Source organism: Amblyomma maculatum, chromosome 10, assembly GCF_055883805.1.
Source record: "Amblyomma maculatum isolate TAMU_Amacu chromosome 10, ASM5588380v1, whole genome shotgun sequence".
NCBI lineage: Eukaryota > Metazoa > Arthropoda > Arachnida > Ixodida > Ixodidae > Amblyomma > Amblyomma maculatum.
The window spans coordinates 66,458,323-66,602,501 of record NC_139353.1 but is presented as its reverse complement, the minus strand read 5'-3'; the positions used below and the strand labels follow the sequence as shown (position 1 = coordinate 66,602,501).

At 44.1% G+C, this 144,179-nt stretch overlaps 2 protein-coding genes across 3 annotated transcripts; both read right to left on the bottom strand.

Annotated features, from left to right (window-relative positions):
- Nucleotides 1-37,646: 37,646 nt before the first annotated feature.
- On the bottom strand, nucleotides 37,647-85,794 carry LOC146176725 (uncharacterized). 2 transcript variants are annotated; one of them, XM_084582934.1, is made up of 5 exons: nucleotides 85,440-85,770; nucleotides 57,886-58,028; nucleotides 57,761-57,822; nucleotides 54,792-54,875; nucleotides 37,647-37,834 (listed from the first exon to the last, which is right to left on the bottom strand). In XM_084582934.1, exons 1-5 carry the CDS (start codon nucleotides 85,551-85,553, stop codon nucleotides 37,662-37,664), a joined length of 576 nt encoding a protein of 191 aa, XP_084439060.1. In that variant the 5' UTR covers nucleotides 85,554-85,770; the 3' UTR covers nucleotides 37,647-37,661. The 2 variants fall into 2 exon arrangements, with proteins under 2 accessions (XP_084439060.1, XP_084439061.1); XM_084582935.1 differs by lacking the exon at nucleotides 54,792-54,875 and having other exon boundaries at nucleotides 85,440-85,794.
- Nucleotides 85,795-90,941: 5,147 nt separating this feature from the next.
- Nucleotides 90,942-116,378, bottom strand: LOC146176724 (uncharacterized). Its single transcript, XM_084582936.1, has 5 exons — nucleotides 116,272-116,378; nucleotides 113,557-113,687; nucleotides 113,410-113,477; nucleotides 103,365-103,451; nucleotides 90,942-91,270 (listed from the first exon to the last, which is right to left on the bottom strand). Exons 1-5 carry the CDS (start codon nucleotides 116,374-116,376, stop codon nucleotides 91,110-91,112), a joined length of 552 nt encoding a protein of 183 aa, XP_084439062.1. The 5' UTR covers nucleotides 116,377-116,378; the 3' UTR covers nucleotides 90,942-91,109.
- Between the last annotated feature and the right edge of the window lie 27,801 nt (nucleotides 116,379-144,179).

The window sequence follows — 144,179 nt, the reverse complement described above, 5'->3', positions numbered from 1 at the left end:
CAATAAACCGGTTTCTTTGTTTTAATTTATTGATTGTGGCGACTACGTTTGAGTGGTAATTTTACTGTAAGTTCACAATACACCGCACATCCTTGTTAGGCGCAATGTGTATAAGTCGACTTTGTTGTTGACTACCAACTCAAAAGACAGTACGCTGATGAGTGTGATGTGTATCAAAACACAGCTGTTGCTTTAACCATACCGGAAAATTTTATATCATTTTAAACAAATTGAAATTGAGGCCACAATCAGTACCATCTGTAGTCTAATAATATAAGAAGTCCAAATCAATTTTTCAAAAATGACTTGAAGCGACTTGTAAACCGACAAATGCTCTATCTCAGGCCCGAAATGAGAGGATTATGCTGTAGACATCAAATATGTTACTTCGGCAAAATATAATAGAGCGTATTTTATTTTCGAGACATTTATTTGCATCTGATTACTCTAAAGCCAGTAAGCTTATTAAACCAAGTATTTGCCTTGACTTCCAAATCAATTATTTATTGACCAAAAAAAGGCAGTTGTATCATCTGCATAAGTAACTATATGTACAGAGTGGGGACTGTGCACAATATAATTAATGATAAGAATATTAAGGATTGGTACTAGGGCTAGACATTGTGGAACACCATTTATAACCTGATGTCACTTTGATTTGTGCCCTTGACCTATATGTAGTGAAAACTGCCAGGTAAATTATTACTGATTAAGATTGAGGGGAACAGCACGCATCCCTTAGAGGGAGTTTATGATGGATTGGGTGAATTTGAAACAATAGACAATTCGGCTATGGTGCATGTTCTCGTGACGTTATAGAAACCACCGACTATGCAGCACCTGCCAGAACCACACTTGTGAGGGCGACTATGATATATGCTGCTCAATATGCCAGGAGCAGACCACTGTTCCTGGCACTCCCACTTTAGGGGATTCGCAAGAAAAGGGTCGACAGCCCCCAGCTTAAGCTTTTCTAAGTCGGCATCCAAGAATACTGGAAGGCTGCATTATTATGTCATCCCCATATCTCAATTGGGAAATCCGAGTTGCCAGCGGGTTCTAAATCGGCAGGCTATGAAAGTCGAAGGAAAACAATTTGGGCACCCAAGTTATAACTATTTAAGGAGTGTATTCGCAGTAACTGCAGCAAAGTCGATGCAAGCCTCTGTTATGCGCGTTAAAAAAGGAAGCAATAGCCGATTTCTGTTCAGAAGTAACTGTATCTGCAGCTTTTTTTGTTTTTCGCCCTCATTATCAACATACCCAATAGATTGATAGGTGGTGCTAGTCAAGTGATGCACTTATAGCACCCAATTAGAGTTAAAGAAACGAATATATCCTCCGCGCGGCGCATCACTTCTTAATACTGCTCTCTATTAGCCAACCTGCAATATATACGGCCCGCATTTTCTCCTGAGCGTCGGCCGGCAGTCCGCTGGAATCAGTAGAAATGCGCGTTTTGATGCCACCTTCGTGCTTCTCCGGTTCAATGCTTTTGGTAACTACTGATAAAGTAGCAGATAGAATATTGATACACACTATATATTCAGGTCAGTTTTTCTCTTCCGTCTGTAGTGGAGATAGTGATGTGAAATGAGATTTAAGGAGAGTTCCATACGCAAGAAACGCTCCCGCGACAGCAACATGTTTTATCACCTGGACAATTTATTACACATACGATTCACACGGATATGTCTATTATGAGTCACGCATTATTTTTTTCTTTTTCAAACCAAATGCATTTTATGTTTCCTTCGAAAAAAAGCTTTCGTTGTCCGTCAATTTGGTAGCAGATAGCAAGACCAATGCGGGACACATAAACTCTGTCTTTAGGGATGTGACACAATAGGCTACCAGCCCATGTGTAAAGCATCCCTGAAACCAAGACGTATGAACGTGCCTGCGTGGCTTAGGGGTAACATGATTGCAAGGTTCCTGGAAGACAGATTTTGATACCACCGTTAAAAACAAAAGGAGTAGCCCTAGTTGTCAGCTCTTGTCAAATGTAACATGAGGCAACCCTATATGGCTAGTCAGAGCACGGCCATGTCAGCTGCCAGGTACTATCTGCCATAGCTTGGTTGGGAATTGTTGCTTACAACGCTAATTCCGAAGGCGGAGTTTCGGTGACAGCAGCGTTTAATGCTGTCGCATTCAAATTCTGTTCACGCCACTGCAAAAATGGGCAATGCCATGACGTATGTTATAGCATGTGCAACCACGAATGATGAAACAACAAATAAGTCGTTACGCGTAGACTCAAAATCATAACGCAACGTAACATATCAGCACTTGAAAAATTGACATGCTGAAAAGTTAAAAGTTTCAGCTGCGAAGTTCAAAGATTTATATTCATAATGCAAATTATCATTACTGAGAACTTTACACAGTATCATATTCTGAATCCCAAAGGTTTTTCATGCTACATGAATAGGAAATACAGTCAATCTCGTGAACCTTATTCGTAATTTCTCATATATGACCCAGAGCTCCATTACCAGACGTGCTAAATATTAGAGTTTGCACTCATATGTCGCTTAGTTATCACTCAAAGTCACACGCATACTTTACGCATTAGTTTACTCGTGCACATAGTCATAACAAGTAGTCTATTCATTTTCTCGCCTTTTTACATGCAAGAAGTTTTAAGCGTCTAAATACTTTTTTAGGCATGGCCAGCAGGCTTTACATTGCACATGGCTCTCAATTAGTTGGCAGCATGCCATTCAGTGTCCTTCTATTGCAAAGATAGCTTTGGAATTTCAATGCTTTTGAATTTATTAAGAGGGTTTGATGATTTAAACTAGACCCAAGATTTCTGGCTGTGACTCGTCCGCCCCTGCAATTCGAGCTCAGAGGAAGAACTTAGCGAATAAGCTTTTTGATGTATCACTGTCAAGGAACTAAAAATATAATTTTCAGCCCTGAAGGAGTCACTTTTCTGCTTCGCTGAAAGCAAACTGTTTTTTTTTTCGTTAAATCACTATAGTACTTCTTTCCGAAATTGCGTAATAATAGATGCAGCCGAATTGGTCTACAGAGTTTTATATACAGTAAAACAATCTCGTTTGGTTAGTGCGGTTTAATTCACCAGAACGCCGCAAGCTATGAGAGACGCCGTAGTGGAGGGATTCAGTAATGTCGATACTTGGGGTTCTTTAACGTGCACGAATATCGCACAGCACTCGGGCGCCATCTTTTTCGCCTCCGTCGAAAAACTGCTGCTGCGGCCTAAATGCGATCCACTACCTTGGGTACAGTAGCCCAGCGCCATTAGCACTAAGCCATCGTGGTGGCGCGTACGCCAATTTCATTAGGGCATTGACTATGGTAAATATATATTGTTTATTCACTCAGAAACACCAGATGGACAAACGCATACATAAGTTGCAAGAGTATCACAATATATAGATTCACAATTTTGCTGCGCAGTGTTGTGGCAGTTAAGAAAGACATGCTGAAGAACGCACCCAGCTGTTACAATGTAAAATAAAATAAAACCACATCCCTTTTTAAATATAACAGCTGTCCTTTTGCGAATGCACAGAAACATCATTCTCTAAAAGATCACAATTTCGAAACAGCTCTTTCGAAACAAACCAATACTGTCGCATGAGCTGCCAGATTGTTGTTTCTGCTGATCCCATTTCTCCAGTGTAGATACAATCTGTAGATCTTGCTGAGGTCTGTTTCACTTAGTTTATTATACAAGTATTTATATACAGTAACCTATGATAAGAATATAGCAGGTAGCGGCGAACAAAAAGATTCAAGAAAGAACAAATCAAAAAGGCATAGAATAATACCAGAAGTACAATGTCAAACAGTTTGACAAATGTAGCAATCTAAAGCGCGGGCAAAGTTCTTCCGGTTCGTACGCTTGCATTTGGCGATTAGCTAATAACGTAGAGGCAAAATGTCACTAAATGGAGACCATCCAGCCAATACCGACCATACGTTGCCATAGAACCACAATCAACTCCGCAGCTCATCACCCGTATTACCACGGGTGCTATCACCATTATTATCTCTTCAGAGCCTGCTTATTTCCCAACAAATGGCAAATGCGTCAGCTATATTGCCCACAAAATAGAAAAATATTGCCCACAATCCGCAAGTTGTTCTTTCGCCGAAACGCAAACGCAACACTAACGTCATCACAGCAATACAACCTTGAGAGCTTGTTTACACGTTTGCTGTTCAAGAGCTAAATGAAGGATCTCCAACTGTGCAATATTGACGTCAGATAAGTGGAAAAGTCAACGTGGTGATGTCTCAGCAGAAGATTGAGGAGGCTAAGCAAAAGGCGATTTTTATGCAATGTAGAAGTACTAGTCCAAAACATAGAAATTGATGACGAAATGTAAGGTATTAAAAAGTGCTCCAGAGAGACCACTCATGATAATTGTTAATGTCTAAATACATTAAAAACAGATGTCCTTCCTAATATCATTGTAATGAAGTTATCTATGTCAATAGAGTGAGCCACAACGCTCTTTGGATGTTTGGCGTATTTTTGGGGGTGTGATAAACTACAGAGCATCGATCGCGTCACATCCTCAATTTACACGCGCAACACAACCGCACAGCAGGAAACAGCGCTATCCCGCCGACCAAAAACATGCCGCGAGCGGTTCGCTACAATGATTCTCGAAGCAAATGACGCCAAAGGAAGAAAACACATGCAAAAAGAATTGACAAGCCTTCGCATCAGCAAAGGAAATGTTACCATACATAATAAAGAGAACCAGGAGAGGAGTAAGTTCCTGTGGTTCCGGCGGGCAGCACTGAGAAGCATGCAAGTGGATTTCGAGACGGCGGTGGAGTCCAAAGCGTGGGGGTATATCCCGGTAATCGCGGACATTTCCCTGCGACCTACCATTTAGCTTTTAAATGCGATGCTCGACCAGTTATTGTCGCACGGTACAGCAGCTAAGGGTGTATATTATAGGTTTTAGGCTCTTCTGGAAAGAATAACAAAAGTCGAATGAAAATCGTTGCAAACGCTGACTACGCCACTGCGTTAAACAAAGAAAAACTTCAGTTCGTCAAAAATGCTGATACGAAATACGCAGAGCAATTTGTACTAAACATTAATTGCGCAGATACGAGTTGTAATATCATAATGAGACAGACTTCAGCACCGACATCCAGTTTTAACGAATGGCGCCATATATGCGCCCCTGCACTCTTATGCTATACATTCTTTCAGAATCGAAGAAGGACACCCTATCATTATGGGCGCTGCTGATGGGCACTGCTGAACCTCTCCGCATCAACTGTATTCTCCTAGGTCTGCATGCATGACTTGAAAATGTCTCTAACATGCATGGAAATTCCAAGACTAAAGGATGTGCCAGGAGAAGCTGGGAGGCTTCAACCTTACAGCTGCCCTGGCGGTGATGCGTGAATAAGATTTTCCCGCCAAAGTACATTCGACGTGTCTTGCTGGTGTCGTGCTATTGAAGACACAACGGTGCCTTTCTGATGGCCTGCGTTTGTTATTTTTCTAATTCGATTTTCTATTGTTGGAGCCTGCGCCTGCAGGCCAAATTATCAGCGCGTTCTGGGCTGGGGTCGACGCGCTGGCGCTTGGGCTGCTCAAGTATTCTGGAGAGGGCTTACAGAGCTGAAATTTTGGCGTAGCGTTCATGGGGTATGCTCTTTCCTCGCCCCCTCAGGCTTTGTGTTTGGCGCTTGTCGAGAAACGGCTATAGGATTTGTAATGTCTTCTTTTATTTTTTCGTTTGCTAATGGCGGGAGCACAGAGGCTATGCTGCCCATAAGAGGATACCGGCCTCCGAGGGCATGCCGTCGTTTCTCCATACAAACGGCGTGTATTATCTCGTAGTGATTAGTTACCTTGCCTAGCAATTATTGCATTTTCACCTGTGTGGTTGCGAACGGATGGTAGATATATACTAATGGTAAAAGAGCGATGGTTGCTGCATTCAATATTAACTCGGTAACACACGCTGCGATCATTCTGACGTTGTGAACGTAGTACTGAAATTGAAAATGATTGATTCCTCCTAGAGGCAAGGGGGCAGCAAATAGAGTCTATGAAAGAATAAGCATGGCAGGGGCGCCCACACAACCTCAACCTGTAATTTAAAGTCAAGCATGCAGCTTTTAATGATGAACGCAATACAGCGGCAATCCCCTATTTGTCGAGCACACATAGGACATCTGACTTGCTGTGTTCATTCAAGACGTATCTTCAGTCAGCCTTTGAGCCTATGCGTTCAGGGCAAGCCTCGCTTCCTCTTATTCTCTTTCCGGCACCGTCAGGGAGTCGTTTATGTTTGTGGTGTTTCGAGAGACTTCGATTGCAGTGGCGACTACGTGAGAACTGAGCAGCGCATTTATTTTCGCCTTTTTGGCCGTCTTCACCAAGATACTCTGCTCTCTGAATTTCCCTGAATAAAAGCCAGCTATGGAGGTTCATAAGAAAGTCTCTATAGAAAGTTCTTTTTTGGAAGGCTCTCGCGCATGACAAACGTGAATGCCTAAAACTTGTTGCGCCGACAAATTGGTTTTCCATTGCGCTGAATATTGTAGTATTGTGTTTCTTCAGGCTTAGATTACAGGTTCAGAGAAAACAGGGCACTTTAAGTGAAGCGGTGGGATCAGATATATTGAAAATTTGATATTTCTGACGTGCAAAATCCTTTCTCGGTCTTCTTATTTCTTCGTGATTCAGACCGGCAAAAGAAGAAATAAGCACTCCTTTAAATCAAAACTTCTTGCTGAAGCTTTATTCTAGCCATAGTTCGAGCTCTTTTTGCCTGCATTGCAACGATAGCAAAATAAACGAAGCCAAAGGAGAATCAACCTCGCATTTCGCTAAAATTCAGCTACAACGTACATTTTACACCCACAATTGCAAAATTCATTAGGATGCAGGTGTTTCTTTTTTGTCCGAAGCATTTTCGGTTGTCTTCGTTGGTTTTGGTCTCCTACCGTCATCATACCAACCGAGAGGTAACTCATAGATCCTCCGACAGCTCTCGGTATAGAGTTCATGTTGTGAACTAAGGGTTTCATTAAATTTTTTAATGCATGTATCTTGAGGACCCGTTGTTATGGACGAATTTCTAACCCTTAGGTCATAATATGGTGTCCCTGGGAAAATAAAATCATATAATGAGTTTTCTTCAGAGGCCACGCTTGGTTTTTTCGTGCTTCAACGTGAGACATTGATGCAGCAATTTCACACTATATGCTGGCCACTTCTGAGCTATGGTAGCGCTTCATTTTGAATGTGTTTTGTAAAAAAAAAACAAAAAATATCCTCTGATAAAGTGTAGAAGTAGAAATAGTAAAATACATTGATACAATTCTTTTTGAGCTCCCGATAGCCTGCCCATACGACGAAGCCCCATCATTAGAAAAGAATGCTCTTTAGAAAAGTAAAGTTAACTTATTCGAAGTTAATAGCTACATTGAACATGCACGCATTCCAGCATACAAAGAGGGCACTTCTTGACGACCGTACTCCTATTATGTGTCTACATGGTATGCATTATAATGAAGCATCTCTTCTATTCATATAAATTTCAAACATTGTTAGAAAACGAATTATAGAATATATAGAATACTTTGTTCATTGCTTTATTTTTATTTGCTATAGTCCATTTCGAATTACCGAAATGTTAAGGTTGCGCTTTTGCTTCAACAATTGTTTAATTGCGGTTTTTAAAGAGTTCATGGATGATGATGTCTGTTTCATATTCAAGCTGTGTCTAGTTGACCCATACCGGTTTAAGAAGACGTTATTACGCGGTAATTTTAAGAATACAGCATATTCTTTACTAACCGAAGCTGTTTTCATGAGACGTAAGTACACCCCGTGACCACTTCATGGTGCCGCTGAAAGGCACTAAGGAAGGCAATAAGGAGTTGCTTGCAAAAGGCGTAAAAGAGATGTGTGGCCGCTGCTCCTCGGCCAGCGCATGTATAAATCACATTTCTGTATGTAGTTTATTCAATCCTATACTGGTTAAGTTTAACTGTGGCCTGCAGCATAAATGGTAATTTTTGTCTAGAGAACAAAACATTATGGATGTTTGCGCCTCATCGGAGAAGGCCGCAGATATAGGTGCCAGGCGCTTCATAAACAAGCGCGAAATAACCTATATCAAATTCATATTTGCTATCTTACTGGTATGGTTAGTCGGCTTGTCAATTATTTTTATAGAAGGCACTGCTCTTTCATTGTCGTTTTGTTTGTCCGGCAATAAATCTGCTTTTCAACAGTCTTTAATGTGCACATAATGAGCTACCTAGTCCTGATGGCAATGACCGTGTCGTCCACTAACTTGTCGCGAAAGCGATGCCCTCGAGTAGCGCTGTTGCAGGAGAATTCACGAGGTTATAGAGAGGCGTTCTGGGTCCTGTGCCACAGAAAGTTCGGCTTCATTGACCATGTAAAAAAATTATGCCTGAAGAATTTGAAAAGGAGCAGGTTGGAATGCTCCTATTGACACCAAATTCTTGACGTAGTTTTGATAACAAAACTGAAATGGTTCAGAGGAAAAGAAAGTTTAGTTTCGTCGGTAGTATTAACCATAGAGCGCATGAATTAAGTATTTAGAGACGGGTACCTTCTGACACACACGAAGGCTCAGAGATACAAGCGGTACCAGTTAGTGCGTAATATGAATGGCACTCGTAAACGCAATCGAGTTCCATTCTTAAAGTCGAAGCTTAATTTGGCGTTCAAGCGTTCAAGGCGTTTAACGGGAATTAACCTCATCGAGAGAAAACATCGTTATGGTGACTTCTTAGGTAGCATCACTGCTTGAAATTGAATGATTCTCTGAAACTCTATAAATTTAGCGCTTTGAACCTTCGGAACCCCACGGAAACAAAAGTTGTTACCAACGTTTTGCTTTTCGAACCACTGGAATATCGTTCGCGCTGAGTATCTTAATCGGTGGTACGAAATGGCTGCAATCCCATTAGCTATAGCTGATCAATTGACCCTCTTTCTCCTATGCTCAGTTACCTTAGGCCATAGACCCCCCCCCCCCCCCCCCCTAACTGACTTGGACCATCCGTTCACTGTGTTTTTCGTCGAAGGGCTCCAAGGCCTCTGTGCAAATAATGCTTGCCACATGACCTTCTATTGACCATAGACTAGCGGCTTGTCCGAAAGCATAAACAGAACATTGAACAATTTGATTTCAGTGTACATGGCCGAGGATGACCGGGATCTGGGACAGCATTCTGAATGTTACATGTGCTTTCCATAGACCCATGAGACAACTGGATAACCCCTTTCTTTAAGCCCGTCATGAACACTACACCTAGGACTACATATTGTCGTTTTTTGTAAGAGACGGTCAATGCCTTGTGTCCTGACAATTGAACACGTTGAATGGCCCACCTTCAGAATATTATTTCGCAGGGCGATTTAAGGCTCGCTGTGATGAAAGCCTTCATCAGGTTACTCACGCTACAGGCGATGTCTCGTTCGGCGATAGCTACAACGGTGTGGTCTGTTCCCTCCCGAAACTGTTCCCTCTCTGCGATGCTTCTTAGGTGATTAGCAGCAGTGTTTTCAATGCGAACAACGAGAGTGCATGACTTACTTCGATGGGTTGCCGTTTGGCAGACAGAGCCACACCACTTTGCGCACATAAAGCGATGCTGCTCTCGTGACAGTCCATAATTTCCAGGGTAGGCTTAGGCTGTGCATGCGGAAAGTGTAACGGGCCCTAAAGACGATCAGCATTACTCCCTATGGAAAAGGACTAAGTGATTGTTGAGAGCGCCCCAAGACATAATAGACTTACATGCACAGAACTGCACGAACAGTACAGGTTGTCTCGCCGTGCACCACCACTCCCTTCATAAACCTGTCTACCCAAATCTGGGGGCCAAGCCGGCAGCTTCGTTTGCTGGCCGTGCATTTCTTAGTAGTCCTAGCTTCATGAATTTGTTTTCCCACGGCGATTACTTCGTTGCATATTCGCCTTCCGCTCCCAGTGCACGGTTACAAAAGCTGGGGAACATTTCCAGGAAGTTTTTCTTCGGGTAAATGTTCAAAAGCTATAAAAAATGCGCCTGAGATTGCATTTACTCATTCCAGCTTTGCATGCAACACGACCGAAAGCGTACTGTTTGAGTTATTTCGAGCAAATGAGGCGCTCATAATTCCTGTTTATTCTTCAATACGAAAGGACTTTAAACAATATCAGCGCATCATCGTAAATTTTCTTACGATCGCTACCTTTGGCATCTAGGCACAGCAAAATGACTTATTAGTTAGTGCATAAACCTGTGTAGATCATTTAATTAGGGCAGTTCTGCATATTTTATGGCATTTAATTATGACGCCATTAATATGTCCTGTGTGCAAAGTAAAGGCGGCTATGATGAGCTTCGGGTATGAGATTTAATGATTTGTACACGGTGCTACCAGGCGCAAAGCATATTTATTTAAGAGCCTATAAGTTGTGCTTGTGAAGAGCCGCATCTCTGAATATTTTGTTCTTTTTGCCTATAAGCGCATAAGCTTTCAAAGTGAAGGTTGTAAGCTCTTTACTGAGTTTCACGCCTTTCCGACTGCTCACGCAGAGAAGAAAGCACTTTGTAATTTCATCTTCGCGGGGCTGCAGAAATCAAGAAACGCTGTGACTAGTAGCTTAGAAAGGTAAGCTTCTGTACATCTCTTGTAGTTTTTAAGACAGCGAAAACCCAAAAATAACAGAAACCAATCATCGCAACACTCATGAGCACCTTAGGCTGCATAGCCAGCATGCACGGAATCCTATATCAGGGACAAGAGCAATGGTGGAGACAACTTTGAAGCAGATCAAGCACGGCATAGTTGAAAAAGCTATCAGCTGGAATGTTTTCAATATCGCACGTCCGGTGACGTACTGTCTGGTGCAAATTCACCGCAATAGTGAAAAAACTGCTCAGCTGAGAGCAGGGTAGTCATCCCAGTATGCGCGCTTAATCGAAAGACGCACTACCCAGTATGTGGAACGTGAACATTGCTGCGAGCAATGCGAGGAGCTGCGATACACTCGTCGATGCAGCCCAGCAATTTCCTTTCATCATTGTTTGCCCCTCGTCAGAATAGCTTAACATAACACACGTCGAGGTCATAGCACGACAAAAATAGGAACAAAAGAGACAATAAATTCAGGAATCGCGAAACCTTCAACTAAAAGCAAATGGTCAAAATCATGTACATCTACAAGGTAGCCATGCAGCCATGTTAATCGAATTTCATTGTTGCACGTGTACATCTTTGAAGTGCGACAGACGTCCTGTATCAACGAAAAGAGGCGGAGACTGGAAGCGCGTTACCTGCTGCCAAGAAGCAGATCAGCGTATCTTGACAAGCGTGCGTCAAAGTTCTCAAGAACAAGTTGGCCCAGAGCTAGTTTAAGACGTGATAGTGGACACAGCTGAGCTATACGTACGCAATCCGAAAAACACGTTCGAAGAAGGCAAGTGCCGGCGCCAATCATCATTATGTTGTTGCGACACGTGACAGTGTGACAACTGAGCAGGGACGAGCCCTAATTAGATTCTTGGATAAGACGGACATTCCAGAATACTGCCTCTATACATATGTGAGAATAAAACGTGTGATCCTTGAGCAACAATGCGTGTGAGACGGGGTAGTAAATGAAGATTTTCTGTTTAATGTCGATCAGCTGGACACAATGGCGAGAGAACTGGCGGTGGCGGCAATAGCATAATGTGTGATAAGGCACAAGCTTCGAGTCCTGGTAGTTACTGTGACATGCTGGCCTTGACACTACGAGCTTCTCGCCGATGAAACGCCAACTCTGCAGTGTGTTTAGCTGAGCCTTCTTTTGATGTTTTGCGATAGGTGTAACAGAAGAAAGCCGTGTATTAGATCTTCTAAAACCTCGGTTCAGGGCTGCCAGGTGATCTCAATTCAATCTCCACGAAGATTCTTCTACATATACTCGTTAAAGATGACGAGAAAAACATGAATCATTGTATAAAAAACGCGAGTAGCTGGAATCAAGCGAGCTATATCTGGGCGCATCTTCCGTGATAAAGAAAAAGTCGTGGCGCGAAGCCGTGTTCATGTAAACACGACAGGCTACAACCCATGATGCCTCACGCCAGCTGCTGTTAGCAGCAACAAGTACATATTAGAGGGGTTGGTGACATTACTTCCCATTAAAACATTGCCTCGATGTTCCATTAATAAATCGAGAAGGTGAGATATAAACATGCCAAATTTCAAAATCATGGTCTCCTAAAATGCGTAATAAGGCCTAGACGTATAACATGCAAACTTTCTGGGCACGAGTAGTGCTGTTGAGATGCAGTCGAACTGTCGGTACGAACCTTGTAATCCATTTGTCCAGTCGGCGGAGGACTTTCTATGAGCCGATGTATCGGCACAATAGTTTTCTAGTGAGACCATGATGGTGAATCGGCATCAAAACCCAGAATTGGTCTGCATGCTTGTAATCTTCTTAGCGCTGTCCAAGGTAGGAGAGTCGGGCGTCGTTGCTTTGCTTGTCTTTTGTTGTGTGTTATGCATTTTGGCTCTTAAGCCCATAAAGCTATCATGCGCCAGTTCAGTTCAGTCGTTCAGTCGTGTCCGACTCTTCGTGACTCTATTGACCATGTCACGCCACGCTTTCCGGTCTCTCACTATCTTCCTAACATCACATAACTTCATCTGCAGTGCCTCGAGGATGCCATCTAACCATCGCGTTCGCTGCCTACCCCTTCTCCGGCAACCCTCAACCTTTCCCAACATCAAATCTTTCTCCAGCGACTCCTCTCTTCTCATCAGATGACCAAAGTAGCTGAGCTTTAACTTTAGAATTTGACCCTCCAATGAGCAGTCAGGGTTTATGGTCGACAATATTGACTGATTTGATCTTCTGGCAGTCCAAGGAACTCTCAAGAGTCTTCGCCAGCACCACAATTCAAACGCGTCAATTCTTCGGCGGTCAGCCTTTTTCACAGTCCAACTCTCGCATCCATACATCACAACTGGAAAGACCATAGCACGAGTTATACGGATCTTGGTTGGCAGACTAATGTCTCTGCTCTTTACTGCCAACCACCATACAAAAATCACTAGCTTAATTATAAACGTTTAAAGTATGTTTGAAATCTTATAGCTTGATGAGAATTGTCCTCTATTTTAAATATGTAAACACAATATACTTCCACGTTTGACGTTTTTCCCAAGAGCAAGCTAGTGTGAAGTGGTATGCTCTCAGAACAAAGCAGTGGAAAGTACTTTTAGTTTGCCTGTCTAGTTTTATGCGTGAACATAATGAGTGAATTGTAGTGAGCACTTTACCAAATAGTGTGTCTTCTTTTGAAACCATAAAATTGTGAGTGAGGTGTGTATGCCCAATACGAAGACGGCATAAATGACTCAATGAATCGTTCTTGGTGCGCACATGACTTCCATTCTGTTGTGACAGGTTTTACAAGGTGTAACTTCTATTTTTTTTTCAATATTCTATTGAGACTGCCAGTTCTATTTAGCTTACAGTGTACTAATATACCTGCGTCTTTGAATGAATTGTTTAATATTTCCATCTCTAAACTGCATGTAGATGTATATGCACATTCATCTACTCGGTCATTTCCATCTATACTAATATGCCTCGAAATCCATCAGACTTTTCTGTTCAGTCCATGTGTTGTGACGCCGGTGTTGTGTATAATGTCTGCAATTATTGATTTAACTGCATTTCTTGAATGAAGTTAGGCGGGTAAGCTTAGCGACGCATTGTAAGTTATACTGCTCTTGATGTGCTGATCAGTTTTTTGTTTCCAAAGCGATACCTGACTGCAATGGACTCAGCGCTAAAAATAAATGTAAACTAAGGTAGTCGTACTGTTTTCGCAATCGCTTTGACCCTGTGCCCTTCCTACGTAGCGTGCTGATCTTGAACCATCTGTTAAAATGATTAATGTTCCCTGTATTTTTCGTTTAATGCTAGATACTCTCGAATTATACATAGACAAAGCGTTGTTTTTCTCAAAATAAGTTCATTTGAAATGCCCTGCTGAGGGTAGTCTGTAACAAGGTTAGAGTGAGTTAGGGTTTTCAAGCAATACTAGGCAGGATGTCCAATATATTTAACTCTTGGTACTTCAGTTCGAAGCGGAGAAGAAGCGGGCTTACTACACAAGTCTGTTGACGAACGTTATTCGAGATGGACATGTAACTATTTGGCAACAGGTATGCTTTGGTAGTAAACGGACCTTCAGAATGTATGAGAATTTGAGCATACTTCTGTCTGCAAGAGGGGATTCATTGCGTTTGCACATATAGACTGCTAATGGATGATGTTCTGAATGCAGCAGTTGAAAGATGTAAACCTAAGTTATGTACTAAGCCCAGTCGTTTAATTTAAAAGGCCTTGCTTATCCGTGTACAATAAAACCATTATCCCATGACGAACGCACAACAGAGCGGGACATTTGCATGAGGCATCTCCTATCGAAAACCCAGTGTTTACGTGAAAGGATTTTGAGTATATTTAGTAATCTGGAAGGTTTCGCTTACTGCTCATTGCTATTATGCAGGAAAGTGAGATCTTTTGACGAATATTCGGTCTGACACAAGTGTACTGTGGGGCCTGCCCGTCAGCCTCTTTCAAGTGAAAAAGGCCGGCTATCGTTTTCTGCGGTGAGATCTGGAAACAATTTCTGTCTGCCCGAGCAGCTAGTCATTATTTGTTAGCTGCACTTGCCTTCTGTCTGCTGTCTGAAGATAATCAACATATACTTAGTACAAAATTGAACACAGTAGGATTATTCTAATAGAAATCATTCTACTACGAATAGTGTTGTGCTTAATGTACATGCTTGCGGTACCTCATTTTACTGGACAAATTGGTTGACAGGGCCAAGCCAAGGCTCTCATGGAATGAGCTATGAAACATGAAACAAGAAGTTTTAATGCAGTTTATAATCCTTTCGCGGACGCAAAGCTCAGCGAATCTTGAAAAATCCCAAACCTCCACGTGTATCATTCGATGGATACACGTGGAGGAAGCCTCTTAGGTGTTCTATATTGATGGCATCTTACAATATTTTTTCAGGTGCTGGTTCTTTTTGGAACATTGCGAAGTTAGCTGAATGTAGTATCCAACGTCGTGGCTAGTTCAACTAATTTTCAATGCAGATGTTAGGCTGAATAATACTGGCCAATGGTCGATTCCATATGAAATGTTTAGGACACTAGACCTAAAATATATATACGAAGGAAGCTAGATAAATCTATACATGACATTTTTCCAGGAATAGGTGAACAATATGTGAGTGTTCAACAGTTTAGAACGAATAGTTTATAACACAACATAAAGACATCTATAACGACCTCTGGAATCGGTTGTGAGTCCCACCGCCCTCTAATGGTGTAATTTGCGTAAAAGGTCCCATAATTAGATATGAGTTTGGAAGCTGTTCTAAACAATCCTCCAAATCCGCTTTTCGATGGAGGCGAAAAGCAAGGCGCCCGTGTGCTGTGCGATGTCGGTGCACGTTAAAGAACCCCAAGTGGTCGAAATTTCTGGAGTCCTCCCCTACGGCGTCTCTCATAGCCTGAGTCGCTTTGGGACGTTAAACCCCACAAACCAAATCATAAAGGGTTATATGAAGATATGGTTCGAGATATATACAGCTCAGTGTTGTTGTTTTGAAATCCTGTAAATTGACCCCCACAGCTTCTAGTTTACTGTCAAAGTGATCCTCTCGCGTTGCGACTCCATGTCTCAGAATTATAGAAACGCATTCCGAAAAGCTGCGTGCTCGCTGTCGGACAAGGTGGAGGACTAAATATTTCAGTATATTTTTGCGTTTGGGGCCTAGGTGTGTTTCCTGCCATGACGGGCCGCAGGTGAGTTGTGGCTAGTATATCATTTATGTTCTTATGTTCTTTAAAAGGGCCTGTAACTTCAGTGAATGAAACCCATTTCGTGTTGCATATGCAGAGTAGGATAAGGTTAAGTTTTATTTTTAGGCCCATTGATTCTGGGCTTCTCTCATTTTGTCAACCTAAGGAGCCCCGCCGTAGGTGTGATGTTGACGGTCAAGGGCGGGTTTCACTAGTGTCCGCAGCATCTTCAGATGCACTGACACTTGCATAAAATGCGCGTGAGTGCTTGTGCTTGGTCTCGCTCTGTGGTCAGAGGCCTTGAGGCCCGCTGCCGGGGAGGTCCGCGCCACCTTGGGCATACATATCCTCTCCCCAGTTTCAATGCGTGTGACCTGGAAGGTGCCTGATGTGGTGCTGCTCCTTCTTGCGCCACAACAGACTAGGAAGGTTTCTTAGATGAAACCAGCTTTCGTGCTTCCTTGTATGACAAGTTCTATTTTTCTTTGATTGTCAGAATTCTTTTTCCTTGAATGTGAATCGGCAGGAAGTTTTCCTTCACTATTTGCACATAGTTGTGTTTCAGTTTCACTTTTTTCAGGCTTATGTTCGTGGGAGGAGCATCTATCGCACAGCAGCTGGCCCCGACAGATCTGAGAGCCGTGAGCGTACAATTGGAACTTTAAACAGCGTCGTGGGGTTGGCATTTATTGTGTGACTTGGAGCTTTATGTAGCCTACTATCGCGTCTCATCTTTATTCTGTAAAACACTGGCAACATTTTGATCTTTGAGGCTTTCCAGAAGTTCTTCAGTTATATATTTCAATTCATCATCAGAGACAAAACCACAGATGGTGTTCAAAGAACGGTTTGCGCTTATTTCGACTGGCATTTCTCCCAAAGGTTTCATTTCTGAAAGTTCCTCTAGGTGGTTATATAGGACTTCCGAAAGAAGGTCTTAATTTGCCAGTTTATTTAAATGTTTGCCTTTTGCTTTGATATTTGTTAAAAAGCACCTGAATTAGGTTTCGAGAATTCCGCAATTTTCAATGATTCAAATCTACATAGGCTGTAGGTAATGCAGGCAAATGTTTTTTGCGCTAGCTGTGAAACTGATGAAGTAATCGGAGATTAAATCTGGGGCATCTGCTCACAGCACTGAAGCTCTGCGGAGAAGCTCCGTGATGACTTCACGGATGGTAATATTTATGATATTCGTTGCCTTCGCCAACGTCCTGCTTCGCCTTTTCTGGCCGTACTAACCAACTTTTCTAAAGCTATCGTTTTCAGCAGCCTTGTTTTTATTCTTTTAAACCAAATGTGCCTATCCAAGAGGCGTACCGGTACCGTCAGTCACCTCATCATGCGTCGCTGTGCAGTGCAGTGAAGCCCGATAGCCATCGCGGTTTTAATCGCCAATTGCGCCATTTTTTTTTAATGCTAGCGCCAAAATATTTGGCACGCTTTAAGTGCAGGCTATACGGATTTACTCGCTCGAAGCTCATCGGAATCTACAACAGGTGCAGCTTCCCTTTAAAGTCCTGGTGACTAGGAATGGTGAGTCAAGACGAGCAGTCTTTGCAGCGTGTTCGCTGTGACCTATGTGCAACTTTGGAAAACTGGTCCAATTCTTTTTAACCCTCTCATGCATGAATTAAACTCGGTATATAAAAAAATTATTTATCGCCTAAAATTGTCACTATGTGCCACAAAGATTACAAAAATAATTTATTTCAAGTATTCAACAACATCCTTATTATATTTTTTTTATGTGTCCCCATATGAGGACAACATGCCGTAAGGTGGTTTAGGTACGCAAGTACCTAGGCTTAAGTACGCAACAAAGTAGTGACAGCCTCAAAAATATATTGCTTTCATACCAGAACACGGAAAGAGGCAACAAATCACATTGAAATTATAACGATGGGCCTTGCATACTCTGCTTATGCGCTGTAGAAACTGAAAGCACTCTGGACAGAGAGGGACGTTGCAGCGACCACAGAGGTACCTTGTCTTGCTACGGCAGGCAGGACTTCGACAGCGGCTGGCGTACTTCTGGATGCCCTTCTTCGGGAAATGCTGCCCGCCGTCCAACCTTTTTTTCCTGTGACACACGGTGAAGCACCCTCTTCTTTAGGGATGGTGGAGAAGGATCGTTGGATGGGCGGCCTCGTCGCTTCGAGCTCTGCGCTACTTCACCGCGGAATTAGAGCGCCTTGGCCATGCGTATTCGGAACTCAAGTTGGTTCATATATTGGTCCGTGCCTTTGTCCCACCTCCATACAATCCAGGCGTTCACAACTACCGCATTTAGTAGGTGGAAGTACATCTTCAAGTAGCCCCTCCTGTTCCACACGTCATTTCTGTACCTTGCAATCAAGAAATCCATGAGGTCGACACCTCATATGTGTTTGTTGTATACTTCCACGGAGTATAGCCTGGTAACATCGATTACTTTTCTCTCTTTCCTGTTGAATCTTTTCGTAGTGCCTTCAGGGTCCCGTCCTGCATAGCTTGAAACAACGTGAATGAAAGAGTTATTCAGCCACCTTGTCACCGTGATGTTGTCCGCTGATGTGCAAATGAATGTGCTTCCCCTTCCGAGCGCTTTCAACTCCTTCAAGAACTTTGGCTTTTTATCTGCTCCTTGCAGACGGTTTGCTCAGAATGTCCTGACAAACATTGTGCCATCCTCTCAGTTTCTTGACGAGGGCCATGGATGTGAAGAAGTTATCGGCATAAAGTTTATGATTGTTTCCTTGAAGTCCCTCGGACAGTCTGATGACATCCCCCGCCATGCCATATTCGCCTGAACCTTTGACTCGTCCCCGCTTGCCCTTTGGTAGACTTCAAAGCGATAAATGTAGCCCGACACTCCTGCTCTCACCCACACCTTGAAGCCCCAGCGCTTCGGATTGCTTGGCCGGTACTGCTTTATGGAAGAGCGCCCTTTGGATGGTATCACCATCTTGTCCACGGATTGGTATTCTTCAGGATCAACTGCAGAGCAAGATGCCAGAGCAGACTGCACCGCAAACGCAAAGCGCGGGAAAATTCAGGCGCTTTGCGCCCAGGTAAGGCCTTTGGGTGGCCTGGGCCTGGGCCCAGGCCTGGGCGCTTTGCGCCTGGCCTAGGCCCTGCAGAATGGCCTGGGCGCAATGCCATTCGCAAGGCCATTCTGCAGGTAAGGTTTTTGGGTGGCGCTGTAGGTGAGGCTACACCTTCAATGCATGATGTCCCCTCTTGAGGACACATGTTCTCTTCTCTGTATACAAGTCAAAATCGAGAAACAATTGGCAACAAATCTCGCTGACAATTTTCAAGAGTTATACTTGGCACAGATAATTTTTATAGTCGAAAAGAGCTATCGCCTGTCAAGGAATTGATTGTTGTTTCTTAAGAAGATTCAGAGACCTCAAACAAGCCTACTCCCCCTCAGAGCCTGGCGTTTGAAGAAACATGGACAGCTAGTGCTATCTATGAAACATGTTAGGAAACTTCACATGTCCTCAGCTGAGGACTCCATGCGGCAGTGACACGCTCCGAGCGACTGAAGGAATTTTATAGCCGGATAAATGTGTGTCCTCATGTGAGGCCCGTATGCATGAGAGGGTTAAACATAGTGCTGCTGCTTCGGTACGCTCTTTTTTTCTAGGAAGATTGTAGTCAAAGAGGTGTAAAGCCGTAACAAATGTATTTTTTTTTTACCGTGGTGCCAGCCACTCACTCAGGAGCCTCGCTATGGAGCACTCGCTATGGGCATAATAGTGTAATGCAGGTTGGCTCGCCACGCAGGGCTACCCCTCGACGCCTGGAAGTAGGCAGAAGCGAAGAATGTAGTACAGGACAATCGTAACAAAGAAAATAGGAAAACAAAAACTTGATGGAAGGATAGGAAAAGGCGACTGCCGATTTCCCCCTGCTGCGTTAGTCCGGGGTGCAGTTAAGAGCACTGCACAGACCTGATATTGCGGCCCGCGCACGGCCCGTGCCCATCGTTAGAACCATGAGCCCAGCCCGCGTCCATGGCTGGAAGCCCGAGCCCAGCCCGTGCCCATGGCTGCAAGCTCGGGACCAACACGGACCCGCGCCGGGCCCGAACCAGGCCCGCGCTACAAAGACACGGTTCCGGCCTAGGCCCGGCAGTCAGTCTACGCGGACTCCTTCAAAAGTTGCACTTGAGGCGAAAAAAAATTGCTTAAATCTTTTTTATTCCATCATAAATGCCCTAGTCTTGATTTACATCCCAACAGTATGTAACTAAGTCCTCCTCCACCCCCCCCCCCCCCCCCGAATAACGTGGAATAAACATTTTGAAGCACATGGAAGAAAAATGTTTTTCAAAACAGATCATGAAGTATACCTTTTTTATCGAAAGAGCGCGAGTCTGCGTTACCAAGGCTTTTATTTGGGCTTGTTGGTTTCTAGAGTTGGATGTAGTTTATATCGCACGAGGAACTGTCCGCCTACCTTCTGTATGCGTTCTCCACGTGTACTAGCCGCTATGTCTGAAGCGATATTGTAATAAACATACCAGTAATATTGAGAGAACAGGGTGGAATAGACGTGTAATTTTTATTACGCTTTCGCTGTCCCAAAACCGCAGCTGCTAGGTGGCAACAGAAGAATTGGCTTTATTTCTTTCGACATGGTGAGAGGCGGGAGGTCACTTTCTATGATTATTCTCCCCTTTGCGATCCCATATTCTCTTTCTTTAGAGATAAGTGTGATCATATCCACCCATACTGCTGCTGCAAAGATTAGAAAATGGATAGCGCTCCTTATAGCACCTTATTGATTATATTCGTCGCGTTCGAAGGAATTCATAACTCAGATACATCCCCTAAGGCGCATAAGAAGATAGCAGTAGACAATGCTTTCACTCATCAAAGAACTGGAGGTACATGACGACCGAACTCTAAATCGTCGTTGTACAAAAAAAGTTCACACACATTCATTCTATCATTTTGTTCTGCCATAAGAAAGCATTTCGCCTTACTTCGCAAATAATTTCACGTTAGATAAAAAGCATAGATCAATTCCTTCCATATTGTTGGTAGGAGATTATTATTTCTAACCCCTGCGATGATTCTTGTAAGTATTTCAATAAGTCTCGCAGATAATCTGTAAAGATACCTCGACTTTTCATGTCAGACATGAGAGGCACGTGTGAAATATCCCAGACATTATTGATAATATTAAGTTTGCCATATTAGACAAAATGTTACAGCAGTAAATGGCGTCGGAAGAAATCTTTAAAGCCTATAAAAGGCACTCTATCTTTGCTAAAGATGGTACTGAAACGACCAACAAACGTACATAAACGTTATTTGTTTGACGTGCCAGACGTTTAGAGATAGGGACGAGAAAAGCAGCCCAGAGAAAGGCATGACTTTTACGTGCGTTACTTAATTGCCGACAGAAAACTGTGAAAAGAGACCTCGCGAAGCGATGTGTAAAATGTACCTAAAATTGCATTATTGAAACACCTTGCAGAATTCTTGACGATGCAGCAGAGTTCTGTGCTTAGGAAATAGCGACAAAGATGGAGCTACTTTAGTAAAAAAAAAATGTGTCTAGAAATGCTGCTAGCGAACTGCGCTTTCGCAACACTGGTTAGATATGTTTCATGAATGACAGACAATTCAATAATTTGTCCTTAGAAACACAATAAAATTGTGCATCATCTGTGCATCTGTGCAAGTATTCTTGTTGAAACATGTCACAGAAATCTCCTTCATTCCAAGAAATATTCGGCTAAAATGCGACAAATATTTTCTTCAGTTTTCAAGCATATTTCGCGATTTTGAGACACCTCCTCCAGAAAATAACCATAAAAGGTGCATCCATCGTAGTTTTCAAACCTGAAATTATTGTTGAGGTAGTCAGAAAATAAAAGAGATTTATTTTCTTAAAATGTTCATATTTATTGTGGAAGAGGAGGAGAAAAGGAGGGCGGAAGGCAGGGATGTTAGCCAGAAAGAATGAATTCCGGTTGGCTACCTTGCACTGGGGAAGGAGAAGGGGAGATTAAAGGGAGAGGGTAGAAGAGGAGCGGAGGTTAGAAAGTCACAGTCTGTGAATCAGGCTGGTCTCTGCTAAAAAGCGATGAAGTGCTTGTAGGCTTTGAGCGCAGATGACGTTCGTGGCCATGCTCCCAAGATCTTCCCTTCCGTTAAGGGATGAGCGTCCAGACTATCCAATGCAGTACGCAACGTATGTCGTTCAGTTGCAAAAACAGGGCAATCACGAAGGATGTGCTCAATCGTTTCATCAACGCCACATCGCCCACAAGCAGGGCTGCCAGCCATCCCGATCAGGAAGGCGTATTGTGGAATTAAGGAAAAAGCTGCACGTATCAAACTGACAATTCCTGAACCTCTGTTATGGTAGAGGCAACAATGCAAATATATGCTTTCATAATAAGCACCGCGTTACGTTGCAAGTGAAGAATAAACGACAAAACATCACATCTTCATGTTCTGAAACAAAGAATACTGTTGTTGCGAAGTAAATGTACGTTTTGAATGTTCCTTTTTGATAACCGAAAATTCAATTCAAGCGCGTTATTTGTCACAAACATTAGCGACAATTCGTTTTCTTAAGCAACGGCAACTTTAGCTCGCTGTTTTATATTGCGTAGATTTATGGAGACATATGAAGAGACTACTGCCTTATGGTGTACAGCGCTCTCAGAATCCAGCAAGATGGTTAATCAAGGCATGTTTCTTGATGTAGGTATGTTGTAATGATAGCACCGCACCTCGCTGCCAGTCAACATATATCGTATATATGACTGTAATAGAAGAGACATCTGGGCAAGTTGGTAAGGTGACATGATGAATATATAGCGCTAAAGAGGAGGATGAAGAGCAATGAGCAAACATGACGTACGCTGACTCGCAACTGAAGTTTATCGAATAAACCACAGAATAAAACTCCCCCCAATCCAAGTCGCACTACACAACACAAAACAAATACCGAGTCATGGCGATCCAGCAAGCAGCCACGTTCAATATGCCCAACCTCATTATTTTTGAAAGCGATTGACGTGTCCCTAACACATTTTTCACCTAGTCGCATATGTCTGATCTCAGTGATTTTCCAGTTAGTCTGTGCCGGATGAGCATACAAAATATTTATCTGGTAGCAAAGGATGGCAGCCATCACACCTCTTACAATGCGCAAAAAGATTACAGCCTTTGCAAATCTCTATGATCTCTCGTGCTCTCCTAAACGAACATTAATACACCTGCCCGTTTGACCCACATTCACTTCATTACAAGTTAACGAAATCCTGTATATAACTCCTACTTTACAGGGAAGACAGGAAAGCTCAGGATTTACCCAACATGTATTTCTTTCCCGGAGCTTTTTCGCTATATATTTTTTAACTATGTTACATAGTTTGACAGTTTATTGGATGCAGAGAAAAACCACACTAACATCATACCTTCTGACCACATGTTTCAAATGATGTACAAAGGATGTGCAGCGTACTGTATTCCGAGATGTGGCGGCAGGTGCGTTTCTACAAGGACAATCTGCGCATCGTCTGTGGTCTCGAAGAACACGTTAACGGGCAACGCTCCTCCCAGGTGTAGAGCAGGATTGCGGACAACAGTGCGGAATTCCTCTGGGCAAGTGTTCATCTACGACTTCCATCGAAGAGAAGGAACAAGGCATCGTTTGGTGAATTTGTGGTGCTTGTGGATACCTGCGTGCCGGAAAAACACATTGATGGGCTTTCTAAGGGACCCAAGTTAGCAACGGAACCTCGCCTGTCACCAATTGACAATGTGGCGCAGGTCGGGCGATTAGCCACGCAGGTGAAAGACAGCTCGCGCGCTTGCTTCATTTCGGAATGCGTAACAGCTAACTTAATACGCAATCTTCTTATATGTGCATATTAGATTCGAACCATTCTCGTCAGCATGCAGTTAACGACGATCAGTTTGAGAGTAAAGGCAGCCAGCATATTTATAAAGTGCATTTTAACCATGTCCTGTAAACAAACGTACTTGCGTGGCTTATGTGTATCTCACTCAAAATCCAGGAGAACCGTGTGGTTAGACATGTATATAATTATGTCGAGTGAAGTTGGTGTATGACTGGCTAGCTCAAATGATAGTATCACGTGGACTCGTGACGTCGTACAACACGGTGCCCAATGACTGCTTGGTGATTACTCTTAACAACTGCCACGTGATTCTTCACTGAAAACACCGATGCTCTATTACCTAAAACGTAGTACTTTACTATTCGCACATATATTCAGGTCGAGACAATAATAGCCGTTTTTATATGTATAAAACATGCCTGAGTGCCATTTTGTCGATTCCCGACGCTAATCTAGATCTTAAAGCATTACCTAAGACAGTATCTTATTAAGATCCCATAGTGTCACCAGATTAAGGTGGAATACCTTGAAGTTGACTTTCTGAGTAGCAGTCGACAAATACAATTCAAAAGGGGCACATCTATAGAAAGAGCCTGATAATCATTTTAATGATAATAATAAATTTATTGAATGGTACTTGATAATATTTTACGTGTACTTGAAAAAACAAGCTTTCTCATATTGCACTACGATGTTCGCTTTTTGCTTAAGGTGAAAACCTAAACGTTTTATTGCGATAATGAGCTGACAGCAGCACCGATCGGGAAGGATGAAGCTACAAATATATACGCAGTATTGACATCAGGGCTTGCACAGAAGGACCACCATAAAGCAGTAAACGAATTATTATTCCATACCACTATAACGCGTTACAATGTACAGTTTTGTCAAAAGTATGCGGCCCCGACGATTTTTATTCCAAGCCCATTAACGAGGCTCGTAAAGCAACTCTAGTATTCGAAATCTCATAGGTGACAAATTGCGCCCTAATTTTCCTCTAGCCTACGTCGATTTTACAGTATTGCTGCCAGCAGCCGCGTTAAAGGGCTTAGAATCAAACTTCTTGTGTCCTATACTTTTGACAAAGATCTACCTCTTCCTACAATTTAAGGTTTATAAGAAGACACCTGTAGCACATTATAGATGCTAACAATCAGATCAATTAACTACTATTATCAAATAACTGCAGTGTTGTTGAAGGACGGCGGAAATATTGTGCTGAGAAAACTGGCCATCTTGTTTACGTAATTCATGGTGTCAGCGATGGCAGCAGAATCATGAAAGAACGCAAATATTTCTTAGTTTCTTTGCTGACCGAACCGATGACGTTCCACCAGGTCGTTTTTTGCAGCTAAAAGGTGGGCATTTAGTGTTGCGTGAGCAGCATTGAAGCGGCCTTTGTAAGCATTTGACGGGGCATTTGAAGAGTCTACTGTGCTCCCTGTTACGTCGAGGCTGTGGTACATTCGTTAGTCTTCGACGTAGAGGGAGTTCAGAAGTATTGCATTGCGACTCCTGAGCAGTACCTCGTCGCCTCTAACCGCTTCCAGGAAGTTCAAGAAGAGCAGCTTCCACTATTTTTTCAAGATATTGCAGGTTCGCCTAGCGTAGACAAGATTGGTGGGGAAGGCGGGATGGATCCACCCGACATGATTCAGAAAGTACCGTCACAGTACAGTTGCCGGAACATAAGACTATGCTGAAGTCCTCGTCGCCACTTAGTAGTGTTTGGTATTCGGACGGAGGGAAAGAACAGCAGTCGATGGCAGCTCCGGGAAGAATTTATTTGCGGCAGAGAGTATGAGCGTATGAGCCCGCAAGAAGAGCGAGAGAAGTCGTGTTTGGCTGTATGGAAAGCGAAACCACACCTGGTGAACAGTACAATATTCTTCCTCAGTCATCTGACCATTTCTTGCTTTATGAAGCTTCCTGGCATCCTCTATAAAGGTTGTGCACGTTTTTTTCGCAGTTGAGTCCAGTATGCGAGCAGGTGTTCAGCGCGTTTTTTTCTGCGTAAGGCAGTCGCCAAAGAACCGGCGCAATAAGGCGCTCTCAGGTTGTCAGAGATTGTTCATGGTTTGTGAACCAGACTAACAATGTATTTTTCAGACAGAAAACTACGTTGACAAGTTGAGCGATGGCATTCCATTGGTCTTATAGGTCACTCGTTGGTAGCGTGCTAGTCACTTCTCAATGTCTTCGCCCGTCACTCCTGCCAAAGTCCGGGGCTCCCGATAGTGTTTCGATAAATCGGTTCGTCCGCCCGCAGGCCGGTTTCCAGGCTGGATAGCAGCGTCAACTTGGGCTGCTGGTGGGTTCATAAGCAGGTTGCATGACAATGGTCAGTGGTTCAAAGCGTAGAGGCTACGAAGTCTACGATGCTCGAGTTCTTGCTGCGGTGCACGTAGTGCCAAGGATCTTCACCCCACACCTCCAACACAATTTCACGCTCATGATCAGGAAGACCTTCTGGCGGGTTTGACAGGCCAGATTCACACAGCCAGTGGACAGTAGCATAGGCATCACTATACATGATCCAACGGAACGCATTACACCTCGATCACATCTTTCTTCCTTTTACTGGCTCACCTGATCACTTCTCCGTACCAATATTTTCGTCAGCACCAATTTTGAGCACTTTTCGCGCTCACTGAAGTCAGCACAGCAACATTATTGGTTTTACAGTGGCCACCGTTTCTTATCTCTCTCTCTCACATTGAGGCACAGCGATTATAGGCATTAAAACGCTCTGCGATTTGTCATAATAGGCGCCTACAAACACTTTTTGTCCCCTTTTTGTCTCCTAGCTTTCCGTTGTCTTATCAACTCATGTTCAACTTTCCAGTATTTGAATCGTTAGCCTTATGAACTTTAGGTCACCTACGTACTCAAGTTCATTCCTTGAATTGAATTTATTGAATGAGCTCTATAGTATTTCAGCAAGAAAGGTTGAAATAGTAGCATGTCTGAAATACGCGAACTGTGATAAACTATGCGGCTACCACAGATACAATTTTTAAGGCTGTTCTCTACTGTTTTTCTTTATTTGAATATGACTGCCTAATAATTATGATCCCGTTCTTCTTATCTCTAGTTGAGGTAAGAACGTATTCTTGTGATTCACTCCCTAAATATACTACCTCTACAAGCTAGATCCTGCTTCCGATAAGCAAGAAAGTAATCGAAGGCTATGAATGTGATCGGTTCCAGGCAGCACCGACGAAGTAGCCATTGGGTAGCCCGCGTTGTCAAGAAACACTGGAATATTTAATAAATACCACATGACTATGTGCTCTGATACCCAGTGTGCCACGATTCCTGTGTTCGCATTTTTGCGGCGCGGCTCACGAAGGGCTTGGCTTTGCCGCGGTCACGAGATAAACTTGCGTAGCTGCTGATGGCGTTCTTTGCCTACAGCCGCTGGCGCTTATCTGTGTGGAAGTAGGAATATAAAATTGTTGCACTAAAACTGCAAAAACATTTTTATGCTTTCAGTGTATATGGATTGCACAGTAAGGCGGAAATTATGCACGTAAAAAGTTTCGGAAATAAAAACTAACTCTAATTATGAATATAAATGGGAATTCCTACTGATTTTAGGGGCATGCATGTGGGCCTCAATTGAAAGCTGTCAAAATAAACACTCAGTTGAAGTTTATATATTTTTATTAGGGTATGTTCCGAATATAAAACCTTAGGGCACACTCTCTATGAGGCTGACTTGGCTTTTCTGCAAAATTATTAAAAAACAGCGTCACTGCGCAAAATATCATCGTCTAAATCCACCTTTCTTCTTCTTCATCAAGAAAATCAAATATATTTCAATATGAGAGATAAACACTCGAAGCACGCAATTTTATAAACATGCGCTCTGTGAAAGCTGAGTCAGCACAATATCACGGTCCTATTTTTGAAATTCCATATTTCGAAAGGCAATTACACCTAACAAAATTTGAATGATAGGAAAAACTTCCGTGTTGCCAGCCCTCACTTTCTATTACAGATGTAATTCCTATAATGTAATCTTAAGCTCAGTGCTTTATTGTAGTCACGAATATAGCGCTGTACGGAATATCTGTTTTCTAGAAAGGCTGCAGGGACGCGATTCTTGTAGTGTTTGATGGAAGTCTGATAAGAATCCAGCTATCATTCTAGTTGTAATATGCATGCTGTGCCCGATAGCTAAAAATAACCCCTTAGAAACACGTGATGGAAACCGGTTAAATATTGCTGGCAGCTGCTAAGGGGTGTACACTGAATATGTTTGTTCTGTATGTAGCAACTTCAGAATATTTGCTCCAATTACTAAATGTTCAATGTTGAATATAAACGGGACATACAGTCGGAGAGCACCATCAGAATCTTCTGTTCTCTTATTAGCGTTAAGGAATCATCAGGTGTACCTTTTTTCCCACCTCCAGAGACACTCCGCGAAATTTAGATACCAAAACTCTCACCAGCCCATTCGCGCGCCTTAAGTGGGCTGCTGTCAGCATGATTTGACCGAACGAAACAACCTGCAGTCATGATGAGTGGTCCCCTTGCAGAGGGAAGGTACTGTGTTGGCAATGGTTTCTTCGCGTCAGCCCTTTTGCCCACATGAGTAGTTGTAACAAAAATGCAAATATATTCGCCTTCACCGGTTTTGCCATCGCGGGCGAAGAAACCATCATAAGCTATATCTACCGTCGATCTGGATTGTCTAGCCAATGCCGGAAATGCATTCTTTTGTGTTTTCGTGATTTCCTTTTGTATCTGGGAAAACAATTGTTCAGTTCAGTTCAGGCGTTCAGTCGTGTCCGACTCTTCGTGACCCTATGGACCATGTCACGCCACGCTTTCCGGTCTCTCACTATCTTCTTAACATCACATAGCTTCATCTGCAATGCCTCGAGAATGCCATCTAACCATCGCGTTCGCTGCCTACCCCTTCTCCGGCGACCCTCAACCTTTCCCAACATCAAATCTTTCTCCAGCGACTCCTCTCTTCTCATCAGATGACCAAAGTAGCTGAGCTTTAACTTTAGAATTTGACCCTCCAATGAGCAGTCAGGGTTTATGGTCGACAATATCGACTGATTTGATCTTCTGGCAGTCCAAGGAACTATTAACAGTCTTCGCCAGCACCACAATTCAAACGCGTCAATTCTTCGGCGGTCAGCCTTTTTCACAGTCCAACTCTCGCATCCATACATCACAACTGGAAAGACCATAGCACGGGTTATACGGATCTTGGTTGGCAGACTAATGTCTCTGCTCTTTACTAGGCGGTCAAGGCTAACCATTGCTCTCTTTCCCAGAAGCAGGCGTCTCCTAATTTCATGGCTGCAGTCTCCTTCCGAGGTAATCTTGGCGCCCAAGAACAGAAAATCTGTCACAGCTTCCACTTCTTGTCCATTGATGCTCCAGGACTTGATAGGGCAAGACGCCATGATCTTCGTCTTTTTAATGTTCAGTTTAAGCCCAAACTTCTCACTCTCTTCTTGTACGCGCATCAGAAGTCTCTTGAGTTCCACTTCACTTTCTGCCATTAAAGTGGTATCATCCGCATATCTAAGGTTGTTGATACGTTTTCCAGCAATCTTCACTCCAGCTGAAGACTCGTCCAGACCGGCCTTCCTCATGATGCACTCTGCATATAGGTTAAATAGGCAGGGCGACAGTATGCAGCCTTGCCTCACCCCTTTCTCAATCGGAAACCAATCAGTAAGACCATGCCCAGTTCTGACTGTGGCCTCTTGCCCTTCATACAGGTTCCTGAGGAGACAGATGAGGTGAATTGGAACTCCCATCTCTCGGAGAGCTTGCCACAATCTGCTGTGATCTACGCAGTCAAACGCTTTCGCATAATCAATAAAGCAGAAGTAAATGGGTTTCTGGAACTCTCTTGCTTTTTCCATGATCCAGCGAAGGTTGGCAATTTGGTCTCTAGTTCCTCTGCCCTTGCGAAACCCAGCTTGCACGTCCGGAAGCTCCCGATCCACATACTGCTGCAGCCTACCTTGCAGGATTTTTAACATCACCTTGCTAGCATGAAACAATTGTACACTAGAGAATTTTTTATCCGAAATAATGAAGAGTGGTTTAAGTGCTGTACAACAAGAAATGAGCATTTACTGCGTATTTGGCAATTTGGCAATTAAGGTAAATAATGTTATAAATAAAAAAATGGCGACAAAAGCTTTGATTTTGCGGTCAAGGTAGCTATCGGCAATGTATAGCGAGCTTCCTTCGCTAGCCTCTAAGATGTCTGTTTTAGACTTTAGATCAAAATGGTTGGGACACACAGTTGATATGTAAACTTTCTGCACCCCATATTTCAATCGACTGCAGATTTCATACGAAGACTACAACACCGTCCTCGCCACTAACCACACTAAAGATTCTTTGATAATTGCCTGACAGCCTTTTATCCCTTTAACGCGCTAAAAAATTATTATTGATGTGAATACAAAGGAAAGGCAGATTTTTTTATATTTTGAGAATGGTAGAGAAGGGGCAGCATGCTCCTGAGTGGCGTTTTGTCCAGGAAAGCAGTGAAATCATTCAAAAATGATTTGTAACTGTCAAGGAATGGGACAGCCGGCCCATCGAGCAAGTAAACATGACGTCTTCAACTCAGCCTAGAACTTGAAATCCGTAATAAATTCCTGTCAAATCTCAAAAACTTAAGGTGCAAGAAAAGTGGTACCCGTAAATTAGGAGGGTTTTAGTCCCGTTTCGGTTATTTAAGAAAAACCAATAAAACGTGCGTTTTCAATTTACCTTTGTAGGTGCGCAGACTTTGGTAAACTACATCAGTATGGGTTGCTTATCACATAACAACGCCATTGTTATTGACACAAAGAGCTCACTCGGAGAAGATGGGCATCTAAAAATACTGCTGCAGCATTCGTTTCCATGAACAATCTAACTGCAGAAATTGCGTATGTAAACAACGGGCAATGAACGAGTAGACCACTGATTAGACGCGAATAAACCACCGCTAAGCGAGTACCGCCGACGTAGTTGGGCCATGCGTGGGTAAGCCATGGCCCATGCATTAACCTAACATGGCAGCAGGCTGCCCACGTCAGCCATACTCATTAGCCCGAGATCGATTGCCGTTAATCGGCCGTTCTTAGGTAATTCGCAGTCCCCGAACTCGGGGCCGAGCTGGGCGGCAAGCTAACACCAACGAGCGTTAGTTCGCCATATCGGCAACGTTCAAGCGGGGGGCGACCGCTGCTCTTCGGCTTGGGTTGATACATGTAGTGAACTCGTTTCTTTCCGTGGTTTTAAACAATAATTTTGTCTCCTAGAAGTAAATCTTGAAGCCCATCGGTCTGCTTTGCCGTCAGAGATGATAAATTGTGCATTGCAAGCGTCTCCAGAGCCCTGAGTATAGGTTCTCGAAGAAAGAGGTGAAGAATAACAGACACATCGTTTCTCCTTGCCTTATGCTATTTTTTGGTCATTTTATGAGTGTATTACAACAGCTGTAGCTATAGCACTTCTGTATGTGGCTCACTTACATATTCATATCGCTGTGATTTCTGTAGCTTCAACTGAGTCAGAAGTTTTTATCATAAAATATAAATGTGATACCCAATGATCCGTTATATTCTGAGCTTATTAATACCATTTATTCGAGAGGGTGGACGAGATCCATTGTAGAGCAGCCTTTACGAAATCTGATAGTTTGATGGTTTGATCTTAGATAACATATGCATAGTAAGATCACCGGTATGTAATTTTTCCAGTCATTCACAGTACCACCCTTACGGAATATGGTTGCGTAAACGTTCTTATATTTTCTTCTTTTGTTGCCTCATTCATATCTAATTACCCGGCTGTCATTATCCGTAGCTTTATCTTATACTATAGTCCAAAACCCAGCCCCCAAATGGCAGTTCTGCACGATAGCAGTTGAGAGCAGGAGGTTTATTATATTCGGCGAGCCACGTTATGAGTTATTTCATAGTGTTTGAGGTTTTCTAAAAAATAACATCAATGAAGTCTTGTTACTTACACGGCCTGTTAAAGCGCAGAAACCAAAGCTCTAATTTACACCCGATTAGAAATTAGTCTTCAAGGGTGGAAGAACGGGCTAGTTGGTAAATCATCTTGGAATGCAAAATAGCGCACTTCAAAACACAGACCAGGAAGGGAACGACAACACAGCGCTGACTTCAACTGATTTTTTATTAGAGAGTGACACAATATATATGTACGAAAAGTGGGCGCGAAAGGATTGATAAAAACTGCTGAGTTTGCACGTGGCGTAAAACCCCGAACGCAAAGTTAAAATGCGCACGATAACAACATAGGTCAAAGCAAGGCAGAACGGCAGGGCTATGAAAAATAAAGAAGATGTGAAAAAGGGGGAGGCCAACAGTTAAAGATGGCATGATCCGAAGATACGTAAACTAAGATAAAAAAAGCTAAAAGGGGCATTAAGAGCGATAAAAGCCAAAGGGGGCATTAAGAGCGATAAAAGCCAAAGGGGGCATTAGGAGCGATAAAAAACACAAAAGGGGCATTAAGAGCAATAAAAGAACCAAAAGGACAATTAAGAGCATTACAAGACCAAAAAGGGCATTAAAAACAGAATGCCTAAAACACTAAGGCCAGGCCGCTAGAGGCTGAGGAGTGTACCAGGAATCTAAGCATTAAAACTACTGTGCGTCTGGTTCAAATATTCTAACTCGCGTTTAGTCAGGGCTATTGAGGGTGTGCTAACACAATTTTGACCTAGCTTTAGAATGTGCGCGGCTTCTATGATTTCGCGTGTGAACTGATGTGCATTTCTCGCAATGACAGTGCATTTATGAAAGGATGGCTCACAGGACTGAGAGGGAAAATTTAGGCAGTGAACACCTAGGTTTCTTTTTGTAGTATTGTAAACACTGTTTGAGTGTTCCATAAGTCGTTCGTTTAGGCAACGCCCGGTTTGCCCCACGTAGGCCTTGTCACAGCTCAGGGCAATCTTATAGATGACACCAACTTGGCAGGGAACGAAAGGTGCCTGGTGCCTAACAGGGCAGGCTGGTTTTCGCACAGCCGGGGCATTGACTCTGCGACAAAGCTTGGAAAGCTTGTCAGGCGCCGAGAACACAACACGGACGCCTGCCTTTTGCCCAATCCGTTTGAGCCTGTGGGAAATAGTATGAAGGTAAGGCACCACAGTAACCTTGTGTTGATGCTCAGGAACAGCTCTCACTTGACCCCCTTTAAGCTTCTGCAAGAGGGAACCTGCTACCGAGGTCAGCAGATGCTCAGGGTAGCCAGCATTTATCAGCCGCTGAGTTTGCTCTTCGATGCTCCGGCCCATAGAGTGTACACAGGACTTCATTAGGACATCTGTGAAACAAAGGTTCACAATGCCCCTCTTAACAATCTTAGAATGGGCTGAACAGCTGGTACCACCAGCAAAGGTGGTCATCTGCCCTGGATAGCCTTAAATCAAGAAAGCCTAAAGCTCCCTTATCCGGTACCTCATAGGTCAAAACAAGGGGAGAGAGGCACTGTTCAAAGCGAGAATGCACTTCTGAAACTGAGCTCTGAAAAGCACATTCATTACTAGCCAAAAGGATTAAGTAGTCATCGACGAATCTGAAAATCTTCACAGCAGCTGACGAAGATAGCTGCTGTTCTAACAATCGGTCATGATGGGCGAGATATATGTCACTTAATATTGGAGCAATGAGGGAGCCAATGCACACTCCGCTCTTTTGAATAAAAATGCTTTCCTCCCATGAAACGAAAGTTGAGCTAAGGTAAACTGTCAAAAGTTCCAAGAAGCCGCTCACCGAGATGCCACAAGAATTCTGGAAGGTAACGGATCCGAACGCATCGATACAACTTTCAACACACAAAAGAAGCTTGTCGTGTGGAAGTGAATAGGAAAGATCCTTAATGTCGACTGAAAAAAGGCATTAGAACATCAGTGGTGCCCTATAAGAAATAAAAAAACCTGTCTCGAATCTTTGAGAAGGAAAGGATCATCTACTGTCAGCACTTTGAGTTTTTTTTTGGTGGAATAACCCCAGGGATTTCGGCCAAGTGCCTTTCTCGGTAACAATTGCCCGCAATGGACAGTCAACTTTATGTGTCTTCGCAGCGAAAAATACGTCCAAGCTTTTCTTGTCTGCTGCATCTATGCTAGCAACCAGTCGGTCAAGATTTAGGCGCTTGCAAACTTGCTTAGCGTTTGATTTTTACCCTGGAAAGAGAAACCTTATCGCGCCGTATGAAAACAGAAGCTAGAGCTGCAGCTGCCTTTTCACCAAACAACCTTTGGGCAGGACAACAAGGCCATCTTGTTTGTCTGCCACCAATAACGAAAGCTGATGTCCTCTTAAAAATGAAGCGACATAATTGAAGGGCCTAGTTTTGTCACTTAACTTGTAACGCGACAACACTTGAACACCTTCAGACAAACAGCTAGAAAATTCAGAGTCGGGAGCATGATTTGCCACCTGTCTCACCATGCTGAGTAGTTCCGGGGGTGACTTCTTGGGTTCGACGGCGTGTTTCGGGCCCAGGCTGAGAACACGAGTCACTTTGTCTGGCAGCACCACATTCCCAAGCGTGTGCACTTTGTTGTTGAGGCTTGAGTGCTGTTTCGGTGTGTTGGCACGAAGGCAGCGGAGCTCATACTGCCATAGGGCTTCTGCAGTTCTGTCAGCGAGCGCAGAAAGCTCACGCCTATGATGAAGGTGCAAGTACAGAGCCTCACGGTAGAAACCTGCTTGTCGTTGCCACTCGGACCGAAGTATCTTCATGATTCTTGTGCCATGATGAAGGGATGGTTGAAAGCCTACTAGGAGAGCCTTAATTCCTTAATTAACAACAGCGCCGTGTTGTCGTTCCCTTCCTGTGTCTGTGTTTTGAAGTGCGCTATTTTGCTTTGCAATAGAAATTAGTCGCCGTACTAGTATTTGCCCTGGCATCCTTTCAGCGAGCAGCAACACCACAGAAACCTCTGGCAGTTATTTTATCGATTTGGCTTTATTGTAATTTGCAACTTGACTTTTATTTGCGTGTATTTACCTAAATATATAAACTTTCGCTCATAATAGTGCCCAAAATATCGCCATGTTTGAAATATAAATTATTATAAATTTAATAACATTCTTTCTGCAACTGTTAGTTTTTTGCCCGAACTAAGATTACAATAAGTAGTCACCGCTAGAGCCATTTTCTAGCCATGGAGGGGCTCTCTGGGCTTATTGCCCAATACGCAGCCGGTGGAACTGGTAATTTTACACCATAACAAATAGCACCAAACGCCACAAAACATTTTGCAGCCCGCACAAAAAAAGGTGGTGGCAGTGGCGACTTCGACGCAGCTGCACAAGCATAACTGATGCTATCAGCATGCACCGCGGCAGCGGCGTGGCGAAACTTCTAGCGGAGTCTGTCCATTCCGGCCGACGACCTGTAAGCTCATAATGGGGCATTCATTTTCTCGTCTTAAAAGCGCATAATAACTGTGAATTTCGAGCAGATTTCTGAAGTGGGATTCGGTCACCAGTTCGAGGTAGCTTCGCAATGCGCACATCTTCCCGGTAACGGCAATTACAAAATAGGTGGAACAGCGGTCGCACAACGGAGGCTTGGTGGTTGCTGTATTGTTGCCGGCGGCACCCGCCGCTGCAAAGCGCTCGTTCCGTCCCCGTCTCACACTCCTACCATAGACGTCTTCCCAACGCGTAGCTTTGCGCAGTGTTTACGGTGTTGAATGTCATTTCTGTGGCTAGTGTACGTTTTTATGCCTTCTGGTTTCATTACGTGTGAGTCATTCCACCCGCTCATGTGCACATAGCCTATTGTGAAGACGCAGGTATTCAGTGGCTGACCATGTGCGTGATGAGACGCCAATGGATCGTTTGAGCTGCGGGTGCTCAGAAGAAGGCCCTGGTTAAGATCAAATTTGCACTCAGCGTTCGACCCCTCATCGATACCTTTCTTCGTTTTTATGAAATACCGTAGCTATTGTTCCCGCAGCATTATTCCAGGATGCACGTGTGCGGAAGAGGAAACGTAGGGGAAGGCAAAGGCTCGGATGGCAGTCATTTCAGTGCTGTTTGTATGCTTGGGACCTCTCCTTTTCTAAGCTGTGCGATGTCAGAGCACGGTAAAGAGCCCCAGGTGGTCGAAATTTCCGGTGTCCTCCACTACGGCGTGTCTCATAGCCTGAGTCCCTTTGGGACGTTAAACCCCGAAAACAAATCAAACCATTGTTTGATTAGCTGACGGAAACTTTATTTTCCTGTCCCTAACCATTAATTGGCGAGAAGTATCGCCTTATGTTTTTATTGGTTGCCGTACCCGCCAAGGGCGGAGACATAGGACTTAAAATTTGACCCTCTGAGGGAAATTAGGCTTATTTCGTCTAAATTACGGTTCACCCATCCAAATAGTTTTGTTAAATACAAAGTTCATCTTTCTGTTGTGCCATCAAGTAATGTTAATGTTTTGGAGTACGAACGTTATTATATCAAGAAACCACAATTTCAGACAAATGTTTCCTAACATCGCCATATGAATAGGAGACCCAACTAGAACTTTTATCGTCCTCCGTCTTTTTCACCAGCTACTTTATTCGTGAATTTAACGTACTGATCTTCAACCTGACTATATTCAAGTATTCTTTTAGCTAACATATATTTTAAGGCTATTTCATTATGTATCCGAAAACCCATTTAGCTGTGCCCTAATATTAGCACCCCTCAAAACCACAGAGCAAATTAGAGCTTCGAAATACGCATCGCAATTCGAGTAACAAAATAAGCTAATCTCTACCCTTATATCTCAATAGCTCGTTGGTCTTACTCTAGCAGTGAAAGCATAGCTTTAACTACTAGGCTCCTTCGCGCTCATTACGCGCTAATAATTTTCCTCGTAGTATTAAAACAGGTAAAAAGGTTCTTTCTACTATTCTCTTTAAAAGAAATCTATATTGAACCATCTGTTATAAGTACAATGAAAGTGCGGAGTGGCGCGTTCAACAACTACTGTAGACTTTTGTTTCAGGGATTGTATACATCAGCTAGCATTCCGTTATTTGAAGAGCTAATAGATTGACAGCATTCATCAGCTGATATCAAAGGATTGCTCGAAGAAACTTTCCATTGCTCGACACGCCCCTATCATAGATGTGATGGTCTCATTTGCACTGGTAAAATTGACGCGGCAACAGACTCTCTTCCTCCCACATCTTCCCATTCGTTTCTTCGGAAGGTACTTGCGCCTGTTGCCTCTAGCCTCCCCTGAACACACCCACCTTCCACACAGCCACAGCGGATAACCAGGTAGCACATTTTTCTAGTGTGCTCCTGTAGCTCTCTCCCCTTTAATACCGCAAAAAGGCCCAGCGTCAAGTGACCACATATTAGGGATTGAAGATTGATTGTATGCTTCGCTTCAGTGCTTCGGCGAAGCCGTTCATGATAAAGCCGTCATCAAACAGTACAGGAGTCCAGACTCGCAGTTCAGCGCAATCTGTGTGCACACCTTAGCAGTAGATGGAAGCTGGACGATGAGAGCACCGGGCTGTCGCCCACTGTGTTCATTCCGCTGTTGCACATCACGTTAAAAGAATCACTGTTTAACCCCAAATGGTCTTTCACTGGCCGCGGCTCATGTGGTAACTACTCTACAGGGTGTCATAAGGTATAGCTCTTTTTTTTGCTCTTTAAGGAGAGCCATCAAAATGTGTATAGCTCCTACTTGAAGACTTGTAGATGGTAGTCTGATATGCGAAATTGTATTCGGGATAATATTATTCTCCGCGCGCTTTGGCACGTTAAACCCCACAAACCAAACCAATATTACTATCCGCACTTGATTTCATTTTAAATCCTATAAAAGCTTCTGTCTACATTGCAATAAAAGGAAAGGGGCTGTGGTTATGCGTTTTTATTCCATCTCAAGAGAACAATTTTGCGCGGGTAAAAACATTTGAGCACACCCTGTAAAAATTGTCTGGTTCATTCTGTCTGTGTTATTATTGAAGTACTCCACACACTTCGGATTTGGCCCTTCTTCCAAAGCAGCATTTCGTACTCGTAGTTCGTACCAGCCGTAATATTCTATAAAAATGGAGAAAACGGTATATTAGAGCACGAATGCTTTTTAGCGTAATTCTGACAAAGAAAACAAATATCTATGTTTGTTCATTAGCAACACAGAGAGAGAGCTGTTTGTTGAAATGCAGAGACGTTAACTGCGTTTAGGATACGCGGGCCTATTACTTCTTAGGAAAGTGAATTGTGGAGAGAAAAGCGGAATGACACATTTGTTGAAAATTAAAGAAAATTGTTGGCAGAGATAAAATACAACCATTAAACTTGCACTTAAGTTAGACATCGGATAACGTTAAACAATGAATTGATGAGAACAATATATATATATATATATATATATATATATATATATATATATATATATATATATATATATTGTTACGGACTTGTTCTCAAACAGAGCAAGGAGGAAGGGAGAAGGAAGAGGAACAAGAAGTGTGCGCGCCCGTTCGACCTCTGTCTTGTGGAACTTGTGTCGTCCCCGCTAGCCGTGTGTACCTAGCGTACTGAACCGACTAGAACGTCTCCGTCGCGACGTTAAGGGCGTAACATTGTGGTGGAGGTGCTGGGTAACGATCCCTGGCTCTACAGACAGCACCGACACAACTGGAGCCTCGCCGGAGTCGTCGCCTTGCGGGCCTCGAACCGCAAACCAGCGCCATGCAATCGGCCGATGACCCGCAAGCAGCTCGTGGTGACGCGGTGATCCAGGCTGAAGACCGGCCTGCGGGCGCAGCGAACAGTTCTTCGCATCACTATCGGGAGCCCCGGACTTTCGCGGGAGCGGCAGGCGAGGACGTTGACGAGTGGTTGACCCACTACCAACGGGTGAGCCGCTACAATCGATGGGACGCCGCCGCTAAGCTCGCAAACGTGGTTTTCTTCCTAACTCATACCGCTCTTGTTTGGTTCGAAAACCACGAAGACTCTCTTACCACCTGGGACCGTTTCGTTACTGAATTGCGGCAGTGCTTAGGCGACTGTCTTGCACGAAGGAAGCGAGCGGAACACACGCTTACGCACAGAGCTCAGCTACCTGGGGAAACATGCACAACTTACATAGAAGAGGTTCTGAAGCTATGCAAAACTGCAAGCGCTAATATGACCGAGGAAGATAAAGTAGGACATCTTCTGAAGGGCATCGCAGATGATGTTTATAATTTTCTAATTGCCAAAGGTGACCTGAACGCCGTCTGTGATGTAATTCGGCATGTTCGCACATTCGAGACATTGAAGACTCGTCGCATAACGCCAAAATTTGGGCGGCTCGCCAACGTTCCATCTGTGGCGAGCATTGAAGATAACTTCATGGACTTGTCGTCAACGATCCGGCAAATAGTTCGCGAGGAACTGCAGCGGTTTGAGCCCCCTGTACGGTCTCCATCATCTCTGCCCTCTGACGTTGTCGGCTCTCGAGGGCCTCCCTCCTTGCTCCCTTCGATGCCCGTTGTGAATTCTATCAATACGGCACACGCGGACGCTTGCTCCAACAGCCGAACGCCAAGGTTCGATAGCCCTGGTCACGCGCCTCGCTACGACTCGCGCCCGACTAACTTCTTGTCGCACTATGATCAGCACTATGAGTATCATCCTCAACCACCACCTACTCGCTATTTCCGTCGTCCAACCCGAAGACCTGAAGATGAGTTTCGCTACCCAATGCACCCTGTCTCCTCGGAGCCCTCCAGGGAACAAGTTTTTCGTCGCACAGCCCCCGTGTGCCGACGCTGCGGCATTGAGGGGCACATAGCTCGATACTGCCGCAGCCGCCCACTCGCCCGTTACGATCGGCCCGTCCAAAATGCTCCGCCACGTAACCGTTTCTACGACTCTAATTGGCAATGGCCCCCATCTTCGTATGAATATCCCCAGACCAATGGACCGCGCAACCACTCTCCTGCTTCCGAACGAAGTGTCTCACCACCCCCTGCCTCTTCTGCGCGCCGCTTTCCGTCACCACGGCCGCGACGGCGGTCGGCATCGCCTTTGCCGGAAAACTAGTCAGCGCGGCCGCTGGAGGTCAGGCCGCTGGAGACTGTGCGCTGCCTGAAGAAATTCCTCAATCTGTTTTTATGTTAAAGAATACGGTCTATGTGCTTGTGGATGGTGTGGCGACAATGGCTTTAGTGGATACCGGGGCAACCATTTCAATAATGAGTTTATCGTTTAAGAAGCGGTTAGGACGCAAAGTTATGTTTGTTTGGGACAGAAATGTGAATTTTCATGGCGCGGGTGGTGAGGTGTTGTGTCCCCTGGGAATGTGTAGTGCTTCGGTGTCCCTGGGTGGAACGGTATTCGCAGCGGAGTTTGCAGTGCTTTCGCGATGCACGCATGACATAATTCTAGGTATTGACTTTTTGAGAATGTGTGGCGCTACGGTCGACTGCCGCTCTGGGGAACTCTGCGTTGATGGTTCCCTTTCTTCTGGACTCTTAGAGAAGCCACACGTCCGTGAGGATGTGTTCTGTGTAACAGAGGATACCAATGTGCCAGCCTTGTCTATGGTGTGCGTCCCAGCTTTGTGCCCCAGCCGTGCTTCCGACACCTTCGACGCTACAGTGGCACCGCTTCATTCTAACTGTGCAAAGAAATACATTCTGGTTCCTCACTGCCTACTGTCGGTGGTCAAGGGCTGCTCACGGCTGTGGGCCATTAATTGTTCTTCGCAACCAGTAGTTTTGCCTGTGAATATGAAGATTGCGACCTGTAGCCAAGACGACGCCCCGTCGGTGGCTTTGGTTACTGATGCACCTGGCGAAAGTGCTGCCGCTCCAGCCCCTGACTCGCAACTACATCGGATGATCAGCCGCTCTCTAACCAGGGACCAGTGTGACGCTTTGGAGGCCTTACTGGTCAAGTATTCTTCCATATTTGATTTTTCCGAGCCTAGCGGCTCACGGTGCATTCCCGTGACACGTACCCGGCATCGCATTGACACAGGCTACTCACACCCAATTCGACAGAAGCCGTACAGAGTGTCACCAACAGAACGCCAGGTCATCAGTGAGCAGGTTCGGGATATGCTGGAAAAGGGTGTTATTCAAAAGTCATGCAGTCCCTGGGCCGCCCCTGTAATTCTGGTGAAGAAGAAAGATGGTACATGGCGCTTTTGCGTCGACTATCGCCGTCTGAATGCTGCAACAAAGAAGGATGTGTATCCCCTTCCGCGGATCGATGACGCCCTAGATTGTCTGTTCTCGGCATCATATTTTTCATCCGTCGATCTGCGATCGGGATATTGGCAGATCCCTATGCACCCTGACGACAAGGAAAAAACGGCATTTATAACACCCGATGGCCTGTTTGAATTTAATGTAATGCCCTTCGGGCTCTGCAATGCTCCTGCAACTTTCGAGAGATTTATGGACGCTATCCTACGGGGACTAAAATGGCAAATATGTATGTGCTACCTCGATGATGTCGTCATTTTTGGCCGGACATTCGAAGAGCACAACGAACGCCTCGCTCTCGTGCTTGACTGCTTCAAAAACGCCGGTCTAGTACTTAATTCGAAGAAGTGTCGCTTCGGTGAGCGTCAGATTTTGGTACTAGGACACCTCGTCGATCGTGAAGGCGTCAGACCTGACCCTCAAAAGACCGCGGCCGTTGCATCGTTTCCAACACCTCAGAACGTGAAGGAACTCCGAAGTTTCCTAGGACTGTGCTCATATTTCCGCCGGTTCATTCCCCGTTTTGCTGACATTGCTAACCCGCTTACGTGCCTTCTCCACAAAGACGCTCCCTTCGAGTGGACATCAGAGTGTGACTCTTCTTTTTGCCAGCTCAAGTTTTTACTAACGTCACATCCGATTCTCCGGCATTTCAACCCTTCTGCTCCAACGGAACTGCACACGGACGCCAGGGGTGTTAGCATTGGTGCTGTGCTGATTCATCTTTCGTACACAATACTGCAAACAAAAATATGTATTATGATCAGCTAAACTAATACATTACGCAATCTTACGTTACATTTAGCTTTATTGATGTTGTCCCCCCAAGCCAAACAAAACCTTTCTTTATGGTTGCAATCTGGGCGGCGGCATGAAATATCGGCATTTTTCTAACCCTGATGCCACTAAATATTTTTCGAACGTTTCTCCTAAACAGTTTATTTTAATAAAATAGCGGCATATACTGTGCTGATCTAACAACGCGGAGTAGTGAACGTAAGGTTTGCTGTGAGAAATATATTGACACATAAGAACGAGCTCTCAACAAAATATTGTACCACTTAGTATTACGAGAGCCCAATAACAGGCAATCTCGAGAGGTCCAGACAAATTTGGGATGAGATTTATTAAGGAAGCGCACATGACTCTTCCTCTTTGTCATGACCCTGCTGAAGCAAATATTTCGCTTCCAGTGTTACAACAGGGAATGCATGACAAGAAAATTATCAAAGCTCTATTAAGACACCATGCTCACTGACAGCATTTTAATGCTTTATGGAAACCAATATCTCATTTTAAAAAATAGCCCATAGGCAGGAGTAATGCAATTCTATGAAGCAATCACAGTATTACACCTTAGAATCGGCATGTCACTGATATGTATGTGACGCTATCATTTGCGCAGTGTCGATTGATGGGGCAATCCACTCCGCCGCCTCTTTTACCACCAATGTACCAGAAGAGGACATCTCACCAGGGATTACAACGTAGGCCACTCTTAAGAGCTTATCTGGAATGCCAATCAGAGTAATAGGAAAGCGAGGAACAAACGCAGCCATCACTCGTCACGCACATCTAGGCAAAGGCAAGGCGCACCCGATTGAACAAACGCGAAAGTGGAAGGGCCGGAAGCTTTGTATGGCTACCCGTACGGGTTAATCTCTCAGTTTCAATAAAACATTGGTCGGCTTTGTAGAAAACCACTTCTCGCCTTTTGTGTTAGTGAACGAAAAAGCTAAGTATCGTTCTTTTAACATCTTCCAGACGGTGGCGGCGTTTTATTCTTTGTGTTACGTCCTGGTAAACGACAGGCAGCCTATGCATTTGAGTGGATCGCACGGGATCGTGGACACCTTAGATAACAGGTTCTTAGATATCAGGTTAAAGCTTTCTTATCTAAGAACGTTGGTGGACTCCTACATCTAAGCAGGTTAAGGTCATATTCTACATTTTGTTGGTTACTCTGCTAGAAAGGAAAGGGGCAGTATTGGTCCGACTTCAGCTATGGGAGGATGGTTGGAGTGAAAGAGGTCCCGTAATGGAGGGCGACTAAGTAATTTTACACATCTGGAGATCTTTAATTTGCGCTGACATCGCACAACACAGGGCTGCCTCTCCGTAATAATAGTGACAATAATTCGTTCAATGAAAGAAAATGTGCTGTAGCTGTCACACTTGAAACGCTGTATCGATTATACGTGAACCGTGGCGTATGGGAAGGAAGGAAAATGGGCGTCGAAATGGAAATATTTAAAGAGGAGCCATTGGGGCTACAGGGTAATTTTGACCACCTGGGAGTTTTCACTTGCATTGAAAGTATACAGCACATTGATGCCCCTCCGTTTTTCCTCTATCAAAACGCAGTATGCCAGAGGTCGGGATCGACCCTAGGCACTCCAGAAAAAATATAGCCCGACGTTTTAACTACAGCTCCACGGCGGTGGGGCCGCCCCTCCGTTTACGTTGGGTTTGGGCAAACGAAGGTGCAGTATACTTCGCAGTTCACGCTACATAATCGCATGCTTTCACTCTTAATAATTATGCCAAGATCACTTGATTAAGGTCAGTGTCGAGCTAAGAAAGGCTGTGATTTCATAGGGGACCTTACGCTACAATTGTAAATTAGTTTTAGAGCGCAGCTCTTTGGCGCTCGTTCCTGGGTTTCGCGTCGGCGTCGGCCTCGTAACCAGCGCCTCCCCACTTTCATCCCCCCAGTTCGAGCCGGCGCTTGGCAACCGAAGCCTCGCAGGAAGCGCGGAGCAGCCGGAGAACACAAGGAAAGGAAGGGGGTTTGGGGGGGGGGGGGAGGGGGGTCGCCGGAGGAAGCGCCAGCAGTGACTGTCTGATGCCGTTGCCGCCGGTAGCGATTCAAGACAGCGTGACCGCGTAGATAATAATAATAATTGGTTAAAACAGGAAGGGAAAGGCGCAGTATCTGTCACACGAGTTTGTGGACACCTGAACCACGCCGTAAGGGAAGGGAGGAAGATGGGAGTTAAAGTGTAAAGAGAGAAAGAGAGAAAGAGGAGCCGTAGTGGAGGGCTACGGAGTAATTTCGACCACTTGGGGATCTTTAACGTGCTCTGACATCGCACAGCACACGGACGCCTCTTCCTTTCGCCTCCATCGAAACGCAGCGGCCGAGGTCGGGTTCGAACCCGGGTATTCCGGACAGTAGTTGGGCGTCTTACCACTGTACCACCCCGGCGGGGCATGACCGCGGAGAAAAACTGATTTATTTTTTTATAGGAAGGGAAAGGCGCGGTAACTGCCTCACTTGTTTTCTGTGGACACCGCAACCAAGCCGTAAGGGAAGGGAGGAAGGCGAGAGTGAAAGTGGAAAGAGAGAAAGAGGAGTCGTAGTGGAGGGCTACGGAGTAATTTCGACCACCTGCGGATCTTTAACGTGGGCTGACATCACACAGCACACGGACGCCTCTTCGTATCCCGTTCCTCTCACTCGTAACGTGTCCCACGGCTGCGACAACCTCGTGAGGCACTTGTATCGATCTCGTCTTTGAGAATCAAGCATTGGTGTACTAAGTCGAACATATATCAGTCTATTTCTCCGACCACAAGGCTTCCTTCATGACTGTCAAGAACTGTTAGTGGAGTCCGTTAAAGGAATACGTGTGAAAAATAAAAAAAAATTCTGCGATAGCGCATACATGTGTTGCTCGATTTCTTTGCCTCAATCTATCGAAAAGATGAAACAGCTTATTTGCTGCGCTCAAATGTCGCATTAGGAAGTAACGTAATCGTCGGTAATTTTTTTAAGGAAAGAAAAGCGTCGTATCTGTAAAGATTATTTGAAGGTAAATAGGCATAAGCAACAAATGATTGACCTTGCATAGTCACTTTATTCGCCGCGAAATTTTATTTTAGGCTCAATGAGCATATTCAGAATTTTTCAAGTGCCTAATATTGACTGATATGTGACACATATGCTATGCACTAGCCACCGATTTTTTCATTGATATCGCACTTCACTATCTGCGTACTGCTTTGAGGGTGAAAGAACCTAATAATAATAATATTATTATAAATAATAATAATTGGTAGACAAGAAAGGAAAGGCGCAGAATCTGTCACCTGTCAACACCTAGATCACGCGACACCTGAACCACGCCATAAAAGAAAGCGGGAGGGTGCAGGTGAAAGCGGAAAAAGAGCAAAAAAAGCCGTAGTAGAGGGCTACGGAGCAATTTTGATCACGGGATCTTTACGTGCGCTGACGTCGCGCATCACACGGACGCCTGCCTCTCCGTTTCATGTGCAACGAAACGCAGCCGCCGGCGGTCGGGGTCGAACCCAGGAGCTCCGGCACAGTTGTCACGCGCCTTACCATTGCACCACCGCGGTGGCGCAGAAGAAACGTAAGTCAATCGTTTTCAGACGAAAGAACTTTACGAGGCCCGCTGGGGTGGTGCAGTGGTTAGCCCTAAACCGCTAACCGCTAAACCGCTAGCGATTTAGTGCTAAATTGCTAGTACTAAAACGTTCAAGAGATAACCCCAGAGCAGCGTTGAACAAGAAAACAACGCAACTGCGTAGGGTTAAGCCAACTTTCAGTAGGATCTCACTACGATGACGTCACATAAGCTTGCACAGGCCTTGCAGTAGTCTAGGTGTCGGGTGTACACAGCTGACAAAAAGAAGACCGGAGACACGAAAATGGAAGGAGTGCCTGCAGAAACGACCTAGGCGTACTTGCGCTTTTCTTCCCGCTTTTCTTTGCTGTCCTATTGTCCTGCGCATAAACAGTAGGCTCTCAGCGCAGTAGCGCCTGATGTTTCTTTGCATTGAATGCTTTTTCGATTATGCAGAATAAACCGGTGCTCTCAAGAGACTGGACTTGTCACTCGTCAGGTGAGACCATGGCTCGCGGACCCGTTTTCTTGAACGCGAGATCTTCATTTCTCACATTCCTCAATTCCCTTACGGCACGCGTTAGGTGCCCACAGAAACAAGTAAGAGAGATACGGCACCTTTCTCTTCCTGCGAACCAAATATTAAAGCTCTTTACGATATCATTTTATAGCGAAAGCCTTTAATGGCTCTTACTGTCGTCCGTTCGGTCACATATTCCTGACAAGGCCACACCGGACACGTGGGAAACGCATCTTAGTTCTTGTCTAGCATGCTGCGAGCGCGGTTGCCATGAAGACCGCAGCGCTATCTAGTTACAGATAGTGACTGATAATGATAGAGTAATAGTAAAATTGATGATTGTATTGACACAGATCGCTGTGATTATGACGTAATCAGTTGCTGACTTCACGAAGTCGCATGAGATTGCGATGTAAATACGACTCGTGCCATCACCATGCCCTTCAAGCATATGCCAGCTGACGTGTGACCACTGGCATCTCCCACTGGGGAAGAGATGCATATAGGGTTGGTACTTGTCCCTACGCTGTTCATCCCAGGCCAGCAGGCGATTATGGCCCTCTGGCGTCAGTATACAGAGGAAATGGTTAAGTGCCCCCACTGCACGGCTCTCACGTGTGGTGGCATATCCCATCTACTCTGGGATTGCCCTGCTCTTTCTACTGGACACTCCGAGATCGAACCATACCTCCTGAACTACCGTTCTCTTCAAGGAACTGTCGCTAACACTCAAATAATATTTGCAACTATTGCTTCCTTAGTGAGGGTAATGTGATTTAAGTGATGACCTGTGCAAACGGTGATGATTCTACCTACTCTCTTTTACACTCATCCATGGTCATGAGCATTCCTATTCAATAAAGAACGTTTAAATCAAATCAAGCTGATGCCGACGGGCGTCCCATCTAGGCGTCCGTGCAGCATCCTCGAGTTCCGCCCTACACAGCATGCAGAAGCAGACGCAGTACAGCAAACATCAGTAGCATTTCAAATTGGTTTACAGGGAAGAAACGGCACATATCTGTCACAATTCAACGCAACCGAGTCTTAAGAAAAACGAAGTGGGAGTGAAAAAAAAAGAAGAAAGAGTGGCCATAGCGGATTTCTTTGGACTACCGCATAATAGAAGCTTTAGCCGCATCGCAGCTACAGTTATTTATTATTTGCTCATAAGCCCGAGATATGTAGAGGCCAGAACATGCGGCCTTAGCTGAACACCTTAATACAATCTAGTTACAAGGAACATGAAGTGTCACCCTAATGCACCAAGTACGCCCTTTTGTCGAGGTTGGACACTGGAATGCATGGAATCGGGTAAAAAATATACGCTTCATACCCGCTTCCAACCGTCATCTAACGTATATCCTTAAGCACGTGGACTAACTGTCACCGTTACTGAACGATTGTAGGTTGTAAGAGAACATACAAAACCTCATCCCTCGAAATCATATTAAGCATTAGAGAAAAATACATTATCCTGACTACGAGAACTGCGCCTAGGCTAATGCTGCCTTTTTAACATGAATTTCTGTCGCAGCCGTTTCCTCGAAGTACTTAAGGACTACTGGTGCTCTAAGAGGAGGCTAAGTTGAGTTGAGTTCAGTTTATTGTTTCATCGAAGTGACAGTGGAAGCTGACGCAAAGGCCGTATAACATGACGCAGCCTCGTCGCCAATGTGTAAATCGCAACAGGCAACTTGTTCAAATGCGTAGAAAGGAGATTCTCCTTGGTAACAATACTGCCATTAAAAAAAAACATGATACAAATCAACACACAATGCAGATTGCACATTAACAGCATTTTGCTAGGGAAAGAAATACTTAGGAGAATATATATATATATATATATATACAGCACCATCCCCAACGCTTTCCTTGGCCTCGCGGACTGTTGGCTTCTTTCCTTGATGTATAATAACGAGCACCCTCATTTCCCTTAACTGACTTGCTTGTAGCTTACGGGGGTCTCGGTTCTGACAGTCTTGAAGCCACAGCTAGCGTGAGAGGGTTCTAGCACAGCTGTCGCCCTCGCTCTTGATCACGTTCTACGTGACGCTGGGGGTAACAAAGGACGTCCCACGTCCGCCGCTATGGTTGAGTGTGGCGCTGGTGAACACTCTCAAGGCTCGCATATAGACAACATAAATACCCAAGCAAGTAGCAGGGGGGACAGCGACCGATGTAGCTCAGTTGGAAGAGCACCGGACGCGATATTCGGAGGTCGTGGGTTCGGTTCCCATCATCGGCACGTTGTTTTTTCTTCTACTTTCTGTTTAATTATCTTCCCCTAAACAGATTACATTACTAATTTTTGTGATTATCCAAGTAAACATAAAAAAGACAGTAAAAAGACAAGTAAACATAAAAAAGACATAAAGCACCATCCCCAACGCTTTCCTTGGCCTCGCGGACTGTTGGCTTCTTTCCTTGATATATATATATATATATATATATATATATATATATATATATATATATATATAAGCAGATCAATGAAGGGGAAATGAGGGTGCTCGTTATAATACATGAAGGAAAGAAGCCAACAGTCGGTGAGGCCAAGGAAACATCCCCAACGCTTTCCTTGGCCTCACCGACTGTTGGCTTCTTTCCTTCATATATATATATATATATATATATATATATATATATATATATATATATATATATATATATATATATATATATATATAAAGGAAAGAAGCTCATAGTCGGCGAGGCCAAGGAAAGCATTGGGGATTGTACTTCGATATCTTTTTTTAAATTTTTGCTTTGGTAATCACATAAATTAGTTATGTAATCTGATTAGGGGAAATATAAACAAACACAAAGTAGAAGGAAAAAACAATGAGCCGACGGTGGGAACCGAACCCACAACCTCCGGATATCGCGTCCGTGACGCTGGCGATAACAAAGGATGTTCCACGTCCACCGCTATGGTTGGGGGTGGCACTGGTGAACCCATTCAAGGTTCGTATACAGGCAACAGCAATACCCAAGAAAGTAGCAGGTGGGACAGCGGCCGATGTAGTTTAGTTGGAAGAGCACCGGACGCGATATTCGGAGGCCATAGGTTCGGGTCCCACCATCGGTACGTTCTTTTTCCTTCTACTTTGTGTTTATTTATCTTTTCCCTAAAAAGATTACATTACTAATTTATGTGATTACCTAAGTAGAAATTAAAAAAAAATCACATATAAGTGCAATCGCCAATGCTTTCCTTGGCCTCGTCGACTGTTAGCTTCTTTCCTTCATGTATTAACGAGCACCCTAATTTCCCCTTCACTTTATATATATATATATATATATATATATATATATATATATATATATATATAAGCAGATCAATCAAGGGGAAATGAGGGTGCTCGTTATAATACATGGAGGAAAGAAGCCAACAGTCGGCGAGGCCAAGGAAAGCGTTGGGGATGGTATGTTTATGTCATTTTTTTTTAATGTTTACTTCGATAACCACAGAAATTAGTAATGTAATCTGTTTAGGGGAAAGATAATTAGACACAAAGTAGAAGAAAAAACAACGTGCCGATGGTGGGATCCGAACCCACGACCTCCGAATAACGCGTCCGGTGCTCTACCAACTGAGCTACATCGGCCGCTGTCCCCCCTGCTACTTTCTTGGGTATTTATGTTGTCTGTATACGAACCTTGAGAGTGTTCACCAGCGCCGCCTTCAGCCATAGCGGCGGACGTGGGACGTCCTTTGTTACCGCCAGCGTCACGTAGAACGTGATCAAGAGCGAGGGCGAAAGCTGTGCTAGAACCCTCTTACGCTACCTATGGCTTCAAGACTGCCAGACTGCCAGACGTCCCACGTCCGCCGCTATGGCTGAGGGCGGCGCTGGTGACCACTCTCAAGGTTCGTATACAGACAACATAAATACCCAAGAAAGTAGCAGGGGGGACAGCGGCCGATGTAGCTCAGTTGGTAGAGCACCGGACGCGTTATTCGGAGGTCGTGGGTTCGGATCCCACCATCGGCACGTTGTTTTTTCTTCTACTTTGTGTCTAATTATCTTTCCCCTAAACAGATTACATTACTAATTTCTGTGGTTATCGAAGTAAACATTAAAAAAAAAATGACATAAACATACCATCCCCAACGCTTTCCTTGGCCTCGCCGACTGTTGGCTTCTTTCCTTCATATATATATATATATATATATATATATATATATATATATATATATATCAATATATATCAATTTTTCCTCTATGACACAGCAAGTGGTGGCATTTAGCATCAGTTCCTGCCTGTGGTTTTGAGTGCATTTGCGGTTTCTGCCTTTTGAGACGCCTGAGGAAGGTGCTACGAAAGAATGCGGAACATTCGGGCCACTTCGCCATGCTTTTCTCTTCTCCGGAGCATGGCGCCGCTCCGGACACAAAAGCACCGCGTAACAAGCACGCTTGGAGTACAACAACATTGGCCTCGATCCCCTGACGCCTTCGAGGCCGGACGTCAAGGGAGGATGGCCCCCTACCATGCCGTCACATCGAGGTCACCGGGTCTTCTGCTCCTGATGACAGAGCCAAATGGATTTCCGCGGACCACTTTACGCAGCGGACGAGTACGAGTACCGGTCCCCACTCGTCGGTATGGAACTAAACCACAAAACTGCAGACAAAAAAAAGTGTGTGCGCCAGCAGCTGTGCACACAGGAGAAGATCCGAAGGGAGTGGGTTGGTTGTGACGCTGATAAGGACGGGCGGTATAGTCGCTTTTTCGCTTTGCGTTTTGAAACATATCACCGGGCTCCGACAGAGCAGAGGAGTCGCTGACAAGGCTCACTGAACGAGAAAGAACCGGCGTTTCAAAAGAACCGCCGTTCCAGCCATCTAGCAGATCTTCATCCATAAAAAAAGCAAAAGAACCACCTCACCGGCTCTCCAAAAGAGCGGCGCACTCCGCTTAAAGACAGCTGGCGGCGAAGACATTACTGAGAATCTTGCAAGAAGAGCAGGAGGTTGCTTTCTCGCATTGCTAATAGATGGCGCGGAAGTCGCACCCGCCTTTGACGGAAAGGTTTCCTGAACGAAACAGAACCAGCAACCAGCTCTCCGAAACGACGGCTTCGACCACTCCCATTGCTCCGACTGCTTCGACCGCTCCGGTTACGACGACTCCGGCGGATCCGGCTCCGACTTTGTGGAGCCAAATAGCTGACCCGCTCTTTGAAAGGAGCGGTTCCGAAATCCGGCTCGCTTCTTAGCGACCTATCCCTAATTCAGATGTGTGAACCTATATTCGGTAAATATATTCTGTGGTCTTTAGAAATGCTTTATACTGCTTTGAAGGAATTAAATGGTAACGTAATATCGATGCAGTGTTTATCAAGGTTTAGTAATTTTACTGCTTGATCTTCAAGGTTCTGTTTCTACTAATTCGTTCTGTCGTGCAAGGTTTGGGAAGGTACAACGTGGAGATATATCTGCACAGATAAAGTTCAGCTTTATTTTAACTATTCTAAGCTGATCTGGAATTGTGCCAGTTGAAGGGGTGGATTAAATGTGACAATACTGGGTTAATGTCAGATGACCGAAAGTTCATGGTTAAGGCTTGTATGTTATCATAACCATGCACATGGCAGATTTGGCTTTAATTGCGGTAGTAGTCTTAGTTTCCGCTGGCGTAACAGCACTTAGTACTATAGACTTTATTTGCTAGCCTACGTTTCTTATGTTATTGTCTGGATGGTGGGGGAACCTTGCTATATTTATAAAATGCTTATTCAATTCATCTGCTCATTGTTTGCGCTGAATGCATTCCTGTATAAAACTATTTGTTGAAATTGAGGGGAGTTTACGTGTTTGCTGATAAGGGCATTAACGTGTTTCCCTACTTTAGGTAATATGCTTGCGCTTGAGGCGCTTCCCATTTAAAATACACATGAGACAGGCTTAAGGTGTGTCGGTTGTTTAGCGATGGGCGAAACGCTCCTGACAAATCACACGTGTAAACCGCGCAGCCGAAGATGTCTGCGCAAGGCTTTGTTTTCTGCACTCTCTGCAAGCTGGGCACTCGCAGCAGTTTTCGTCGTGTATGGGCGCAAGCAGTTCCTGCTTCTAATATGGCCCAAGAATACCAACTCCTGGTTAGGCGAAGCGGCACTTTTCTGACTTTAGAGTTTTTCCAGATTACTTGACGTTCAGCACACCCGAAGCCTTTTAAACTGTTCTTCAAAGTATTAGGAGAAGGCAACGACCTCATCTATGTGTGCCAAACCAATCTGCCAATGCAAGCTACACTCGCTAGACCGTCGCTAACTCGCTAGACCGTCGTTTCTGCCGACCAGAGGCCAAATCGCACCAACTTAAACACGAATACCGAATCCGGTGTAGTGAAGGCGGTTTTCTCGTGGTATTTTTCCTCAATATCTACTTTCCAAAAGTCTCTTGTAAAGCCACGTGATTAGAAATACCTAGCTTTTCAATGGTGGTCAAGTGGGTCGATGCGGACGAAAAGGAACATTTTCCTTATGTTGTTTTAGCAACGGTAATCGACGCAGATGCAAAATGTTCCGTCTTTTGCCTTCATCAAAACGACTAGGGCTGCCTATGAGCTTATTGATTGCTGGATGATGTCGTCATGAGGCATTTCATCCACTTGCTCAATCATAACTTGGCATTCTCGAGGTTGCTCTTCAGGTTTCTCCGCGGGAGCTAGGGGACCTTCCTCGAACGAAGTGACGCAAACGGGATTTTGAACGATGATTGAGACCGGTACTCTTCGCGTGGTGACTCTCTCCAACGCAAATGGTCGTCGATGTCATCCCACCGTTCGCAGGGAGAGGTAATGGGATGCGAATGCAAAACCACGAATTTCAGATTCGCCTGTTCGGGTAATGTTGTAGAATGTGGCCGGCGCCGTCACAATGGAAACTCAAGAGGTAGTTATTTGAGCGCCTTCAGGCGCTGCATTTAATAGGACTGGGAAGTCCTTGGTTGTTTTGGCGGCGGGAGCAAAGGAAAGTCGTTCAGGACCGGCTTGCTTCCGACGAGAGGAGTTTGGTGGTTCTCGCCCGCAAAATAGGCCGGTGTAGATATTAGTGTGCCCTTGTGTAGCAACCATCGCTCAAGGAATGCCCAGGTTCTCCACTCACTACGTTCGCGACTATGGCCACCCGGGGCATTTGGAATAATGACAGCAAATGGTGGAGGTCCTCCCGGCTGACCTCTCGGATAATATGCAGTAAGTTTTCATTGTTCAGAGAGGTTGCATCGCCGTGGATAGGTAAGCGAGTGCTGGGCAATAGTACTGCCTAGCTCTGGAGGCAAAGACCCTCGCAATGTTAGACACTTGCTGTGTGAACTCGGCAGCGGTTCTCGAAGGGTACCTCACAAGTCCGGCAAAAAGTGTTTGTTTGACGCCTCGCATTAGAAATTGTGTCTTCATTTCTTCGGACATGCTAGGATTAGCGCGACGAACAAAGCGCTTCATGTCGTCTATTTAAGCAGACTTCTTCGTTAGGCTGCTGAACAATAGCTTAAAGGAGCAATTAAGCTCTCTCCTTCCCCACGACGCTGACGAATTTCAGTTGTTCCTTCTTTAATTCCAAACCCATCTTTAGGGAAGACTCGAAGTTGTTGTGCCACATTCTAGCGGGCCCATTCATTGCGAAGAACATGCTTCGAATCTTCAAGGCATTGACCCAAGCGTTGAATGCTGCAACCACTTAGTCTTGATCCAGCCAGTCTTGCAGATCTGCAACCTGGGCTCCATTGAGAACTGGCTGCTGTCAGGACTGCTGGAAGACGAGCTGAACAGATGCTTGCCTCTGGACCATTGTCGTTGGTGAGGCGCCTTCCAGGGTCTAGGGGGGCCCGGAAGTAACCTGTGCTCAGGCGTTGCCTTTGGAGCCACCAGCTCGTCCGGTGGCCTGTAGGACGGTCACCTCCCCACTGTCACAGGAACAATGCAGTTATTTCGGCTTGTAGGCAACGCTCCGGAATACAGAGGGCAGCACCACCACCAGATGTCGTGCAGTGGTGGCAAGCCCGTTGGCCACAAACGAGAAGGCTGATGTTTGACCTAAATAAATGTTTATGGGGCTGACATTTGCCAGCAAACGAACTAAATCGGCGGCGGAGATAAACGCAAGGATGCTCGGCGGTATTCGAAGTAGGAATGGTCATTGAAATGGGCAGTGCTCAATTTGAAATTGCCATACATTTAACTAGGCAAACCAGATAGTGAAAACGTGCGGATTATATGAAAGGTTAAGTTTGCGTGCAATCATTCCAGGCTTATTTCGCCTTAATTAGCGCTTCAAGAAAGAAATAAAAAGTTGCGTTATGCGATACGCGCATAATATCGGTCCGTGCACTAAACGCACAGTGAAGAGGCCATATGCCGACTTTTAAAAACCAACAAATATCTGAATGGTTCGCGGTATTATACTTGAAAGCGCTTGTCTGCAGCGCTTCGCTTTCTAGGTTCAAAAATGCACTGCATATGGAGCAAGTGTACTTTATTGATTTTGTGTTAGCCTGTGCTGCAGTATAGAGCAATCAATTTGTAACTTAATGTATAACCTAACAGGCCGTATTAGCACAATTACAAGAAAATAAAGCCGATTTTGCAGAGCAAGTATGACAATTTCGGATAGTTAACTCCTACGATTGTACAGCGTGCACGGTTGCATCAAAGCCTCTGCTCCTTTATGTTGAGAGAACTTTGCCAGTTATATTTGTAACCAAAGGTAAATGAAATCTCCCAGTAGTTCTTAATCTTCTTGCGAACAGGGTAATTCGAGGTCCCAAGGATGTGAATCTTGCAGTTGTCAGCGGGTTTCATCGCCTCGCTTTAAAAATGTTTGATAACTAGTATTGCTTCCATTAATATTTTTCTGAGAACACTCTCAGGTCTCCGGGGAGGAAAATACATACGGCCAGCAATAATAACTTCGAAGACGCCACAGGTGCTTTCTTCGTCTTGATATAGCAATTCCTCTTTAGTGTTAGCTCCAGTATCTATCCGTGAGAGGGAGAAATACGAGTTAATTTTACTTCTGTAAGCACAGTAAAAAAGAAGAGTTAAAAGTCTATCAAAAATGTTTAGTTCGAGTCAGTCACAATTGTCTTTAGTATTTTTTTTGAATTCTCACTAATTGCGAACAACAAAAAGGCTGCTAATGAGGACACATTCCATAAAAAACTGCTTTGTGGCTTTCGTATATTTTGATCTTATAGATTAGCTGTTATTTTCGGTTGTATTTCATCACTGCCACTCGCCTAGCCTGCAAAAAGGTTGCGAAATTTTCTTATATTATTAATATGATGCACACAATATCATTCGGTGCGCTTGTTCTTGTCAATAGAAATACATGAATCATCGTTACCTCTGCCATTTCTGACTGTTAAGGAGCGCATCGCTAATTTTCTAAGGAAATAATTTTTGTTCAATGGGGATAGAATTAAACCGAATAATTATTATATGATATTTCATATCTTCAGATATATTGTCCCAGCGATATTGTTTAACAGGCATGGTAAATTATTGTTAACAGGCACATGAACGTGTGTTTCGCTACATAGGAACGCTGCTGTTCCGCTCAAACAGGTGTGCTGAAGCACCAATGTAGACAGTTATTTTTGTTTCAAACAAAGGTCTTAAATACCCTGTTCATTGATGCTTGCATTCTCGCGTCATTACGCATATGGAAAGCTGGCGGGTGTCCCCGCAAATAAGCATCCAGCAGCAAGGTGCGCATTCCGAACAGAGCTTCGCAGGTTGGTAAACAAAGACGTCTGAATTTAATAGTCCAAGTTCCGTAATACTCGTATGAATATTCAACGCATCCCGCCACAGGCCCGTGAAGAAGGGCCAAGGAGGTCCAGGAGTGAGGCAAAAGCGCCAGCAAAAGGTAGACACGCGACAACGATAGGCAGAGCTGAATCGCAGCATAAGTCTGGTCAGAAAATTGGTATAAAATAAAGCAGCATTACTGCGTTCGCATATGACACCGATTTATGCATAACATTTTGGGCCGAATTTTTTCACTTTATAGTATCGGGGTGGAAAATTATGCATGAGGAATATATGGATACATAATAATAAGCATGTATTTTTAAGCATTTTATGAAAGAAGGCTTGATCTTAATTTCGCCATATAATGTACGGCCTTATTTGAAAACTTAGTTTAGCCGAGTATCCTCACCTAGAAAGCTTGCAGTACGCAATTTATTTCAAAAATTATTCTGCTTTTCTTATGCAGTCCTGAAAACAAAACCTTTAGTACACGTTAGGTAATTACGCATTGTTATCTTTGACTGTTTCTGTCAATATGTTGATGAAAGTGTCTAAAAATTTGTATACCATTTTATGCATATAGAAAGTAATTTTAGAAGCGCACCACATGTATTCTTTAAGATTCACTACTCAGTGCAAAGCACGAAGAACGTCGAACAGAAATTTTCGCCACTCATTGAAACCTGAAGCCATATCTATCATACATGACCTAAACAGCATTTTACAATTATATTTTACCTTATTGCAGATGGTTTCTGCACTTCAGTAAATGTGTTCAGTGGAACTCCTCAGTAAATGTTTTTAGTTGAACTCCTCAGTTGATTAGAGCTGGTCCCTTCACACTAACTGCAATATCAACAATTAATAAGGATATGCGCAGGGGTATCTTAGGGCTGAGTGTCACACGTGACGCAAAATTTAGGGGACACAGACCTGGAAGCTTTTCTACGAGTACCGTAACGTGGCAGTACGTCTACTAGACATGAAGGAAATAGTTATACTGTATCACTTATTTAGATGGTTTCCTTAGTATAAAAAACAGTTGCGATCGAAAGTAATTGTATGTATGGGGAATTATTTTTGTATAAATGAGCTACAATGCGAAGCCCCAAATAACAACATAATGCACACAACTCTACTCACCTTCATATGCTAGATGCGAATTTTCATATTACAAAGAAAGGATTTTGTTCGGTCTTAACTAAAACTTGAATGTACGAGATGTTAAACATACCGGATTAAAAACGCGGTGCAGCATTTGCAATTGAGGCTTCGACTAGGACAGATTGAATAAACAAATTAGTGTAAACATTTAAAATGTAACTCTCTTGAGGGATTTGATGTAAAATGCCAGGTAAAATCTATGAGTTTTTCTCTCTTTACACCATTATTCTCTTCATTTTAATAATGGACGCCCTTTTTGGTAATAATATAAATGCTAAAATACTCTTTTTGTGAATTAAATACTTAGCGTCTTAACGAAAAAATAGATCTTCCGTAAATATAATTATGCCAATGTTCTACATGATGAGTAGGTTTCAAAAAAGGTTTCTCCTGCTTTAAATACAGCAATACAGCCGGCAAACATTGGCTCTCAATTGAAGCTGGAGAAAGGTTTTCAATAAATTCATATTTCAGCAGCAGTACGCATTTGTAGGAGCTAGTACATACCCTTCACTTTAAAAATATGATACATGAGATCGCTGGGACTAGAAGGTATGTGTTAAGCACTAATCCATGTTTAAAGCAGAAAAAGATTCCCGATTACTTTATAGTTGCCATATTGCGAAATAGGCGCGATCTATAGTCCTGTTCATATTAAGGTAATGGACTATGTGCAGCAAATCTTTTCTTGCCTAAAGTAGAAAGCAAAACCTGTATAGCAGTTATAAAATGGCAGAATGCAGCATTACTAGCACTGTAAATCCTTAGTGAATGCAATGTAGCACGCAGCTCTGTGTTTGTCGAATAAACGGTATATCTTAATATCCTAGTTTTTGTAATCCTAATTTAGAGGCAAAAAGTTTAGAATCTTTAGAATGCTGCTACTTAAAAATCAATGAGTTCAGAAGCGAGAAATAAAAACCAATGCAGATACAATACGTACCTGGTAGCCCCACGAGCATTTTATTGGTAAAAACAAGTCCCCAGAGATAAGTTGTCGAGCTTCTGAAAGACGCAATGAAGCATTTTTTGGGCATCTGCCATAATAGAAATAGAAAGTCCACACACCTTCCTTCCTTTGTGTAAATAGTCCGATTGAAAAAATAGTCATCATACTTCCAGTCTATGTTGATCATCTCGTCAACTTTACAGACTGCGTTGCTCTCTTCAGAAGAATTGTATACCCATATCTTTTCACTCGTGTTCAGAAACTGAAAAAAATAAAAATATGTTCAACCTTGTGTTGAAGATTCTATGCTGGCTTTCCCAGTCAACAACTATTGACTGTTCGGAATCCGTTAATAAAGTAATAAGACTCATTTGTGGCACTACGGCCATAGGTTTTCACCTTCAGCACTTGCTAACGTTTTATCATCGGAGCCTTTGAACCCTAGACGCGCTCTTGAAAGCAATCATCGTCCTTTCATGGATGCTTAAAAAATGACCTAGCTTTTAGTCACCTTTCTCTGCTGTACCTTCATTTGCGCGTGCATATCATCGAAAGCAGCAAATACTTATTGCTCTTTTGAGGATATAAATAATCGCTCAAATGTTTTATCTGCTAACGCTTAACATTAGCAATCAGTTGGACTCGTTTCACTCATTGCCACCTGATTGATGAATTCATTCTGCACTTGCATAACAATACCCCCAACTGGCATCTAATATTGAAGATATACGGATATTAGTTTGTAGTAATGTAATATCTATATCTATATCTTCTATATAAAACTTCGTAATCGTGAAGACATAATAAATTCGCAAAAATACTAAATGTGCACAAACATAGAGCACTTTGTTAAAGGTTTTGCCGGAGAAGTACTGTTTTAAAGTATCTAGTAAGAAAGATCACTGCACATGAAAACATCTGCAAACAAATGGTTTGAAGCAAAATACGTTGATTCCAGTTTAAAGGTCATATTGTGGAGCACTTAAAATTGGAGAACGCCGTCAGAGAAAAGCAGGAGTGCGCTATGAGACATAGAGTTGAGGAAAATGCCAACAGAGGCGCCCCAGGGCATTGGCGGAAGGGTCAGCAGTGGGTTTGATGTAGAGGTGAAAATATCACCGGGAAAGCCCATGGGCCAACGATGGAGGCAAATTTCAAGTCTATAGACAGTAGAACGTTCTGGAAACTGCAGCTGGATGGTCACAGCAGGTTCGCCAGCCTTGTGTAAGCTATTGCGTGGGGTGAGAACTTCATTTCACATCACTATAGGTGACAAAGTACAAGGCCTTTGTTGCGGCGGATATATTCAATCATGAGGAGATGCGTGTCACTGTGGATACCGAGCGCCATCTGGCAGTCACTGCGGATGGTGTCCGTACCTTTAGTGTTAATCAAGTGGACTATCAGATACCGAGCGCCATCTGGCAGTCACTGCGGATGGTGTCCGTACCTTTGCTGTTAATCAAGTGGACTATCAAATTGGGCGGGACATATATTCGTAAAAATATATTAATTTATATATTTTAAATAGACATATCCAAATCAGGTTTCTCGTTCACATTTTTATAACGCTTTATTCATTGCCTGTAATTTTTAGACTATTGTTTAACATCTAAAATCGAATGAAAACTTTTTTTGGCTGTTTTTTATAGAGATGAGTAAATACTTCAGGTAAGATGCAAGAGGCGCACCTAGGGTTGTTATCTTTCACTGCATTTGTTAATGTGAGGAAAATATTTCTCCTAATATGGTGCCTAGTGACTGCCTATGCTCTGATGAAATAGGCTTAAGTTGTAGCACGTTAGACATCACACCTGCGATGACTGCGCAGTACAATTATCGTCGTATGCCCTTTAAGTGTATGAAGTATTATTTTGACGCAAATGTACATTCCAAAACTTTTTGCAGTTTCATCCTGTGTGCCATTCATACTTTCAGAGGATAAATGTGCATTTTTGCAAGATAACGCACTTATAGGTAAAATGGAGGATGCAACACGTGCGCAGACTGTGACATCTTCCTGTGAAAGGTTTCGCTGATATGTGCATCAACCGAGCGTAATGCGTATCAGGATGACCAGTGTGAATTATTAAAACGCAACCTTATCGTTGCGCTTTAATAATTCGCATTCTTATTAAACGCAACCTTAATTTGAAACGTTATTAAACGCAACCTTATTAAAACGCAACCGTCGTAAACACCCATCATGAATACCGCAGTAGTACCGCATTATAGTTTGTGTTTTTTATGTTGTGTTTTTGAAGCCAACATCGACAGATAACAAAGATTGTACTTTTTGTTTGGTCACGTGCGCATCTTTTCTCATAAAAGATATTTCTCACGTAATGTGAGCGAGGTATGTTGTCTACTTGCAAAACACATGATCTCAGCATGATTCACTTCTATCCAAGGCGAGCATAAAACTAAAATCTGTTTTATACATCCAGTTTTCCAGCAACAATTCAGAAAGAAGGATGTTCTTCAGAAAAATAAAATGGTAAGTTCGTTGACTGCGAGTCCATGTACTACTCTCATTTCGGACATAACACTGTTCAGAAAGAAGAGAAATGCTTCGTATGGTGTGTTACGTTTTCCCTTATGTGCTTTGTGGTAAATAAAATAAATATGAAGGTCATAAAGTGAACACAAAATTATCCGCAGCAAAACCCTAATGGATAATGCCGGCTACAACAAACGAGACGTAAAGATGTCATATACTAAACAGTGAAAAGCCAGTTAACTCTATGATCAAAGACATACTACACGCTGCAAAGTTAGAACATACGCTACAAAATACCTGTGGCTTTCATAAATACAAACTAAATTCAGCGTCGGGGAAATCCACGCGATGAAATGATATTTGCTGGAAATTTGTAAATAAGTTCGAGGCTGCTCTGTAGCTTGCCGGTTGGTAGGCCTGGTATCTACCGCGGAAGGGGCCTTCGAAGCGTTGAGACCTAACACTGTATTACTGTCTGGCGCGGTACAGGTCTCCATAAAAGGCGTCAGCGATTTTGAGACCACTTAAGAGTTCGGCAAGGTAGACCAGGCCATGCCACAACGAAATGTGGCAAATCTTATCGGAAGCCTTGTCACGTTTCCTTAAGCATATATGAATATCCTTATGAATATCCTGCTATAGGCAGGATATTCAATACGATCCACCCGCACTTTCTCTCTCGCTCCTATCGGCAGTGAGTGAGATTGCCAGATATATATTCTAAGGGTCGCCTACTTTATGCCAACGTGTAATTTTGAAGTTTTAGGAAGCCTGGTAAATACACATCACTTTGCAATATGATTGAGCATCGAATTTCCTAAGATAATTTCTAATCATCTGAAATCATCTGCCATGGCATCCTTCATTGTACCCGAGCCATCTCGGGTTCTTGATTGCCGCCTAAAAGTTGTCGATTGTCTTAGGGTGAGATGTTAACGTCTTCGTTGTCCAGATAATTAGGCGTCCGTTTTGTCAACTCTGTAGGCGACAGACCAAGAACAGATATAGAGGGCGGCACGTTTCCCAGAATTCCATTCAAAAATAAAATATTCAAACGAAATTGCACTAAGCCTGGGGGCATAGTCCTTTCAGTACAATTTTGCAACATCTTAAGAGGAAGCATCGAGATTTCCATGTTTGTAAGATGTTTTATTCAGGCTTGTTGAGGGCTCCTAATTAATTCGAAAGGTATTTCCTATTCATAAAGATGTATGTCAAACTACAGAGCAGGGCGGTAGGTTTTGAATTGTTATACAAATAAAACTAGAGTATAGTTCAATACTTTCGCATGAGATCAGTAGTGTACGTTAGGAAGCTAGGCGCAGAAAGTAGTGGAGGAATGTTCCTGCTTAGACCAAGTATACTGACCGCACATTCGGAGCACGAGTTGGATTTAACTAAACGAACCTGATTTCGAGCACATTTATCAAATACAATCTGACAATAAATAGCAGCTTACCACTACTGACTGAAACAAAAGTATATATCTGCTCTATCTTGGCGCTGCTCACCTATAGGCTAGAAGCAAGCAAACTAACAAAAAGGATCGAATACAATGTGGAACAATTGCAACGCATGGAGAAACAAATAATCGTTTTAACGTTGTACAAGACGCTCGCAGAGCGGGTGAACGAAAATTGTGAGGTACGCTGATTCTGTTCTACGAACATGCATGGTATAGGCCGGGTATTTATTCGAAGAAGACGTCACCAATAATCTCTTTGAGCGAGACTGTTCTGCACACGAAGCTGACGGGAACATGAAGCGGTAAATGGTAGGCATGCGGGGACCATGGCTGTTTGAAAGGCACAGGAACCGGGTTTATTAGAAATATGTGAGAGGCTCTCGCCCGCAGTAGATGCGGTCCTTCCCACAATGATGAAGATACTTCCGGCAGGTGACAGTTTGTCCTTTCATGTTGGAGGATTATATGGTAATCTAGGCCTGTACTCTTTAACCTAGAGTAGACAAGTCGCTTTTGGCCGCGTTGAAATGGTCGTTAAGATTGTTAAGTGTGCGCTTTATATCTCTGGCGGTTGCAATTTTATGTAATGCTGAATTTTACAACCTGGTTCAAATGTGTGTAATATAATAAAAAAACAAGTGGTAATTCAGTGATGACGCGAATATCAAGTGCATGTATGCGGCCCTTAGTTAAGAGCAACCACAATGTCATGTGATAACAATGTCTTGTCATAACAGAGCAGATGGGGCTCCAGTGTCCCGAAATGTTTACCTCGCTACTTTAGGGCCGTCACTCTATTCTTTCTGCTAGTCAATTTTAAACGCTCCATCATTCTTAATAGACTAACGTTGTGGTGCATTAGATGATGCTATATCTTACTGACGTGAATCCAAATGCACCCTAGCAATACAAGCAGGAGGAAAAAGAGTAGGTTACTCCATCAGATTTTTTTTTATTGGTTGTAATCAGCTGTTAAACCACATGTTATTTTAATGGTTATTATATAAACCGCTACCCTTCAGTGAGTGGAGTAAGGGTAATGATGACAACGAAGAAAGAATGGCTGCACCTGAAATAAATTATAAGTTTTACGTAAATGAGCAACAAATATACCGTGATTCAACGGTTGCAGGAGCGTGCATCTTCCATCAATTTGATTCATTTTCAGTGTCAGAAAAAAGCGGCTGTAAACAAGACGCCGGACTGTATACTACATGTGTCATCTTTGTTCATGTGTCTTCATGCGTTTACGCAATCGCCATTTAGTACGTTGAGGGCACGCCTATAGTCTGATTTTTTGGAAAGCGGCCTTGCGCATTTAGAAATCTTCAAGGTCTTCAACCATCTGCTGCGTAAGGACAAGCGTAGCTTTGTGATAGCTATGTCAGAGCTACATCTCAGATAAACCACTTTAACTACCAGATACGCCATTTATTTCCTAGCGTGAGCATCTTTGGATGGCGTCAAGCAAACTTTTAGAGAGCTTTACGAGAAAGCTATTCGAAGGGTAGATGCGGAGAATCCCAGAAGAGATGAGATATGGGGAGTGGTCACCTACTAGAATGGCGACACAATTCCGCCAGGCTTCTACAATATTCTGAATACTTGCATAAAGTTCAGCGTGAAGCAACAGGCAAAAAATGTGACCTTTTAAAGCAGTGCCGATATCCCCGAGAAAAAGCCGATGTCGATTTTGAATATATATGATCGGCAACTCGTTGAGGGCCCTCTAAGGCACTCATTGGGCATGCGAGGCCGCTAGCGTCGTCTTAGAAGTGATATCGCGGACCTTCGTTACAAAAACATATGGAACGTAGTCAACAGATGACACGTAATTGACAATTTCGCTCCTAGATTTACCTTGCGGCATGCCAGTGTGCTGCACCGCCAAAAGGTAGAAAATCAATCATGCATCCATACACAACGTTAGATGCTACGAAACAAATTTTACATTAATATTGCAACACTGCATCATGCTCCCCCTTCATGGATCACTGCCTTGTCGTGGCGGAGGGGCTTGCGAAACTCGATGAAGTCGTGAGCTCTGCTGTGTAGGGCCACCCAAGATAGACAGGTCACGGCAGAGAGTTCTGACAAAATGTGATTCACTGGAGAAGGTAATGGCAACCCACTCCAGTATTTCCTGCCAAGAAAACCCTATGGCCAGTCACAATACCATTAATGATATGGCGCCGGAAGATGAGCCCCCCAGGTTGGAAGGCGTCCCACATGTTACTGGGGATGAACAAAGGGCGATTCCTAGTAGCTCCAGGACGAATGAAGCGGCTGGGCTAAAGCCAAAAGGACGCTCAGTTGTGGATGTGTCGGGAAGCGACCGGAAAGTCCGATGTTGCAAGGAGATGTATCACATAGCAACATGGAATGTAAGATCTATGACGCAAGGTAAACTGGATATCGTCAAGCGAGAAATGGACAGATTGAACATTGATATCTTGGGTATCAGCGAGCTCAAGTGGACCGGAATGAGAGAATTTAACTCCGGCGACCATTATGTCTTTTATTGTGGGCACGAATCCAAGAGAAGGAATGGGGTCGCTCTCATAGTAAACAGAAGAATGGGCAAAGCAGTGCTAGGGTACAACCCCAAAAACGACCGAATGATTTCACTTCGGATCCAAGGTCACCCTTTCAACATAACAGTTATCCAAGTCTATGCACCGACCACTACTGCTGAAGAAGCTGACGTTGAGAGATTTTATGCGGACCTACAATGCCTTTTAGACCGCACCCCATCATCAGACGTCGTTTTTCTCATAGGAGATTGGAATGCCAAGGTAGGGAGTGAAGAAATATCCGGAATTACAGGCAAGTTCGGTCTTGGTGAGCCAAATGAAGCTGGGCAGAGGCTAGTAGAGTTTTGTCAAGAAAACAACCTGACCATCCGAATACTCATTTTCAACAGCACAAGAGGCGCCTGTACACATGGACTTCACCGGACGGTCTGTACAGGAATCAGATCGATTATATTATTTGCCGGCAGAGATGGAGAAGCGCTATACAAGCAGTAAAAACAAGGCCTGGGGCCGATTGTGGCACCGATCATCAGCTTCTTGTTGCCAAGATTAAGCTTCGATTGAGGAAAACGCAGGAAACTAGAAGGCCTTTCAGGTATAATCTGGATCAAGTTCCATTAGAATATGCTGTGGAAGTGAGGAATCGATTTCAAGAATTAGATCTAGAAGACAAAGAGCCCGAAGAGATGTGGTCTGATGTTCGTGATATAATACAAGAAGTTGCTACTAAGGTAGTTCCAAAGCAAAAGAAATGCAAGAAAGCAAACTGGTTATCTGAAGAGGCTTTGCAAATAGCTGAGGAAAGGAGGATGGCAAAAGTTATGGGGGAAAAAGAAAGATACAAGGTTCTCAATGCGGATTTTCAGAAAATAGCAAGGAGAGATAAGAATGCCTTCTTGAACATACAGTGCCAAGCAGTTGAGGACAACAGCCAATTAAGAAACACAAGAGCTCTGTATAAGACAATCAAAGATATCAAAGGAAACTTCTGTGCTAAGATGGGCGTGATAAAGGACAAACGAGGCAAGGACCTCACTGAAGCCGCAGAGATAAAGAAGAGGTGGCAGGAATACACAGAAGAACTGTACAAGAAGGACTCGAATGTGCAAACCCAACATAAGACGGTTGTGATAACTGATCTTGAGCCGGGCATCCTGAAGAGTGAAGTTGAATGGGCCTTAGCCAGCCTTGCTAAGAACAAAGCTAGCGGAATTGATAGCATTCCAGCTGAGTTGCTTCAAAACCTCAACCATGACGCTGTTAATATTCTGCATACATTATGTCAGAAGATTTGGACAACCCTGCAGTGGCCACAGGATTGGAGGAGGTCAGTTTACATCCCCATTCCAAAGAAAGGCAGTGCCAAGGATTGTTCCAACTACCGCACGATCGCGCTTATTTCGCATGCTAGCAAGGTGATGTTGAAAATCCTCCAAGGTAGGCTGCAGCAGTATTTGGATCGGGAGCTTCCGGACGTGCAAGCTGGGTTTCGCAAGGGCAGAGGAACTAGAGACCAAGTTGCCAACCTTCGCTGGATCATGGAAAAAGCAAGAGAGTTCCAGAAACCCATCTACTTCTGCTTTATTGATTATGCGAAAGCGTTTGACTGCGTAGATCACAGCAGATTGTGGCAAGCTCTCCAAGAGATGGGAGTTCCTATTCACCTCATCTGTCTCCTCAGGAACCTGTATGAAGGGCAAGAGGCCACAGTCAGAACTGGGCATGGTCTTACTGATTGGTTTCCGATTGAGAAAGGAGTGAGGCAAGGCTGCATACTGTCGCCCTGCCTATTTAACCTATATGCAGAGTGCATCATGAGGAAGGCCGGTCTGGACGAGTCTTCAGCTGGAGTGAAGATTGCTGGAAAACGTATCAACAACCTTAGATATGCGGATGATACCACTTTAATTGCAGAAAGTGAAGCGGAACTCAAGAGACTTCTGATGCGCGTACAAGAAGAGAGTGAGAAGTTTGGGCTTAAACTGAACATTAAAAAGACAAAGATCATGGCGTCTTGCCCTATCAAGTCCTGGAGCATCAAGGGACAAGAAGTGGAAGCAGTGACAGATTTTCTCTTCTTGGGCTCCAAGATTACCTCGGAAGGAGACTGCAGCCATGAAATTAGGAGACGCCTGCTTCTGGGAAAGAGAGCAATGGTTAGCCTTGACCGCCTAGTAAAGAGCAGAGACATTAGTCTGCCAACCAAGATCCGTATAACTCGTGCTATGGTCTTTCCAGTTGTGATGTATGGATGTGAGAGTTGGACTGTGAAAAAGGCTGACCGCCGAAGAATTGACGCGTTTGAATTGTGGTGCTGGCGAAGACTCTTGAGAGTTCCTTGGACTGCCAGAAGATCAAATCAGTCAATATTGTCGACCATAAACCCTGACTGCTCATTGGAGGGTCAAATTCTAAAGTTAAAGCTCAGCTACTTTGGTCATCTGATGAGAAGAGAGGAGTCGCTGGAGAAAGATTTGATGTTGGGAAAGGTTGAGGGTCGCCGGAGAAGGGGTAGGCAGCGAACGCGATGGTTAGATGGCATTCTCGAGGCATTGCAGATTTAAGCTATGTGATGTTAAGAAGATAGTGAGAGACCGGAAAGCGTGGCGTGACATGGTCAATAGGGTCACGAAGAGTCGGACACGACTGAACGACTGAACTGCATCATGCTCACATGAGGAAATCAAAACACGCAGAATGGCACTTACGATAGCTTTTAATAACGAAGTTAGGTAAAACAACGAAGCACTTTACTATAGAGGCAGAAACATATAAACACACAATGTCCTCCGTGCACTGTAACAGATCACGCCTTGTAATTCAAAACGTGGTTCTCCCCTGGCCGAGCTCTCTCGCAAATGGCAGGATTAACATTGGGTTTACGGGAGCTGTCGAGTTACACTACATTATTATAAACTCAAAATCGACGCAACCGCATTGCTTATAGTACATGAGCTTGATTTCTATTTCCCACCAAGTCAGTTCTTTAAACAGCGCAAGGGTGAAGTGCAAACATATAGCGTTCACTCTGTAAATATTCCCTCGCCTTCCCTCTAAGAAGTACGCCACCATTCATAAGGCCCTTTCCGTTCTTTTGAGTGCAAGTTCTTTTCCCATTGAGCGGTCGGCGCTGGTTTCGCAGCTATGTGCAGGAGGACTACGTTTAATGCTCTCAAGGAAATTCGGTTTTTACAATAAACCCTGATGGTTTATCCGCGGTTCATGAGCCATTTGCGATGTACCTGGGAAAGCTTTTCTAGAGCCGTGGTACCTTTATAAATCTGCGCCAATTTGCAAATTAGCTCTTGCTCTGACGAAACCTTTCCCACAATATCAAGCGAGCATGACGTTAAAAAAGCACGCACATGCATGCTTCCACAATACCAAAGGTGCTAATCGTGAAATGCGTATATAAGCGAGATGGAGTTCCAGTTGGCTACTGTTTGGCACTCATCCCTCTCTCTCAGACTTTGTAAGACACATAATGAGCAAGTTCTCAGTCTAAGAAAATAGTGGCTTTTAGTCATACTCCTATTTCTACTCTTGTTTCAACTTGTACAAACGAATCTAATTCGCAATTTTCTCTACCTTCTGTTTACACTTTTTCGCTAGTCTAATTTCTGAGAGCATATTTTGCTAGCGTGATTAGCTTGAAGACCAAACTTAGAAGCATGATTAACGTAAGAAGTTTAACTGGTTGGTAGGTATTCATTGCAGACCTTTTAGCGCTCGTTTACGATGAGTCCCACGCATTATACTGCTTCTCGTTAGACCTTACAGGGACACTAAAGACAGCCAAAGATCGTATGAAAATCTAATAAACTACATTTGGTGACACTGTCGCCGCATATCCGGCAGCAAAAAATCGAATAATTGCTGAGATATTGCGATAAGAAGTTGAGGTTTTTTCTTGTTCCCGCCGGTCGAATTCAAACTGTGGCCTCCAACTACGTAGTTGGAGTTGAGTGACGCACACTATGACGTAAGCGGAGACTCCGTGATAGCTAGCGAGCCGGCGCGGCCCGCGGCGTCGCATCCCGCAAGGGCCAACTTGGCAACAGCGTACTCGCAATGACGGCCTCAGCCGAAATAAATAAAACGATGAAGAGAGTAATTTACCGAGCGATGGGCCCATAAAGGAAGAAAAAAAAAACATAGAGGACTTGTAATGCACAATACTTTACATGTTAATCAAGCTTTTAAATAAATAAATTGGTTCACAGGAAGGGAAAGGCGCAGTAACTGTCCAACTTGCTCTGTGGACACCCGAACCGCGCCGTAAGGGAAGGGAGGAAGGTGGGAATGAAAGTGGAAAGAGAGAAAGAGGAGCCGTAGTGGAGGGCTACGGAGTAATTTCGACCACCTGGGGATCTTTAACGTGCGCTGACATCGCACAGCACATGACGCCTCTTCGTGTCGCCTCCATCGAAACGCAGCCGCCGTGGTCGGGTTCGAACCCGGGAGCTCCGGCACAGTAGTCGGGCGTCTTACCACTGCACCACCCCGGCGGGGCTCAAGCTTTTGCGCTCCTTCTTGCATTGTGTATTCGGTCATCGCAACGCTTCCTGACATGTTTACATACAAATAAGATTTAGTTACCAGCAAAATAGTGTCCTCGCTGCTGCGCTCGTCAGTTTTGAAGCTTCGTCGCACTTTTTTCCTTCAAGGTTTGTGCTACAGCTCCGTGTTCAGCGAAAATTACGCCCCCGGTAGCAGAACATGACCGAAGTGCCGGCGCCACTACATTTGCCAGAGCTGTGAAATTCCACATGTTAAAATGGATCCAGTGCACAATATAGTGCGCATAGGCATCCAGAACATTAGTTGCAAGACGTGAGAGCAGGCAGCATGCGCCGATGATCAAGAAGTTGTAATTTTTAGACCGGCAGCAGAAACACTTTATTGTAAATGGGGCCATGACATAAAAACTAGAAATATTTCGACGGTACTTGTGGCGCGGCGTCGCCGAGCGGTTAGCGCCGAACGTTACGGAGCAAGCAGTAGCGAGTTCGAGTCGCACCGCTTCTGGCTTTTTTTTTTTTTTACAAATCGATTTTTTTTTTAACCTTTTGTAATGTATTTCTGGTGCTTCGTTATTTTTAGTTTTTACTTTTTACCCGAGGCTCTTTTTTTCGCCGGGCGACGAGCGCAATATATCGACGCTCTCCTTGGTATGAGCGGCAAGTATGCCCCTTTTGTTTACAACGCCTGCAAATAGCACGTTGAAGGTCTTGTTGACGCAGTATATGTTGGTCAGATGTGCCATGAGTTAGTGAACAATTGAATGATAATGCGTTTTTCCTTCAGTGCATAGTATATGTATGCTTTTCGTGGCGTACGTAGCTGCAGTCAAGCGGTCAGGTCGCAGTCGAAGCGGCAACGGCGGCGCAGAAGTGTGAACGAAGGAGTGTGTCGGCGGTAGCGGATTTCGCTCGCTCGTGCCTCCGAATGCTCATATGGGAACCATCAAGGCGCGTCTGCTGCTCCAAGCTCGTAATTCAGGCGCTGCAGGTTCAAACAAACTATCCGAGTGCGCACGAAATGCCTGAGCCGAAACATAACCAAAACTGAAGTGGGCGCCTGTGGCGCCTCCAAGTATATTTTTGTATTTGCCTTGCAACGTTTACGTTGTCTTTTCGCCGTCGTTTACGTATGATAAAAGCGTGTTATCATGTTTGAGAAAAAACGTACTACCGCATTCAAACATTCAACGTAATTCGCATTTGTCAGCCTCCGGGATCCCTAGCGCGTCACGTGATTTGTAGTTGCGAGCCTCGGCCGTTTGGCTGTGGTGGCGATACCTGTATTTCTGTTATTCTTCTTTACTACCTTATAACAGCTCTGTTTTCAGTAAAAGTGGTCTTTTTGTATTCAGGAACTGGCATTCTATCGATGCAAACCCACTTCATTTCTCTCTTTGGTGTCCCTTTAAGTACTTGTTAAACTCTTCCACACGTTTTGCCTTTACCTCTCCAATTTACTTGTGTCTTTTTCTTGAACTTCAAAGAGGCTTCCCGCTATACTTCACCTGCAGCAGTTAATCCTAGCTGTATCATTAGAGTACTCTCTTAGGAAGCCTATGATTAGGAAGCCTTAGGAAGCCTTGCCCTTCCTGGGTTCTTCAGTTTGGTCTTTCTGGTTGTCGCTTGTGTAGAGCTCTTCAAGAAATATTTAGTTGATATTTCTTAATAATTTACCTCCAGTTAGGTACTTACGGCGTCATCTATTCCTTCCGCTTGGCCTTTCACTGAATTTTAGTTATCACTGTGCTACCAGAATGATTCTTACACCCTTGCAGTAGATTTTCGTATTTCACACACCTAAACATCACATAACTTCACAACGTAGAATTCACAGAAGTCCTCAGGAGGAAAAGCCTCCTAGTCGTAATGTCTTCAGAATAAACCAGCATATAAATTCTAAAAACAGGTCTCTCGTCAGATCCATTTCCATCACAGATTTCGTTCTCTTTTTTGTTTCACCGCAATTATTCCTCCTGCGTAAATGTCTTGTCACCTTCTTATTAAGGAAAATAGCCCAGAAATGCTTGTTTTACATCTCCGCCATTTGCACACTTTCAAAGAAGGCTATCTCTTTAATGGGTTCATTTCACTTCCCAGAAGAACATACATAAAGCAGGCATTCATTTTGAGAATTTTTAGTTGCAGTAATGGCCTCTTTCACATACATAATATCACCTGTTGTGAAACCTTCAGTTCCTTTTGTCGCTGCCCAATTATCATCCCTTTCAATTATCTTTTGGTATCAAGGTCTTTCACGTCCGCAGGCTAGGCAATGTAGATCAGATGCCGGAACTCGGCGTCCTCTGAAGAATTGTTCTCTTCCATAATACTCTCTTTCTACCTGCCGCTATGTTTTTCTATTAACCCATTTCTACATTTACCAGCTTTCAAACCCGCCTGTATGCTCAACATAATAATCTCTTGAAATTTAGTGTGAGATTCAACAGGCGAATTACAAATGCACATCTCTCATGTGTGGGTCGCACCTGACTGTTGCAGTGCGGCGCTCCACATCTTCGCATTCCTGCTACAGCTATCATAGCTAACAGATTTTTTTCTCCCTCAATACTGGCTGGGCGTCTCTATAACAAACTTCCTGCCCACGGCCAAGTAATTAGCACATGAATTCTGCCCCCTGTCTTCTCAAAACGCTTCATTGTTCGCCTTTCCTCTCTTTTTTTCCTGCTGGGTCAACTGGTACCGACAACTTGGGAGGGCCTATAGAGGTAAAGCGGTGAAAAACCGTTTCTTACCAAATTCGTTCTCCATTCATTGCTTTGGTGCATAGTGCTCGCAAACTTTAGCACGCGTCGCAAATTCGTTGCCCACAAGACATCGGATATGCACCCGATGTCTACATCCGCTGCTTACTATTACCTACCTTTTTCAGTTTTTTCTTTTTTTATTCTCAGTATTTTTTTTCTTCGTCCCGAATATGACACACGTGTTCCTGATATTCAAATTCATGGCCTACTAGGTGGTTCCATCGCTGTGTCTATCTTGTACACTTGACTCGCGGGAGGTGCATTGCAAGGACTCCTTTTTCCTCGAACCTATGCTACTCTTCGTATGTGTGTGTTTATGAGTGCGCGGTCAATTTGCATGTGCGTACGCGTATTCAGTTGTTTGTGTTTATATTGGCAGTTCAGTTCCGAATTAGATAAGATGTGATACAGAGACGACTATCTTCAGTTTTAGAAAGGCAGATTCCTTTGTCGACTGCAAATCAAACTAAAAAATATGAAGCATTCGGGGCTAGTGTATATATACAGGGCGTCCTGAATAAATGTATGCACGGCCATGCTGTCCAAAGTGGGCTATGAGGTTGGAGCCCGAAATATACGATATTGACAATGCAGGCCAGCCCTGGTGAGCACAATTCGGATGATTCAACAGGGCCGACGTAGGCATGAACTGGCCTTCTGACAAAAGCCTGGATTAACCCCACAAATGATCAATGCAGCAAGTCCTTATGCGCTGCCCACATTCCTCCTGCATTACCTTTTGTGCATGTCCAACAGTCTCCAATGGTTATACTACGGACAGATTTGGATAGCCGCTCAAGATGAAGGTTTATTCTCTGTTTCGGCCAAGTCCTCAGCAATTTACGTAGGATCGATGCGGGCTCTACAACGGAAAGGGGAACTGGGCTTGCTTACATTCCAATAGAGGTCCGATGCAGATAATTGAGGTGCAGAGTTATTTCAAGTTCTCCCACTGAATGTTTTGGGCACTCTTAAGCAATCGTTTTATACAATTAAACCGTTCTTAAACAGACAACTTAAAATTTTAGAGTAATTTTATATAATTAACTTAGACTAACTAAACCCAGATTCCTCCTTGTTCAGGAGGTGTAGCTGTGTATCTTGAACGTGGGTATTGTTGTTTTTGGGAAAAAGGGAAAAAAATACACGGGCTTCCTTCTGGCTCTGTAGCTGAGTCGCCTCCGCTGCCTCGTGCTGACAGAAGAGAAAATAGAGAAGGAGCGGTTGCGTGTGGGCAGCCAAAATTGAATTGGATGTTGTTTTGCTCAGAACGTCCCTTCAAGTTACCCAGACTGGTTTTAGTCTGTCTCATTATGCCTGATTTGGAACCTGAAGCGATTTCGGTAAGGTAGTCTAATTTAGACTTCTCTAGGGCCTACCAAATTGAGGTCTCATTGATAGGGCACTTGCCCACAAGGCCCTTAAAAGGTCCGAGTCTGGTAGCACATGGGCATGCCCGCTTTTTTGCCCTAACTACGGCGGGTGTAGGCTCCCCTGAAATTAATTCTGGTCGACATTGTTTCGGCTCTGCGAGAGCTGTCCTACAAAGAGTTCTCGTTTAGGTTGAATCTGCCCTTATATATGCTACAAGAGACCTTTGTGAAAGGATGTAGGATTATGCTGTACATTAGCGCAAGCAAAGCCACAATTGGACCCAAGTAGGAGGAAGAGGTGTATATGCCAAAATGGAGTGCCCATATTTTACCTATATGAGACCAATGTAGGTATTTTTTATTGTCCAAGCCCTACTTGCCAACATTTGACCCACTGGAGTCCCACATTTTGTGGAACTAAGAGGTTTTAGAAAATACGGTCCTCCCTAGCCCCGCGAAATTTAGAGTTGGCTGTCTAGCGTGCAGAAATTTCTTCGTTTGTGCTTGTTCATAGTGTTATGCTACGCAGTCCCAGAGACGATGGGGATGTGCGGCAGTAGGGAATTACAATGACGCTGAAGCTGTTTTCTGTTACTCTTGCGAATGTGTCGCTGAGGGCAAACTGTTGCTGAGTGTTCCCTATAGTATTTTGGTGTAACGTGCCGGGTACAACACCAGTACCACAATCTGGATTGCCGCAGTGGCCTCATGCTTGGTGCCAGCGTGCTAACCGTATGCTGTCTGTTGCAACTTCCGTAACAGCGGCACCGCCAACGCAAACTTTCATTTTGGCACAGCCTCGTGATCCTGACATATTTTGCAGCAACGATGATGTCGACACTGAAGTCTGGCAGGCTACGTACGAGGCGTCAATAAGAATAACAGATGGGATGCGACCATAACGCTTGCAAATGTCATTTTCTGTCTGGCGGGTATGGCCCGCGTATGGTTCGAGACGGATGAAGATATGTCATCCTGAGATATCTGCACTCGCTAGCCCAGGGACTGTTTGGCAAGCCGATAAGACGCAAGTTCGGCGCTAAAAAGGGCATAGCAACGCAAGCAGTCGTCGACAAAATAATTCCTAGTGAACATACAAAATATGTCTAAGTCTTTGCCGGAAACTGTACAGCACCATCTCCGAGTCTTACATGGTGGCTAGATCTTAATGGGAATTACTAACGACGATTTTAAGCACCTCCTCTGCAAAGATTGTATGATAGTCGACTCCATCATCGAAGTAAGTCTGCAGTTTGAGCAAGCTAAACACCATCGTATTGTTCCCCGCTTCGACCGCTTGCCAAACATAGCAGTTACGTCTTCGGGCGAGGATCTGTCAACACTGCATTCGCCATCGCACCCGGCAAACTAGACAAGGATTATTCGCAAAGATTTATAGGTTATCACCCCCATTGCATTTACCATAAGCCGGAAGACGCTACTATAGCCCTGATCCAAGCTGTCTTTCACTAGGAATTCGTTGATGTGGGTCTCAATACGAACGTCAGCTTCAACTCTGGTCAGCAGTCCGCGCAGCCACCTTTATAAGTCACCGTTTCAGTGGTAGCTGCATCGGTTCTTACTGCGCCTTTCCCGACAGGATACAGTTACCGCAACCAGGAAGGATTGCCCAACTTCATACGACTGACCCTTTTCTTTCAACTGCTCACGTGTCGGTCACATTTCTCGCCATTGCCACAGACGTTGGGCCGCCACCTCAACCTCGCTGCTTTTCTGATCGCATCCACAACTACGCATCACACACAAACTCTCTCCGTGATATGCCCTCTCGTGACTAACTCGGCAGCTCCGCGCATCTCCAGCTGCTCACCGTCACCTCAGACTCCCTGCACCCGCTCGCTCCACCTTCTCCGTCATCTTCCCCTCCCCCCCCCCCCCCTCTTATCTGGCTTGCTTCCTCACAAACTGACCAATGCACCTCTCTGAGATGTAACTGTACTGAAGACTTGCTCTGCTGATCGTCGCTCATTGCCACAACCTTCTACATATCTGCGGGGATGACGTGAGTGTTACCTCCCTATTTTACACTGGTGCTCAAAATTCCGTTCTCAGTTCTTTGTTTCGCTGGTGTCACAAAAAGGTTGTCATACCTACCACTTCATCATAAGTTCGTCGTCGATATAAGCATCGCTACAGTCGCAGGGCTGTGCATTGCGCGTGTGAGTATTTGCGGTCGCATACTACTGTGCTCTTCACTGTTGTTGACCGCTACCATCAAGATGTGGTTCTTGACATCGAAAATATAAGGCCTATTGTGTCCTGACTTGTCGCCCAACTTTTTGCCCTCTCTGTTCTATCCAGTTATTTCTTCTACTACCAGAAGCAGCTATCTATGTTCCGCCGGCAGCGTTTCCTGTCATTGAGGATGGTACATGCCTCAACTGTCCAATCACTGATGTTGTCGCCATCACAATGACGTCACCCTTCGAACCTTCGTGACCATTACGCGTAACCGCACCTAGGAGGAGGAGGAAACAACTTCGTCCAGCGCACTATTATGCGTCGAGAATGTACTGGGCCAGGGTCTTCAAGGCCAGCTGGTCTGCTGGTCTTAAGCCGTAAGAGGCTAGTAGCACGCCACATTGGTGGAGGAGGGTCTGTGAAGTGGGGTGACTTAAGTGCAACACGGCAGGCACATATGCAGCGTTCTAAGTTTGCATAGTGTTCAGAACGATTCCGGCATGTGGAGGATTGTCTGATTTGGTATAAAAACAATCGGGCACGAGGAAATAGTTTATTTAGTTGTATGCATCGAAGAATAGGTATTTGCTAGGCAGTAAGGAATTTATCAATAAGAGGTAGTGTACCAAGTGTTTCCCTAATGTTGTCATAGTGAATACTGATATTAGTTTTGTTCTCAAGAGTAGCGTCCCACGTGGGTGGATAAGGCCAGGATATCCCAGGTGCCCGGTACTAAAAAGCGCGCTCGAGGCGGTGCACTACCTCATTTTTTGGGATTCCAGCCTTACCAGGAATCCACTTCAGTGTGACAGGGTGGGGGGGGGCGCAGTTTGGTAAGAGCTCTGTGTAGATCATCCTGCAGTTCTTTATAAGTGCAACCCATACCAATGGCGCGTATATCCTGTATTTTTTCAGTGTACATGGTATATCCTGAACTATTAGGGGTGCTTGTGCGAGGTCTTCCATGCTGGCGGCTATTGGCAGAGCCTCGGCATTCGCTGGAGGAGGATCTATGTAAGGACAAAGGGTATGCGTCACTACCTCGCTGTAGCTCTCAATTGAGTAAACAGCCGCTTCGACGTTAGTTCGTGATGTTTTCCCTTCCTTAACTTCAGCCGCTCTGTCCAAGTTCTACACAATGACATTGCACAAGCTGACCTGTCTCCCTCGGCTCTCTGCGGAGTTACAGTACTCACGCCTCTGCCTCAAACTGGGCCCCCCTCGTCGTCTTATTGTTCGAACCTGATAAAATTGATTGGACACCTGACCAAGCCACTGCTGTCTCTGACCTTTTTTTTCGTACAGTTGCATATTTGATTTTGGGGACCGACATTTTGGCAAGACTTTGGACTAGACGGTGATGATAGCCCCATTCACCGAATGCCTTATCGAGTCTCTGTTGCTGAGGGCACGTGATGCGGAAGGAGGTCGACAAGGTGCTGGCAAACAATATTATTGAGCCTTCCTATACTGCGTGAGGGTCCCCTATCACTTTGGTCAAAAAGAATTTAGACTTGGAGACTCTGCGTTGACCACAGCCACCTTAATCAGATAAATGAAAGAGACGTTTACTGTCTCCCGAGAATCGACAACGACGCGAATTTCTCACTTCAAGTAACTCAAGTAACATGCGTTTTCTCCGGCTCTGCTACCACTTTTGGCGCTTCATTCGGATATTAGCAGACATAGCGCGTCCTGCTACCTCTCTTCTGCAGAAAGCCTCAAATTCTCTTGCAGCCGGAAGCAAGCTGATGCCCTTACAACGCTTATTGCCGCCCTCATCGCTTCCCTCGTCCCGGCGCATTTTGAACTGTCTGTACCTACAGAACTACGCACCGATGCTAGTGGCCATGCTTTTGGTGCTATCTTTGCCCAGTACCAGCACGGGCACTTTGAAGTGATTGTCTATGCTAATCGCCTGCTATCTCCATCAGAGTACAACTACTCCATTACGGAGCGTGCATACCTCGCACTTGTTTGGGCATTGACCGAATTCCACCCTTAATTGTTTCGGAGGCCCTTCAGCGTAGTAACAGACCGTTATGCCCTGTGTTGGCTGCCCTCCCTTAAGGACCCTATAGACCGCCTAAGTTGCTGGTCCTTGCGATAATAGGAATAAATGTTTACTGTTCTGTACAAGTCAGGCCATTTGCATCAACGCCGTCTGGTTTTTTCCGCAATCCAGACGATCCTCCCGAATTGCCTGAGCATACTGCCGACGACTGCGTTTTGTCTATTTTGGACTTTCTCCCCATCGGTGTTTTATGGAGCCATGGCCCTTCCTTAAGACGATTATAGATCCCTTGCGCAGCCACAGCCCCGAAGAGTATGTTTTGTGCTGCATAACGAGATTATACAGGCGCAACATGCACCCAGCTGGTGTAGACCTTTTGGCGGTCGTTCCGACGCATCTGCGCTCTAATGTTTTTGCGCACCTTAATGACGTACGACCATAGAGCAGGGCACGCAAGAATGTCGTGCTCTTGCTAATACGTTCCAGTATGATTCTACTCTCCTGGAATTTACCTCTCTGTTCGTCGCTACGTCGTCGCTTGCGAGTTGTGCCAGCGCCGGAAGACAACCTTCCTTCAGCCTAGTACGCCCTTGCACCCACTCGCAGTTCCGCCTAAGGCTTTCTTGTGTTGGTCTCGACCAGCTTTGACTATTTCGCATGTCGACTTCCGTGGACAAATAGATTGCCGTGGTTACCGTTTATGCCACCCGGTATACCATAACCAGAGCTATAGCCCTCTTTTGTGCCTCCGGCTTATGTCGTGACTTACTTTCTCAACTTTAGAATCTCTGTAAGCCCATACAGCTGCCCTTATTCTATCCGAGTGACGTATGTTAGTATATAGACATAACGTCGAGAGTACCAAGGAGGCTTTTTTCTGAAGTCAACAGATTAACTATTTCATAAAGGAACTATGTTGTGTCATTGAAAAATGAAAGAAAAGTAGATAGGAAACCGCAGATTAAGCTGTCGCTAAATTTTCATTTTGAGGTGGTCTTTATCCCCGCAATGATAGGTCGAGCAGGGTTGTAGTGCTTTGCGTTTAAAATGGGCTTTTTGTGTATTTGCTTGGGTACGTTCAATTAGTTATGACCTGTTTTGTTCGATTAAGCTGTTTATACTGCCAATTACAATGATGGGTTTGCTTGTTGCGACCGTTTTAGCTTCTTTTTTTTTCTTCTCCTTTCCCTTATCGTTTACATTTATTTACACGGTTCCCTGTTCACTCCAACAATTTCATTACTTGCCTTTTGCCTGTTTTATCTGCTTCATGCTACACCTGTATCCTTTTGTTGCACCAAACCAGTACAAAGGCGTCATTTCACAATGAAGCAGCACCGGAGAACGGCGGCCGCCTGATTATTTAATTGCCATTTGTAGAACTGTAAAGGAACGGGAGCGCAGTATCGCGTCGGCATCGTGATACAATGTGCTTGGCTGAACATGCGGCAGCATATCACGAAGGTGTTTACCATGCGCTGATTTATGTACAGGCGCGGTCAAAACTACGCAGCCGACGGCTCCGATCGGCGGAGCGGCTGCGAGCCGCACCGCGGCGCTCGCGCCAGTGCTGCGAGGGTATGCACTGTGACGACAGATTTCTCCCTCGCTCTAGAGCGGAGACGTCACGCGGTTGATAAAGTTTTAGTGCGACGTTCAGTTTTTTCGCAGCTTATTGTCACGGCGAAAGAGGGCTCCCGTTTGCATGAAGCATTGTCGCGTTGGTGCCGCCTCGTACGTCGTTTCCCACGTGTGCGGAACGACTGCAGCGCGCGCACGCTGAGCTGTTCACGAAGCGGATGGGGCCCGTCTTTCTAGCATCGTAGTTGAGATGACGCTTCTTGCATGTAAACCGCCATGGTGGGCCAGTCTGTATGGTGCTCGACTGCTGACCCAAGAAACGCTGCTTCAATCCCAGGAGCGGCATTCGCTGCATCTAGGTTGAGGCGAAATGCCAGAGGACCGTGCAATGTGCGTTATCACCGCAGGTTTAAAAACCTCAGGCGGTTGAAATTTTAGAACTTTCCACTATGGAGTCTCTCATAGCCTGAAATGCTTTCGGATAAAACCTACAAACCAATTTCCATGCCTACGCGCTGCGCTGCCCGCTTCCATGTAATCCGCCGCGCCCGCGGGCTCATGGCTTTGGTGCCAGCGTGCATGCATCACGTTCTCAAATATCCGCGGCAGCCCACCCGGCGAACTTGGCAGCGTGCCAACTCGCTTTGTCATTACCTGTGTGTCCATATGTGTCTACAACCCTGACAAGACATTTAAAGGAGGCATCGCGATCGCAGTTGTTTGCTCGTTTTCTTGTTGTGGATCATGCAGTCTTTCGTGCAGTCGGGGTTTGTGCAAATATTGATGCTATTGTGATTGCTTGATGCAAAAAGAACTTAAAACTTGCCAGCATTTGTTGTGGTATTCGTAAACGTAAGTAGTCCGTACTTTTGTGGGCGTGCTTATCATATTCGTCCATTCAGTCGCTTGCAAGTTAGTGATTTGTGTTAGAAATAAGTGATATGGGGAGCTGTCGAATTTCTTTCGGTAAATAAGTGGTTAGGAATATCCTATGAGTTTTACATTGTACTCCCGTTCGCGTAATGGAACGTGGGGTTTGATTTCCCTGCCGTATTTAAACTGTCTATAGTGGAAAAACTAATTTTCGAGCACCTTCGACTGAATAACCATGAAATGTTGAGTGATGTGCTTCTCACTTCTTCGCATCAGCTTAAAGTGCAACTTCAACATTTTCTTCTCTACGTTGTTGGGATATAAATTGCGTCAATTTTATTGGCAAACCAACAAATTATTTTGGACTTCGCGTCTGCACTGATACAATGGGCAAGGCTTAAGAATAAAGGGCTACGGTGATGCTTCTGGCGATGACAGATCAACAGTTCAGGCCATACGAACGGCTTGTGCGATATCAGCAGCTTGCTATCGCGACGGCGCTGTTCAGGTATGTGTTTTTTTTCTTCCGGCAAAGATTCACTGCTACACCGACGCTTACGCTGCAATCAGCGGCCCGGTTCAGAGGAGCGTAGCTGGTACTGGTCACTTGCGTCCAATGTCTCGCCTATGCTTTGGCTCCACCTGAATATTCTTACACCGTTTTTGGAATAGAAAGAAGTGCGATAACTGAAGCAATGGAAGTGGTCGCTGGCGAGAAGAAAGAGGGGAGGGGGGGGGGGGGGGGGGGTCAACCAAGCATTATGCAGGCTTGAGATTTGATTCTTGTTGAGAAACAATCTCGCATATGTTAAGCCGAAAGTTCGATGGCTCAAAATTGTGCGAAAATAACTACTTTAAATTTTTCAAATGCTCTTGCTCTGTCAGCAATAAATCATCAGTACTCTGAAAACACATGCCTCAAGAAATTTTTAATGCCCTACAGATTTCTCATCATTTATTACGTAGAGTCAATGTAAACGAAGAACTACGATTTTATTTCGGACTGAAATGCTATTGTCATCGGCAGTTTACAAATGTGTAAAGTTATCCTCAGCAATATATTTAAATACAAACGAGCAGGAGAAGCGCACGGTTTGTTACCTTATACAAAAACATTATCGCGATAAAACAGAAACACAAAATAAATTGAATAGCTCTTTATAAAATGAAAAACATTCAAGAATCTCTAAACTCAGCGGCACTTTGTAACAAGCAATTAAAATGCCATATTTACCTTTAACAACAGGTATGCTATTATCACCTTATGCGGCCGATACACTACCGTAAAACCGTAATACTCGCCCCTGCTGCACCATACGTCTCAATCCTTTTTTGCTGTATTCTTCGAACTTTATCTTGATGACGATGATGACTGACACCCGTAACAAGTGACACTAATGAGCATTCTCGTCAATACATCAATAATAAATTTCGTCATTTCGTGGTTTTACTGCTGCGGATTACACGGAAGTAAGCAAAGCGCAAGCATGAAAATTGGTTTGTAGGTTTTATCCGAAAGCATTTCAGGCTATGAGAGACGCCATAGTGGAGGGTTTCTAAAATTTCAACCGCCTGAGATTTTTAAACCTGTGTTTATAACGCACATTGCACGGTCCTCTGGCATTTCGCCTCAACCTAGATGATGCGAATGCCGCTCCTGGGATTGAAGCAGCTTTTATGGGGGGTCAGCAGTCGAGCACCATACAGACTGGCCCACCGCGGCGGTTTACATGCAAGAAGCGTCATCCCAGCTACGATGCTAGAAAGATGGACGCCGTGCGCTTCGTGAATAGCTCAGCGTGCGCGCGCTGCAGCCGTTTCGCACGCGCGGGAAACGACATACGAGGCGACAACAGCGCGCGCTTCTTGCAAACAGGAGCCCTCTTTCGCTGTGACCATAAGCTGCGAAACAGCTGAACGTCGCACTTCAACTTTTTCAACTGCGTGACGTGTCCACTCGAGAGCGAGGGAGAAATCTGTCGTCACAGTGCTTATCCTCTCAGAACTGGCGCGAGCGCCGCGGTGCGGCTCGCAGCTGCTCCGCCGATCGGAGCCGTGGGCCGCGTATTTTTGACCGCGCCTGTACCTGGTGCAGCTCTTTTGAGGTGGAAATTTGGGCACCTTGTAATAAATCCGCCTGTTCTCTGTCTATCGTCGGGACACAACCGGCACCGCTTTTTCTCCGGAAACAAGAGCCACCACAGTTTTCTAATCAGGTTCATGCCGGTTGAGTCTGAACAATGAACTGTTATACCGATACCAGTATCAAAATAACATTGTCTTTATTGGGGTGGCTGTTCGGAGGTATTGAATTTAGGCCCACCCGAGGCGCTTGTTTTATTTCTTGGTGTTTAAAGATATCTCTCACTAAATAAAAAGATTACAGTAATAACTGACGTCAACAGTATATATGAAACGAATCTAGGATTTTCTTGTTATTTGGATTATTTACTTCCCTCGTTCATTTATCATTCCGAGCCTTTCATTTCCCCTTCAGGTTTCTCCTAATATCTCGTTATAGTCTCGGGTATGGCAGAACTGAATCCTTAGTTAAATTACAGGATTCTCGCACAACTTTTTCTTCCCTGTCTATCACGTTCTAGGTTACACTTATTGTAACATAGGACGTTCAACATATCGAGCTAAGGCTGAATTTCGCGCTTGATAGCAAACTTGTTTAAGTAGCATTTACTACGATTTATTTTAGGGGAAGGAGGGACACCTGTAAACTTTGAACCCTTGTTTTGAAATTTTTCATCTCTTTAATACGTCAAAAAATCGATTAATTACCGTAAGTTCAATATTTCTTCATCGTATGTTGCATACGTATCAATCATCAATCATTAGAAGCACAAATTAAAATGATGAGATGTTTTATGCTGTCCCCGATTATTTCCGACACGTGGTGGGGACTACTGGGCTACTACTGCTACGCCGATGGCATTTCGACCGAACGAGTTCTATAAGCTATCGCTTAAAATGACCAACTAATACAAAGGACGCAGCCTATAAAATTTGATTGCTAACTTAGACACACGCATATCGCGCCAATTCGTGCATAGTAGTTGCCGACTGTCTGATTCAGAGAGTGCATGTTAACGCATTTGGTAACCTTCTTCAAGTTCCGATCTACTGAAAATAAAGTCAAGAAAGCACATTTTTCCAAAGCCGCGCCGTTGACGGTAAACTGCGATTCTCCTCTGATGCAGCGCTGGAGTTCTGCACCTGCACGGAAGGGAACGGGAATGCGACAGTACAAAGAGACGTCAAAGAGGGGAAAAGGGAGCGAAAAAAGACACAAACAACTAGCAAAATGGTCGGAAGGTGTCTTCGCTGGTTAGCAGAACGTGTTTGCTAATCGTGCACGACGTCCAAGCCTTCTGCTACCGGGCGCCGAGAGCAAATGCTGTCTGAGCGTCAAGACTAAGTGTGCGTGGTAGGGTGGCGGACAAAGATAAAAAACACCGACGGAAAAGAAAAAAAAAAACCTTCTCAAGGTAAGCGGGAGATACATGCGTCGACCTCGGCTGTCATCACTCGACTTGCGCATCTCGTATAGAAAATATTGCTCGAATGTTTTCAATTACCTATTCCAATCGTTCTAATCGTATAAGTTTGACTCACGCTGCCCCGTTCCTGCTGAAGCCGACGAATCCTGCAGAATTGTTAGCTGACTGATTTTATGAGTGTTTTCTCTGGTTGTTATGTTTTGAGAAACGAATGGGGGGGGGGGAGGGGGGGGGATACACATAATGTTCCACACACCACACACTGGGCGATGTATAACTTTACAAAAGTCGAAATTACATTTGGACTATATTCTCTACATAAAAATTTAAAACGTGCTTGTTACCCAGCTTGATGTCTACATGCGTTTTCCCCCTTGCATCTACCCTTTCCGCCAGGTCAGCCCCGCAACGGTGAGCGAGTAGCTTTTTTTGAATGAACTAGAAAATATCGGATATTTTTTTCGGTCTTCTGTAGACTACCTTGGAAGGATTCGTAAAATGCTGGAGAGCTATTTGCTCTGTTCAAGATTGTTTAAACGTTTCTTTAGGAGTTGGGTATATGTGAATGTAAGCACCAGGCTTTTTCGGTGGTCCATTGTATTTACACCGTTTTCCCTTCATTAGTTCCTCGCAGTTGAGTTCAGATGCTCTATTTATGGAATCCTCTACGACTGCCAGTGACTATCCTCGTTTATGTACAAGTTTCTACGTTATTTGCGATGTATTTATCTTGGGAGCAGATTCTTTTGAAGAGATGAGCTTCATATTATGGATGCTTGTTTTTGATTAATGAATATGACAGCTCTGAAAATGTTAGTTTGATTGCCTAAACTTTGGTTTGCTGCATACGGTACTCTTAAGCATTTATGTAATACCTGTTTTCATGAATAAACAAACTTTCTTCTTCTTCTTCTTTATTCGTCGAAATGTCTACTTCTAGAAATTTGTTTTTTTTTTGGAGGGGGGGGGGGAATACATGTGCATGAAGGGTACGTTGCGGTGAAAGAGATTGAACGTCCGAATCATATTCAGGAGGAATAGTTCTGTGTCAGTCGATGTTAAAATATCATCCAGGTATCATTTGTATTAGGTGCTCTTAATAGGGAAAGCAAGCGAAAATTCAAATTCAGTGCTATATATGAAGGTATTAGCACAGGTAGGAGCCACCTTTGTACCCATTCTCAAATTAAATGCTGTATTTAAATACCATTTTGCCCAATACCTTTACGGCTTCTGGGTGAAGGATTCTTCCTTTCTACAAATTTATAAGCTTCAATCAGAGCCTTGATTTCATCACAACCTGGAATATTTGTTTAGGAAAGAATACATCTAAAAGAAGGCCACCTCAGAAAGCTTTAGATCTGCAATATCTGGAATGAAGATGTTTGCGTTCCGTATGTGTGATCTGTTTTAGGTTGTATCCAACTATTGTTCCAATGTAAGAAGAGATTGACTCTGTGATTGTGCGATTCCGGATACTATAGGGCAGGTGACACCACTTGGGAATTATCAGAAATTTATGAAGTACACAAAAGTGGTACCCTGGCTGCCCTACAGTATATGTCATTCGCACATTCACAGAACCTAATTCTAAATTTATTGACACTGTAATTGTTCACATACCTACAACACAATTATTTTTCTGTGGAACCTGTGGTCTCCAAAAGAATTTCGCTCCTGCCGATAACTGAACAATGAAAAGTTTTGTGTCTGAACCACGGAGACGCTTTCATGAGCAGTATGTGTTTGAAATTTCGCGTCTTTATTTTTATCGCTTCAACTTCTGTGTATGCAATCATTTGTGCTAAATTAAACCACACTTTCTATATTTCGCTTACATAATTATTTAGGCTTGTCTGTACCGTACTGGCATACCCGTTCCGGATCATGCTCCTAACGCTGTTAAGGTGTGAAAGAAGTTTGTATATATGGTTACACTATTTGGTAATATTTACGTTCCCCAACATCGTTATTTGAGATTCTAGCGCTTCGTTGTGTAGGAAATAAGCCCTCCGGTATAAACTTTACCAACAGCTAGGCAATACTGTCGCTGGTAGTAGATTTATTTTTAAGAGCAGCCAGGCTTCAGCAGTCTCCCTGGCCTTGAAACTCTTTCAAGCGGTGAAGATTGTTTTGAGACCATTTCAAAACTAAAAGTCTTAAAGAATAGTCTCGAAACAGCAATCGTTGAGACAAAGTAATTGATTTGTAATACTTCAACGCTTATGTGTCGCTTGACGTGGCATATGCGCTGCCGAAAATTTATACTTTGGTGGGACAAAGTTGTACAAATATGCGAATTTTTCATGGAGTAAAATTGAAAGCACGTTTTACCTTGAGGAGGTCCTCCGGCTCAATCCACTCACTGGTCGCTGTACGTTGCAGAAAGGTGAAAAGGAAAGCAAGAAAAACTACGGACAAAGCGTAATGTGGCTTTGTTCTGTTCATTGTAGAAAGGTTAGCTTCAAAAGCCGGGTTGAAGTACCAACTGCTATATAGGAACTGAAAGCAAGACAAGGTTATTGAATCACACTTGAGCGCGTCTGCGCCTAACAAATACTTGTTACTACACTTTCGGTGATTGTCTGCTCGGCTTAGAGATATTTAGATTTGTGACGACAGACATTCATTTCAGCACTACGTTCTCGAGAGAAGAGCTGTATATTTCCCACTTATGCGATGTTCAGGCATGCGAAGACTGATTGCTACTGTAAAATAAAAAGTTAGAAACCAGTACAGCTTTTATAGGTCAATGTTTCTCATACCAAGCGGAATGGATGATGACACCATATTCTGATGAGGTTTTATATTCCACCTTGCTGCCTCGGTTAATCTTCGGTGCATACTTTGAAATAGACTTAGGCAGTTAATTGATAGTTTCATTTTACACCATTCGTAGCGAGCATTTTTGAAGCTTTAATTAAGTATGTTTCGCTTGATGGTATTCAAAATTGCTTTTTGATCGATTTCTAAAGTGACGTCAAGATAACAAGTGCCACTGTAAGGAGTTGTTTTTTGTGCTTTTTGGTTTTGTAAGAACCAAAATGCTCTAATTTACACTTATGCTTGCAAACTGATCATTTATTTCGCTCTTGATATATAAAACAAAATGCGGCTTTAGAATCATAGGAATAGCTCTTTGCACCAATTTGTGGTTATATCCTAGCTTCCTGTCACTTTAAACGTATTTTTTCTGTGAAGCGTTTGGAGGTTTTCTGCATCTATATTCAGTGAACCTTAAGGCAGCAATAAAGAAAGTTTGCACAGATGACAATGAAACAAATTTACATTAAAAAACTAGGACTTATAGCCTGGGTCATTTTGATAATATCTACCGTTTGCAGATGACTGTCGCCGCTGTCAAATTCCCTAATTTATTCACGCGGCGCAAGTCATCACAATAAAGCGTTTATTTTAGTGACGTCACAATCTATTCGATTGTTTCCTACAGTTTTGTAACCACAACGTCACACTATTCGTGACAATGGCTAAATAATTCCTTTGATGGTTCTCCCCGTCGGGGTGGCGCAGTGGTTACGGCGCTCGGCTATTGTTCCTAAGGATGTGGGACCAAATCCCGGCCCCGGCGTCTGCTTTTTGGTGGAGAAAAAGTAAGGCGCCCATTTGCTATGCGATGTTAGTGTACGTCAAAGAACCCTAGGTGACCGAAAATTCTGGAGCCATCCACTGTGGCGTCTCACGTAGCCCGAGTCGCTTTGAGACGTTAAACCCTACAAAACACACAAACAAATTCTTTAATGATTCTCTATTGGTCACACCAAGAACGTATTATTGGGATAAATGACCAAGGTGGCCCAAAACAAAGAAATAAAGGAAAAAGTAGAAGCCACTGCGGAAGCGATCTGCGAGCATATTTGTTTGTTACGGAGCACAATTGCAGTATCTGGAAAAATGTAATCTACATACAACTGAATAAGGAAAACATTCGTTTGTTTTTATTATTGATTTGTTGACTCGGCGCTTCATTTAAGTGCCTGTTTACAGTTATGTGTCAAGTGTTTTCAACGGTTCAACGCGTCCAAATTGAATTTAGTAAAAGGGATAAAATTAGAACATTTTCTTCTCCTTTTTGCGTCTGAAAAACCTAGCTTCTTTGAAGACTGCTTTCACACAATAAAGTTTGCTCTTATTTTGCATTTTCGTAGGGAATAGTTTATGATATTGTGCAACTTTTCGTGGCTGTTTTTATCGTATAGTCTTCTACCGTGATATAAACGAGTAACAAACAGTTGTGCTAGTTCTGCATTCCGCAAATGCATCAATGATCAAATTAACAGCAATGCACACAAAATATGGCCCCAATACCTCCTGCATTATTTGTCGCATAAGAACCCAAGCTAGAGTGGCAACTAAAATTAGCCACAAAGTGCATTCGCATCATTCCTATAGCTATAATTGCCGGCTCCTTATCAAAATATACAGCTTAAATGCCCTCTGATTTTCTCGTGTTTCTTTGTGGTGTCATTCATCACTTTTCGATATTTAAAAAGACGCAACCATCTTTTATAGACTTCTAATAAACAGTTGGGTTACTTTCACAATCTGTCAAATGCACTAATTAACAAATTAACCGCTACGCAAACGAAAGTTTGCGTCAATAACGCATAATTTTTCGCACATGAAACCTAGCAAGAGTGGCAAAACAAAATAGCCACAACGTCAACGGAAAACAACAGGCGCCATATACGCCACGAGAGTACTTGATGGCAAGGGCATTCGCATTGTTCTTAAAGCTATAAGTGTCGGTTCAATATAAAAATATACAGCTTCAAAGCCCTCTGGCTTGCTCATGTTTCTTTGTAGTGTAATTCACCACCTTTCAATAATTAAAAAGAGGCAACCATCTTTTATAGACTTGTAATAAACAATTGTGTTACTTTCACATTCTGTCAAATGCACTAATTAACAAATTAACCGCTACGCAACCGAAAGTTTGCGTCAATAACGCATAATGTTTTGCACATGAAACCTAGCAAGAGTGACAAAAAAAATAGCCACAACGTCAACGGAAAACAACAGGCGCCATCTACGCCACGAGGGTACTTGATTGCAAGTGCATTCGCATTGTTCCTAAAGCTATTACTGCCGGTTCAATATAAGAATATACAGCTTCAATGCCCTCTGGTTTGCTCCTGTTTCTTTTTAGTGTCATTCACCACCATTTGATAATTAAAAAGAGACAACCATCTTTCATAGACAAAGTAGGGCCTACCATGCTATTTGGAGCGACGATGACGGGTGAAAGTGGTAATCCATTCACTTACGACGCCAAATTCCAACATCTGGGTAAGCAGCTGTTCAAACGGAAATGTAATTAACAGCTCGAGTATATGTTATCCAGAGCCCGTCGTGCCGTGTTCACTCATGGTAGCCTTTGTAATATTTTTTTGTATTTGCTTGTCTACCAGCTCAAGTAAATTTCAATTTAACATTTTCTCGGTGATGAAAAGAAATTGACTTGTGCATAAGTCTTATGACAGCATGATGGGAGCCTGTACTGGAGGCATTGCACAGTGCGAAAGTGATGTAGGCAGCATACAAAATTTAAGAGGCAATGAATACAGTCGTTTTGTCCGATTAGCCCAGGAACTACACATTCCATGACTTTGTTCGAGAGAGAGCGCTTCTTTTTATTGTGAGCAGCAGAATTCAGACTTACTGAAACACGCTACCGAAATACGAGTAACATTTTTGCCAGTAAAGGCATGCCACTGATTTGAAGTCGACCTTTATTGTCTTTGCTAGCAAGAAGAAAAATGAAGCCTCAATGCGTGTTTAAAGTTTCAGCAAGAGACAATGACGCCAGCACTGCGCAGGCTTTCAAAGTGCTCTATTCCAATATCGCTAGATTGTTTTGTTCTTTTATTCCATTTCAAAACACCAGCGCCTAGCTTTTTTTATTTGTTACATGATATATGACCAGATTGTTCCAGAATAATCGCCTCCATGACCAGCTGTTGCTGAATTCTTAGACCAAGTTTTTTTAGTCGAGAGATTACTTTAGGGGATTTTGCTCCGTAGATAGAAAGTTCTGCATTTGCTTTAATTTAAGCGTAGCCGAACGCTAAAGTTATTACATTCTAAGAGCTATGAATGGGCTTGTTGTCAAAAGCAATGCCGAGTATTTTCTTTGCTTCGCGGACGTCAGCTGAAAACAGAACTCATTTCAGCGCTCCACAAGTCTTCCTCTTGGTTGCGCATTTTACCATACCACCTAAAGAAACTTGGGCGTGGATACCTACCGTTGTCAACATTTTATTTAGTGCATTAGTGTGATATTCTTTCGGTGAGATTGCCAAAAGTCGAATATTGCACCAATTTAAAAAATTTAAACGCGACTTTGATATTTTGATATTATATAAAGAAATCTCATACCCACATTGAAAATAACACAGTGCTGCTCTTCGCACATAACACAGAAACACGTTAAGGAATTCAACACCTAGGACTAAAGTCTGCGCTGTTGCCCGTACAAGCAAGGAAAAAATCAAAGGTTCAAGATGATAAATTCAGTTCAATCACCTTTTTTTTTTTATCATGACAGCTTGCCCACTTCGGAAACAAAACAAAACAAACAACAGTGCCAAAAACATCCAGTCGAAAAATTGTAGATATCAATGAGTGACACCATCAGCGAGCTTCAACACAATATCTCCAATCAATGTCTTCATCTGTTCTATTTCACTTACCCTCCAATTTTGAAACATAATTTATTTTACCCTGCCGGATAGTCTTAGGGATCCTGCAATTTGCAGATCCTCAAGGTCTTCTTGAATCTTGAGGAGCTCCATCTTTGCTACCTTCGTCTCCGGGCAAATTACGATGCAACAACAGTTTTTTATTCGTACCTCTACTGCGTTAACCGGCTTTGCCTTTGGCCTTCACTTATAGGCCTTCACTTTTTCTATTTACGTTAACCACATCGCATTTTTCTACACTAGGAAATGACTTAGCGATGCCCTCAGATTTATTCCAATTACTATCTGTGTCTGATGGCTTACAGGCCTCTGGCAAAATTCCCATTATCCCATCGTACAATGCTGTCCCCAAGCATTTCGCCATAGCTGTGGCAGTATACTATGGCGCTGCGACATACATATCTGCCTCTACTACTGCTATCAACCAGGTACACCGTTGATGGGGTGCCAGTGAGATCGGTGTCAGGAAATAGGGCCCTCCGCATTTTTTCTGTGTCGTGTAAAACAGGTACGGGTAATATATTGGTGCTCTCCCTCTAGCGCAGGTTGGTTGGGTAGGTCTGCAGATCCAACAAATTTCGGCCTGCGTTCCTTTGTAGACGTCTTCTCAGGCGTAACACTCTCCTGCGGAACACAACAGGACGACTGCTTCTGGTGTCCGCTATAACGATTCCGCCTTGAAAATATGAACCTGCTAGCCCAGAAGCAAGCCTTGCTAAGCATATTATAAAAAATATTTGTCACAATTTTCGTAGTGAATTGTAGTTCAAGCCTAGCTTTATTAAATCAAAATGTAGATTTTTAATTTACCCTCTTCCTCCTAACAAGATATATCCAACAATTAAATTGTAAAGTTTTTCAGAAACCCGAAAGTGCCCTAGAAATACTGCACATGTCCACTTATACCAAAAAGGCAGCTTGCTAATAACTGTACAAAATCAACTCCTCGATTTATATTGCAAACCCTACGTGTGCATGCATGAAAAATTCCCGTGTTTAAATTTTCCGCAATCTTAATTGTGCCTAAGCAGTCTAAATGCACAGGGTCAAAATGTAAATTGCGAATATTGGTAGATAAATAAATAGCTGCATAATGTGTGGTTTAAATTTTGGAGATTGGATTTTATTACTTAAGACATCAGAATTAAATTAGGATGACAAAACACAAACGAAACAATGGGCAAAATGAAACAATGGGTCCTCAGAAAAGCAGCATCACTTCCATTCGCAGTTTAGCAGGTTCATTTAAAAGCTTTGGCAAGTGTCCGGCAAAACGTATTGAAATTTATGGTGACTTCTTGAGTGGGAATACGCTGCGGCATTCTTCAGAGTAAATTTGGTAACTCGTATGGGTAATATTTCGAAAATATTGTATGCAAGGATTAATGAAAAGTTCCTGTGTGTTTTCAGGATCCCTCAAACGCAGTTCGTACCATATGGGAGTTCCTGAAACAAAAATACGAAAATAAGTATAACACGCTTGTGTTTTTTACCTTTCTTTATAATATGCAAAATTATTGCAACTGTATGCTTTAGGTAATAGCTGCAAACGGTTTGTCAGCAAAATAGAAGCATTTAAAATAAAATTTGAGGATAGACTCCCAGGTTTAGTATATAGGACTGCAGAACGCCGAGCAACGCCGAGCAGCGAACTTGCGGCAGGATATTATCGCTGCCGCGCGTCCTGCAAGGGCTGTGTTGTGAGTGTGGCAAGAATGCGGTGGCCGTGTGGAGGGGCATGCACCCCGCATTCGGGAGGTAGCAGCCACGATACCCGGTGCCGCCGGGTAACTACCGTTTTCCAATTGCTCCAATATTTCCCTGACCTGGTGCTCGGCTATTCTGGGGGAAGAGATTGTGAAAAGGGGCCATGCACCAAAAATGTTGGTTCACCAAACCTGCCCTCTCAAAGCAGCAAATATAGTTAACATTAATTGTTGCGTCGTCGATTCCGATACCATGGACATATTTTAATGTTACTGACGACGATGAAGGATTACGATGGTGTTGCAGAAGAGGAGGAAGAAGCGTGGGTGTCTGGGTGCTTGTCCCGCTGCCTCCGCACTAAAAACAAACACCCCTTTCTTATTATCCCGCTGCCTCCGCACTAAAAACAAACACCCCTTTCTTATTACACCATAACAATATATTATTTTGTCGTGAACCCTGTTTGACAGCTGTTGAGACTCACTTCATTGCGGCTGTTACGCAGCAAGTGTTAACTATGTCACAACGCTTTTCGGTTACGAGGCTATGTATTCTATGAATGCAGCTTGTTTACAACATCGACCTGAATATCTTTCCGAGACATCAGTCGGGAATATGAAGCAGACATTTTGCTCTCATTTCTAACGTTATGAAGGTGCGAATTTTATAAAAAAGACACTTAGACCAATCGCTACATCGCTACGTTATCGAGAGATCAAAAAACGTTCTTGTAGAAGCAAACGCTCAGAATTACGTCTACCCTCATCGGTTTTACCTGCCGCAGCTGGTTAATATTTGATACCAATAATTAGCAAATATACGCTGATTTTAGAAGACAACAGTTGATAGGGAAGTATGTTGCAGAACAAGATTTTGCTCGGGGCATGCTATTGAGTCCGTCATACGTGCTTTAAATATTGTAAATATTGTAAAATTGTAACATTGTATTATTGTAATACTGTAAAAGAAAGAAATAATTTAGGAAGGGTTTCCCAATATGCCGATTGGTTTCGTCTTGCATGAAACAGCATATAGCCATTTCGTTCACTATGGATAAATGTGCCGTTCGTCAGAATGCACCACCACACGTCTCATCCAACGTGAAAATATGTTTAGTTGCTGAAATGTGTGAGAATCTAATTGAGCGTTAGTTCGGCTGGAATCAGCTGTGCGCCAACTTTGAACGTTTCATTGCATATGCGCCAGACGTTAGTTAACTGCTTTCTCTATTTGCATGCTATGTATTCTCTGTATGACCTATAATTCGTCTGATGAACATTTTCTACGCCTGCATAAGACACCAGACATGGCTGGTTTGTGATCAAATTATCGTGCCTTAAAAGAGTAGCTCAACACTGGTGCACCCTGTCCACCTTTCGAGGCACAGAAACGGTGAAATCCTATCACAAATCCTGCAAAATGCCTGTGAACACCACAGGAAGAAAAGCCTTCAGTCCGAAGCGAATTCGAAACCTGCAATTTCTCGTAGGAAGCGGGTACGGAATCCCGTAGTTGTGGCTGCTGCCCTCATAAAAATTGGTCATGAGCATAAGGGGGACTGGCCGCTACGGGATTATCATCCCGTAGCGGCCGCCGCCGGCGCCGATCACATCGCGTGGAAAATGCAAAACATTCTCGTGGTGTTGATTTCACTTGGTCGTCTCAGTCAAATTTCATTTGTGGAAAACATTTCGCGTATGGTACTCAATCGACCTAACTACGTAACAGGCGTAGCATTTTTTGGTCCTGCTGTCCTGCACTGGGCCGCAGGACGTCAGTAGGGTTGGGGTGTCGTTAAGTCCTATGCTCGCCGTGCTGTACACGCGCTAAATACGTATAGCAACTATGTCATCGGGACACCAATGGGGCCAGGTCGGTGCGAGGCACAGCACGATTTCTTAATTTCCTCAATGACACCATCCCGGAACTTCCATCTAAGCAGATACATAGTTTACTTGAATTGCCCACTGAAGGTTACATACGCCAGGATGAACTTTACCACATACCTTACTTGGAGGAATGAGTGGAAACGGTCAACAGTGCCCCGAATGTAATGAATCTTCATCTTACCTGAAAATTCGAACTCAAAAACACGTTTTTTCCTTCTCTCCGCTAATAGATTGTGTGTTGACAGGGAGAGAGGCTTACGCGCCAACATAACTCGACGACATTTCAGTATTTTCCTATTGCAAGGAGGATCGCCGGTGTCATTTGTGCGATATATTAAACAGGCTGTGAGTAACGGAGTTGCCTTCCCATGCATGCAAGCACCAGCTCGGAAGAGCAGGGTTTGAGTATCTTGCTGATGCGATCGGGACGGGCTGCGGCAGAATTTTCGACTCCAAGAACGCTGCCATAAACGATTATTCCAGTCTCGGAGCCAAGTTCGACATACGCGGCTTTGTCGGGTTGAATGGGTATATAACATTGTATCCCAGGAATTTAGGAGATGGCGAGTCCGCTACGGACAGTTTAATAAGAGAAAGTAATAAAGTTGAAATAGGACGCTAGGAAACAAGAGGCTTTCATTCTTCAGTACGACGCATGTGAGAGAGGTATGGGTGCATTTGTGAGCCAAAACGATGAGAATGGTGAAGCGCAATTTGTGTTATCCGTAAGCAGGTAGTTAAGCGCCTCGGAGGAGTGTGCCTGTTTAGGGGGATCCAAAGCATTTAATGCGACTTTGCTAGCTCACGATTGGGAATGGAGGGTGACCGCTGTCTATTGACCACTACCTACTGAAAATTTTAACATTAGTTACCGCAAGAGCTGTGAAAACGGGAATGCTGATGGGCTTAGCAGAGGCTTTATACACCGCTTCAGATGCTCCTCACAGCCTATATTTCAGGACTAAAAAAGGTATACTTTCTTGCCATATAATGTTTTCATTTTCAGATGCATTCTAATTATTCGCTCGAGGTTATGCTATGCTTATTTTAGTGGTATAATTTATGTTTACCTGGAATACTACTTTTTGAAACCTTATCGACCCTATGTCTGCCTAACGCAACGTCAGCTGCGGTTTTGGCACACTAAAGTATGCATGAAAATTTTAAACGAGTGGTGCCAATAAATCGCCCGTGCAGTTCTTCTCGCAGCTCTTCCTGCCTTAACCCCGACAAGTGGCCATAAAGAGAGAGAACTCTTACGGACTAATTTAATGCTTGCTTGGTTAACCGGCACAAATCAGGAGGGGGATATTTTCGAGTGGTTGCAGAGTGGAGGTATTATGCAGACATCATCCCTAATACCCTACGTCTGTACATCTGCCTGCAGCATCCGGGGTCGGCGAACGGTACATTTGATATGGCTGCTTCAGATGGCACTTAGGAGGTATGGCTCCTTTCGGGACCTCTTCCGGCGGCGGGAGAGCTGTCATAATCGAGGTGCAGCTGAGGTTGTTTCGGCTGCTCCACAGTTGGATGACAGACGCCAAGCAGGTAGACGGCGGATGCCCGACGTCAAACTTCAAACACTCCATTACCAGCAACGGTGATGCGCCGCCAGCAGTGGCGAAGCGGAAGGAGGATTCCGCTTTGGACAAGTCTATAGAAGCTGGGCTCTGAGGAGCCATAGCCCCCTGCAAAAAGGTTTGTAGCACCCCCTCATCTCCTTCTCGCACCGCTGTAGATATAAAGCGGCTGACAAACAGCCCACTGTTAGACCACTTGGGTTGCTTCTAACTGCTGCCTCCAAATTGGACAGCTCAAGTGGCAGCAAATTCCTGACCTATATAAGCAGGCGCATTTCCGCTGGAAGAGGAGACAGTTGAAAGCTTCCGTCGACTACAGTGCAGTTCGCCTAGAGGGGACGGGGCGCGAACCCTCTGTTCGTAGCGGTGAGAGGACGGAATATTGCTACCCGGACATTTAATGCGACAGAACTCCATAACGGCTGACGTTTCGCATAAGGTGATGGGTTTTTTGTTGGATAAGTTATTATCTTAGCAAGTGACATATCAGTGCCCTATGGAAGATTTGTTAATTGCTTTATTTTATGCTATTGCAATTGTTTTATTCATTGCTATATTTAGAGCCCTACAGGCTTTGACCTAACCAAGGTGGCAGTGTTTATGTAAATAAATTTGTTATAAATAACATAAATGACTTCTTGCTAACGGCAATATAGCAAAAGAAGTGGCGCGGGTAGGTCTTCTAAAGCGAATACAAAATAACCAAAAGTCCATAGGGTGCCAGAGTTGATTCGAAGGGAACACAAGAAAGGAAAGGGCGGCATAATAGTAGGTAGGTTGAATATGTTATGAATTTGAACGAAGAAATGGCTGCGAGTTACATAGGACAGCATAAATTGGAGGGATGAGAAAATGCCTCTGCCCCTCAGTGGGTTAGTAAGGTGTGGCATGAGGATGGCGATGACCAGGCTAAGTAGTATATTTTAGGTAGCGTAAAGGCTCAACGATTCATGGGGTATTGAGCTTGAGAGCGCAAGCTCATGGACAACACTCCACAGGTATACCTGTGATGATGGTGATTGTGCCGAGTGTGCGGGTGGCTCGAAAGGAAGTGAAGTGTGGCCGCGTGCGGGGCGGGCCAGTGCGCGTGAGTTTGTTCCGACAAGCGAACGGGTCGGACGTTCCTGGGCGTCGCTGGCGGCGGAGTTCATCGTCCTGGGCCTGGCGTACAAGGCCGGCTCGCCAGCACCTGCCGGGTACCTGGTCCGGGGTCTGGTACTGCCCAGCTCCATCGTGCCTGGCCGCCACACTTGTGCTGCCGTACTGGTGCCGCACTTTGCAGTACTCGGGCGTGACGCGGTACCCCGCGGTACACCGCAGTACCCCGGACTGTGAAGCAGACGCCGGACACAGACGCCGGAGCGTGGCCTGCCGCGCTACCGAGTCCTCGGGCGACTGGCGTGAACGGAGCACCGGCGGACTCGCCTGCACCGGCATCTAGTCCACGAGCGGAAAACCAGAAGTAGGACGGTTTTGTGTTGGGACATATCCTATTAGGATAAGCTAGGCTGTATGCATGTCTGTTGCCAGTTACGTTAATTGGTCAAGAAAAGAAAAACGTCCGTGTGTCTGTGAACCTGCTCTGCTACCTGCCCAGAGCTCCTGAACGGACCTGGGCCCATATATAACATCACAATTTGGCGAGCCTGCCAGGATCCTAGAAATTAGTAGATTCAAGGAACTAATAATTCAGAGACAGGGCAGAGAGTCGAGGACGGGTTCACACGCATCGCGACGTTTGAGCAAAGATGGACCTAGAGCGTCTAGCTGCGTTGGGCGCTCAGCTGGGTTTCTCAGGCTCCGAGCTGAGAGACTGGATAGATAAGGAACGCGCGGAGCAAAGGGCCGAACGTGCTGCTGAAAGAGAGCAAAGTCGCATAGCCGCGGAGAGAGAGAAAGAAATCTTGGAATTGAAACTCAGACTCCAAGAAGGAGCGAGGAGCAACACGACAGATGATATCGAGCCCATAGTGTCAGCGCCACAAGTACAGCTTTTCAACCCTCAAAAACTGCTACCCCTATTTGACGAGCGACGAGATGACCTGCATGCCTATTTGCAACGGTTTGAGCGTGTGGCAGTGGGACAGAACTGGCCTCAAGATAAATGGGCGATGGCCGTAAGTATGTGCCTAACTGGGGAAGCCTTGACCATGATCGGCAGGATGTCAGCTGCAGATTCATTAGATTATCAAAAGGTCAAAAAGGTCAAAAAGGCCCTTCTGCAGCGCTTTAAATTCACGGCTCAAGGTTACCGTCAGAAATTTCGAAAAGCTCGAGCAGAAGATGGCGAGACGGGAAGGCAGTTAGCCGCCAGGCTTTCGGGTTACTTCGACCATTGGATCGAAATGGCGAGTGTTCCCAAGACATTTGAAGACCTGCGCGATCATGTGATCGGTGAACAGTTCCTGCGGTGTTGCCACCCGAAACTCGTTGTGTTTCTGAAAGAACGGGAGTGCAAGACACTCGACATCATAGCAGACGCAACCGATCGATACTTGGAAGCTCAGAACTATTCGAACATCGGTAAAGTCCCTGACGAAGAGAAACCTCATACCAAGAGTTCCGTCAGCCTGCCGAATAAACCCCAGTTGCGGTGTATGTTATGCAATCGTCCAGGACATCGGGCTTCCGATTGCCGCACGTCCACTAGACCGGTGCTCAAGTGCAACTCGTGTGGAAAGGTCGGACACAAGGCCGAAAACTGCAGGAATCGACACCAAGAGGAAGAACAGAGTGCCGCATGCTCTGCAATTCAGGCTCCCAAACGTGCTGATCATCTTGACTGGCATACGGCCCGGAGCCCATCCGACTCTAGCAGTTGGGCGCAGGTCAGTAAAGACGCACCTCAGAATTCAACAGGAAGAATGCCCATTGTAGAAGGGTTTGTGATGGGGAAACAAGTGTGCGTGCTTCGAGACACTGGTAGTAATGTTGTTATTTTCCGCCGGGGTTTGGTCCCAAAGAACTGCTTCACAGGGCAGACCGAGAGGATAGTACTTGTCAATGGTACGGTAACCCAGTTACCGTTGGCAAGAGTACCAGTGGACACGCCATATTTCAAAGGCGAGGTGACCGCGCTTTGCATGAAGCGGCCCTTGTATGATCTCGTGCTTGGGAATATACCAGGTGTCAGGGCCCCAGATGATCCCAATCACGACTGGATGACCTCAAGCAGCCTAGAGCTTCATACCTCGCAAGATTCCCGAGAACAGGAGCGACCTGTGAATTTTAGACGATGTGTTGCAGCCTTGGCCAAGCCAACAGAAAAGAAAACACCGCTGTGCGTGCCACCCATTCTTCTCTGTGACATGACAAAGGACCAGTTAGCAGAAGAGCAGCAGAAAGATGTATCCTTAAAACGGCTATTCCTTAAGGTAGATAAGGAATTCCGATCAGGTAAAGGTAATTCGTACCATTTTTGTGAAGAAGAGGATATTCTTTATCGATATTACTGTATGACATCGGGAAGGATCTTCAAGCAGGTTGTTGTTCCACAAAAACTCCGGCAATCAGTCTTACAAATAGCACATGAAAGTATTATGGCCGGACATCAAGGGATCAGACGTACTACTGATCGTATACTTCAGGACTTTTATTGGCCTGACATACATGGAGATGTTAAAGATTCGTTAAGTCATGTGATAAGTGTCAGAGAACAACACCGAAAGGCAAAGTTGGCATTGCCCCTTTAGGCAACATGCCACTGATTACCACTCCTTTCGAACGAGTGGCCGTCGATCTCATAGGACCTTTGTCACCTACGGCTGATAAAGAAAACCGATATGTGCTCACCTTGATTGACTTCGCAACACGGTACCCAGACGCCGTCGCCCTTCCAGCTATTGATGCTGTGCATGTTGCTGAAGCGCTCGTTGAGATGTTTTCCCGCATTGGCATACCGAAAGAAATGGTGACCGATCAAGGAGCCACGTTCACCTCAGAGCTCATGAGTGAAGTTGGTCGTCTTCTTTCCATCAAGCTTCTGAAGACATCACCTTACCATGCCATGGCAAATGGTCTTGTGGAGAAGTTCAATGGAACATTGAAAACTATGCTGAAGAGGATGTGCCAAGAAAAACCTAGGTCTTGGGATCGGTATCTGGCACCGTTACTGTTTGCATACCGAGAAGTTCCACAAGCAAGCCTTGGGTTTTCTCCTTTTGAGTTGATTTACGGCCGTCATGTGCGAGGACCACTAACAGTACTGAAGGAGCTCTGGACCAATCAGCATATCGATGGAGATACTCGGTCAACGTACACCTACCTCGTCGAGCTCAGAAACCGTTTGGAGGATACGTGCCAGATTGCTCACGAACAACTAGCACGAGCACGTCAGGAACAGAAACTGTATTATAACCGGAAAAGTCGGCCCAGATGTGATGATGGTGCAAACGGGCAACAATAGTATTTTACATCCAGTTGCCTACGCTAGACGCAATCTGCTGCCCCGAGAAACACGCTATTCAACGATTGAGCGAGAATGTCTAGCTCTTGTCTGGGCAGTGCAGAAGTTTCATATTTATGTGTATGGCAAACATTTCACCATCCAATCTGATCACCAGCCGCTCCAGTACCTGCAATCCGTGAAGCATATGAACAATCGAGTGTTGCGGTGGAGTTCATTCCTCCAGGAATACAACTTCAGCATAGACTATATAAAAGGGAGCGATAACGTTGGTGCCGATTACATGAGCCGGGTGTGAAAGGTGTAGTAGTGTGTTTTGCTGACTGGAACGGGATTTAGAAAAAAAAAAAAACGAACTCGTGTGTTGCATTGTGGATTGTGAATGGTGTGTGGATTGTGACGAATTTTTGTGTGTTTCTGCTTTGTGGTTATTTGTGTAGTTTGTGCATTTATTCCCCGCCACGTCTCCCCCCTCCCGGCGCCAGAACAATTGCAAGAAACTGTCTTGGAACGGGGGGAGGTTGTGATGATGGTGATTGTGGCGAGTGTGCGGGTGGCTCGAAAGGAAGTGAAGTGTGGCCGCGTGCGGGGCGGGCCAGTGCGCGTGAGTTTGTTCCGACAAGCGAACGGGTCGGACGTTCCTGGGCGTCGCTGGCGGCGGAGTTCATCGTCCTGGGCCTGGCGTACAAGGCCGGCTCGCCAGCACCTGCCGGGCACCTGGTCCGGGGTCTGGTACTGCCCAGCTCCATCGTGCCTGGCCGCCACACTTGTGCTGCCGTACTGGTGCCGCACTTTGCAGTACCCGGGCGTGACGCGGTACCCCGCGGTACACCGCAGTACCCCGGACTGTGAAGCAGACGCCGGACACAGACGCCGGAGCGTGGCCTGCCGCGCTACCGAGTCCTCGGGCGACTGGCGTGAACGGAGCACCGGCGGACTCGCCTGCACCGGCATCTAGTCCACGAGCGGAAAACCAGAAGTAGGACGGTTTTGTGTTGGGACATATCCTATTAGGATAAGCTAGGCTGTATGCATGTCTGTTGCCAGTTACGTTAATTGGTCAAGAAAAGAAAAACGTCCGTGTGTCTGTGAACCTGCTCTGCTACCTGCCCAGAGCTCCTGAACGGACCTGGGCCCATATATAACATCACAATACCCACAGATGGAAGCGGTTAACGCTGTCACGTTAAACCATCAAGATCGGAGCTCATGCACCCTTCAAATGTATATCGTGGTAATGTGATGGTGAGCTCCCAAACGTTTGGCTCTGGTTCCTCTCTGCGCATGTTATATACACTTGAGAATTGTGATTACACGTCTCTCGCATCGAAATATCTTGCATCAGCAAGGTATCTGATTATGTAAAGCCAGCTTACTTTGAGTTTCAGACTGTAAGAGACTTGTCTTGTAAATGCGCTATTGTTCGTTGTGTTATCATGCAGAGGTTTCGGCAAATAGCCATTGGCTTCATTGTCCGCTTATGAATTATATTAATATTTTCTGCCCCTTTCAATAGCAGATTAACATTTCCTGTTATAGCGCCTACAGAACGATTGCATCATAATTCCACCAATTTTTCGAACGTCCTTAGGTTTCTGTCTTGATTCTCTGCATTGTATTCAGCCTATTCTGAAGAAAAAAAAACTTTCCGTGCCGACAGTAGCGTTATGGGATAATCACAAACCACTGTCCATTTTTTATCGGCAAGCTTTCTAAGCCTACGCGTGGTATTTGGGGCAGTGACAAGATCATTGCTCTTATTTTTTGTGACTGTTTCAAACTCAATGCCGAAAGTCAACCTCTACGCTGGCACTGGAGAAGTTTGGTCTACGCCCACTGAAGGACTGATGGATTCTTGAACAGTAGCCGCGACGTCATAATGCAGCGAACTCCTGCCAGGTGCTCCCGCCGTTTCTCTAAGAGTTTCGCCTCAACACCAGACTGGTAGTTATGTGCTCTTCGCCTACTGACGATTTCATCCTTCCCCACAGCATTTCAGCTCACCTCCATATCACTTGATTCCTTTATTATTGTACGGTAACCAGCCATTTTTTATAAATCTGCGCGCAATGGCCTCCTACATGAAAAGATGCCTTATATTTTTACTGTTATTTTCATCAAACAGTACTATTATGATGTTTCAATTCAACGTCTAGCTTTCCTTTTGAACAGCCTCGCCTCCTTGACCCCAGTGCGACATCCGCATTGTGCAGCCTAACCCAAAGTTCTTAACCTCTAAAAACTACGAAGACCTTCCCCTATCCTGCAGAGAAAAAACCCTGTAAAGAACTTTAGTAAAGTCTTACTATCAGGTCGAACGTTATAGTTCAGGCAAGGCTGCGGTGGCCGTATTTCTTGCTTCACAATGCGTTTCGTAAATGAAAAAAAGAAAGCAAAATATTAAGATATTTCTGCTTTTTTACTTCTTTGCCGTTTTATATCTTCAGATGCCGCAGGAGTGTTTACAAGTCAATCCAGAGGATGTTATCTGCTTGCTTAGTCTCCTGCATAATTATGTTTCTACAAGACCTAAAATATTACATTCGTGGTTTTGATATCCAGCAGTATTAGCAATACTCTTAGCTTCAATGGCACCCCACGCAGCTGCCATTATTGCTTGAGACACTCCCTCAAAGGCTTTTAATTTTGTGTCATTTTTTTCTAATTATGTGTTCCTATTTATTACCTACACTAAAATGAAAGGTTTGACTGCGCTACCAGAGACGAATACATAGATGGACACGGACAGGATGGGCGCTAACTCCTGGCAATGTCTAGTGGTGTTTTTGTCTTTGTTAGCGCCGTGGAACCTATCCTTTTAGTTGATATGCTCCACCTAGCCCAGCAACTGATCTTATTTTACCGTATTGAAGGTGTGTAAGTCATGATTGGGGAAAGCAATATTGTGAATTTTGCTTTAACATTTTTATAAAAATAAACTGTGATGTTAGCCATATTTAGGTAGATTTATTCCCCTGCGGTTTGCGGTCTGCCAAATACCTCATCCACAATTACTATGTTATGTGCTAAACTGTCCTGCTGCGCTTAAATGCTTTATTATGCTACCTCCCACAATATTTAGTGATTAAATATTATATATATATAGAGAAAACTTCGCACATCACTAATTATTGTGTTTATATGAAGAAACCTGTAGGAGACATTCTTTCATAAGCGTTATTTCAATAGGTCCCTTCGTCTCAGTGATGACTAATGTTAGTACAAATGAAAATTTAATATCGACATTGCTTTTATCTTTTCCTAAGCTGTGAATATTTGCTGCTTTCATATGTTTTTTTAGGTTGCTTGCAAATGCTTGTACTCGCCAGTTAGGCGGAACCTTCGCTTGTGTTTCCTTTACTTCAGAAGAATCGACTGTTGGCCTAGTTGGTACATCATATCAGTAGATACATGGCGCAAACTAAACAGGACGAAACAAATAAATAAACATAGACAAGGCGCTGCTGCAACTGATGTTTTCAACACGAACTCACCTTATTAATCTTCGCATACATCCTTGCCATCTCTCCAAGTTTGTTCTCACTTGCGCTCGTTTTTTGTCAACGTGGTAGAATCTCCGTCTTACTCCATTTAGCTTACAAACCTATGTAGAACGCGCTAGTCTACATGGTTTACAATTTTATTCAGATCTCTTTAGAACGAAATCACTGTATTGCCTTCTCTTCAAAAGTTTGCTGGTGGTCTAAACATATTCTGGGATAATGCATGTTTGATGTTTGATCTATTGTGGCAGACTGTGTGCTTTATATATTTCTTTATTTTGGCGATGATAAACAACATTTTTTCGCAGATTTTTATCTTAAAGAATTTAGTTTGCCGGAATGCGTGACTGAAACAACCACTATTAAGTGGTTGTTACAACACACGTTAACAAGATTTTAAAAAGTTACCAGTCCTTCTGCTTATAGAAACAAGAAATGGCAGTTAGTACTTACCATCATATAGATTCACACTAAATACTCCACAGGTTTGCGTTTGAGACGCGAACAGCAAAGTTTCAGTGCCATACACATGTTCGCTTGCTGAAGATGAGAAATAAAGAAAACACGAATAATGATTTCGAAAAACTGTGAATGTTATTTTTAACTTTGCTAGCATGGAAGTTATGCTTTCCTGATTACTGAACATGCGTTCTGGCTATTGGCGGTCTTACCTGATCTCAATGCTCTAAAACATTTAACAGATTCTACCTGTATTCACGCACTGGGTGACAGAGTTCAGTTTTAAAGTAAACAAGGTGTTTGGAACTATAAATAGCCAAAAAAAAGAACACACATCACGAATGTACCTCGGCCAAAAAAATGAGGCCGAAAAATGTTAGTTTAGCTGCTTAGCAATATATGAAGAAAAAAAACAGTGCTTAAGAATGAGAGTAAGGATGATCTTTATTTGGACACTGAAGGCATCTTGATATGAAGCTTTCATAAAAAGACCACATGCTCAGCCCCGGTCCCCATAGTATTGGGTAATTAGCCACCATTCGTTCCATTTCGAAAACTAAGAGTTGGATCTGGTTTGTAGCGTTTTTCATTACACACTAGTACATGTTTTCTCTCAGTGTGACAGAGCTCGAATGAGTAATCTCACAGATGTGAAGCCTTCACTCCGATATACTCATAAAATATGCTTGGGAGGTGAAGCTCCCGGGGAAGCGTAGTATAGTCGCGACTGCTTTGTTGATCATTCCGTGGTTTTACATATGCCTATGTGAATTACTCTTATCTAGTCGTTATATTGTGAATCGTAGCATCCAGTTTGTTCTGTACAAAGTTTAGCTGCAAGTATTTTTAGTAATTTTTTTGCACAGAAATTAAAGCCTGATTCAGAACTGCAAAACTGGTATCTTTGACAACGAACGCGAGGATCTTGTGCTGTGCTCTAGCGGTACGGCTGTCGCTACTGCTCAGATTCGTTATTTATTCAATCCTGATTATAGTGTAAACCATTTGGTAATACATGAAGATAGCAAACATGGCGGATAACATTGGTTCAGGAGGTAAACACCGATATGTACTTGATGCATTTGCGGACACCAGCGAGGGATGTCAGAGGTCCCAGAAACAATTCACTGATTAAATGACCTAGAGGACGCTTGATTGTTCAAGATATTTTGTAAACAATTTAAAGTGTGAATGGATGTTAAAAATGAAACGCGCCCAGGTGCACCGAAATATTAGATCAATATTACATTTTTGTTTGAGCCGAACTTTTTTTGATGTTGTTAATATCCCTTTTTCTAATGCTTTAGCACTGTTATATACTAAGTTGGCATAGTGTGTCGATAAACGATTGAACAATATAAATCTAATGTATATGCTACATAAATGTAACATTCCTGAAAATGTAGAATAGCTTCGCACGCGTTTGTAAAGACCCACAGTTTTCCGTGGTACGCAGCATGCTCACGACACAATGCAGTACAACTCCATAATAGAGCACACTCCTAATCTCACATTTGAACAAATATCATAAAGCCAAGGACGGGCGTGCAACGTGTCATATTCGTGAATGGATAATAATCAAATCATTCTCACAAAATATTAGGGCTGTGCTTGCATTCTACATCTGGCATCGTTTCAAAGCTCTAGTTGTAAAGAAGTGTTATTAAAAAGCATGGTCACTGGAAGAAAAAGGGCAAAAGTACTGGGACTTAGGGTTTGAAATATATGTGCTGTGTTGCTTTATAGCTATGATGCAAATATTATTTTAACGCTTAGAATAAAACATTGGAATATCATATGTTTTAATACTAAAATAATATTTTCAATGCAACATAAAAGACTATACAACATTATTATAATATTCAAGGCAACATTAGTGCAATGTCTATTTTGAATGCTTCATTAACGTTAGAGCTATATGACGGAACGTCAGGCAACTTTCAAGCAACTTTGATTAGAATTTCATAACTATATTTTAATTTTCGGTACAACCTGGGCAAAGCCGGAATATAGATCCGAGTGAAAAGCTGTGCGCAGTGCGTATGAAGCAGTGACAAGATTCCTCGGTGACTCGGTGGTCTAAATCGACCGAGTGAGATGCCGTTAATCATAAGGTTGCTTGGAAGCATCGGAGACGGCTGACTACGAGGCTCATCATGCTGGCACGTATGTAAATTGTCCTGCACACAGGAACGGCATGGCGTGAAGATTAATATAATAGGTAAAACCCAATAACGCTCTGTATGAAGGCGTTGTCGGCGCAGGTACCGAGGAGCTGCAGCTTGTCCTAACTTCATTCGTTCGAAGGCGTTTCCATGGTATGCATATGCCCCCAAAAACAAGGTGAAATCTATCCTTGTGGCCAATAAAATGCAGAAGTGACTACACTACCTCGAAATCAGCTCACGATCTAGCCCATGCGGATGTTTCATCGAGATTTTTCTTGGGGAAGAACAAAGTACTGTAAACTAAAATCTTTTAAATTCGGAGGCGTAGCAGGAGGCTAGGACACGAGAGCAACATACAGTGTCACTTTGTCAGTAGCTACAAACACCATGTTTTTCAGCAGCGATGCATGATTGGTTTACATTGCTGTTTCCCTCAAGCCGGCCAAACGCTTGGAAGTGGGAGGACGAGGGCAACATATAAACAAAAGCCGAAGCAAAGTGTACAGGGGGCACGTTTTTCGCTTTCGGTGCAGAAGTAGACATAAATAGAGGAGTAGGTTTTCACGCAACAAAAATAGCGGAGATGGAATAGTGAGGAAGTTTTATATTATCCGCTTTGAACACACTACTGTTTACTAAAAAATACGGCACCAGAATTGCGACTTATGAAAGTCTCAATGCGGGGCAGTAGATTGCGTCCGCCAGATTTGGAGTATCCATGGTACAGAAGGCTATTAGGGTGGCAAGAGGGAGGTGGAACAAAACCGTCCCTTATTCGCTATGTTCAGGGGCTTCCATCTCACCAGGCTTCGAACTTTCAGCATGTGATTCGCTAGAAAGTATCCGAGTGTCTGCCACAGTCTATCCGCAAGCTCCTGTTTTGATGCCGCTCATCCATGCTGACTCTGCAACGACGTTCCGGCGGGAAACGCTTACAACGTTCTGTCTTCAACATTTTCCAGTGACCTTGTCGTAAACCGACACTCCTCGTCTTATGTACGTTTTTCCCACCCATGCTGCCTTAGTCTATTTGATGCGCATTGTTCTTGGCACCACATTGATCCTAAATGCCATCGCCATGCGGTGCCTGGGCCTAACACTGGGTCAACATCTAGCTATTCGTCAGTCGATCCCTTTCTACTTCTCTCCCGCACCTTGCAAACTACATTCGCCGCTCTTGTGCACGCTACCGTAACCCGTTTAAATTGCTTCAATTGCTTCTTTGGCTTTGTTTACAGCTATATTGGTCAGCGACCGACACCTACCAGAATGTGTGGTAACTTCATAACTCCAAAAACTTAGTGTACGTTTTCTGAAGAACAGCGCGACTTGTACAAGGACGGAAGGAAAACAACACGGACTTAGTGTACGTATACGTTGCTTTTGGGACCTCAGTCTGTCGACACTGGCACTGCTTTCTGGTGTACTGGTGCTTTGGAAGCCTCCAAAACAAATGATGCCGCTATTATTCATACAGCTCAGCATGTACCACGTCAGATGTGGATAGCGCTTATAAGCATAGCTGGCAGCGTCGCCCCCCCCCCCCCCCCCAGCCTTCCGATTAGCAGCATCCAATAAACCAACTTGATCACTACATCCATTCTGGAGTTTCTATCAAGCCCATGGATGTCTGCGGATTACGTTTGCCCGCTATAGCTCGTATTTCTGGGATAACTGGTGAATTATTTAACCATTTAAAAGTATTATAGTGTTTGGTAATCGATCCTACACTGGCAATAGTACTAGAAGTAGGTTGTTTGGTCGACTGAGTACTTAACGATTTCCTGTCAACTGCTTTGCGGCATGGCGAACCCTAAAACTACTTAAGGAATATTTTCTATGAAACTACTTGTAAAACATCTGTGAGGTATTACAAGCCCTTAGAAGCAAAAAGGCCAAAGCCCGTTGGCAGCTATATGAGGCTATATTGAGCTCAGGTTTCGCAGCTTCGCCTTCATAACTGCCAGTGAATGGCGTGCGGTAGTGTTCGAATTGTGGCTGTAGCTGGTCGCTCTCCCATCTGAAGACGTGGCTAAATCCATCTTTGTCGCGCCCCTACGTCCTACGTTGCCTTGGAGACGGCAGGAACGCAATGCAAATAGAATTAATTTACCTCTCTCAAGTGCCCGGCGCGGGGTAGTTGCTTAGCGCCCTAGGCTGCTGATTAGAGGAGTAGTATTCCCATTGTGAGTCGAGGTCAAGTTTATGAGCTAGTGAAGAAAGGTTTTCGCCTTAATAAACAAACAACATGGACATAATGCTGTGCATCACATACAAAGTGATAAGCCCGCACGTCGACGGCAACCAGCAGCAAGAAAAAGGGATTTGAGTGTCGTAGTATTACTCTCTATTTAAAGTCGTCGCCTTGATGTTCTAGTATCGCCGGTGAGGGATACACATAAATAATAAAGTTACATTATTCGGCGTTCTCTGCGATTATTAGGGTTTACAGCGAACAATACGCACGATCTTTGCCAGCAGGCAGCTGCCCTGTGATGTCCTGTGATGTACCACCGGGGATTACTTCGTGGTCCAGTTGTCAGTTGTAGCAGAAAATATTGTATGAGCCAAAGTGCCGCTGTAAAGATTTCCACTTAGTCTGCAGCGACGAATGGTTATCCATACTAAAATTTGGTCTTCCGGCTCGTGCTCAGCGTCACGTCATCGTAGGGTGTGGTTTCGGGCGCCTGTTTGTTTCCAGTATTCATGTAAAACCTGGGAAGTCATCAGGCATCCTCTGCGCGGTTGAGGTAGGCGGGACCGTCGGTGCTATCCTCCTCTGTCTCATATGGCAGCGTCACGTCGCGAGTAGTCGTAGGCCCCTGCTATACGCAAGATACAATGGCGTCACGCCGGTAGTCTCCTCGACGTCGGTATTTTAGGCAAAGATCACCTAGGGCACAATAGTGTCCCAGTTATTTTCAGCGATGACGTGCGTGACAATCATGTCTGCAATGATTGTATTCTATGAGTCTCTTCGACTGCGTGTGATTGGCAGTTGTCCTTTCATGGGTCGTTTGGATGTAATTCAGAATGGCTTGCTTGTGCTTCGTCGTAAAAGCTGTTTCTCTTTACTCCAGGAGCACATTACTACTAGGCAGGTGTTTTGCTTCGGAGTTGCGCAGAATATAATTAGTAGCCACAACGATCTTTGTTACCCTTTGAGGAAATTGGAACAGGGTGCAGGAGGTCTATTCCTCTTTTTAAACGGCTAAATTCGAGGCTGGTATGGGGTTGAGCAGCCCGGAATGTCTCATCAGGGCCCTTTGCATCGCTGGCGCCTGCGTAATGTCTTAACGTAATGGTTGACATTGGCAGCTAATCGTTAATACTACTACCCCTGAATTCGATACAACGTGCATGCAAACCCAAGCTGCCATGCTCTTCCCTCATCTTCGAACTCCAGTGGAATTTCCTGCCTAGACCTATAAAATTCCGAACAGCCTTAACTAAAGTAATGTCAAATTCTTGAAGACGTACCTCAATCAAGTAAAGCGACCGGACGATAATTTAAAGTTTGCGAGATAGTACAGATTGTAGTGGTAAAATAAAATCCTGAATGGTCGCTTGTTACTAGTAGCAGCAAAATTTTTATGTGACCTAGAAAATTGCAAAACATTTTTCTCTGCATTCAACAGCCTAGGGAACGAACAGAAGTTTACAATACGTAGTGACACTCTTGAAGTGTTAGACGAATATGTATGCATAGGTAATGTAGCAACCGCAGATGCGGACAATTTGTCTCCAATCTTGTCTCCGTCGAGTACTGATGCGACCGTGGCACACTGTTGCCACTTCACATGGCGGCGGCGGCGTAACTGTCACAGCATCGTCACTAGCCGTGGGTAGATATTCGTCATTAGCTTGCCGTTTAGCTATCTGACCTCCTAAGTAGCTTTCACTAGTTTACCTGTTGGAGCTAGATGACTTGCCTCGCATTCAACTTAAACTGGGCGACGCAAAGCGGGCCTGTGAACGGCAATGGGGAGAGAAAGTTAAGGTTGGGGTTGGAGGCGTCAATGGCAAACCACGGAGGTCCATTCATCTGTATTGACAATGAGGTAGGACGCTAGCTCACTCACTGTAGTAAAAGCACAGCGGGCCGTTCTTCGAAGTCTTCCAATTGTATCATATTTCCTGGTGCGTTAGAGTCGTTCGTAGGGTTTGGAAGCGGGCACCAAGGTGCGAGATTCAGGAACATGTTAGAAAGGTCGAGGGCTTGAAGTCTCGAGTGGTGGAGGCAGGCTGCGTAATGTGATAACTTAGCTACCGTCTTCTGGTTCCTGTACAGTGACAGACAAAGGTAGGGTCGCATCGCGTGCTGCATTTTATCATGGACAATGCCCTAGCAAGTCACTAATTGGGGCTTTTTGGATACTGGTAATATTCAACGCAGTCCTTACCGCACAATTGCACGTATGATTTTCCGAGGCTTTTACTTCCCAGCGAGTCTATATCGGTGTAAATAGGGGAGGCCTGGGTAGTGCGGTTGCATTGGCGTGCACATGAGTCAAGGTTTCTTTCCATAGTCATCGCTTGATGATGCAGGTAGCAATGATGTTTTATGTGTTCTTTCAGAATTAAACATAAAAGGTCCTTGACCCTTTGCATTAAAAGCTGCACCTTGCTTATCTCAAGCATGGCAGGGTCGGCACGAAAAGAAGGGATTCGTTATCCTAACGTAGGTGACTATGTACTCTTTGGCGAGCTGGAGCTCGGACTGAAAGAGCAGGTCGGCTCTCTCCTTCCTGATAATGCTGACAAATAACTCAAGGGCTTTTTTTGATTGGCCCCCAATTTATTAGGGTCGGCACGAAAAGAAGGGGTTCGTTCTCTTAATGTAGGCGACTAGGTACTCGTTGGAGAGCTGGAGGTCGGACTGAAGAAGCAGTTTGGTTCTCTCCTTCCTGATGATGCTGAGAAATAACTTCAAGAGCTTTTTTGATTGGCCCCCAAGTTGTTAAGGATGTATCGTGGTTTTCGTACCACGTACGAGATAGGCCCTCCACTGCAAAGAAGGATTCCTGATTCATGCGCATCGTATCAACGCTTGAATGCTGCCACTTGCTTGTTTTGTTCCAGCCACTTTTCTGGATCTGATCTGCTGCTGAAAATCAGTAAGGTGGGCTGGTGAACAACATCTACGGACGCTGCTCATTGAGCCATCATAGATGTCGAGGCTTCCATGGGAGTTCGACTGTAGGCTGGAAATATTCCTTGCTCCGCTGGTAACCTTAAGGCGATGGCTGCTTCGGTTGATTGTAGACCGGTTTTCCGGAGTGGCATGCTCTGGGCTGACTGATGACAAGGGTTGTTGTGGGTGTCCTCACCAGGCATATCTAGCTATTGTTCATCAACAGTCGCTGCTGACAGCAACTGCAGTGTGAAATAAGATGACAACGAAAATATAGCAAATACCCAATGCTGCTAATTCTTAAACTGCTCTGCTGCATGGAAGTCTTAAGGTGTCAGACGAGAGGCCACTTCCGGATTCCATGATGGTGGTGTAAAATATGTACGACAGAATCAAGATGCTTACCTAAGTCGTTATGACATGAGCTGCAGTGTTTAACGGGTCCTTCCTTTTTTGAATATTTATAAATATCCAACAGCAGTCACGCTGATTTAATTGCAGTTAAAATGCAAAAAGGAATTTCTATGCCGCTATTCAGGTTGAAAGTTGTAGGAGAAAAATTGCGTTGTAAGACGGAATTATACCTTTTCTTCCTTTACCTTTCTTCACAGAGAAAAGCAACGAATTGTTTGGTTGTCATCAACATCAAACAATAGTTCGTGCTAAAGCTACCTTTGTCTATAATTGCAAAATGAAAACTAAATCATCATCCTCGTTTTCATATATCTCTGCGGCCTTATCTCCTTTTGAAGAATAAAATGTATAAAAACCTGTGAAGAAAAACTATATCTCAACGTACCATCATGAATTTTCCCACCTTATAAAATAAACAACGTGTTACCGATGTTCCAACGAACACTTTCAAAAATGCGTGAGAACTGACAATTTAAATAGAAAAGGTATTTCAAGGAACAATCTGTCAGCTGCGGCAACCCCCCTCCCTCATATTAGGGCGCAAAAACACTTTGTTATGCACCCATGCCCAAGAACACGCTAATTACTCTTTTTTTCTTCGCAGTTGGGTGGTTAGTCCCGATGGGAAGTGTCGGGCATTGAACAAGACGATGCCATGTCACGTTTCGAAAAGAAGAAACACTCCGATAATGTCCTGCAGCACTAGAAAATGCGCTGTTTGTGTAGTGCGAGACCGCTGCAAAGCGCTCAGACGCCCAGGAAGGTCGGCATAGATTCGGCCTCTAGTAAGGACGCGAGAGGTGATTAATCCGCTCATTTCGAACTACATCCTTCATTGGGCCAAGTCATGTACCTTACTTTGCCTAGCAGATTGGCGCCATGAAAACGCCAACATGGCCAACTGTTTCGACATTGGTTTTTACTGAGAGCTACATTATCTGCATTCTCGCCGTTTTGCTGTAGCTCTCGCTTCGCCACGTCTGCGCATGCGCGAAGAGCCGAGTGACATCATGGGCACCCATGGTGCACCGCGCTGACCGCGGAGCAGACGCCGCTTGTCTCATACCGAGGAAGTTTCTGCTCTACTGTGCATGTGTGCGTTACCGAGGAGTCTCGCGTGCGCAAGGTAGGGGGTTCGCAGCGTCATTTAAAGCGAAGGGATGATACGGTGGCGTAATCACTGCCATAAAACACAAAGTGAGCGGGGCCGACCCTCCGCGGAGTAGCAAATGGGAGAACCTTGATCGTCGGACCCCGAGGTTGTGGCCGTACAGTTAGCCGTTGAGGCAATGAAGAACGAGCAGCGTAGGGCCAAGATAAATGCGGAGACGACGGAGCAGGGAGGACAGCGCCTCGCCAAGTGCAGACGCAAGGTCGCGGAGCGGAAACAGCGGCATGTCCTGGACCTATTGAAAGACTGGAGCAAAAAGCTGTAGACGGCCGAAGGCCGTGAAGGGCCGTTGCATGACTGACCACGTGATCATGCTCATTTCTCGCTACGTATAACCAGGCATAGCTGAGCTAAGCCACTGGAAATGTTTCACAGGGGTAGAGAAAAATAAAATTCACGACACATAGTAGCAGAGCAGGAATTTCTGTTTGGCGAAGGTGCCAGGTTTAAGGTCAGCACAAGACGTTGCCTCATGAAAGGTTTTACCTGAGGGGTTTTTTCAGTTTGAGTTTTTCCGTCCTACCTTTAAGTACATGCGCAGGCGTCCACCGCCTTCGGGCTATATATGTACACAGGTACCTTTCAATAAACATAGTTGGAGTCAACGCCTGTCCCGTTCGTCTTTCTGTGTGTTCCGTCAAATATTTTAGCGGTGTTGTTTCTTTCGTTAAACGCAATATAGCAGCTGTTTGCAGCATATTATTTCTGGCAAGCTACACAGTTTGTTTTCGCAAATATATATTTTTTTCTCATTAGCGCTGTCTAGATTTCGGGATCCTTGAAAGTGTTCTGTGAAGCACTCAGTAAAATTCCCAATTTTATCGTAGTTGTAACACATTATAACCGAACGTGACCCTACTAGATTTAAAGAACGCTTGACATGTCATTTCGCTTCATAGCCGATTGTTTCCTCTTCCTTTTTATTTGCAAAGCCTCCTTCATTTGAATTGATGTATTTGAGCATTTTGACTTTTTGTAACTATGTTTAGACCATGAACGATTGTTATCTTTATGTGTTACCTCCCCCCCCCCTTATGTAATACCCCACCCGGGACCTTTAAGGGTATAATAAATGATGATGATGATGATGATGATGATGATGATATAGTATACAGATTTACAGTTGTCACAAACAAAAATATTCTTCCTCACCTGCCGGTCCAACTCTCATCCTATTTATATTGTATTCGTCAAAATATCCGTGCATCATTTCACTGCTCCTAACGAAAAAATAACATAGCATTGTAATGACTGTTTGACTCAAAATCTCTTATAAAAGATGGATTGGAATTATCTTACCATTCGGTCTGGAAGTAAGACCTGTTAAATAATATATATCTTTGCGTTATTTTCTGCATCAAGTCCACTTTGCAGAGGACAGTAACTGCAGTTGTATTATATGTCCATATTGGCTTTGAAGTGTTCACAAACTGTCGAAAAGATAATAAATATACGACATGTTTATACTAGAAGAGAGATATCCATGAATAAGAATACGAAACATCGCTTCTATTTCACTCTCATTACAGAACTAGACCTAAGAATGCATAAGAGGAAAAATGGCAAAGCCCAACTTGCAGAATATTTACACTACGTGCATCGTCACTGGCACTCATACAATCATCGTAATCATCACTACATAGAGCTACTGTCATCATTATAAACTAGCTGTATTGTCATTGTCATCGCTTCTGTGATAGTCATGCTAGATGACGACAATTACGGTCTGCTTATCCCCAGCCCTGATGGGAGTGTAGTGTGCACTCACTTGGGATTCGGAAGGATAAAAGTGCGGTTCCCGATGGCGGCATATATTTTTTCTTGCCAGTTCGTACGAAGATTTATTCCCCAAAATTCTTCCGTTTCTTGAAGAAGGTGTTCATGATTCTTACTTATTGCCCTCTGCAAACTCAACTAGTAACTCCTCCCTGTTATTCCTAGAACCAGTGCCATAGTCGCCTAGTGCCTGGTCTCCTGCCAGCTTTTTCCCTACCTTGGCATTGAAGTCGCACATTATTACAGCATACTGCGTCTTTCCTTTCCACATTGCCAATTGTACATCTTCGTCATCATGACATGTGGGTGCGTAGGCCTGTAAAATCTTCAGTGTATATCGCTTATTGGGCATAATTAGGATGCTTGCCACCCTCTCATTATTGTTTTAAAGTTAGTCTATATTACAAACTATATACTTTTTCACAAGGAAACTTATTTGCCGCCACTCCAGTAAACCTCGATAACACAGTACATGCCCGTCCTCCAGTAGAGTAAATGCCTCATGCGGTCTCCTAACCTACCTAAGCTCTATGACATCCCTTTTCATGCCCTCTGGTTCACCTAACAGAACTGCTAAACTAGCCTTAAAAGCTAGGGTTCTAGCGTTAAACGTTCCCACGGTCAGTTTCCAATGGCGGTTTGTCCAGTGGAGCCAGAAAACTCTGAGCCCTCCCCGCTGCGTCATAGGTATGATAGCTGCCGTGGCCAGTTTCTCCACTGCCGCAAGTGACCTAGGAACGGGTTTCTTTCGGAATAATCATGAGAGGTAGCGGCTAGTTACTGCCAACTCCCGTTCTGTCGAGGGAGTGAGTTGCCGGAGGTGTTCACTGGCATCAGGTCATACCCCAAACCTATTTATGCAATTCCATAGACACGCGGTCATTTTATCCGGTGGGGAATTGCGTGGCCTCAGGATTTGAGCCATGGCCCTCTTGTATGCGAGGCGGGTATTCTACGTTCCACTACACAGTCCCATTTCTTGTGCGCACTCGGACCAGGGACTTGAAGTGCGTGGTGACTCGCCTACCTTTCCAGGCCGCCCCTCTAGGAAAACACAAGCAGTGCATGTCACAAGAATGAAGTTGTGCCACTCTCGGTACTCTGCCTATCAGCTCAGGGAGCTCCGTCTGAGAAGGTCGAAGTTTCATGCAGCGCTAAACAGACCAAGAAGGAAGGGTGAAGAAAAGGATCGCTATCTTTAAATTAACGCACCAGGCTAAGGTTGCATTGCATCCTGTAAATGAAACCTAAGGTATTATTTAAAAACAAAAATAAAGAACTGCAGCCAGTTACGTATCTATAACTGTTTGAAGTTTAAAATTGGAATGGTATAGTTAGCCACCTGGTTATCACCTCTGTTTTGTATGCCTGGTAGCACTTGTATCCCTATATGCAACTGTCATCCTATTTCGGCAAATGATTTTCCATACATTAGTGACAAGCTTCACTGAAGCACCAGGTAGACTTTACATCACTCCGAATTACATGCCAAATTAAAGTCGCACATTGCGTCAGAGTTGTACACATACTGCTCAGCAGCATGACCAGATGGGGTCTTTGTAGGCTGAAGCATTCATTTGCTGCTGGCCATTTAAACTAAACTGCTAAAGGCACTCGACTGCTGAAGCCAAGGGCGCCTGATCGAATGGCGGTTGTGGCGGAAGCTGTTCGGCGGAGGAAAAGTGCGATGTCTAGTGCACGTTAAATAAACCCAGTTACTCGAAATTTCCGAGGCCCTCTATTGCGTCCTGCTCTGCAAGCGCCAGAATGTTCTTTTCTGCTGCGTCTTGCCAAGTATGCGCACACATGATTCGTTCTCAGGCAAAAGTATATTTCCAAATACCGCTATAAATAGTCGCCTAGTTTGGTATTTTAATGCTGGGACGGAAATGTTGTGAAAGTCTGAAGCACTCAGTGTAAAACTCTTGGCGGAATATCAAGCAGAATCGGAGGTACCTAATCAGCTACTTCAACGCGTCGTGGATTCCTTCAGAACGGAATATGTTTTTGAGCGAATTGTGTGCAAATTACGGTAAACTTGAGAGAGGTTGGCAAATACATTGCTATTCAGTGCGGCATGCTTCTTTACACCCCCCCCCCCCCCCCCCAGTATGAGCTTATTCACACTACATGTACTTTACCCTTTTGCGTCAATGGTGGGATAATGCCTAAGGGTCATAAAAATATAACTTCCTTACAATTTCCTAATGAAAATAAAATTACTAAAATATACATCACCATCTTCACATCAGGAACTGCATTATTCTCAGATTGAAGATTTTCTGGCTTTACAATTAGGACGAACACACTAATAAGTAGAAGAGACACCACAATTCGGCCCATTCTCGTCTAGAATTACCAGTGTATTATGACTGTTAAGTAGGACCTGTTATTTATATCAAAGACTTAGTAAAAACGAACGAGAACGCCAGGTTTTAGTGACGCACATGAACTTTCACAGCGTACTGAAGACCTCGTAAACGTTCTGTCGCTCTCTCACCTGGGGATTATTTCTTGCTGTACATTCATCTGACTTCCTCTAGGTGCGTCTGAAGCTTCTTGTAAGGTCTAACGGCGATTGATAAAGTGCATCACGCCTCTGGATCAAATATTCTTCCATATGTGCAAGCGCTTGGCTTCACATATACGAATTTAAAAGGCCTGATTTAGTTACCATTTTAAAAATGTTGCCTAGGTCTCTAACCGAAGCATACTGTTGCAGCCACTGCCGGTAAAGGATGGAGCCATGAGAGCACTATTTTCTCAAATACTGAGTACCACACTTTACATTTGGCACTTGTTGACTCGCTCTTCCGCATTTAGTGAAATTGCTGTCGTGAATTGCAGACATCGTCTGCGGCTGTCCTTCGTTGAAGTAGGCGGTTCGCAACTAAATTGAAGTGCGCAAGAAATGCACATTTTAACGCAGTAATGATTGGCTTCATTTACAACTCCGTTAGTCCATCACGGTTCCGTCCAACACGGCAACAGGACATCCATAAGTGCCCTCTAAGAGTGGTTAAAAAAATTCGGTTGTTGCAAGTATTACTACCAGTATAGCGTACTGTTACTAACAGCGAACAGGTTTTTATTTCCAGCCTGCAGGAATGGCATTGCGAAGAATATCCTTAGCCGGAGAAAATCTTGTGCGTGCATTGATACACAGCCGTTTACGCAAAAATTGCGGCGGTGACGCCCCTTGTCCACATGGTGGTCAAAATCTGGCACCTCGAGATAGTGTGGGCTGGCTACTGACCCTCAGCAAACCAGGCGCTCGTGCTTAAATGACCATTATCGTTTTGTTGCGAAAGCAACATTCCGTTGCCAAAGTTAGATCTCGGGTGGCCGCCGCTACGCCGCGAAAAGGAGCTGCGCTCTCCTCAAAGAAAAAAAAAATGTCTCCACCGGCGATCGAACCTCCATCCCTCAGAGCTCCAGCAGAGCGCTTTAAACAACTCAGGCATCCCCGGGATTTTTATCTCATGGGTAAATTTTTATAAAAAATATGATACCTCTATTTTCTTAAACTTGTCCATGTCGGAAGTTGCCGCGCTACCTAACACGAGCGCCCCATATCCCTAGCCCGACAATGCACCACCATCAAAACGTCAAAATTCTGGGAGGCACACACATTCATCTAGAACTGATGCTTGGGCGAGTTGGTATGCCATTTTCTGAAGAATAGCGCGACTTGGACAAGGACGGAAGGAAGAGAACACGGACAGCGCCTGTCCGTGTCGTCTTCTTTCCGTCCTTGTCCAAGTCGCGCTGTTCTTCAGAAAATAACATTCATCTAGGTACGGCATCTAGTTTGGAGGTTCTTCGTGCGCGCAATATACACTCCTCAGCAAAGCAGACTGCTCCCGAAACACAGATCTTGGTGGTATGGAATGCCTGGCCGTCATGTAGCTTTTCCAAAGACTGAACGTAGATCATAAGGCACAACAGAGTTTTTGTTAAAAAGCTAAATATAATAGTACAGGTGTAAATTTGATGCCCTTTTTAAGAGTTCTTTCTAAAATGTCCAAAACGAACATAGCATCACGGCACCGAATGAAGCAATGATCAATTGTCACGTTACAGAGACGGCATTTCACCGCCCAGGGCACATACATCTTCTTATCATGAAGAAATGATTTGGCAGGCAACGTCCCTGTGTGTAGTTTGAAAAAGAAAGATTTTCGGCCGCCTGAATTCACATTCGCGTAACACGCTTCAGTTTCCAAAAACCCCATGTAAGGCTGCCAATACAAAGGTGTAGGAAACAAAGGCTCAGTAACAACCTGGGTCATTTGCTTTCTCGAGAGGCTATACAGGTAATTAATAGAAAAAAAAGCACAGTGAGAAAATTGAAGGTGTCAGCAACCAATATTGCCAAGCCCAGCGGCTCCCAGCGTCTTCCAGTGCGAAACCAGTAAGATTTTCGCGTTGGTTTTGCACCTTATCTCCTGGGCACGCTGGGGGTCAGCGATATTCACTGGAGCAGTAACTGGAAGATACTGGTTGCACTGGTACGATGGGAGAAAAGCGCTGGAAGTGGCTTTTTAACGCTGGGTGTGTCGCTGGTATCCGCGATGCACTGGGAGAAGTGCTGCATGTGCGCTGGGGCCGCACTGGTCCCAGTGCCCCTGTATAGCCGGTGCGGCCTGCAGCGTCGACCGGTGTAGCATCTCTCAGAGGTCAACATGGCAACAGTGTACTCGCAATCGACCATCGGGGGCATATGAAAACTGTGGTTCAAGCAAGCGCTTTCTGCTGCGAAGTCGTTGCGCACCTATGAGAAAACAAAGGCAGTATCTTTCTTCTAGATTTTCCATGTTTCGATAGGTCGTTTCGAGCGTTTCGAGAAAGACCACGACCGACGCGCCTCTGATATCTCATGACACACTGACGATTAACGTACAACCTAAACTGGAATTGAATAATGTGGGCTACCATGCATAACAAACTTCACATCTAATCTTAAGGGCACTCAAACATAATGATTACTGCCAAAATGTTCAATGAGAGCTCAATAGCAGGCGAGTGTAGCCTGCCCCACGGCCCAGTATAAAGAGCACAGAGAAAAAAATTAAACGAGAAAGAGACTAGTTTACCGAGCGATGGGCCCACGCGAGAAGAAAACAATCAACATACAGCGCTTGTAATGCATAACATTTTGCGTGTTTCTCAATCTTGCGCTCCTTCTTGCTCTGCGTATAAAGCAGCCGAGCCCTCGGTCATCGCAACGCTTCCCAAAATGTTTATATACAGATAAGGTTTAGTTACATACAAAATAATGTCGTCGCTGCTGCGCTTGTCGGTATTGAAGCTTGGTCGCACTTTTTTCGTTGAAGGTTTTTACTAAAGCTCTGTGTTCAGCGAAAAGTACGCCCATGGTAGCAGAGCATCACCGAAAAGCCGACGTTTATAAATTTGCCAGTAGTGCCTAAATCTACATGTTAAAATGATTCCATTGCACAAAATAGCGCGCATAGGCATCTAGAACATTAGTTGGAAGTCGTGAGAGCAGGCAGCAAGCTCCAATGATCAAAGAGTTGTAATTGTTAGAGCGACAGAAATGGCGCCTGCAGACTGCGAAACATGAAATCCCAACCTTATAAATGGGGTGATGACATAAAGCGCGAACATGTTTCGGAAATTTACAGTTCTCGGTGTGGCCGGATGGTCGGCGTAGAGAGCTAGTGATTGACTAGGTGCCTAGGTACCGAATTCGAAGCGCGCTTGGTGACACTTCCTTTTTTTAGGGGTTTTATTTATGTACTTAATTTGCTTCATTACTTTTTACCTTTTAATTTTTATCCCAGGCCTTTTATTCTGGCGAACAGTGCCACCAGTGCAGAGCGTGCCAGTATGCCGCGTCCCAGTGCGCTCAGTTTCCAGCGTCATACTGGGACCATAATCAGGAATGGCGCTGGGGTACTGGGACCCAGTGGCACTGGTTTTTGCAATAAGGACCGCTTTAAGGAATCCCCATAAATGCCCTTCATGAGCCTGCTCAGTCGCTGCGAATAAGTAAGGCGAGTGAGGACTAAGATGCCTAACAAGCTCCGCTACAAAAACAGGTGGTTTACCGAATGCAAAAGGAAAAACAGGAAACAAGTTGATGCACAAACAAGTGAACAAGGCCCACCTTCCAAACTGTAAGGGAAGGAACAAGTTGTAACGCCGCATGGGCTCCCATTGAGAGTGCCACACAAATGTTGCAAATATTCTATGTAGTAATTGCACCTTCCTCCTCGCACAATACATGACTTGAAAGACATACGCAAGCTTTGCAAACAAAAATATGTTACAGACCTGTTCATTGGCAAACACTCAGAGTTCCCTGCCCATCCAAGCCTGTGCTTGTCGCCTCAAAGGTACGATCTGGAATCCCAGTAGGCTGTTCTGTTGTGATTTTGGTGCAGCGGGATCCATAGGTATTGAAGAGAACTACAGTACCAGCACTTGCCTCCAAATAGGCCTGGCCTAGTGCCGCAATGACCCAACCAAAAGCCTTTAAATTTATTTAAATTAAGAGCCGCGCATGATACATCGCAGAACTGTTTATTCAAGTGTAAAGCCTCAAGTACACTCTTTTTGGCAGGAGACAAAAGGGTGATATCATCAGTGTGGGATAAAATCTTGACTTCGCATTGAGCCAGAGATAAACTATGGATGGCTGTATGTGTTAATTATACTGAGAAAGAGGGGTTCCCGATATACGGCAAAGAACAATTGAGACAGTGGACATGCTTGATGAACAAATGATTCAAGTGGTATAGGCTTCGTTAGCTCTTGATTAACAATTAGTCTTGTATATGAGTTCATAGAGCACAGCCCTATGATTTTGAGGAAAACGTCAACCAATGTTTGCATGCTTCAACACCACAAACAAGAAATCGTGCCGAACGTTATCAAATACCTTCGCCAGGTCAATTTGAATCAGAGATACTTGGCCTATTTCACATAATACTGTCTTCATTACTGAACATGCAATACGAAGGTGAGTTTGAATAATGCGCCCTCTGAAATCACATGCCTGATGCGAGCCTATCAAGTCCATAACGAACAGCTTGAGACGACATCAAAGAACCTTGTCAAATATTTTGTAATGATCAATACAGAGGGAAATTGGACGATATCCTTCAACAGTTTTAAACCGATGAGTATATTTGCTTTTGAGAATTAATATTGGGCGGCCGGAATAGAAAGTTGGAGGTAGGAAATGCAGATCTTAAAATGCTTGGAAAACTTTCATCAAAACAGGCGTTAGGCAAGGAGAAAATGTTTTATAAAATTCGCTTGTAATACCATCTGGGCCAGGAAATTTCTCTATGTGAAGGCTCCAAATGGCTTATTTAATTTCATCCAGAGTTGGGTCCCTCCACTAGAGCACACGTCTCATCATCTAGCCGAAGGAAGTTCTCAAGTAAGGAATTATAATTGGAACCACAACTGCTGAACAGCTTTCGAAAATGGTCACGGAAAGCAGAAAAAATACCAGGAGCATCGCTCTATGTGCAATCACCATACTGATTTTTAATATTTTATTCACAAGAGCATAATCTCTTTCACCACTCAGGGCCCAACGCGAAGGAAGCTCGTCAGGAGAACTTCGGGTCCTATATCTTATCGGGGCGTCCTTGTATCTTTCCGTCGCATATTGTTGAAGTTCTGCTTTTGCATTGGTAATGTCTTCAACATAAGCACCCGGGATAACCCCCTCTAGCCCATGTAGCTTAGTTAGAGTGGACCGAAGCTCACCAAGATGGTGCCTCTTCAGGATCGCAATTTTTGCAGAGGCTTCAATTGCCAAGTTTTTGCTGTTCTGTTCAAATAAGTCCCACTTTTGAAAAAGTGATAGAACATGGCGTGAACATATGTCTTTCAGACAAGTAGGTACAACACGCTTAAAGGTTTTTTTAGGGTAGACAGTTATTCACCTTCCGCAGCTCCCATCGAGGGTAAAGTAGTGCCGACTGTAACTACCTATCTCAAGACACCATACAATGGTCACTGAAGAAGGTGGGCCGCACCCAGTAACCAAACACATTTTCTATCGTCAAGGCAGGCATTAGAGGAAACTGAAAATGAGTGACATAATACTGTCGCCTTTTTCCTGTCTCACGTCCACAAGATTATATTCACAAGTGAAATTGTTTATTAATGCAGAACTATGGTCATATCCCTTTCATACCACTTATCGGTCCTCATTCATATAATCACAAATAAATTCTCCCCAAAATATAATTTTGTGATCTTTGCAAAAATGGTGAACTACAGACAGAAAGAAAGGCCTTCTATCTCGCTGCTTTACGGTGACGTAAACAGAAATATTTCGTCACTGCATATAAGTCGCCCCTCGTCATCTATGCAAATAAGACCGCATACACCCTCCGGAAAAGCATCTAGCGTGGCTAATAATAATATTACATCCGGCTGAAACGGCTCGCGAGCAGCTTCTGTCTTTTCATCAGAGGACAACTTTGTTTCCTGAATTGCTGCTACAGACACGCTTCATTTCTTTAAAAGATGCCTTAACAGCTGCTGCCTCCAACGATTACGCATACCCCTATCATTAAGGGTAGCGAGTTGACATGCAGCGACGCTAGCCATTTTTGGCTAGGCTGCCTACCCTTGACTGCCTACTCTATTGCAACCTATTCCATTTTTGTACAATGGCCAGGCCTGAGATCGTGAATAGGGCATCCTAATTCTTCTTGTCTAGCGTGAAGATGACAGTAGTGATGATCATAGGCTAGTCAGCTGCGCATATCGGGCGTGTGTTTAATCAGCATTGGACACCATTCGATTGAGCTACTTAAATTAGACTGGATTGGTTTGGATTGGATTGGTCTGGTTCGGATTGAATTGGATATGATTCAATGGGCAGGATTGGACTTAACTAGACAGGATTGGATTGAATTGTATTTGACTGGAATGAACTGTACTTGATTGGACTTGATAAGATTGCACTGTATTGTTTTGGTTTAGGTTATATTAGACTTCTTTCGACACACTATATTGAATGTGATTAGGTTGGATTGTAGAAGAGTAGGCAGCCAAGCCCCAGGTGCACATGCTTCCGCTACGTGTATCCTGGCCTAGCTGAGCTAAGCCACCACCAATTAACAAGCGTAATTCTAGCTCCATAGCTTCCCCTCGCCCTCGGTTTAACCAGAGCTAAACCACAACTATTTGGGTTATATCTCAATCGTCAAATATTAATTCTGTTGCTAAGACACTAGACCTTGCATAAATGTTTCGTCATCAATGGTACCTTTCACGAGTATTGCGGCCAATCGGCTGCACGCTTTCGCCCTTGGAATCACAGGAAAGTGACAACTTAACATGGGTAAGCACGCATTTGTGCCTGAAACCATATAATATCGGCACAGCACTGCATAGACCGCCGTTAGTTTTTCAAAAGGCACATATCTGGCACTGCGGAGTTTAAGTCGCATCTTTCTCCTGGAGCATACCAGATTCTGCTTTCCTTGGTAGCTTCTTTTAAATAGGTTAGTGAAACGCTGTTAAATTTAAAGCGGTTATCAAAGACTGCGTTTTATATGAAATAAGCTGGTGTTAGTGTTCTCATGTTGTGAACAATAAATACCGAGGGTACCTCTGGTGGGTGGCTAGCAGGTGCCAGGGCAAGCATTTATTGGGTGAACAGTTTCTTGAAATGAGAAGATTGCATGACATTGGCGAGTTGGCAGTATCAGTCAACTCCTTTTGCGTGTCTGAGTGGTAGTGTGCGACAGACAGAATCGATTCGTAGAGGATAATTCCAAATGTAATATCACAACCTACCCATAAGAACGCATGGTCCGTTCATAACGCTTAGCAAACTGACATGTTATTTCTATTGCCGTGATATAAGATACTGTGGCAGATTATCACTGCATGTTATGTAGTACGTGTGAAATAGCAGAGTAAACATTTAGATACTATACAAAAAGCAAAAACAAGATTTCATGTACGCGAACTAGAAACCGCGAGGATAGTAGCAAAGAGGAATCATCACCATTATCGCGCCGTAGCCTAAAGATACACTTTAAGTGCCCAAAACCATTATTTAGCGTCATAGCGACATACTCAGATGAATGTCTAAAATACTTCACATATGCTCTGCACCCAATTTACATTACATGACCAACCGCAATAAGCGTTGCATATTCGTAAAATTCTATCTGAACTGTTTCTGTCTAGGCTGCGACACGCGTAGGCTTCTTGAATGATGTGCGTTTCAGATAGCGGCACCGCAGTTTGGCAGCTGCGATCAGGGTACAAATGCTTTTAATCGCCTTACCGAAGACTCAGCTGAGGAGTGAGTATTTCAATATTTGGACTTTATAGGGTTGCTTTAATTGCCTAATACATTGTTTGTCGGACTATGCTTAAAAAAAAAGCTCAATTTGAGGCACTGGATTTCTGTTTCGATAAGGGAGTTGGCCGTACTTCTAACGTGAAACAAATTACCTTTTCTGGAGCTACTTACAATTCAGCGGGAAACGAAATTCAGCAACTCCTCAGTGTCTGCTTTAGCTTTTAGGAACTTTTTCTCATTCAAACCTAAAATTGTACCTTTTCCTAACAATGCATCCAGTGCCCATGACAATGAACCCTTTTTAAAGGCAATGTTCGCAAGAAAAATGTTTCACTTTGATTAGTTGGTTATTTTTGCAATTTGTTTTTGTTAAAGCGTTCAGGATATTTGCAGCTACTCATTCTGTACAAGTTTTCGAACACATGGAAAACTTTTTCTTCTCGCCTCGTTACGTAAGACATAGGTGTTGTTCATTTATGCTCTTGAGTGCCTAATAAGATTATTATTAATATTAACCGTCAAGGTTTTTGTCTATGTGTATTTCTTTGGTGGTAAGTTTTAATCTTAAAGTGCATACAAATCTTCAGGACCACAAAGGACAAAGGACCTTAGGACATGTCCCATTCGGGCATCTTGCTTTACCCACTATGTTTATGATTCCTCGTATTTATCTGGTTCTTCACATTTCAAGAAGTATTACTGCTCTGGTCGCACAAGTTTAGTATTTATCAATACGAGTGTTTGAGTTCTTTATTTCAGTGCCAGAAACATTCAAATCGGTGAGGTGGCTGCGCCTTCTGATAATTGCAGTGGCTAGACTGAAGTGAACAGCCGAGCAGGGCTAAAATTGGCAACATTACGTTATGTTCATGTTGTCTCTTATGCCATGTACATTCATGCAACATGTACAAATAGAAAATGGTCTTTATAGTTGAAGGCATATCTATTACTACATATTTTCACTAATTTCATGGATACGCTGGATAAGAATTGAAATGCTATCATGTTAGTCTTGAGAAAACCTACGTTTACAATGCAAGTAAAGGTACACAAATTTCATTCCGTGAAGAAAAATATCTCCCCTTGTCTACTGAATGACATTTCATACACAGGTGAAAAGGCAGGTAATGCGCACGAACTACGTTGCTGACGTAGAAAAGGGTCGATATCCTATTGTAAATATGCTTCGTTGGGGGTACTGAAAGAATCAAATTCTAGAGAAACATAAAACATGGTTTCGTATCAGTGGCAGACGGAGGTGACCTTTAGCTTCTTTTGTGAATATCTGGCATCCAAAGAACACATGAGTTTGGTCTCAAAAAAGCTCTAGGGCAGCGGACACGTCCAATGCCACCGTGTGAAAGCCTAGTTGTTGATCCCTATTCCCTCAACTGGAGATTTCATGATTTTGATTGCTTGGTAATTATGTAAAAATACTGCGGCAGGCAGCAGTCCATGCAGCTGAGGAATGCCCCAATCCACGTAACCCGGCTAAGCTTTCCACAATATTGTTTCTCTAGTATGGACTCTATAAACTAAGGTTTCGAAGAAGATATATGATATTCTTATTCTTTTTATTTGGATTTCTTGCGCCAATCAATCTTTTGAAAAAAGCCATGTTTCAAAATTGTGGTTTCCAGTTCCTAATCATGCATGCCCACAAAGCGGTAAAGTCAGTGAACTGATGGCTCCGTGCCCTTAAAATTGCTTGCGCTCTAAGCGCTCCTCGCAGAGTGTGGAAATTATTTCATGAAAGATGACTGAATGATATACTTACCTAACCGATAGTTTCTGAGCCCGATAGATATAAAGTACTGAGCAATTTTCCTACATGTTTAGTATCTTATATATGCCTTCGACCACTTTACAGTGTGCTTGAAAGTTGGTCTGTCGGAGCAACTGTTTGCCCCTGGTATGGTGCTGACTGTACATCCTGGTCGGGGGATGAGGAAGCTTCTCAAGCATTACTTTACAGATCTACAATTGGATAAGCCACAGGCTAATTCTCCATGCAGTTCCAATTTATCTTATCCTACCTTGTTGTTTCTTAATGCAAGTGGTATTGAGGCCGTATGAATCAGACGTTTTCACATGCACTCGTAGCTTTGTCGCGAGGATGGTCGCTGTTTAATCCAAGTAGCCGCTTCATCTCGGCGGAGAAATACGGAGGAAGTAGTCTGAATCTGGGTTTAATTTATTAACTCTGATTTGCTTCGCGTATACCCATAAATTTGTTTCTAAAAGCGCCGGAGGCCTCTTCCCCAACTCGGCTGAAAAAAAATCTAGCGTATTTAGTGCGCGACCTCGTTTTTGGGAAACGCGGCACTGGCAGCGGCCACCCTTATGATTCTGAAATGGAGCTGAAACGTTCGTACTTAGTTGTGAAATTTTTTCCTGCTGCGACATTTTGGAGGGCCGTATAGGAACCACAAGGAAGTGTTCACTCGCATTCCTGGGTGTTTTCTACTTACAGCGGGCTCTTCATTTCACTGAACTCTCCTTGTAACGACCCAGGCGGCTTACATGCTGCAAAACAGGCAATTTTCTCTGGCCCTCCTCCCCAATCACAGTGTTTCACGAGCATATGCTTGCGGAGTCATTTGGCTCTAGTGTATTGAAGCATGTTTACCGGCATTGCGACTTGTTGCATGAAGTTACCGCTGCAAATTGCCATGCTTCGCAATATCAAGTTTTGCACCTCAATCTTTCGCAGTCTCCGTTCTGGCAATGTCACTTGATTGTTTTTTTATTTTTGCTAACCTAACTACGCACCCCGACAGATAAAAGCCCCTTAGAGAAATGTCATTTTTGAATACAGAAAGGTGATTTGTACGCTTGCCTGATTACGCTGTTCAGTTTTATACCTTACATTGTATTAGGTACGGTTAGCATCTGCACAAGTAGGCTATGACTAGGGCGTGATCAACGAGTTTGACATCTTCATGTCATACCGCTTAAAGCCACTCGCCTGATAAAATCGAACATTTGCTTGGCTGAGGCCTTGAGCCCGACTCGTGGGGTTCTGATACACTCGTTCAATGGTAGTAACATTGTCAGCAAGCTTCCGCGATCAACTTTGGGGTCTGGTTTTGCCCTCCCAAATTTAGTTGAAAAGCGCTCGATGCAAATTCATTTTCACCACTTTTTACTAACAACTATCGGTTCCGGCTGCAATCAGAGTGAACAAGCCCGCTCAACGACCACACACATCCTGTAGCAGAGCTCCGACCAGCCGTAGCGATACTTCGCCCGTCCATATCAAGATTTAGTTCCGTAGTGGATCTCTCTCCCTGCATGCATTTTAATTTTCCAGGGAACGAAGATATCTTGATACTGAAACAACGTTTAGGGTATGAAAAGATCTCGCGGCGTACACCTGTTTCAAACAAATACAAGCCACCAATGGTGCTCGCCAGTACGGGAGCTGCGCTGTGCGTTTTAACTAGGTGTGTTTCAGATTTTCGCGTGTTCACCGTCCGAAAATTACCTGGGATAAGTAAAATCATGTTGTCTTGAGCCAGAACTTGTCCAATGCGTTTTCGTGCGCAGCTTCAGAAGTGCTAGTGTATCCTGTCGACTTCTGAGGTCCACATCTCCAGCTTGGACACATGTCTCCTGTAGCCAATCATCGTATATGGCATGAGCCGGCTGGTTTCCACCTGAGTCTGTAATCACCTGTGAAAGAAGTCCTCCGAATACTTTGTACTCATGACCTTGGGTAAAATTCTCTTAGCTTTTCAATATGCAGCTTTCCACGAAACTCTAAGATCAAAGCCACTATGTAATATTTCCACGCTGGCTGAACACTACCTCCCTTTCGATGTAGCTTTATGTTTCTGGTTAACGACCTGGCCTAGCCGATCTCCAAGTTCGCTTCAAATAATCTTAATGAATTTGTCCGGGCCAGACGCTGCTGGTGTTTCAAACTTTACCGCACTAGCCAGCCCCTGCGCAGCTGGGAAGTCCTGGTAGCCCTCCTTGTTGTCTGCCTCGTTGTAAACCGAGCTACCCTTTCAGTGATAGCCGAGTTGGGGGGCCTAGAAGCCTACGCTTCTAGCAATTCCTCACTTGTTCCTCTGTGCTGATCCAGAAGGTAAGAAACATGCCTCTTTGAAGCTGAATTGTGTGAGCAACATTGAACAGATGCCGCAGCAAGATCTAAGATACCTCTTTTCAACTGACTGTTTAGCACATCGCTTACGTGCTTCATTGCTGCGTGTTTACCTCATCATCATGACCATCTATATATGCAACGACAAGATAAGAAGAGGAGTTTCATTTTGTCCGGCGCGGTAGCGTTGAGGGCCCCTTTCTGCAGAACAATCAGTGCCGGTGTTGTAATTGTAAGACGAAAATCAAAAAAGTAAACAAAAAAAATATGCTGCTGGAACCCGCCGAACTGAACATGGTTCCATCGCAGTGCAAGGAGCAAGCCACCACTCCACCCCAGAACGCATTTTCGCTCTCCAAATAAAGGTGGACCTAATGTATGCATTGCTTTAGGACTTTCAGCTAATGTTTAAGTTTGTCAACAGTAAGAAAGTAATTACGGAATTAATAGTTAAGCGAGTGGAATATAACATTTTCGCTTTACGCACCTGCGGTGCAGCGTTGACTGGAAAACTACTCAATCGTACTGCGCTTCAACAACAGATATCGCAAGCGGCCGCCCTATTCAGTCTAACACATCGGTCCATTGCCTTCATAACCCTGGAATTTAAGGCTATGCGGAACGTACGACTAGAGACCGTATGCGGGAAGAAATAACCAAAGCGCGGATTATCTGACTGGTGGTTAAAATCAAGGCAGGAGAAACATTTCATTCTGCATTAAATACAAAAAAGAAAGCAGTGTTGTGTCATGAGAAGTATGTCTTTTTGGGGCTCAAGATCATGAGAAGGCGATACACGCGGGGCCCTATAATGCTTCCGCGTTGAACTGTTAAATGCAAGCCTAAGCGCCCTCAAATATTTTCACCTCGATTATGTGCGCTTCATACACTTTGAAAGCCTTCTATCAATCATTCTCTTCTCTCAAAGATGTAGGAATCCCAAATAAACTCTTCCATGTTCCACACTAGATTTTACGTCAGCGATACCGTACTACCACCCCTCTCTAATGGTTCAAAAAAGATTCAAATGTCTTAAGTTAACTGGCTGAATTTTCTGCTAGCTTCGTGATGTGTCAAGATTAGAAAGAAGCCTGTATGGGACACTTATACAGGAAGCCGTCCGTCGGCTCTGCCGATCGTTTCTGATCCGACTGAGTTGAGGGCTTATGTCCTAACACTGTAGACAATCTAAGCAGGCTGCTAGGCGCAATAAGAAAATAATTACCTCATTCAAGGAAATATTATGTGGGCCGAATTGCGGATCTATGTCACAGAAGATTTAATCTAATCCACTGGAAATAATACTGCCTGTGATTTTGGGCTTCATTTATGACCCGCCCATTCATAATGTAATACCGCTGGAATGAGGCTTTAAATAATAAATAATCATTGCGTATAGAAAAAGGGGAAAAGGAGAAAAAAGAGAAAACCCACCCAGGTAAGTATAATTTTCGATCGTCGCTATAGCTCTGGGCTTCCTTTTGCCATGTTACATTCTATGTCCGAGCCCCAAAAAGTAATGCTTGGCATAAATATTATTGAAGTATACTTGATGTATAAGAGAGTAGGTAAAATAAACAAACTAAAACCACAGCCAATAAAATCAGTTCCCAGAATTAGAATCAACGTAGCCTGTTAACAATTTCCTCATATGCTGGCGCAGGGAATGAAAGTTAAGATATCGAAGTGCATTGAAAGTTCTTGCTCTTAAGTGCATCACGTAGGTAAACAGAAATATATTTTTGACGTGGGATGCCGACCGGTAGGACAAAAAGCTTTTGCGGAAGTGTTTTGAAGGTGACTTGTGGCGTACTTCACTCAGATATTTTAATCACATGCTGAACAGGCTTTTCAAAGAAAAGCTAATTTTGGATATATGAGGTATCTCTCATAGGCGAACAACAGAAACGTGCCAGCGGAAAAAAACAGTAGTACTTGGTTGATTGCGCTCTCGCCTCACGAACTCAAGCAACGGACATGTGGCGATGTGCCGAAATTTACCGACATTTGTTATGATAGTTTATCATTGCGATATCGGCCCATGGCTTCGTGAAGTGGCCAAAGGTCTCCCTGCGTATCGACAACAGGAATTTCCTAACGACTTTCACACTGATTCGAACTCAAGATCGAACATTGCTTCTTTGGGTTTACTCTTTTTAGAAACGAAGCGGTCTTTGTGTTATTAAAAGACTTTAGCGACAATTCCCTCTCGGTTAATGTCTTGTACGAATATTCGCTGTGCTTAAGGAGAGTCGCACGGGAGATAGATTAATCACAAAAGCAAAACTAACTAGGATGGTAATAAAAGCAGAAGAAAATACGATGGGAATATTTCAAAATTTCCTTCGGCGCATTCTTTCAGCCTATAAGTACGTGAAACCTGAACAAAACTGTTTATCCTGAATACTTCCGCTATGAAAGCTGATCTCGGAGTCTCATGTGGATTCTGCCCTCTCTGCATCACTAGTGACAATGACAATGTGCTCGTGAAAGATTCTCCAATGCTTCACCTTCTGTGACAAGAAAAGGAAGGCATTAAACTCATATGACTTCTTTTAACAAAGAAGGCTTAACAGAGGAAGGAAATTATGAGGTTGAATTCAGTTTGTATTTCGTTGTCTGTCTACAGGGAAGAGATAAAAAATTCATACATCCTTAGATATTTTTTGTAGTGATAAAGTTGCTAATATTGGTTGCAGTCATTCAAATATAACAACATTTCTGCCAAAAGGAATAATATAATTCCCATCAACAAGAAGTTTTAACAATGTGCGTAGACATCTCGATGAGGCAGTCAATATTTAGAAAAGAAAACGATAAACGAGAAAGACGGCGCTTCCTATTCGCGATCACTGCACCTCTCCGCACTGTAAAAAAAAATGCATACGATGATTTGATGGGATTTGTTTGGTAGGTAAGGCAGCCGCCTCTTATCTGAAATGAAATCTCTTTTTGGCATTAGAGCTCTGATTAAACATGGTGGGTATTTTCATTTAATTTATCTCATATTCGTATTAAGCTTTCGCACACTCTCACCTCACTTACGGGATTTGTAGCATGGGGAATACAACTGTCATTTTTCATCCGCACAAAGCCTGCAAAATCAGGCCGTCTCCATTATCTCCTGCAGCCGTTCTTCTACTAACGGCCATTCCTTATTATGTCAACATAATATTTCGTCACTCCACCAGCTCTTTAGATATTATCTTTGAATAATGTTATTTAAGCTTATAAATGACACACTTTGTTTGCAATTGGTTATTCCTAATCATCTTTCGAACTATAACTACAAAAGCTGCAGGAATTTTAATTTGTTTGCACAGGAACGTTTATACAAATATAAAAAAATTACCTCATCTTTTTACCGATTTCATTATCGAGCTGATTGCCTCGAACACTGAAAAATCAATGCCCTCGCCCCCGTTTAAAAACAATTTGAAGGCGCATTCGTTGAACTTAAATGTATTATACTGTTATAGTTCTTCTACCTGTATTAATGCGACGTCAACCTTTGTTTTTCTGTAAAAATAAATATTTCCAATATTTTATACCTGATAGCGATCCTCAAAGTGTGCTCCTATTATTTCTTTTATAGTATTTTTTTATGAACTTCTATTTTGTAGTTCTATGGAGGGTCCCTGTACAGTTTGACTGTGGGACACTTGCCTGTATGCATATGTATTCTGTAAATGTATTCGCTACTAATGTATTGCTTTCAAACTATAAAAAAATCATAAATCCGATTATTTCTATGCCAATAATTATTTAGTATGTAGGAAACGTTGCTTTGGGTAGCTTTGTTATCGCACCTTTTAGGGTATGTTTTTGTGGATGCATGTGCCTTACATGCCTTAAATGCCTTTTCTTTGATACACTGAAAAGAATTGGGTTCTTAGGATTAGGGTCTAGCCACTTACTAAAATAATTTCATGAGGACGTCTACTGACATTTAACAGGTTGTAAGGACAAAGCCTTAAAACAAAGCGCCCGAATCACTCTTCGACGAGCACACTTAAAACTCACTTCTTCACTATCGCTACTTCATTATGAAAGCAAAAAAAAAGGAGACATGTTACTATCACGGCTCAAGTGAATGAGAGCATCTATGACGTCCTGCGTAAGCCGAAAAGTCTCACTTTATTGCTCACTTCGCGCTGTGATTGAGATTATTCTTACGCAGACACATGTAACCTTAGTGAGATATATGTCCACATGACATAGATGACAGAGGCGTACCCAATCACGGTGTTGTCACTAACCATGCTTGCTCTGCAGTTTCGTCACGTGCCCTTCCTTCACTACTGTCATTTATTTTGTAAATTCTTGGGCACACTGCCTGTGGTATAAGATTTTGATAATATGCTCAGAGAAGCTGCACCATGTTGTATTGGTGAAATTAGAAGTATTTGCGAGTCTGCACGCTTTATCATTTATACAACTCGGAATTGGCCGATGTTCTTATTGCGAATGTATCTGGAGTGGCAGGAAGATCAAATATGCTGTAGATTCGAGCATCATGCAATCATCAGTGCTTGTATAGTGGCAAAGTAAGGAGTGGTAGAGCACTATTTACTTATTTAGAGCGGTGGGAGAGGAAGAGTCCGAAAAGTAAGAAAGTAAGAGGAGTGCCAAAAAGATTGAGGGCGACTACATAGTCCTAGGGAGAATGGAGCCTCTGGCGAACCTACGTATATAAGAGTTGTCACTCAAGATTTTACGCAGTCTTTAAAATGTTGTATGTTTGTTTGAGAGCTCATTTTTTTCGCATAGAATTGTGACCTTTATTTACGTTTATCTCTATTCTTTTCTCCTCCTCTTTTTTCTCCTTGCTTTTATGCCTACGGTATGACCTAATACTCTTGACGAGAGTATTGTCTGAACCATCACAATGCTGACTTGTCGTGGGCATTTGCGCAATTTAATGCCTCGATGACGAGTGCCCTCCATCCATGATCAAGGTCATTGATGATTCTACGATTGTTTTCCTCTCCACACCGTATGATGATGGACAGCTATTGTCAAAACGCTTACAACAAGTACATGATATCATCGTGGGACACATTCCAAGTGCAAGAATAATCAATGTCCTTGATGCTACGCGGAGGGTGCTCGACGTCGAGACACTAAACTGCGCAAAGAGCACATGTCCGCAAGGTGATTGTTCAGACACTACTCTCATTGACAGTAGAGAAGAGCTGAAGTGACAACGACAGCTACGCAGCGTCCTCTCTGTAATGTCTATGCTTGTCGGTAACGCAGGGCGAAGTTGCGATTATGCAGAGAAGTTCCGAGCTCGCAAGAATGCTTCGAGAGAACAGAGGAAATGTTGAAAAGCAGACAGAGTTATGCATAGTTTCAGTTTTAGTTGATATTCGATTTTGTGCACAGGAAATGCATATATGACTTCGAAAAGCAGTTCTAACGGTTTATGTTATCTAAAGATCTACAAGAAACGGTTTTATTATCAGCGCACAATAGCATCATGTTCGAGCACCATGGGTTTTAGAAAACGGTATCCACAATCACCCAGAGTTCATATTGACAGGTATGACCCTCGTTCAATGTGTCGTTACGTCTTGCGACATTTGCATGCGCTACGTTACAAAATGTCGTCGTAGACCCGTACCGTGTTTCTGAAACAGTACCGAAATGAAAATGCTTTCCTCCCTCTGAGGCAGCAAATTGCACAGCCGTCCATTCTGCGTGCGCAGAAATTGGACAAAGAATTTGATCTCTCTGGTGCATCAGACAGAGCGTTAGGAGCAGCACTTCTAACAGCAGGGAATAACAGTTTGTATACAGTAGTTTTGCAATAAGAAATAACCGCTAGCAAAAATAAGTAATTCACAATCGAAAGCGATTCTTTGGCTGTGTTATGCACAGTGAATAAATTTAACCTTTACGTCAACGAGAGACAATTTCGAAATCAAACTGATCATCTGCCGCGTGAATATCTTATCAAGGCAAATGAAAAATATCAAACTTATGAGAAATATGTTGCTCATCACTTACTATGAGACATAGTTTGTCCTTGCAAGAGAATACATTTTGTGTGCAGAATAATAAAGGTAGAGGCAACTTAGTGCAGACTACACGAGTAGAGCCATCTAAACTGTTTTAGTTATTTCTGAATGACGGTTTTATTTTTTGAAGCGATAACTTGATGACGCTATAGGCAGAACATGTCTTCGCATGGTCATCGAAATGACCTATATTTTAACTAAAAGAGCCGGACAAACTATTACAATGCGCTTCAGGTGTCTAGCAAAAATGTAACACATACTGAGACTTTACTTCCCTCTAGACCAATTATTATTATCGAAATGTGACCTTGTGGAGCACCTAATGTTACACCGCTGGGCAGTATCGAACTCTTTAAAATTCGTGATCTTGAACTTTCAAACATGGAGTTGAGGAAGAGGATGGATAGGGGAAGATCGCGTGATACGTCACATGAGTGGCGTCACGTTACGTCATTTCCTGATTAAAACAGCCATGATGCCAATCAATGGGCAAGCGCTTCTCGACTGAAAGCCAGCCAGGACCGCCAGTGGCGACGATGCTTCGCTTGGCGCTGCGCACCGATGTCACTAAAGTTGGTATGAGAGCTGTAGTCACTGTAAACAGTATATAACGCTTTCGCTGAACGCTATGTTTACTTATGCTAAACATCAGATAATTTTTCGTTTGTTAGTTAGTGCTTATTTCAAGACATTCTTTCGGCAGCTACAGTATTGTACATATACAGTCGTAAGCACGGCTGTCTAGAGTACTGGAGCAGTGTGCCGCGGAAAAAACAAAATGAGATATTGCCTGTGCTGCTCTGTAAGTAGTAGAGCGAAGTTGTCACTGCAAATAGCATGCCTACGTCGCTTTGTTTCTGCGCCAGCATCGTCCCCAGGCCCGGGTGCCTGCTCTAAAATTTCCCTTTTTATGTGCGTCAGGTCGGTTTTTGAGCACTCTAGACAGCCGTGTTGAGGTCTGGTAATTGGCCAGTCGGCCACTTTTAGGTGTGAAGCGACGCAACCTCAAGATTTCGAACGTGCGCCAGTACTTGATGACGTCTACATTGGAGTTCAAAATATGTTTGCTAATAAAGGATGTATATACGCCTTCAGCGATCACTTTGAGCAAGCACTCCACGGTCACTAAACCGGACATCCGCGGGTCACAATCGGGCTGTACTTTACAATGCCCTGAATATATGTCGTGCATATCTCACCAGGTAGCTTTGCTCGCTTCACGAACATTTGTTCTCCGCGTTCATTTTTCGCGAATCCGATCCCAAAACACTTGTTAATTTATTCTGAGAAGCGTCCCTAGCTATAGAAAGTGAGCCTTCGTGATTGTGAAACCAAATTAGTGTGATCCTGTTCATGAAGAACACTACATTCACTTCTGTCATGGTATAATCCCAATGATTATATCAACACAGCAGTTCCTACTTGGTTACCTACTCGTCGACGACCTCGTCCGGTTTCCCACCAAAGGTTCACGGCTAGCAATGATGCTGCCACTTGCTCAGGGTAGCTGTTGCTCCGCGGCCATCACCGTCTTGAGTCATTGAATGGTCGTTGCAGTAAATATGCGATTTGGTAACTTCGTTAAAGACCACGGGGATCCGTTTTGGGCAACTCAGCACCTCCACCGCAACTGCTACGTACCCAGCACGAACATTGTTTTCGGATCTCCAGTCACCAAGACATGCCAGCTCTGCTTCCTCTTTCACTCCTAAACGGCTTATTTTGACTTAACATGATGCCCGAATACCCGTTACATTATAAAAGACATGTATCCTATTGTTTCAAACAATGTTACAAGAGCTGTAACCTGTAGCTTCTACACCATCTATTTGAAAGCGCAAACAAAATACACTCATAACTCCTCCAAATATTACCCCTAAGCTAAGACTGAGGTCATTATCATGAAGAGAAAGCTTGCATTTATATGCTGTTAACAATGAACTTCGAACTTCTGCCTAAGTAGGAAGCTTAGGCGCCGCCATCTGTAGGTGCAAGTAAGCCCACAGTGTGCTGTCCTTAGTAATGCAGATATAAAATTTTTCTAATAATTGTATCACTTCAGGGTGCATTTATATGTACAGATGACGTTGTCGTCTCAAGTCCTCACTTTGTCCTTATGATGCTGGCTAACTGCGCCTTCGTTTTTGTTTCTATTTGGCGTGCAATCAACAGTGCACTCAAGAATATCTTTGAAAGGTAAACATTTCGACAGAGTGGCCTCTCTAGTTGTGTTGATAACTAAGTGAAACTCAAACTTTCTCCAACTAACACATTTTTTGTTTTACAAAACCCGACGTTTCGGGTTTCTTCTTTGCCTTCTTCTTCTTCAAGGGTGCATGACAAGGGGATGCGTGCAGCTATAGTAAAGAAATGATCAACGGGGGTGAAGAAAGGCGATGCAAAGGGGGAGGAGGTGAGAGGTGTGAAATATGAAGGAAGAAGGGGAGATTTAAGACGAGTCACCGTGTCGCAGGTACACGGGTGCTCGAATGCGACTTTTTTCTTTTCTTCTGTGAAGTGGCCAGGAAGGAACGAAGACCTTGTAAGTATACAGCAGGAAGGTTGCCTATTGTCCGGTTGATGTTATTTGGGATCGACTGTATGTGCCATTACTCGAGGATTTTCGTTTCCGGTAATTGGTCTCGGTCTCCAGAATGGATGTTTCTTCGAAATTTACACGGAACACACCTAGAGTTCAACCAGAAGGGCAAGGATACCAAGGTCATACCACATTGCCTGCGACACCGGCGTGCGCTCCCCAGACCGGAAGGATGAACATCATTCACAAGGCAGAACTGCTCGGATACAGGTGTGCCGCACCGAATCTGGCGCCTTCTTTGCTCGTCGACAGCTAGAGCATAGGATGCCCAAGTTTCTAACACCCATTGAGGCCTTCGGCCAGGAGACAGCAGCTTCCGAAGCCAAGACACTCCATATCAAGCAAACGAAGAAGCTAGTTTAATTACAACCTCGACATGATAGAACTCCTACTGACCATTCAATGTGGTCACGCACCTGTCTGCGAGTAATCTAACACTCACCGAAACTTCGATTCTAGTAAAGGGACACAAATTCAATATTCAGACTCACGAACCTCCTATCCCGAAAATTATATATGCCCTTGGAGACGGCCTCCAACCCCCTGAAAACGGGTCCTCGAGAAGAAGTCAGGCTCAAAACAGTCTGAGTACTGAAAGCTTTGCATTCACGGCGAGAAGAAGAAAATCTACCAGTGTATGAATGGCAGGCGCTCAAAGACCTGCAGAGAGACACGACCATCGCAATCCTCCTAGCGGACGAGGGCAACGCAACAGTCGTTCTGGACAGACAGGACTATGACCAGAAATTTTCTTTCGACTAATTAGTCAAGAACACGCAAAATTGAAGGAGGACCCCACAACAAGCACCCAGGCAAAATTGAACGAAGCATTGAAAGAAGTTTTAAAATATCTCCCAAACCACTGAAACCTCTATCTGCAGTTATCATGCACCAACGAATCGTCCCCAGCCTTCTACGGTCTGCCCAAAGTCCATAAACCTGGGACCCCTCTACGATCAATTGTTGACTTTCGTTTCTCTCCCCCCTCCGTTCTTTGTCGGGATACCTCCACAAGCTCATAACACCGATCACGGTGAAAACCGCGACCCACGTCCGACACATCGGGCCTTTCATCGAACTCGTATCCTAGGTGAGCCTTGAGGCCGACGAGTGCCTTGTTTCCTTTGACATGGTGCCTGTGGTGTCCGGTATCCGGACGAAGGGAACGAACAGGCGCAGACCACCGCTCAGGGTAGACTGATTTATTTACGTCAGAGTGTGAGCGTGTGAGCTCGAGAGAAGAGAGAAAGAAAATGTGCTGATGATGATAGCACTGGTGTATGGAAACGAAACCGAAACTTGTGCGGGATACAACATCACCTCCCGCTTAAAAAAAAAAAACACACGAAACACACGTAAAAGCACAGTATGCACAAGAGCAGAAACAGTAAAGTCAGTATTGAAGTCTGTAAGGTGGGCGACGGTCTCTTGCACTTCGACGCAGCGTTTGTCCTGTGTCGTTGCTTTGCGGAGGAGTTGAACTTGCTTCAACCACTGGAGGCTGCGGTTCAGATTTCGTTTCAGCTGGTGCTGGTTCCGCGCGATCTTCAGAAGTAGTTGGATCGTTGTCCGGAAGCAGTGCCCAGGACGGTGTAGAGTCAGAGCTGTTTTCTGGTACGCGAGATAATTTAGATGCATTCCAGATGCGGCCGCCACTTAGGAGAAATGAATTCCGGTATCATTTTCTGATTACTTTAAATGGACCCATGTATGAAAGCGATGCCTTGCCTCCAGCTTTGGGAATCCTTACTCGAACGAGGTCACAGTTTCGAAATGTTGGGGCCCTAGCACCGCGTCTCCTATCCGTATACTGTTGGGTGAACGACTGCTTAGCTTGCACCCTCTCGCGAACGGGCTTCAATACAGCATTAGAGTGTACGTCGCTCCCAGAGGGCATTCCAGCAATACTGAGCCGTGTTCTCGGGTGACGACCATGTAGGATCTTCGCAAGTGACAAGCCAGTCGTCGCGTGCGGAGTTGATCTATATGTACCGAAGTTGTCAACCAAGGAAGTTTTCAACGGGCGTTTTTTTTAATCTCGCCATTTGTATCCAATCTTTGAGCACTCTGTTGAATCTTTCTATTGCACCGTTTCCCTGAGGGTAGTACACTGAAGAGCAACGATGTATAATGCTCCTCTCGCGCAAGAATTCCTCGAACATTTTTTACTTGAACTGCGCTCCGTTGTCAGTTACAATTTCGTCCGGGAAACCCTCGCGGCTGAATACTCCCTGCAAGAACTCAACAACAGTATGCGACGTTACTGTCGTTGCAAATGCAACTTCAGGTCACTTCGAGTGGTAATCAATCAGGGTTATTGTGTGTCGACAGTTGGAAGGTGCCCATTTAAGAGGACCTACAATGTCCATCGCGAGCTTTTGCCATGGCTTGTCTGGGAATGCCACAGGTTGCAAAGGCGCGAAAGATGGTTTAGCAGACTTGTCGAGTGTCTGACAAATGTGACAGTGACTTATAGGTGCCTCAACTTGTTTGTCCATGCGACGCCACCAATAGAGGTCACGTAGCCTTTGCTTAGTTCTTACTATGCCAGGGTGGTTTTCGTGTGCGAAGCTGACAAGCGTAGCCTTCAGCACATCGGGGATTACAATTTTTTCCCCTCGGAGTAACAAGCCATCCACTTGAGACAGTTCCTCTCGCATGTCAAAGTAAGGAAACACATCAGGTGTCACAGACTTTTTCGGCGGCCACCCTTTTGTGACATACCTCATAACTTTTTGCAATAGCTCGTCTGCAGCGGTAGCAAGCTGCAGCTGCTCTTTTGTCGCGGATGATGACACGGCCGAGACTATTTCTTCGTCTACGGTTTGATTTGAAGCGCTTTCAATAGGCAGGCGTGAAAGTGAATCTGCAATGACGTTTTGAGACCCTTTCTGATAGTCGATCAAAAAGTTGTAGTACAGTAAGCGAGCAGACCATCTGGATAATCGAAGAGGTTGACGTCCTGCGCCAGCTGACGAAAGCTAAGTTACCAAAGCCTGATGGTCTGTGCGCAACACAAATCTTCTTCCCCAAAGGTAGACATGCCAATGCTCGCATGCAAGCAGACATGCCAAAGCCTCTCGTTCACCCACTGAATATCTTCGTTCCGCCGCGGTCAAGGCTTTCGATGCAAATGCAACGGTGCGCATTTATTCACCATCTCGTTGCTGAAGCACAGCACCCAAGCCCTTTTCCGAAGCATCTGTGGTGACGATTTACATCTAACTCTGGTTTGAACATCTGTATGACGGGGCTAGCTGATAAGGAGCTTTTGGCGAGATCAAAACTGCGTTGAGCTCCCTCATTCCAATCAAACTTTTGATTTGACCTCAAAAGCTTTCTCAACGGTTCAACCAAATCAGCAAATCGGGGAATAAAATGGGAGTAGTACCCTACAAATCCCAAAAAAGAACGCAATGTTGAGATCATGAGGGGCAGGCGCTTTCACAACAGCGTCTACTTTGGAAGGCAATGGGCACTAACCTTTCCCACTAACAAAAAGTCCCAGAAAGTGCCGCTCAGGAACAGCGAAAAGACATTTATCACTTAGCTTCAGTCCTGAAGCGCTTATACGTTCAAGTACCTGCTTCAAATTTTTGTTATGCTCCTGGCGTGTCCTTCCCCAGACGATTATGTCATCAATGTAACAGAGCACACCCTCGCAGTCTTTTAACAACAGTTGCATCATTCTCTGAAAAGCCGCAGGAGCAGAGGCCAGACCAAAACATACTCTTTTGAATCGAAACAACCCATCATGCGTGATAAAAGTTGTTAGGTCGCGACTCTCCGGTGTAAGTTCAACTTGGTCGTACGCAGACGCCAAGTCAAGCCTGGAAAAACACGTCCCACTTGCTAGTTGATGCAGGAGCTCACGGAAACGCGTCGGCGATGACAGCTTTGTTAGCCTCGCGGAGGTCCACGCACAACGGAAGCGAACCATCTTTCTTTCGCACGACGACTATGGGGGAGACCCATTTCGACGCAGACACGGGCTCTATTACCCCCTGCGACTGCAGATGGCTTAGCTCCTCGGAAACTTGCTCTCGCAGAGTCAAGAGCAGGCGCCGCAGTTTTGCAGAAGCCGGCGGCACGGACGAGTGACGCTAGATGTGGTGCACAAAGTTCTTTACGAGCCCGAGGCTCGTCGAGAAGAGGTGCGAAAACTGATCCTGCAGCTCGGCGGGGAGCGACGAGGGAGAATCTGCGTGCGCGACGCTGCGGCAGGTTAAAGGTGAATCGATGATGTTCATGCCCAGACTGCGTATGGCGTCGAGTCCCAGCAAAGACGTGCCTTTGGTTGTGATGTGGAACGGCACACCGGCGGTGGTTTCGCCATGAACCACGTCGGCCAGAAAGCATCCGACGATGTTTATCTTTTCTCCGGAGTAGTTGTCGAGGGTGACAGCAGGCGAGCACAACGCATAGATATCCGCGAAGAATCAGCTGTAATGTTCTTCGCTCAGCAGACACTGTAGCCCCAGTGTCAACAATGAGAGAAAAAAGACGTTGACCTATCGTAACTGTGGCAAGAATTTCTTTCGGTTGTCCATCTTTATCGTTGACGTTTAAGATTGTAATGGCGTTGGCTGTCTCTGCTTTCCGGCATGGTGCTCTTCTTTTAGCAGCTTTCTTTTTCTTTGACCTGCAGACGCTCGAAAAATGTCTAATCTTTCCACAGTTGCGGCAGTGTCTGGCTTTTGCTGGGCATGCAGAGAAATTTGCTAGATGGGAAGCCGAACCACAGCGGTAGCACGTGTCATGCGAGGGGTCGAATGATTCCGTTTTTGTATCTCGCACGCGATTCACAGGAGCGCTGACGTTGAATTCTTCTAATTGCCTTTCTGCCTGTTCGATCTGCTTTCCAATGTCAAATGCGCGTTGAAGAGTGAGAGACGATCCCTCGTAAAGTAAGCGCTCTCGTATCTTTTACTAAGTTGTTCCCTCAAGTAATTGGTGACGGATCATGCTGTCAGTTGCAGTTCCGAAATTGCAAGTTGCGGAAAGTTCTCGTAGACCGTTTACGTAGGCTTGAAAATTCTCACCGGATAGTTGCTTGCGCTGACGGAACCGGTAACGTTCCACCAGGTCGTTGGTTGCTGTTGCAAAGTGGACATCCAGCTTTGCGACAGCAGCACTGAAGGGGTCTTCGTGAGAACTTCACGTGACACTTGCCCAAGGATCTGCGGTGTTCCTTGTTGCATAGAGGCTGTGGTACACACGATGGCCTTCGATTCCGAGGGAGTTCAGAAGTATAGCCTTGCGACACTTGGGCTGTAGCTCGTCGCCTCCCACCGCTTCCAGGAAGTTCAGGAAGACCAGCTTCCACTGTTGCCAAGAAACTGCACGTTCGCCTGGCGTAGGCAGGAACGGTGCGGGCGGCGGGTAAGATCCGCCCGACACGTTGGCGAATGTACACTTTTTGGAACGGAAAACTATGCTTGAATCCTCGTCGCCATTCTGTGGTGTCCGGTATCCGGACGGAGGGAACGAACAGGCGCAGACCGCAGCTCAGGGTAGACTCTTATTTACGTCAGAGTGTGAGCGTGTGAGCTCGAGAGAAGAGAGAAGATGTGCTGATGATGATAGCACTGGTGTATGGAAACGAAACCGAAACGTGTGCGGGATACAACAGTGCCCCTTTTCGCAAATGTCCCTGTGATGATACAACGTGATGATACACTCAGCGCACGAACCCCCTTCAGTGCGGACGAGGTATGCCGCCTTCTGGAACTATGCTTATCAAACACATACTTCTCATCCAGAGGTGAAGTCTACAAACAAGTTAAGGGAACACCAATGGGTGCCTCTATCTCAGTCGCTATGGCGAATAGAACTATGCAGCACATCGAAGAACGAGCTCTCAACTCTTTCCGCCCGCCGGCAAAAAATGTTCTGAGATTTGTCGATGACTCTTTCTCGATTAATAAGAAATCTGAAGTCCAAAATTTTCTCTCTCATCTAAACTCCATAAAAAGGGAGGTCCAGTTCACCCTAGAAATGCAGAAGCGAGGCGCCCTGCCGATTTTGGACGTTCTGGTGACCCGAGAAAACAACCGTCTATGGTTCTCCGTCTACAGAAAACCCACCCACATCGGGCAATATCTGCACTTCACTTCGGACCACCCGGCAAGCCATAAAACGTCAGTTGTGAAGACCTTATAGCAAAGAGTGAAAACACATTGGACCACAGAACCCGACAACGCAAACAAAAAACACTTGATATTCAAGGAACTGACTAAGAACGGCACACCGAAAAACTTTTATCCGGAAAATCATTCACCTCCAAAAACGCCACGACAGGCTACAGGAAGAAAATAACCAACAGCAAGCAACTGCATCTCAAAAATACGTCCCTATCCCCTATGTCCGAGGCGCCAACGAAGCCATCGCCCATATATTAGGAAAAGAAGGAATTCGAGTGGCGCACAAGCCTTCAAATACTTTGGGGAGCATGCTACCCTTCCCCAAAGATCGACCGCGAAGAGAAAGAGCCCAAGGCATTGTCTACAAAATTTGCTGCGCGAACTGTAATGCTAGCTGCATTGGAGATATAAAAATCTAAAAGAAAGAATTAGGCAACACACGAACGATATACGAAATTTTTCAAGAAAACGCAACCCGGTAGCTGAACATTCAGAGCCTTACCCAGTCGAAAAAAACTACAGAACTGTGTCAAAAATACGACAAAATATCCTGTAGTTCTGTCGTAACCATCAGTTTTTTTCTGGAGTTCTGTAGTACTTTTCTGTAGTTCTGTAGTTCTTCTGTAGTATATTTCTCTTGTCTGTAGTTGTGTAGCACGTTTCTGTTGTAACTACAGATGTTTCTGATGTTACGACAGAATGTTCTATTGTCACAACAGGTTTATCGTGAAAAACCGCACAGAAATTCTGTCGTGACATCAGAAAATGTTCTGTAGTTTTTTTCCGACTGGGTACGACCACAGAATAAATTTCGAAGAAACGTTCATCCTGGAGACTGAGACCAATTACCGGAGAGGACGCCTCCTCTAGTCATGGTATATACTGTTGACCGCAACTAACATCAGCTGGACAATAGGCAGCCTTCCTGCTGTATACTTGCAATCTCTTCGCTCCC

Bases quoted from the DNA above. Each gene is read 5' to 3' on its own strand.
- LOC146176725 (XM_084582934.1), bottom strand. From the start codon at position 85,553: ATGAACAGAACAAAGCCACATTACGCTTTGTCCGTAGTTTTTCTTGCT. The intron at 58,029-85,439 runs GTAAAACGTGCT...TATTTTTTTCAG, and splicing joins AGCCGGAGGACCTCCTCAAG to TTTCTGAACACGAGTGAAAA. The intron at 37,835-54,791 runs GTATGTATTTTC...CCATTTTTATAG, and splicing joins CGAAGTTATTATTGCTGGCC to AATATTACGGCTGGTACGAA.
- LOC146176724 (XM_084582936.1), bottom strand. From the start codon at position 116,376: ATGGGCCGAATTGTGGTGTCTCTTCTACTTATTAGTGTGTTCGTCCTA. The intron at 113,688-116,271 runs GTGATGTATATT...TCTTTTCGACAG, and splicing joins CAGTTCCTGATGTGAAGATG to TTTGTGAACACTTCAAAGCC. The intron at 91,271-103,364 runs GTAAGTACTAAC...TTTTTGTTTCAG, and splicing joins TAGTGTGAATCTATATGATG to GAACTCCCATATGGTACGAA.